Below are 130,618 nucleotides of genomic sequence, written 5' to 3' on the forward strand. Positions count from 1 at the left end.
TTTTCCGTGTTTCACAAACAAATCGCAAAGTGGAAAATGTAAATATTCCGTAAACCAAAACGTCACTTTTCTCAAGTCCAAGGGAAGTGGGAGGTCATGAGTGTCAAGTCGAAGTCAAGTCTCAAGACTTAAGTCACATGACTTGAGTCCTCCATCTCTGGCGTATCCTGTTGCTTTTGCCCTGTTTTTAGAACGTTTTTGCACTGGTGCCTGTGGTGTGCACAGACTTGTACTGTATGTACTTATGGTGCAACACATTATATCTGAGTTTTACAAGATATGTGCTGTAGGCTACTCTTTCATGGTTCAAAATGGAGTCTCTAATGGTTGCCAAGTAACCATTCCCAAACAAAAGGTGAGTGGATTTGTTGTGTTCACTCAGCAGTTCCCCAGTTTCCCAGCTGCTATTCCTAGCATTCATACATGAGAGAAGTACACAGCTACACATTGGCAAGAAGGCAATTAAAGCTATTTTACAAAAAAAAATTCATTTTAAGTGTTTAGCATCTCAATTAATAGCAATGGATCGTTTATCAAACAAAATTTGGCCTGAGCACTTTGACCACGAGCACAGCAGCAGGCAGCAATGGAGGAAATGACTCAAATAAAAATCAGATGTAATCTCATGTGGTGTCAGAACAACTAGTTGCATACAATCTGAATAGAATCATAAAAATCACTGCAGTTGATAGTGCCCCGCCCCCACCCCACCCTCTCTTATTGTTTGCCATACGGTGAAGTTGCAGTGCTGCTACATCATCTAGCTGACAGTGCTTCTAATGAGAGTGAGAGCAGCGGTCGTGTCAGGAGAACAATCCAGAGGAATTAGGGGTGGTGGTGGTGGTGTGGTGTGTGTGTGTGTGTGTGTGTGTGTGTGTGGGGGCAGCTCGGCTGATGTTCTCTGTTTGTGTCTCTGGGTCCCAGAAGAATCCCATTGACTCTGCCGTTCATTAAATGCTGCCTTTGTCAGACAAAAATAAAATAGATATTAAGGCAGTGAAATGGGGAGTGCGGCGATGAATGTTTAATTGGGTGCTCTGTGTGTTGTGTGTGTGCGCGCTTCTCTCTTCCCACTATTATCTCAAGGGAGGAGCGTGTGTGTGTGTGTGTGTGTGAGCAGGTCATTGTGTGTGGATATCTAAAGCAGCCCCCCCTCCATCTCAGAGCGTCATCGTTCCCCAGCTCCTGACACCTCTCACTGGGGAAAGTGAGCTGCGGCGTCAGCCTCATTAAGGCTTCCACTGTCTGGCTAATGAATCGATTGTGTGGTATCAGTGCTCCTGGCTGGTGCTCCCACAGTGCCGCTCTGCACCTCTTCTGGGGGCCTCCCATCCACTGAGCTCTTAATCAGGAAACAGCCCTAATTACCCTACCTCCCTCCTCCTCCTTCGTGTCCTCCTCTTCCTCCCTTTCATTTCCCTCCCTTCCTTCCACATTCTTGCCGTCTCCTCATCTCTCCCTTCTTCTCTCATCCCCGACTTTATCTTTATGCTCCACTGTCCTTTCACTTTGTCCTTCTCATCTTGTCGTCTCTTTTCTGCCTCTCTCTCTCTCTCTCTCTCTCTCTCTGTATGTTATCATACCTCATCCTTGGGCTAAAAGTGGAAGGCAGAGGAGGAGTGGGGGCATTTGGGAGCTTCCACAATAGCTTATATCACAGCACAAAAGGGGGTGATGTATTAGGGGTTAGGGTCGGAAGGACTCAAGAGGACTGAGACAGAGGGGCTCCTGCTGGTGATGTAATGAGGATTGGGACCGGCTGGCGGTGCGACTGGGTGCGCCTCCTCCTCCTCCACCTCCCCACCGCGACCCCAAAGTCTCCGTCCTGTCTCTTGTCATCTCGTCGCGGCCCTTAGTACACCACCTCGTACACCGTGGCCTTCTTGTCCCCAGAGCCCGTCACTATGTACTTGTCGTCCGGGGAGACGTCACAGCTTAACACAGACGAGGACTCCTTGGACTAGGAGTGGGCGGGAGGAGACATGAGAGAGAGGGAGAGAGAGAGAGAGAGATGTAATGATGGATGGATGGTGATCGACGGAGAGGAACAAACACAGAGCCATGTTAGAAAAGACATGACTCATCACGTAATACTCAATCGTTCAAGACATATTTGCATTTCAAAACAGTCTGCAATTATTTCCAAACAGACAATGGCACAGCTCCAGGATGCTGACTCATTCATCTGCTTCAGAGTGAGGCACACTGCTCTCCCCTCCTCTCTCTCTCTCTCTCTCTCTCTCTCTTCCTCTGGAGAGATGAAGCCTCATTAACTGCACGTTTCAGCTTCACTAACAGCACATCACTGATGGCTGCATTGAGCAGGTGAAGTGTACAAGTCTGTCTTCTTCAATGTGTGTCTGCACACTAGACCTGGGCTTTAGATGATCTAAAGTGCCATGCCAACCTCCTCCTCCCTCTCCTCCTCTTCCTCCTCCCCTCCCTCCCTCCTCCTCCTCCTCCTCCTCCCTCCTCCTCCTCCTCCTCCTCCCACTGCTCCATCATTGTTTATTTTCCTTCATTCCCAGACTCTCTTCTACCTCCTCCTCTTCCTCCTCCTCCTCCTCTTCTGCACCCCCACCCTTTGTGCTACAGGTACAACATGGCTGTCAATCATCAAGCCACTGGTGAGAGGCCATTTCACACAAGAGCCCTTATTCTATATAAAGGAAGCAGGAGGGGGGGGGAGTTGGAGGTGTTCAGGTGAGAGGGATGTGATAACAAGCCAAAGGATGAATTTGGAAGAATAAAGCTTTGGAGACGGACAGAGAGGAAGGAAGATAAAACATTTAAACTCTCCAGTATTATGATGTTTATACCGGTTTCTGTTTTCTTTTTCATACGGTCTGATATCTGAAACAAAAATGTGTGTACCTCATGAACAAGAATGTAAGATTAACTACAATGGTACTCACTCAAAACACACAGTACCTCTCTGTAGAGCTTGACAACACAATTATTTTTAAAGACAACTATTTGTACAATGTTCTGATGAGTCAAATGACTTTAAATGTTTAAATGTTTTTAAATCAGCAAAATACCTCATGTACTGTATGTCCCTAAATGTTTTTCCTTTCGTCTTTATATATCTGTGGTATTTGTACCGCTTCTTGTGACTTTTTATTGCCATTCAAACATATAGTATAGTACATGCAGTGATATCATTCGATTTTAGCAATAACGCGACCTTCACATCCATGACAAATAAAAAAGAAATAAAGAACAAGAGAGAAGGAGAAGGAAAAACATAAACGCAAGGGCTGAGGTGAGAAATGAGTTATGACAGATAAACAACAAGTAAGCGCAACGAGGGGCAGAAGACAACAATTAACACAATACAAAGCATGAGAGGAGCAGACGGGAAAGAGAAAATTGAAAGAGCGGGGATGCACCGAGGAAGAGGAAGAGGGGAGAGAGAGCAGTTCTGTATAACACTGTGACGGGGGAAGCTGTTTGGAAGGAGAAGCGTTTGGCATTTGGATAACAAAGCAGATAGCCAGCATTTTCGTTTTGGTCCACGGGGACAGACGCAAGCCGCCAACCCTTCTGCCCACTGTAGCTGAGAGGAATGTGACAGCCACACCACCTCACACACACACACACGCACGCACACACACACACACGCACGCACACACTTTCTGAATCCAGAATCCTCAACACACACGGACAAACGCTAGTTTCATGCTGCTTCGCTGCATATTCATGTGGCAACATTTCCTGCAACAGAACTATTGAACAAGATGGACTTATCACATTATTATCACATTCTCTCTTTCTCTCTCTCTTTGTGTGTGTGTGTGTGTGTGTCTGGGAGTCTGCATGCGCTGATAATCTGCCGTCACCTTGGATTAACATATCAGGGATTCTTCATTCTTTTTCTACCATTTGTCTCAAGGGTGTGTGTGTGTGTGTGTGTGTGAGAGAGAGTAACACATGCCTGTGTGGAAGGGCAGTAAAGTGAAACTGCTTCAGCAGTGTCAGCCACACCAATAAACAGATAACAAAACATGCACATTTGTACATATATACATACAGTACTGTGCAAAGGTTTTAGGCCACCATTAGATGTGTTGTTTTAGCAATGCTATAACCACAATAGAAAATATGTATGCAGTTTCTTGTTGTTAAAAACATCCTCTACAAGTGTCAAGAATGTAGTGTGATCTACCCTTACACTTGAACAATAACACAGCTCTCATAATACTGGATGGAGTGGAACCTTAATTAATGTTACTGGTAAATCCTGTGGGTGTCCTACTATTTCTTTTAAAGAAATATCTGCTGTAAAAAAACGTCTAATATGCCAGGTTTATTCAAGACATGCTTGAGCATGACATGCACATGTTGCATGAGTTCAACTCACTGACAGCTCGCTAATATAGAAGACCAGCTTTAAGTCGCATCACTTTTACAATGATCACAGAATTTGACAGAAAAAACAACAGAGCTGGTGGTGCCTAAAACTTTATATATATATATGTATATATATTTATTCATATATTTATGTATATATATACATATATTTACATGTATATATGTAGATATATATATATACATATGTATATGTATGAATAACCATAGCATACACATCCTCAGAGTGTTGCACTTGTCTCTCACCTGGAAAATACTCGCTCCATATGGCGTCCTCCATGCATTCAACAGATTGTCTTTTCCTGTGCTCACGAACCACTTGCCTGAAATAACACGCACACAAACACACACACGAACGCACACAAACAGCTACAGGTTAAACATTAAAAAAAAAATGGAGAAACCGACACAATATACTTGGAATGGGACGATAGAAAAGTTTCCTGTCACAATTATCTTCACCGTAACAATTGAGGGCCCAGCCCTCTGTCCACGACGTACCTTATTTTGATTAGTTTCTGTAAGCTTTTGGAAATCCTGTACACATTTTTTCCCATATTTGTGCATATTTTCTAAAGGCTTACAGATACAGAGGATGATATAATGTTCCAGTTATAAAAAAAAATAGAACTGACATTACTGAAAACTATGAAAACTGTAAAAAAATATGTTCCAAAATATTGTAATGTGACCAAAACATGTTAGCAAGGGTACAAAAACAATAATATTTAAATAATATCACTATAAATCCTGACGTTTGAATGCAGCAGGTATGTAAGAAACTTTTAGGAGGCAGTATGAGTGTGTGTGTGTGTGTGTGTGTGTGTGTGTGTGTGTGTGTCTGTACCACAGTAGGCGAACTTGAGGGAGAGCACGCAGCTCTCGTGGAGGTGCAGCTGGTACTTGTCAGGTTTGGAGACGTGCAGAACTTCGACATTACTGCTCTCCATTCCAACAGCCAGCCACTCGCCTGTCGGACAGTAGCCCAGAGAGAAGATCTGCAGACAGAAGGAGAAAAAAAAAAGGGCATCAGGGGAAGGTGAAAGAAAGGAAGAAAGAACGTGAAAAACACAGAGGAGGAGGAGGAGGAGGTGGTGGAGGGATAGAAAGAACATACGGGGTAAAGGTGCAGAAATGAAAACAACAGTGGAATGAAAGAGGATGTGAGGAAAGATGAAGAGGGGGAAAGAAGATAAGGTTGATGAAAGACAGAGATCAATGGAAGGAAGTAGGGAGGACAGATGAAGGAATTAAGAAGGAATGAGGGAATAAAGGATAACAAGGACAAGGGATAAAGATGACAAGTGAAGGAGAGAAGAGGTAAGATGTTGGAAAGTTAAGCGAACAAAAAAATGAATAAGGAAACGGCAGAATGATGTAATGGAGTGAATAAGTAAACAGAGACGTTGGGAAAGAATGAGAGAGAGAGAGAGAGAGAGAGGGAAAGTGGTGGATGGAGAGAGACGGCAAGTGAGAGAGAAAGCCATTACACAGTGGATCGAAACTCATCTGACATCTGTGGTCAACACTATAGCTCTGTTATGACAGTGAAGAGTGAGTGTGTGTGTGTGTGTGTGTGTGTGTGTGTGGCTCTGACGAGGCTGATGTATGTTAAGATCTATGAAGGGAAATGATGCTGGTGTGTACTGTTGGTCTGTGTATACATGCAGCAGATTTGTGTGGTTGTGTTGCGCACCATCAACTCTGTATATACTGTATGTACATGCAAAAATAATCTTTAGGTATTATGTGTATGTCTAATAAGTGGCCAGTGTGGTCTTCAGCCGTTCGAGCTCATCTGCTTTAAGGTTTGACGTGTGGTGCGTTCACTGACAGTCTTTTTGCAGACTTTGGTTGTAGCATGTGATTATTTTGAGATTATTTGAGATCATTTCAAACCAGTCGAGTCCTTCTCCTCTGACCTCTGGCATCACCAGAGAAGTGCTGCTCACTGGATACTTTCTCTTTGCTCAGAACATTCTCTGTAAACACTCGAGATAATTATGGCTGACAATCCCAGTCCTATATCAACAGTTTCTGAAATACTCACGTTCAAAGTCACTTAAATCCCCGTCTTTATTCTGATGCTCATTCTAAATTTCCGCCAGTCATTTACATGAGGTGTTGCTGCATCGTTGGCTGATTAGATATTTGCATTAACGAACAATGAACAGGTGTTGTTTTGTGTGTGTGTGTGTGTGTGTACCTGTGAGGTGAAGTCATGCTGCTGGAGCTGGCGTCCCTCTCTCAGGTCCCAGCAGCGCACTGTGTTGTCCAGTCCTCCCGTCCACAGCTTGGTGCCGTCGTTGGAGATGTCGATGCAGCTCGCTCCGTCTGTGTGGCCCTGGAACTGCCTGCAGGTAAGAAAAACAAAAAAGGATTCAGAGATAAATCAACACGCTCACTATTTCCTGGTCGTTTCTGTGCCTTTTTTCTCTCGTACATGTAGAGCCAAATATTTTATTTTATCTCTCCCTCCCCGTGGCCCCCATGGCCCTCACACCACCCACATCCGACCCCACACCCTCATGACTTACCACTATCTTGCTTCTCTTTCTTTTCTTTTGCCAAAACCTTCCCATCCACATCCCCAGTGGCACAAAACGCCCCCAAGCTGCTCCCCCTCTGCTTTCTTCTTCCATATTTTATTGACTTTCTTCCTCTTTTCTTCTGCTGAAGAATTTACACATCCTCTAGCCATGCTCCCTCTCCCCTTTCACACAAAAATCTATTTATGAAAGTGAGTAAGATGCCAGTGTTTTATGTTCCGTTTCTCCTTCCACCATCCTCTCTCACCTGACCAGCGTCTGGTTGTGAAGGTCCCAGACGACGATGTTGCCGTCGCTGCAGCAGGAGAAGCAGACCTTGTTGTCAGGGGAGATGGCCAGGGCATAGCAGGCAGGGGCAGACGACGTCAGCTCCGCCTTGATGCGGGGTGTGGGTGTGGCCAAATCCCAGATCGACAGCGTGCTGGCCTCCCCGCCGACAATCAGGGTTCGCCCGTCAGGGAGGATTTTACAGGAGCGGATATAGTTGTCCCTGTTCTGATTGGACAAGATAAGAAAGCCAATTAGATTAGTGAGTGCATGAAACACAGACACACGGTGTACGAGGCCTCATGGGACAGATGATAATATAATTGGAGAGATTATGAAAATGAACGTGAACATGTAGGTGTTGTCAATTATCGTAAGTGAGGGAGAAAGATGAAGCGGTCACTAAAACTCCTCCCTGCGGGCAGAAATATGCCGGCGTGTGCAGACCATAGACTTTACATAAAAAATGGACGTCGTCTTCTGGTTGCAAAACAAACTCCCATTGTGAACCGTTGAGATTCGCTGGTGGTTTGATTGGAGACGAGATGTGATCGGTTGCCGTGATGATATTCACATGTGCCGTGTTTCATCTTCCTATCCTTTAACTTCTTCTTCTTCTTCTTCTAAACGGAAACATCATTTACAAAAATGACATCATGTTCCGTTGAGGAAGACCTGGAATTAGCAACTGAGACCATTAACCCCCTCAGGAAAATGATTTACTGATGTTATAAATCAAATGAGAAGTAGGTTCATTTTCCCATAGACTTCCATTCAAACAGAGGTGCTCCCTGGTGGCTAAGTGCTACTTCTGTCCTACTTTCCAGGCTTCACTGTTCAAATTAGAAGACTAGGTCCATTTTTATATACAGTCTCAGGTGCAGACACAGCAGCTTGGCCCTCTCTCTCTCTCCCTCTCTCTCTCTCTCTCTCTCGACATTGGCAACAAAGATCTCTCTGATTATGATGATGATTCTTCCTCGTGTCTCACCAGACAGTCCAGCTGGGCCATGGGGCTCTTGCTGCCCGGCTGGCTGATGTCCCAAACCTTGACGCAGCCTTTTCCTCCAGTGTAGACGTGGCGCGTCGAGGTGCTGATCGTGACTGCGCACACGACCTCTCCGTGGTTCAGGGTGTGAATCTGTCGCGCATGGCGAGGGATTCCCGGGCCCAGCAAGGCGTCGGGGGGAAAGGGTACCGGCTGCATCTGACCGTCGGCGCTCACGTGGAATGAGTAGGCGCTGAAAGGAAGAGAGGAGGAAGAGGAGGGGAACAGATAAATCAATACTGCTGAAGCCAAAAATAATAGTATTGAGTAGTAGAGAAATGGGGCCAAAGAAAGGTAATCAATAAACATGCAAGTGTCAGTAGAGGATCTACAGGTGAATATGAATACTGCAGAAAGCACACACATCAAATGTAAGATGAGAGTATAATGGCCTTGACACTCCAGTAATATTTGCCTGAATTCTGGCAATTACTTGTCCAACTGTAGCCGTGGGCGGGAATACATAATGGCAGATTGTATTACAAGGCAGAGGCAGCGTGGCATTGCTAATGGCTGATCAATACAGTGGCAGTTGGAAAGCAAGGCTGGGTTATGATTTCAAATTATCACCAGAGAAGTGTGTTTGCTTCTCACAACAAAAACACCATTAGTCTGTCTTCACTGAGCAAAGGCCAGAGAATTTCAGTATTCAGGGATTTTAGGTGTTGGACAGAGTTACTGTCTTTGGATTTCTATGCAGTCCAAATGTTTTTGGATTATCACGGGGCTTGTTTTGACAGAAGTATGTGTAAGCAGCGTTTCTTCAGTCTGGAATTGTTATTCTGCTCACATTTCTGTTTTAATCATTGTCCAAAAAGAAACACGCACACATCTTAATGCCAGGTGTGAACATCTGGCTGTGCTTGGATCACTGAGCGCGGACGGTAATACCAGGTCTTCAGTACAAATACTAATACTTAAATTCACTATATTTTTATATTTTTTTTATTTTTTACAACTGATTCTGTGTGTATGTTTGAATGTTATAGAAGTCAAACTCACGGCTTTCCACCAGAGGAGCCAGGCAGGGAGGAGGTCAGACCCGGCGCTCTCAGGTGAGACCGAGAGTCATACGCCACCTGGTGTGAACAAAAAAAAATACACAGACATACTTAGGTATGTTTTATGTGCTGGACATGGAAGCTGACAGCGAACCTTGTTAAAGTGATAGTTTGGGACTTTTGAAGTGTAGAAAAATAACCTGTCTCTGTGCTCTGTGAGGTAAATGGACTTGTGTGTGTGTGTGTGTGTGTGTGGGGGAGTAAATGGTTTTTAAGAGTGGAACAAATTTCTTTCAAACTTTCCTGCCAGAAAGTGCTGTCCACCAGCAAGATAAAGCAGTAAACACATTCTTCTGACAGCCGAGACTGAGACACACAGAGAACCTCTTATAACCCCCACAAGAATCCTTTAAGGAAAAAAGCTTAATTTAGGTTGGCATTGTGTAGTCCGCATTAGCCGCTTATTTAGCAAAATCTGTCAGTCTGTTGTTCTTTATCACAGTGATCTGAGAATATAAATACAATACGGGTGAGACCTGATAATGCACAACACATTCATCTTGTTTTGAGGCCATGCTATGACAGTCAGAAGGTTAGACCTGATCCTGAAGCATAAATCAAACCTTGACAGAGAAGAATAATTTGGCCTTTACTCACCATGGGGCTTCGGGAGTAGGCGCTGGCCGCTGCACTGATTTGTGGGGAGAGAGTTAGAGCCCCGCCGAATCCTCCAGGGCTGGCCAGCTCCCCATTCAGCCCTGCGTGGGACACCACGCCAAAATGAGCCGGGTATGAACCAGGGGGCACAGACATGGGACTGCGGAGAGCTACAGAGGAAGGAGGGGGATTGAAGGACGGGAAGAGGGCACGCAGTACACAAACACAGTCACAGGAGGGGAACTGTCTCCTGTTCATAAACTCTATGTTTTTTAATTAAAAAATGAAGCATCAAACCAGAGAGTTGTCAGATGCAACGCTGGTTTTTCACTGTGAGCCACAGAAGAGTCGATGTCACTTTTACTTTAAAAGTGACATCTTAAACCAGATTTTTATGGTAAACCAATTAGGAAAAGAAAACCTGAGGGTCAAAAGGACAAACACTACGGTATGTTACAGAATCCCACAAAATCACGACAGTCAATTTAAAGTGATCTGGTATAGAAACTATATAGGGGAGTATTTTTGTAGAATTTAAAGTCTTAATTTGATCGTTACTATGGAGACAGACTAAGAATTAAGGAGAGTAGAGGAACGAGCAGCAGTCCGTCGAGCTGGGGGTCAAACCAGACTCACTGCTCATAACAATCATATGTGTACATCCAAAGCAGAGGCAGTCCATCCCACATGCACACTGTATGTCACATACATTTCACGTCGCTTGTCTCACCAAGGGGATCTGCACTCGTTGCTGCTTTGCTGACCAGACGTAGGCAGGACGTGCTGGGGCCAGGGCCTCCGGGGGCTCCTGGTGCTCCAGGGGTCAGGGCCTCACGGTGGGCAGGGGATGGGGTGCCAGACTTAGACAGTGGAGACTGGGACTTGTCCACCTGTAGAGCAGTTAAACAAAGTCCGTAATGCAGCGTAATTACAGCCAATAATCTGTACAAGTGAGAGCATCACATATAGCTGCAATGAGATCTGTTTTACCTGAGCAGGGTCCTTGGTCTTGCCTGGGGTGGGGCTGCGGGGGTTTGGGGTGGAGGGGGCCTCTCCTGTGCTCGAGGAGCCCGGGAGCTCTTTCCTTAAAGCAGGAGCCCGGTCTAAGCCGTTCCCGTGGGGGGAGTGAGGAGGGCTGCCTGCAGGAGAGTTTGGCTCCTGAATGACAACGACATAATAGTTTTATCCTCTAAAGGTCAAACAAGACTTCAACTATTTTTGCAGCTCTGTTTCAGTCATGGCCTTCAAGGTGCAGCATTCGGGTCGATCAGATTCCAGAGAGTCCTTTTTACAGCATTTTATCTCCAGGATGTCTCCTTAAAAAGTGAACCTCATCCATAAAGCTGCTTTCTGTCTTTGTACAGCAACAACCGTTCAAATGCACACAACCAAACATTAAGTAGAAATGGCCAGTGAAGCTTTGTGCGCGTTCGTGTGTCTTTTTCTTTCTGTATTTCGTCTTTAATGTATTTTTGTTTTCTTTTTAAATACATAGTTTGCTGTGTGCAAGCATGTGTGAAGGCTTTAATGAGCTATAGGCGGAGTTTGTCGGGTAAAAACACTTTCCTACAGAGTTTGAAAGTATTTAAAAGGTAAATTGTGCAGATTTGCACTTCATGGACACCAAAAGTCACCAATCTGCACCGTAATTCATGAAAGGATTTGTGTCTCAGAGAATTGACATGAAACAGACGATTGTCACTGTTGCTGCAACAGTGGGGTGTGGATTGGAAGATAATGTTGCTGTTCCTGCTGCTGCTTTCATCACTGGAGCTCCAGCCTCCACTGTCGAGCCCCAGGTGCCACCAGCTGACAAACACACACACACACACACACACACACACACAGTGCTGAAGTCAGCACTTCACGGGTCACAGTGCTAACACACACACACACACACACACACACACACCAGAGAACATCCCTCCTCTTCTTCTGTGATGATTTGTCATTACCTTGCTTTTGTGAATAATATCAATTGTATTTTAGGTAAGTATTTAAAGAACTAAAATATTCCAGGGGCATGAACTGCTTTGTAGATATTAAATGGAACAGACTGCAGTTATCTAAAGGGAGGAGAAGAGAAGGAAAAATACACCTTAACAATCACAAAAACAGAAACCCAATTCTAACCCTAACGCCGCGTCTTAACCCCCAAAAAGCCCTTTGAGGATGTGAACACGCACACAGGAACAACAGTTTCTAGCACAACCCGATAACTGTAGAACTTTATCTCTATTAACATGCATCATTTTAACAAAACGGAAGCTAAAGCTCATTACTGGAATGTCTTGGGGGAAAAAAGCATATTATAGAAAAATCACTCTAGATCTGACGGTCAAGAGCGAGACTGGGAAAAACACACGTCTTATCATTTTTTTAAGACTGAATATGGCTAAATGTGTAATATTATGCTGCAGATGTCAGCTGTCGGTGTGTTAACGCGTCCCTCTGTGTCCACTGTGATCCTTGTGAACACTGGCATATGCCAGTTCAGTCGACAGTTTCGCGAGAAGCCAACACAGGCAGCAGCGGCTGATAATGAGCTTACAGAGCAGCTCTCGCCGTTTACCGGGAAACTGCTGCAGCAAGCTGAACCAGCTACACATACCTGCTGACTCATTTCACGTCTCGCACACAAACTACACACAAACAAGCCAAGGTTACCACCGGTGAAGGATATTAAAACAAGCAAGCTTGACAAAAAGTATTTCACAGTGCTGCGTTTGACTGTAGAGTCTAGAGAGTCCTTATTAGGTGGACTCATCTTCATCTGATTTGAAAATTCATGATCCCTTAAAGCCATTTACGAGCTAAATGGCTTGAAATGATCTAAAACAAAGAATAAATAAATAAATGACTAACTATCAAATCATGATATTATGTAATGAGTCAACGACAGAAAGGCTCATCGAGCACATTGCTACCTCAGGCTCCCAATTTGTATTTATTTTTTCTGCTTTCCTGAATCATACTAGTGCTGCTTTCACGTGCTGTTGGAAAAGATAATGCTTCCCATTTGTGGAATTGGTACCACGAGGTGTTCAAGTGCTTGTGTTGTTGGAGTGAAATGAAAAATGGCTGAAACATGGTTCACCCTTATCTGCTTCGTGGGTAAAACAATACAATAGTTATCAATTAATTACTATAATTATAGAAAAATAACAATAATTATTTACCACGAAAATGTATTTGACCACTACACCAACTACACCTCGTATTTACCATAATTCTGATAGCACGTGAAGGCAGCATGAACACCTGCTCTTACTTTTATGTCCAACATCAAAATAAAGTGGTAAAGTAAAAAAAAAAAGGCCAAAGTTCTTTCACAAAATGACATATATATCTGGATTAAAAATTCTATTAAATTCCAATTTATAACCTCAGACACTTTTGCACAATGTGAATTTGAACTGTGAACAAACACGGACATACAGAGGACAGGCGGTGGTTACGAGCCACGTACATTCATAGCTATTCCCACAAGCATTCGTCACTCCCTACGCACTTAAGGACAGATAAAGACTGCGTGTAACTTCATAAGGAAATCAAAGATATTTTTCTGCATCAACATGTTGAGCTCTTGCACAAGGACAGATGTGAAAAGATGCGTGGGGGAGAGGGTGGGGCGTGAAGTACAAGTACAAGGCGTGAGGTAGAAATTCCATGGTGGAGGTGATGAGTAAACACTGTTAGAGAAGGTGGAATACTTTGAAGAGGTCAGAAGGAACTATTTAATGATGGAGAATTTTCTCGCACCGAGATTTATGACTTCAGCGAGAGTGAGTGTGCTCACCAGTGTGTGATGTCTCTGGGAAACTGGCCCATTAATAAATGTCACTGTTGGGTAACAACTAGACAGAAAATAACGACCTCTGTTTCTGCACTTTGTCGACTGTGGGGAACCAACATTACAACAACAAAAATGACTGAAATGTCACTTTTCTTTTTTAATTGTATGTCCATTAAACAGACGTTGTAAGACAATGAAGTATACTGGGTTAGTTTTGGGAAATATTTCATTCAAAATCATACATTTTAATAATGACAAATTGTAATTTCTTAAGTCATCATACACGTTAGTCTTACTATTCTATTCATGTAAAGTAACACATGTGAAATCAATGTTGCATTGCTTATTAATATGCAGCTAATATAACCAGTAACATTACAAACTGATTAATACTATACTCTCCTTATAACTCTCTACCCATTACAGAGATGTGAACACATGAAGCTTACCTCATTGGAAACGTCCACCACCAGATTGTCTTCACTTTTGTCTCCATCGCTGTCCTGAGAAGAACAGAAGAACACTTTTGAATTTTTTTTCTTTTTTTATTAAGACAAGACCTTTCCATCACTCACGCACACACTAGAACAGTATTTTTTAATATGCACACAGAGATTTGAGCTTTGAGGGCAGCGAAACGTCTACATCGCTGGCTCCTCTTTGCTTCCTGTTGCTGCCTGAACGTCGTGCAACATTTAACACAGACACTGACTGTGCACCATATATTCTTAGCAAACGTCTCCTTCACTGCAAAAGTACTTCGATCTGTTTGGCTCTCATGCATGTGCACACACACACACACACACACACAGGTTTGTGCAGCTATTAGTCTTAACCCCCTCCCCGCACACTCACACGCTGTTGCTCTTTGTCCTTCCATAGCACATTTTTTGCTTTTTTGCTTTTCATCTAGCCATCTCGCTCATTCTCTCCGTCTCTCCCTTTTTTCGGGGGTGAGAACGATGGCACTTAGTCACCATGGCAACAGCGCTTTGATGTGATCATGGCCTGATATTCCTATTGACATCAGCGCGGAGTGACATCAGTACCTAATTATACAGAACCAAAACAGGGCTATGTCTACAGCCTATTCCCAGAAGAGAATTACAGAAAAGCAGTGAGAGAGGAGGGAAATGAGAGTTAAAATGAGAGTAAAACAAAGAGCAAGAGTGAGACTAAGGAGCAGAGGGAGACTGAGCGATTGCAATAAAGAGACAAAAAAAAATGATATAAGAGCTAAAGGCAAAGGAAGAGAGATGGGGGCTGTTATGTGGCTCGACAGAAAGAAAGACAGGGCAAACATTCAGGACGTGGAAGCTATCTCTGCTGGTTCTTGCTGTGAACTAATGTAAAGATTTGGACTGTTGCTGATGCCAAACTGATTTAGCTGGAAGTCGTATCACACGGCCACACTCTCAGTGTCAATCAAGACCTCTAGACCTGAATCACACAGCTTTCAAGTTCATTACAGCTATCTGACTTAGACCTCTTGATGAAGCAAGTGATGGGCCACCACGAAAAATGTGTGAAGAAATAATAATGATTAAACCAATCTTTATATGCAACATGCTGTAAATGTCTTTTTTTTCTTTCTTTCTCTTTATTGATCCCTTAGGGAAATGATTTGGGCAGCCACTGAGCAGTGCACGGGCACAATGGGAGTCGGGTACCCGTTGACCTGGTGGGGACTCACACTGGCAACCCTCTGGTTACAAGCCAAGTTCCCTTTCCACTTGGTCATGGCTGCCCCTCCACTGTGTATGTCGATCCACAGATCACGGGGGCGTAATCTCAGTGCAAATAGAGGCGCCTGGTCCAGAGGGGGTTTCATTATCTATCTGAATTATGTGTGTTTTGGACATAACATCAAATAAATCAATCAGAATTTGGTGAACGCGAGTGCATTTGATGCCATTTGTTGCGAGACAACCTTTTTGTTTGTAAAGTGCTCATCTTAGCTCTCATTCTGTCATCACGACTGCTAATATCACAACGTTGATCTGTTGTAAATCTGAGTTAACCCGTGAAACGTTGTTGCTCATGTGTGATCTACTCCCTTTACTAAAGCTTAGCAGGTGATACAGTATCAACACATACATAGGAGTGTGGTGGGAGGGACTCCTTATCATCACAGCGCCTCCTCTTGGCCTCAGCCCCTCCCTGTGATGAGGAGTAGCCTCCTGACGGGCCCTGCCGCTCCTCAGTGGGCTGACTGTCCGTCGATGACACCGACTTACTCTAAAGAAAGACGGAGACACAGACACAAAGTATGAACGCACGGCTCTCAGGCCGTCGCAGCACATTTGAGAAGCGCTGCTGCCACTATACAGGTCACAAACACTGCAGGCACACACTCAAGTTCACACATTCATTATGACAAACACACACACACACACACGCAGCAAGTACAGCAGACGTAAGCACAGGTAAAGACATCACCACAGACGCACACAGGACAGAATATAAAGCTAATTAGTGCTCTCCCCCTCGACACACCAGTCGTCTTGTAAAATATGACTCTCATTATAATGCAATAAAGCTGTGCAGGCATATTTACAACACAGCTTGGCCCAGAGCTCAGCTCAGAGCATTGTGTTGCTTTTACATTGGGGTAGGGGCCAGGGCTTTTGGCAAGGACCACTTGTCATTCTCTGTCCCCCACGTGGGGGAGGACAAGAACAGCGAGGGTTTAACAGGCCAATGAGTCACACAGGAAGGAGCCCACAAGGCCGACAGGAAGGAGTGCTGACAGAGGAGACGAGAAACACACAATGGACCTCAGTGCAGCTCAACAAACTTCCCTGTCTTCTTTCTTCTTGTTCTCTTCCTCCTTCGCCTTCTTCTCGCTTCTCCTGACTTCCTCTAGTTTTTGTCTTTTTTTTCCCCTCCTCCAGTTAAAATTCCAACATGTTTTACTCGTGTGGTGCTCTCCAACAAATGCCAATTGATATGCATCTCTCACCCTCTCTCCCTCCCTCCCTCCACAAACGCCATAATGCTGGGCTAAGTTGAGCATAAGCCTCATGAGACAACTTGTTTTCCTGCTGCTTAACAATCAGCATTGTGTTCTGGCAATTAAATTATGCTAAGGCTTTCATTGCAGAGGGAAAGTGAAGTCAGTAGCACTCTTAAATAATTTTCGTTTTGCAATAAAAGCCCAACCTCTTCCTCCCTGTTTTTATTCCCTCTTTCATCTCTCCTCCCTGTGGTAATTTCCAAGCCCCCACCCCCCCAGCCGCGCTCACTCTTTCTCACAGTTATCAACAATTGCGCTGATGAATGCCAGCTGTACATCGCAGCAAACTCAGTGACAAAGTGTGCACACAGCTTCAGTGTCCATATAGCAGAGCAATCTGCAGTCAGAGAGAGTGCGATGAGCTATAGATCCATTTTCCACCACTTTATCCTCCACTTTGTTTTTTGGATTGCGGGAGGAAGCCGGAGAGAACCCCCCCACACACACACACACACACATAGGGGAAAGGTGACTGGTTCAGGCCGTGTACCTCAAAGCCATAACTTTGTTATTTATTGAGAGGATAACCCCTTGAGATCTATCATCTCATTTTCGAGGAAAAAATAATGTCTACTGACTTTCAGTGAGCCCTTTGATAACTGCAATAATTCTCATGGTGATTATCAAGGACATGAATTATGTGACAAACCTGCGAGGTGAGATGAACACTATACACTATACTTTCTGTCTTTCTTTCTTTCTGTCTTTCTTTTTGATTGTAATCCCTCAACGCTAGTAACCTGAAACACACATCTCGCCTTTTCACCTGATTTAAGGAATCTAAGCCAGTATTATTGCACACTGACTAAATTGTTCCACTATGTTACTGCCACAGAGCAGTCGTATAGTGAGTTATTTTTTTTAAAGAAAACAGTTATCACTGCCTCTTGTTTCTTCTTTCCCTGATTACGGAACCCAACACTGCAAAGAGTGAGTTTTTCTTGGAGTACAGGTTTGGAAAAACAGTGTTCTGAAACACTGTGTTCCTACAGAGACCAGGTATTTTTCAGTGTTCAATCAATATTGAGCCAACCAATACATACTATAGCTACTGTATGTTATAGAAGGAGAAAGGATGTCCCGATCCGATATTGGTATCGGTCCGATATCAGCCAAAAAACGAGTATCGGATTATATCGGAATGCCTCTAAAATCTCCGATATACAGTAAGTTCTCCAGCACTTCTATCAGCAGCGCCCGTTATGATCACGTGGGCTCTACGTGTTGGATGCATGTAGATTATCACATCAACAGTGTGTGTGTGTGTGTGCTACTGCTGTTTCAGAGGTTAAACATTTTTCTTGAACCTCTGAAATCAGAGTCTACAAAGCCGCACGGCAGCCTCACTCAATAAGCATGAACTATATTGTGGTTTTGTCACACAGTAGATGCACAATTTAAATCAATGATTTGGTTTTTACTGAACTGACTTCCGATACTGCTCGATTGTTTTTGTCTCCAGAAACTAACTTTTGGCGTCTGCACTGGACTTAAACTGAGTTTTAATCACTGAATTTCTTGTAGCTCAATAAAACATTTGTCCTGATGATAACTGATAAACACTTGTTCATCCATTCTTGCTGATAATGGGTAAGTGCTGTTCAGATCAGATGTGGGAAACCTTGAAAAGCTCAAGGTTGATATTGCTGAGCGACACCTGACTTACAGTAGCTCCAGCAGAGTACACTCCCGTCTCTGCTACACTTTTTTTTAGAGGCCACGTCTCAATTTCCCTCGGTTTATCACTGTCATACACACACAAAGACACAAACATGACGTACACAACACTCAGACCAGTGTACACGTACACAACTACTCACCCTGCTGGGTGCTCCCTCTGTGATGGGGAAGGACATGGAACAGAATCGAGAAAAAAAGAGAGAGAGCAAGAGAGAGGAGAAAGGGCAAAAGACAACGTTTGACGTCAGTCCATGTAATAATAATAATATAATAATAATGATAACAACAGTCACTCAATCGGCCAAGGTTAGGCTGAACTCTCCCTGGTCTTTTCTAATAAAGAAACAGAGCCACTATTGTGCTTGATTTCAGTCTCCTCTGCTCGCTCCATCTATCCCTCTCCCTGTTCTCTGACCAGACAAAGCTCGCTGTCTTCCCCTGCTGCCTCTTTCAGCACTTACTATCTCTTCCCTCATTCTTCATCCTCTATGTAGGAACAGAAATACACACAGCTGCAGACATGCGTGAGCTCTCACACAGATGCTTGGCCGACGATATGAACACATCTCTCTCTCTACTCTCTTTATTCCTTTCTCTCTCTCTCTCTCTCACCCCTATCTTTTTTCCCTCTTTCGAGCTTTCAGTTTATTCATGAGAAAGTCTTTTTTGGCTTAATGCCTAAAACAGAGCGCAGAGATAAGATATTCAATCAGGGTGAATGAAAGTTCATTGGGAGAGCGACTTGCTCCTACGTTTTGCGCGAGTGCCATGAAAATGTGTTATGACAGCAAGCTAAGAAAGGAAGTTCAAGTTCAGTCCAAGTGGTTAGTTGCCGTACAAATTACCAAAAGAGCTGCCTGCCAAAAGTAATTCACAGCATCAGTCGGCATTTATTTCATCTTAAAAAAAAACAAAACATGAAATTGTCGGATTTTCCATTACCACGGCTTTTGACATTTCAGCAGGAAATAATTCTATTGAAAACAAAATACAGGTACAAGCACAACAAACATAATTTGTGTCATTTCTTTTTTTCCTTCAGAGCTTGTAGCACTACCTCACTTATATCTAGCTTACTAAACAACCTCTTAAAGAGTTTGGTGATGTAACTGAACGGAATGGCCTGAAACACACTGTTTACCCTATGAACTTTCCTTTAATCCCCCAAATCTGGTTTCCATCTAATGACAAACAGGCCAGACTTAATGTTATATGTTTTACATAGACTATATCATTCACTCACTCATCTTCTACAGCTTTATTTTCCACATGAGGGTCACTGGGGGTGCTGGTGCCACATATGCTAAACATATATTATATATAGTCAGAGCCGGATTAAATAAATGGACTATACTAGGCAGACTGTATTTTTTGATCGATGTTATTTATGAATTGAAATCTGAAACTTACCAAAGTTAGTAATAAAAGTGAATTCACATTTTACATAGCGTAGTCTTTGGTTACGAGTTGGTTCTTTGTATGCCAAAATAAGTCATGTGTCGTATATTAAACAGTCTATCAGACTATTTTTTGATTTCTATTACTGTATTTATACGTTACTACAAGGCTCTATTAAATGCTATTAAATGATCCTTATCTTATCCATTGCGAATGTCATTGTTAAGGCAGTAGTACCAGTAAATCACCAATAGGTGTCGGCATTGCTATGTAAACAGAGCAAATAAGATAAATGTTGTAAGCTATTGCATTTTGCAGAAAATCTTAATTAAATGTGTTGATTAAATGGAATAGTTTAATAAGTAGTTAAATATACAAAGACCAATCAAATGTGCAGTAAGAGAAACTGTGCTGTCGTGGTAAAGAGGTTTATTTTCATGGACAAGCATCACCTCTCTTCCATTTTCTGGTATTCAACACTCAGCAGCTCAGCTCCTGGTCTAAACTAAACTTATTAGTAGATCGTCTTGAAAAGCGACCAAGTTATTCTTAGGTTTTGATTGTCCCTCTGTCTGGGCCCCCTTGCCTTTGCGTTAATCCGGCTCTGTATATAGTGTTTTTGTTACTTTGAGTTTTTCACCATCTTGCTCATTCAGATTTTGGTTCTTGAAGACTGCAATGCCAGAACATTAAATCATTCCATTTTTGGAATAAAATGAACCCTTTAACACCTGAGTCTCAAAAGGGCCAGAAAATGTCCAGTCAAGTGCTTTTTGCAAATTTTTCAAGTATAACTTTCAATATCTGGCCGTTATGTACAATTTACTGCATGTTGAAATAGTGTATTAACAATTTAAAATGAAGGAAAACAAAATGTTTTATTTGGACAACACGAACACCAGATTTTGCGTGTTACATTTGAAATTTAAACAGTGTTTGACTCTTTGTCTCAACGTGCAAAAACAGGCCAAAAAATGGAAACTGTACAGGTCTCTCCTCTCTGGTGACAAAGACGGTGATTTGCCGGCTTCCCGCAACAGTGCGAGTAAAATAACCGTAATAACCACATGCTGACTTTAACTCTCAACCTCCCAGCTTTCAGAAACTGTTGGAATTTTTCCGAATATCACAAAGCGTCAAGTAATTGCGCTATTGCAAAGTGCCTTGCGCAGACGTGACGTCTTCGATACGCTCGGCGTTAAAGGGTTAAGGGTTACGGTCCCTTACCTCGAAGATGTTCAGGGTCAAGGTGGTTGCGCTCATCTTTGGATGCAAGGTGAGCTGAGACTCCCAAAGCCCCAGTCAGTGCCAGAAGCCCTGAGCCCCCTGCACCCAGGGCCAAGCCGGATGGGTGCGGCGTCAGGGGGATGCCAGGTGCATGGTGAGACAGGTGCTGGAGCTGCTGCTGCTGTGGCCACAGGGAAAGTAGGGAACGGGGGCAGGAGGGAAGGGGAAGGATGGTGTCATATAAGGAGGGTGGGTGGTTAGAGAAGAGAGGGTAAAAAAGAGAGCAAATGAGCAGAAAAAGGTAACAAAGAACAAAGGTGTAGGAAGAAGGAGAAAGCCGAGGGAGGCGGGGATCGGAAAAGTGGAGGTGAGAGGGACAGGGGGAACAGAGAGAGTCAACATAATGAAATCCTCATGGAGAGCTCAACAGCGAGAGGAAGATAGAGCGGATGTGAAAGAGATTAGCGGATTAAAGGGGTGAGCAAGACGAACACCGATGATGAGGAAAGTGAAACAAGGGGGAAATAAGTGAAGGTAAATGTACAGGGGAAAATAAAGAAGTGGGAAAAAGAAGCAGAGGGAGGTGAAGAAAGTGAGACAGTGAATGAGATTGATTTTGAAGTAAAACGCGGGAGGTAAAAGGAGAGAAACAGGCCACAGGAAAGGGTAGAAAAGAAGAAAATGTATGAGTCACAGAGTAAACGATGGAGGGGGCAGAAGGAAGGAAGGTAGGGGTGAAGGAAAGCAAGAAGATGGAAGGAAAGTGTGCATAAACAGCAACAGATAAGACATATCAGAAACAATGGTGGAGAAAAAATGAGGACAGGGACACGAAAAGAGGCAGGAAATGATCAAAGATTACAAAAAAGAAAGGGGTGAGGAAATCAGACAGAAAAATGAAAACAGAGATGAAGGGGAAAAAAAAGGCAGAAGGAAGAAGGCAAAGACGGATGAGGATAGAGAGAGTGGAGAGCAAAGCAGCAGCTACAGATAAAGAGAGGCTATTATCCTGAGGGGAGCATTATGGTTTGTTTTCATGTGTTGTTCTTTCACGCTAGTGTGTCACACACACACACACACACAAATACACACATCTCAGTAATGACAGTGTCTGTGTTTAGGTGTAGTTGACACACACACGCACAGTAGTGGCAGGAGTGTTTTTAATGCTGGAAGGAACAAAGTAGACGGTAATGTGATCAGGGCTGAGACGAGATCTGGAAAGCCCCTGTGTGTGTCAGTGTGTGTGTGTGTGAGTGTGTGTGTGTGTGTGTGTGTGTGTGTGCGCGTACATATGCAGACTAGAGTTGAAGACTGAATTTTTCATTCGGTACCTTCATTCAGCAGAAACACTGTCATGACGAACGGTGGTGTGACTCACCCCAATAATGGCATTGAGTTCTGCCATGGTGACCTGCTTTGCTCTCTCCACTGCTTGGACCACCTGTTGCTGGTGCTACACACACACACACACACACACACACACACGAAAACACCTTTAACTGAAGAATACTTGACAAATTGAAACACTCAAACTGGGCGTTTTGCAACCATAAATGTACTTTCAACAATCATAAAATTGAATATGTTCACTCTGTCTTTCTCTAAAACACACACACACACACACGCCCAGTGCCACACAAACTCAAATCTCAGTGCTGTTTACACAAAATCCCAGTGTAATCAGTCACACCAACACAAATATGCACACACACTGAGTCAATATTGATCAAAGTGACAGAGCTCTGACCTTCCCCGTCTCCATGGAGCACATTCATCAGTGCACACGCACAGTCACAGACATAAAGAATTGTGTCTGTAGATTTGTAGACACAGGTCATACTCGCACACACACACACACACACATACACACATGGATTCATATTATAGCAAAAAAAAAATGCTCATATAGTCTCATTTAATCCGGCCACAGCAACAACAATAATCCAGCTTCTCTTCTGGCCTTTTAGAATGTACTAAGCATATAAACATGTTTAGACTTCAAGAGGGATTCCAGTGCAATGAGGATAATGTGTGGATTGAAGGACACAAATTCATTTTAAGAAGTGGCTCAGTTTAATTTAAAGATTATGACATCTTCATATAGACAAAAAAATACAATTCATTACTGTCAAAAGTCTGGGAGCCTTCTTTGTGGAACGCTTTATTTCAGAGTGCGCTGTAATTACCGTCACTAAGAATGTTTCTGGCCATGATTTCCTGTTTGTCTGTGAGCAGCGGAAAAGAAAACACCTTAAACCTTGAAATGATGATATTTGTACAATGAGTAGTTGACGGTCAGCTGATGTTTTCCCTCCTCTCCAAGCAGAAAAGCTGCTGCAAGGTAATTACCACACTCAAATGATGGAATACAGTGTATGAGCACGCCATAGCCATAACATGGTGTGTGAGTTTTCATTTATTTTATCGTGCAGAGCAAATAATCATCTCAGTCTGATACCTTGGTACTGAACCATATATTCTATGCCAACGCTTTCCCAACACTATGAAAACAAAATATCAAGTTATTTACTACGACGGCGTATTAGGGCCAAATTTAGGACTTTTTTTTTTTTATCTTTCGAGAATAAAGTCTAATATTATTCAAGCAAAATCTCAGATGATCAGCTGCAACCGGCGTCAAGATGAGAAAGCATTAGATTTGGGCTTCACAACTACAGAAATACCACATTATCTTTAGCATCAGGACTTTGAAAAGATTGTGATAGAAACAGTTTGAGCCTGTTTGGAAGAAAGAATCACGCAGACCTGGAGAAAATCATCTCTTTTGTGGAGGAGGGTTACATCATGACTTATAACACTGGTTACATCTGTGTGCTGCTGCTATTTATTAATAATAATAATAATAATAATAATAATAATAACAATAATACTACATTAGATAAGGATAAAAAACAACAACAAACTTTATTCTCGCAATATTACGACATTCTCGAAAGATTACATTTTTTTTCTCTCTTCAGTTTACTCATTTATATTCTCAAACAATAATTAATTTAATCCAACTTTGAAACTTTTCATATGCGCCGATCATTTCCAATCATACTCCAAACATATTTACTTGCTTTATGATGTTTTCCGTCTATAATAACATAAAACTAAGCACTTCCCGCGTGCAGCTTGGTAAATGTTGCCGGGCAACACAAGATCCAAACGCAGAGAGGCTTGATCAGCATTTTGTGAATTTCATATTTGCTTATATTTAAAAGTTATGCAGTTATACAGTTTTTACTCGGCATGTTTATTTAACGCAGGGATTGTGAGATAGATTTCCACCGAACGTGTGAATAGGCCTCTCCTGACTTTGTGTGAGTGTTTTGTGTACATGTGTACGAGTGTCTGGCAGTGGCGACGCTTACCTCTTGAGAGAGGAAAGGGATGATCTGAGCACAGATGGCACTGAGACGCTTGACAATCTCCGCCTGTGATGGAAAGAGGGAGAAAACGAGAGGGTGAAACAGAAGGAGAGAGCGCTGGATACATGATCATGTCCCACGCTGTAAGATAACAGGGACAAAAATGAACACAGAGCATATGATGCACCTTTACAGCACATTAGACGTCCACTGGATTATGACGCGCTCCTAATGAGTGAGGAGTTTTGTCAGTGACCGCTCAATAAGACCGAGGAGAGAAATGTGGGCGTGAAAAGCAGCAGAGGCGGAGGAGATGGAGGCAGCATTAGAGTCCCATCGTCATCATCTGCTCTTTTAGCACCATCGCACTCTCATTTAGCACGGCCCGACACTCTTTTTCCCACTCCAGGCGTCCTCTGTCTCTTTCAAACACACACAAAACATACGAACACACAAACACACATTCACAAAGGAGCAAAAAACCCTCAGACCTCTCTCTCTGTCTCTCTCTCTGTCTCTCTCTCTCCACCTGTCACAGTCACCTATTCTGTGCCATTACATTTGTCCTTTTCGGCACTCGTAAAAAATCTGTAAAAATGCTTCATCTCTGACAGGAAATGATGAAAAACATCTTGCGTGCAGGTTTCTCGTCCCCGCGTTCACCCCTCCACACACACAAGTGCATGCACAACCACTCACAATCACACAAACATGCACATGTGGCAAACCATCCACACATTACAGCTGCATGCGCACACACACACACACACACACACATTACAAGAACACATAAGACACTCTCTTCCTATCACGCACACACACACGCGCACACACACACACTGAACCTCTGCGGTGTGTCTAATTCTATCTGTCTGAGTGCCCTCAGCCTCATTTTGTTCTCTTCTTCACTCAGCCGTTCTCCCTCTTTCTACAACACCTCTCACACTGAGCCATTATTACCCTATTCATCCTCTTCCTCTCATCCCTCTCCACCATCTCCCTCCCCTCCCCTGCTCGCTTTGTATCATTTTCTCCCATCTTTCTATTTTTTCCCGAATAATTCTCTTTCTCCCTGCCTTAATCTAGCCCCCCACTTTTCCCTCAGCAGACCTTTTTTTTATTATTCTTCCAACATCAGTCGCTTTCTGCCCCCTTTTTTTTCCCTAGGTAACATTGCTGTCACACATTTCTTCCCTTTTTCTCCCTCTACTACTCTGGCTTCCCCCCATTCTTTCTCTCTGTATCCCTCCATCCTCACAAACACATGTTCCTGGCACTTGAGGAAACTGAGGGGGACAGCAAAGGATGTGATGGAGAGCAATGCACTGGCCGACAGGGCTGCACACAAACACACACGGTAAGTTACGGCCTATCTCACGATGACTTCATGAACCAGCTATCACCAGACACACACACACACTGTTTTCAAGGGCAAACGCAGCCTTATAAGATCCTAAACGTGGCCTGTGACGTTCTCCTACATGTGTGTGCTGTCCATGAAGGGAAGGAAGAGCGCAACAGGCATGGCTCCATTCTCACATTAGCAGAATAAGTCTTTCTAACAAGTGCACCTGTAATATTGTTGTCACTGCCATAATAATTCTGAGTTTTGAAAACCTTGGTCATCTATCCCTCTGAGGAAACACTACAACAGTGAACTCCTTTGTATCTCAATGTGCTGGAATAAATTATTCATGCTGTTATATCATCCAGACTGGACTATTTTATTTTCCTTTTCAACTACCTCAGCAAGACAAAATCTCTCCTGCCAGAGTAGAATGTAATGGCGTGTTTTCACCGAGCGCGACTCGACTCGCCACGGCACGGTTATTTCACTTTTCCATTAGCGATAGTACCTGGTATGTTTTTTGCTCAGGCGAGGTTCCAAGCGAGCTGAGCCGATCCTGAGCATGAGTCATGAGCAAGACGTCCAACGCAAGAGTCAAACTGAACAATACCGAACTGTAGATCAGTTAAAAAGACCTAACAAATCCTGAAAACATGGGTTAATCTCCAACATTTAGCAAGGAAAGGTCTAAAATCTCATCATTTAACAGAGGAGTCTGGTGTATTTAGCGACTGTGCTCCGCTCATACAGGAAGTACTGAACAAATCCTTTTAATTAACTGATTCTAATGATTCAGTTGCATCGAAAACAACTGCTTTACAAGTCACTAGTCTGCGTGTGTGTCGCTAAAACAAAGTCAAGGCAGTTTCATGCAGCCGTGCTGTGATGACCCCGCCCACGTTGAGGAGGTCATGGAAACGCCAACCAAACCGAGTAGAGTCGAGCCGAGGCGAGGCGAGGCGGTGCAATATAGTGAAAAAACGCCACGCGATCAAGTACGCATGCATGGAACGCCAGACTGACACAAATCCTTATTTTCATACAAATGGACGCAGAACGACTCTCTGTGGACATGGAAGACGTGGACAGTATGGAGGGACCTTTAAATTACACCTGGAAATGTCTCAACCATGACAGTAATTCTAACAGAGATGTTTCAGTGGCCATGTTGGGTTTGTTTCAAAGAAATAAACATGTCACAATTTGATGGACATCCTAATTTGTATCTGTAGCCCCCTTTTCCGAATATTAAAATGAATACTTCATGCAGTGAGTGCAGAACTCTTTTTTTTATATTTTAAAAGTGCTGATTAAGTTGCAGGCCCACACACTCTTCCAAAGAAATCTGATTGCCAAGAAGCAGAGCGGTTAAATTGTATGGGACAATCTTGTCCCATTAGATGTTTCCTTCTTAGAAATAATCTGAGCTTCAATGCTGAATTTGGTGATCAATTATCTGTCAGAAGTCATCTTATCATCAGCATGTTGCCAAATCCACATAAAAGCTTTCAGGACCAGTTGATTGTGCACAGCAACTTCATTGTAAAAGAAGCGAAAGGGCTCGCTAAGCTCCAGTACAAAGGATAAATAGAAAAACTGTGTAACTTTCATTCATAACGCTGTATTATCTACTTTAAATCACTGTCTATCCGTCAGTTTCATTTCTACAGCTGCACCATTCTGGCTTCGACTGCACTACAGGTTGTCCTCGGGCCACAGGTCAATTGAGATGACCCGACTGAGATTTGGCTGCATAATAAATCAGTGTGACTGGACGGGTGCTGCAGCCACATGTCAACAACAATAGAGGAAATGAAGAGTATAAAGTATTCAGAGTAAAACGGAGATTAACACTACTAGACACAAAAAAAGGTAAAAAAAAAATAAAAAATCATTTTGATTTACAAATTGATGTCTAAACAATTTATAATCATTGTTTTATTGATAAATGTAACCATAATTTAAGCCACAGAAAGAAAATGTTGCTTCACATGACATCAATTCTTTGTTATTATCTGTAAGTAATAGCTCCATGCCACCAACTGTAGGTCGAGGCTTCATGGTCACTGGTGTGCTTTACAACACAGGGAAAGCGAGGGGAGCCGAGCTAAAGCGTTCCGAGCTGGGCCAGGTGTCAAAAAAAACAACACAGCACAGTCTCGTTCTGCAGCACAGCCGAATCACAGCCACAAAGGAGGACTGCCAAAGACTGGCCGGATGGAGAGATGGAGGGATGAATGGATGGAGAGATACAAAGGAAGAGAAGGGGCTGGTCAATAAACACTTGAGGGCAGTTTTGCTGCCAGTTGGCAAACAGACAGGATGAAGCAGAGAAAGAGAGAGGCTACATGTGAAACAGAGATAAAAGGTAGACGAGGAAGCAGGGAAACAAAAACAGAGGGGTGGTTTATACGGAGGAACAAAAATCCCTCAAATGATTCTAAAAAAAGATTTTCCAAAAAGATGTGACAGCGGGAGAGGAGGAAATTAAGAAAAAAGGGGGCAGTGTGTGGTAGAGAGAGAAGATGGAGAGAGAGAGAGAGAGAGAGAGAGAGAGAGACTGGCAGAACGTTCAGACCTGTCATCTTGTCAGATCATTGGCAGGATGATAATTTCAATCAAACAATCGTTTATATGATCAAAGCGCCGGTGCTGCATAATGATGCAACCTGAGCTCTGTGGAACACACACACACACACACACCACATGGTGTATCCACAATAGAAAACACAAACACACAACAATTACAGAAAAAAACAACAAGAAAAACAGACTAGCACTATAATAAACAATCACGTTGAGTTTCCAACAGAGAGCAGATCTCTAGGTCAAATTTTACCAACAGCAACTTGGTAAAAAGATATCATTACGTATAGTTTCCCTTTCGTTGTCTTTTTCAGTCCAATGAAAAATAAGAAATGTTACTTCGGCTCACGACTCATTTTCTCCTTGGATATCAAACGTGTCTGTCAATTTACTCCAAAGTCAGTACGTGACATGAACTGTTTTATTTCACACAACCATAAATGATGCAGCATCATAAACGGTGACATCTGATCTCCTGCAAATGCTATCGATGTTGTAGGTGCTTGTGTTTCCACCTACATGTTTAACCCACAGCACAAAGGCAACACAGACTCTTTCCTTCAATCAAAAGCCATTCTGGGAACTGTAGAAACTGACTATCAAGGTAGAAGCCGCTCAGTGTAACACTGTCTCTGCATGTGGAACTTTCCCTCAACTAACAAGCCAGCATCTGATTGCTCTGATAAAGAAAAAGTCTGTTTTAGAGGAGGGGGTCTTAATCACTGAGGATCTGCCCTTTAGCTGTTTTCCTTCTGGTGCTTGTGTTTAATAACTGCAGCCTGCTGGCAGGCGTACGAGAAGACAGAGGTGATATATTAAGACTTACTGTATAATGCCTTCTAATGAAGACCAGATATTCAGCCAAACTCAAAAGGTGAGACGAACTGACAGTAAACAACCTCACAGTGTCCTCGTACATTCTGCTCGTGACACAAACATGAACTTAAGAGTGGAACGACGGGGGAAAGCCACTTCCCCGTGAAAGATCAGCATTGTATTTGGTCTCCCAGCATGACAGCAAGCAACACTGACCGCGTTCATCTTGCCAATAAAGCTTGGTGAATTTGAATGTGATGAGTGTGGGTTGAGCTTGGCTCAGGAGGAGGGAGACGGTGCCCAGTGTGCTCGGGCGCTGCCAGCTGTGCCAGCCTCTGAGTCCCACAATGAGCGAGGGAGCCAGCTTTATGGGGAGAGCTCTGCAGTGTGTGTGTGTGTGTGTGAGAGAGTGAGACACTCCTCTCCCGACTCTAATAATTGTCTACAAATATCTCGGTCATCGCTCCTGTTTGGTTGCTTTCATCGCTCTTCTCCCTGTCTGTTAACACCTCTTTCCAGTGGTCAAAAAACTCCAGAAACGGATTAACCACGGGTTTAAAAACGACACGTTTGGACCAGTGGGTTTAATCTGCATTCACTCCCAGGTCAAATGACTCTGCATTGCACGAGGGTTTTTATTGGCTTCTGCTAGGGTGGCCATACGTCTGGATTTAGGCCGGACAATCCTTTTCTGTACCGCCTCCAGCCAAACACTCCTCCTTTTTGTAGTTGCACTGGAATAGCAGCATGACTTCCAATGCCCAGAGAAGTGGTGTCGATCAAAAATGTACACAAGGCTTGTAAACAAGTGTTGGCTACACATGGAGGAGGTGATGCTGCTGCCGTTCACGTGACAGAAATGCTAAGATGGGATTTCATTCTGAATGGTCAAAATGGTTCGTGGGTTTCACATTAATTGTTGGTATTCCAGGAAAAGGCGCCGTTGATGTTTCTCAGGTTCTCCCATAATGCCGTTTTTTGGAGAAGCTTGTACATGTACCAAACGCTTCTTGGTAAACTCATACAGAGATGTTGCAAATACACGTTCAACTATTTACTTTTTAATTAGCAGGAACTGAAAATATTCATTTGCACTGGCTGAAAACATTTTAAGAGAAGCATATAGTTCTTTTTTTTGCAAAACATTCTAAATACAGAAATGTCTTGCTTTCTGGCAGTTTGTTATTTTGCCAATTCAAGACCGTGCCCTTGGCGAGGTCTCGTTCTCGGATTTCAGTTTTTTATAGTTTTGTTGTGAATAAATACAAATACTGTAAAGAAATACTTTCTTCCTGCTCTATTATGGCCAATAACCATAACCACCCTAACATTGTCACTGTGCTTTCTTCCTCCGCCAGGTCATTATTCATGCACAGACCAACCACTGGCTATGAGAATGGTGTTGGCAGCCTTTTTTTTTAGCTGCTTCACCTGGATTCCTGGTATATTGTGAAATGATCTTAAGTGCTGCTGGTGAAGAAACACAATGAGCAATGGTGAAGCAACATCCTTAAACTCCAGCTGCATCAGCCCCATCGATTGGATGACACAGTCACAATGCTTGTACTCATTCCAGTTTTCAACATAATGTTCAGTAAGAGCCAAAATGAGTAGCTGATTAAAGCTGCAGCAGGATCACTGCAAAAATACTTGGTTGTTAAGTTTCTTCAGTTCTCAGTTTTGTTCAGGCAAATGTCTCTAAAATGTGAGGATTGTAATATCATAACTTGATATTAAAATTGCTGACCCATAATACAAATACAAAAGGTAGAGGTTGACCAAGTGTACCTCATCTAACCAGCCAGTCATATGGCAGCAACTTAATGCATTTAGGCACGTCGACATGGTCAAGACGACCAATGAAATTCAAACTGAGTTTCAGAATGTGGAAGAAAGGTGATTTACGCGACTTTGAACGTGGCATGGTTGCAGCTGCCAGAGGAAATCTGAGGATTTCAGAAACTGCTGATCTACTGGGATTTTCACTCACAACCCTCTCTAGGGTTTACAGAGAATGGTCTAAAAGAGAGAGAGAAAACTGCCAGCGAGCGGCGGTTCTCTGGACGACAATGCCTTGCTGCTGCCAGAAGTCAGAGGAGAATGGCATCAAAATGTAAGACTGGCTCAAATAAGCACTAACAAAGGTTTGCAGAAGATCACCTCTGCATGCACAACATGCAAACACTGAAGCAGACGGGCTGGAGCAGCGGACGACACACATTAGAACATAGATCAGTCTCTTTTTGGGCACAACGTTGTGAACCTGTAAGTGATGACATAGTCACACACACTGTACGTGCCCCACGGCCTTTGTACTGAAGTGTGCATGGCTGCAGAATTCATACACACACATACACACACACACACACACACACACACACACACACACACGCACAGACAGACACACACAATACTGGAGCTCATCTCTGTCCCTTGCTGTCTAATTGGACTTCTCTCCCCTCGCTGAACAGTTCAAGGTAAATATTTGTAGCTTGTGATGTCCTAATCACCCACTGATTGGGTTGGAGACACGGCGCTATTCAGTGAACCCCCACCCCACACACACACACACACACACACACACTCAACCACCACCTATGCAATCAGCCTGTTCCTTTCTCTATTCTGTTGGCTCATTTCACAGTCTCTGTCTCGCTCCCCCTCTGTTTTCCCTCAATACACTTGGCCTTCCTCTTTTGCTCTCTCTCTCTGCTCTCCTTATTCTCTCTCATGTCTCTCACTTTCTTGCTCTATCTCTTTACCCTGCTCACCACCCCCCCGACACACACACACACACACACACACGTTCTTTTCTTGCTCAGTCTTGTTTTTTCCACTCTCTCTCCCTCTCCTCTGGGCAGAGTGCCAGCTCCTCTACCCTGGCACTAAGCCAACTCCTCTCCTCCTCTTCACTTCCTCCTCCCCTCCCTTCTTTCCTCCATCCCCCTTGCCTCTGATTGATGGCCCCTCTATTCTGGTAGAAAAGGAAGGGAAACAGGGAGGGAGAGAGATGGGGATAGAGAGAGACGCTTGCACACAAAACACTATAAGGTACACACGCCTAAGAATTGTGCACACAAATACAACCGCACGCACACACACACACACACACGTAACAAGGGCACACACTGAAAACCAATCCAAACAGAGCAGAGAGCGCTCAAACAATGAGCTGTGTGCAGAGCAAGCAGAGCCTCCCAGCGTGAGACCAACAAGCACACATTACACACACCAGGCGCACACACACACACACACACACAGAGAAACACACATGTCCTTAGACACACACACACATAAAGTCATAGATTCAACCTTCAGTGCAGAACCCATACAAGATAGGCAGCAAAGCAGAGCGCGGAAACATTCCGAGTGAAAAATAAAGACAGACAGCTCACTTCTCTTCTACAACAGAAGGAGAGAGGGAGGGAGAGAGAGAGAGAGAGATTGATTACCAGAACAGTTACAAACCTGTTATGACTTTACACAAACAAATACACGCTTGTATGCGAGGACAAAGATGCATTGTCGGCAATATAAAATGAACACCTGTACTATTACAGTACACATGTACGCAGGCATGTAACTGAGGGACACAAGATCCATGCTTCACACGGCTTGTAGTTTTACAATTAAACAAATCTCCCTCTCTCTCTCTCTCTCTCTCTCTGTCTCTGGCTATATTATTCACTAAGCCATTAGTCATATTCACACTGTGCCAGCTCACCAGCTTGCATTGACAGACTGCATACGGCTTCAAACTCATGTCATCCGCGATGCAAACGCAATACAAACAAAGTAGCACATTCGGCTGCACTCTATGCACACGTGTAAAAAAAACAAACAAATGTGCACATCGGTGGTGGGCGGTGGGCTGCTCACACGGCGGGGGTCAGGACTGGGCGCCTGAGCTCCTGGATGCCTGGTGGGGACTTGAGCTGGCGCGCTGCAGAGTTGGACATGGCAAGCCCTTAGACCGCTGGCCTCTACATATGCTCAGGAATCTTGTGGATCTCGCTGGCTGGGGGCTCTAAGTAGACCTCTACCTGTTCCTCCTTGTGGCGGGGTGGTCTGGGGGGAAGGTCTCTGCTTGCTCTCACCAGTGGAGGGTGGGCCCGAGCGGGTCTTGGGTGCAGGAGGTCCAGGACCTCTGGGCTCCGCCTGTGCGAAGAATGGTTCAGCCTCTGTCATGTCTTGCACCCTTGGGGCTGACTCTGGGCAGGGGGGGCCTCGTCTCCTGCATCCCTAGGATTGGTGACCGCTGGACTCTCCTGCTCTGTGTGACCGCTGGATGCTGTGCGCATCGGGATCCTTATCGCCTCCTTCTGGGAGCTGACCAGACATCGACACAGTCTCCCACTCGGATTACCGACCACATTCAACACATACACATAGATGTGCCGCATTCATACATAAACAGACATATAGTACACACACATATTCTGCCAAATCCAAACTGATACACCTATTCTCCATGTGGTTGTTAACAATTAATATTATTATGTCTCTTTTCTCGCTCACTCACTCTTTTATCTTTCTTTCCCATGTCTGTCTACTGTTTTTTGTTTTGAAACAAGCTGCTGGGCAGGGTCTTATCCCCACATTGATTGCCGTTTAAAAGCAACCACTAATGTTAAATGGGTGTTATAGCTTCAACACAGAAAACAGCGTACTCTCTCTCATCGGATGACTTCTTGCAACCACCGTTGCCTATATCTGTGGTGTTTACCTAAAAGAAACATGAGAGTGACATTTTCAAGGTGATGCATCTGAATGGTACGCCGGGTTGGGGCATTTTCAAAGAAGCACACAAGCTTGACTGTAAGCAACTTTAGTATACCTCCCCGAGTACAAGTGGAGTCACCAGAATCTCAAAGTGGACTCAAGGGCACGACAAAAATTTAAAAGCCAATAAGAATATTGGATTGTTTGATATAATTAGGCTGTATGAGGGCGTCAAAGCAACATTTCAAGCATAATAAATGCAATTAATTCACTAAAATGTTGATTTTGATTTAATGGGGCTTCTAGACGAGAGACTTTTGTTTTTGCCTCATTAGGCCTGGGCTTTGGTCCTGATGATGATAACATCCCATGATAAAATCAGTGTGTATATACCTCGCTGTAACCATTTACCCCGCCACTGACCTCAACTGAATTCTAATCTGAGAGCTGATACCACGTCTAAACAGTCGGAAAGTGAACGTGTGTAAGAAAGTAAAGATGTTTTTTCTCCAAAACTCAAACTTATCATCAAAATGTAAAAACCACACACACACACACACACACACACGCATGGATAATCAAATACAGTGCGCGTGCAGCTATACAGAGCTGAGTGACAGGGCTATTATGTTAAAAGGCTAGCTCCATGGGAATTCAATCACTCACTTTCTCATCTCATCTTTCAATATTTGTCCTTCTTTCCTTCCTTCTATCACTCCTGTATCCTGCCCCATGCCTCATTATTCACAAATGAGCTCTGCTACACATGTATGCACAGGCATGAAGCGAGGGAGAGGAGAGAGAGAGAGAGACGAAGCTGCACATAAACAAGAACGTGCAGGTGCACAGAGGGTCTGCACATGCACATCATCAGAGAGAGTGCAAAAACACGCCAAGTCATTTGACCCACATACACGAGTGAGTCCTAATCCATTCCTTTAAACGAAAACAAGTTTTGAAAATAAATAAATACATCACACCACAACCATGGAAGAAAATGATGGACAGACTGTGGTGGAAATGACAGAGAGAGAGAAAAATGACACAGAGCGGCTGAAAAGAGAAAGAGATTGAGGAAGAAAAAAAAGGGAGAGAAAAGCCCAATCCTATTAAGAACCAAAGCAGTGAGTACGGAAAATGAAGGCACTCTCTGCCTCCCCGTATCTTTCTCTTTCTCGTTAGCTCTCTACCCTCTCCCAAATGAGATGGGGATTCAGGTCACAACATCTGCCAAATATACCAACATATGCACACTCACACACACTGCACACATGTGCAAGAACACATGCATAAAAAGGCCGAGACAGCTCGGGGCAATTAGGCAGAAAGATAAGCTCGCACACACACACACACACACACTGTGTTTTATGCAACGCAAACAGATAAATATGAGATCTCCCTCTCCTGCTCATACTGTGTCTTAATCTTCCTCAGTCTCCGTTTCTGTTTTTCTCCTTTTCACAGTTAATTTCTTCACTCTGTTCATTTTGGTCTCTCAGTTTTCACTTTATATTCACGTCAGTTTAAAGTTGGTTTATTTTCTTTCTTTCTTTTTGTACTGCAAATAAATGCCTACATTGTTTGCAATAAAAAAGTGCAAAAGAAAGACTTCTCTTTTCTGTCACACAAAAACACACACATGTACTCCCACACTGTCAGCTTCACGTGTGTGTGTGTGTGTGTGTGTGTGTGTGTGGTGAAATGAAAGGAGGGAGCAGGAAGGAAGGACAACCAGCTGCTTCATCTGTCCTCAGGAGTCCACAGGGGAAACAGTCTGGCTGCTGAGCATCCTGACTATCAAACACAGCTTCCTATAATTTCCTGCCTGCTCTATGAACCACAGTCAGCATTCTGACAGAGTATATTAAGGTTATATGTTGTATCTATGTTTTGTCTATAATATCAGAAGAACCTGACATTCTTACCTCGTATTTCTTTGCAAATGAGTTAAAAGATGAAATGCGTCACACATCCTTAATATCCAGACTATTGATTTCTGTCAGGTTTCATCTTTAACGTAACCCAAGGCTTTGCAAGGCAAACAAAGAATAAATGGTGTCAGTAACATCCCGACACAAAACGCGTTTTATTCAAGTCCAATGTTCGTGTTTTATGTTTGGCTTTACAAAATATGTAGCTGCACATTTTCAAGCTTTTATCTCCAGCTGTTATTATACAAATTGCTTTAAATTAGTGAGCAGCAAGGGGTCTACTTTCCATCTCAAGGACATGCTGACACATTGTCACCTCTCAGGTATGGGATGTTGTCTCTCAGCTCCTTTCAGCCTGTTTATGAAATATGGAGGATAGTTTTAAAATGATTAGAGACATGGAGAGTATGAACCGGAATGTCACTTCTGAGCTGTTCATATGTTTGAACAAATACCTCACATTCTCAGACTCTGGTCTGGAACTGTGCACTCATAACATAAGTTAGTGAATTTTAATTTCAAAGAAGGAATATTTACATAAAACATAATATGATCGAATATGATTAATCAAACGGAATGTGTAACAAAATAACACGCCTGTGTAAGAGATGCTGTCGTGACTTTAACTAGCATTTTTTTACATTACAGAACTCAATGTCAGCTATATATGAGCTAGTTGGACCCAGCTTCCAACTACACAGCCGTGTTTGGTTTAGTTCAGTATGATCCACAATTATTTCAAATGATCAGTTTAAACCGAATTCTTTTGGCAGTGATCCGGCACCTAAGTGGTGAAGCTAGACTGGTGTTTCTCAATCCTGGTCCTGGTGACTCACTGCCCTGCATGTTTCAGATGTTTCCCTGCTCCAACACAGCCGATTCAAATAGTCAGCTCATCAACAACGAGCCCTTTATTTGAATCAGCTGTGTTGGAGCAGGGACACCTCTGTAACATCCCGAGGACCGGGATTCAGAGACACTGAGCTGGACAAACTGCAGCCAGTTCATCACTTTCAGGAAGACAATCAGAATGGAATAAGAAAAGAGAACAATGCGTCATTTTCAGATGAAATGCTGGATGTCCTCTCTTGTTGCTTTTAGTTTTCTTTCTTCATTGACTTTGTTGGTGGGTTACACTAACACACACTAACACACACTATCACCATGTCATGCTATTTATGGAGCTTTCGCCATCCGGCCTTCACACCCCCACCTTCCATTGTGGAAATATAAGCCTGATCAGGGTTTATCATTCCAAACCTTATCATGACAACCTGAACTGCACTACTGTCACTTGGTGGAAGCACATTTATAAGCCCTGTTGCTGCATTTCCTAGTATTCTCAGGTCACAGTTTCTTAAAATCAAGAATTTCTCCTACAGTGTTTAACCTTACGTAAAAGCATGTCTAATACAAAAGCATTTCCAATCACTAGCCAATCATGCAGGATTACTACAGACACCCTGCGACCTGAAATAAATCTATAATAAATCAGTATGACACCTAAAAGCACTAATCGTTGTGCAAAAATCATATTGCATTAACAAAACAGGCGCCTCTAAATTTGATTCAAAGGCAGGATGTTCCTGTTTCCAGTGATAAGCTTGTGTAATTACTGCTGAGGAGGAGTGTAATTGTATGATGCTACATGCATTTTTACAAGCATCACTGCTTCCATTTTTTAGGTGAAATGAAGACACAGATGTGTGGTGTTTAACTGCGGCAGTGGACGTGTGAAGACATACACGCATCGGAGCATTTTTGTGACGCACCGTCAGGGCCCACTCTTTCCACTCTTTGAGAAACACTTACCTAGGCAGTTATTGAAATGCTGCCACAGTAGATTCCTTGCTGGCCCCCAGGGTTTATACTCGGGACAGTATCCCAGCACAGAAATAATGGACCCTGCTGCTGAACACACCCATTACCTTCGAAAACTGTGACCATGGAAAGAAGGTGTACACATCCAAAAATAAAAACGTCACCGCCAGATAGCAACTCCAAGGTCATTTTGGTTTGCTGGGCCAGCAAGTAAAATAGCATGCATCATACCTGTATATTCAAACCATGTAGTCAAACTCTGCATAACATTATTCAGTGTCACTGTAAAACCTGCAGTCCTTGTGGAAAGCATTGTTTTTCTTCTTCTTCTAAACAGCACTGGCCAGCTGAAATCCACTGCCATTATGAAGTTATGTACATACATCAGTACACATCCTACTCATAACATGTATAAAACAATCTAAAAACAAGACGTTATGTTGTGAATTTCTTTTGAAATGTCATTTTCTGTTTTACTGTCCCTGCTATAACAAGTAAGGAAGGAGATGTTTTTCAATTCAATCGAAAGGTATTTCCATAGCATTATTTAAAAACAACCGAGTTGACCAAAGTGCTGTTCATGGCATGAATACGTCAAACAGACATGATACTAAACAATGTAACTAAAAGCAGTATAAAAAAAGAACCCAAAAAAGCAATAAAACAATAAAAACGGAATATGAAACCAATAAAATACAGAAACAACGTCAATAATCAATATAAATTTACAGTATATATAACACTGAAACTGCCAGCTCTTATACACGGTCAGGGAACACCAAGGAGAAGAAGTGGGTTTTTAGTCAAGATTTAAAAACAGTCAGTGTGGGAGCAAGTTTAGTGTGTGTGTGTATGTGTGTGTCCATTCCATTGTGTTTATTTCTCACAATTGATTGCCATTTGTTGCATGTTCTGCCGTCATAAGGGAACCAAAGATTGCAGCAGTTGCATTGTTTTGCTTGTGAGTTCCCAGTGGAGTTGGTAATTATTGATTAGTAAGGTTGCAGCTGGGTGATGTCATGTGGTCTCACGTGCAACCGTTAATAAGACGGGTTCTGAGTGTCCTCAGGTCACTTTTTAGTCGATGCTTTCAATGTGACACCATAATGCTTAGCTGCTGTTTATCACTGGCGTGAGCAGCTGTGAGCTCTGTGCTCCGCTAAACAGGCCTTTGAAGTTGAACTGCAGATGGAAGGAAAATCTCATTCACTTCCTGCCTTTGACATTTTTTCTGCTCTCCGGTCACAAGTTCTTGCCACTGCATCTTGCTGTACAGGAGTCTAACAAAGCAACTATTCACCTCCCACCACCGTCCTGGTCTCCTTCTGCAAGTGTAAGCTGTCAATATACGGCTGCTTCAGTCTATTCACCACGCCACAGTGCAGACAGATCATCATCTTCCTCAAACAACCACAACATATGTCTGCACATAGTGTGTGTGTGTGTGTGAAGTTTATATAGACGTGCTATATAAATGAATACAGAACAACCACAGTGAGAAATGTAAAGTCCTGATAGCTTCTCTCGCTGCTCCTGGGGATACAGCTATATATGATATTATAGGATAATAGACAAGAACCCAGTCAGCGAGATAATGTGGAACGTGCATGCATGTGCATGCGTGTCAATGTATCTATGCTCAGATAAAATCATCTGCAATTGGGAAAGAGACATAGATGGAGAGAGGAATAAAGAGAAATAGGAAGGAAGTAGTAGTGCACAATGTTGGCTATTGTAACCTTGGTTATGTTATATATCATTTTGTATTCATAGTCATTTGCGACGATCTTTTTCAGTTGCACATAATTACAGATTAAGTTTATTATATCTTCTTATAGGCTATAGTTCTGTGTATTGCATGTTATATAGAACATATTGACTAGTAAACTGATATCTATATGTGTATATAATATGGGTGATTATTTTATGTTTCATTTACAGAGATTTTGGTGACGGAGTGTGCGTGTTGTGCGATGCACATGTGTAAATAAAGTGTATGAACTGTAACCCGCATATCACCCACAGCCCGAGAACGCTACCTATCAAGATTCAGGGTTACAGTATCATCGCAATATCAGAATAATAGAATTCTGACTCTGATTTTCTTCTGACTTTAATCTCAGAATTCATGCTGTTTTATTATCATTTTTTAATACTCTTCCGTATATATCAATACATATTAAAACAAACACTTTTATGAGTTTGTTTGTTTTTGTTTGTTTATGCAAGTGACATCGTTATCTCATGCTCAGTGACGTCACATGTCGCATGATTTCCTCGGCGTGCAGCCCTACAGGGAAGCCAGGGAGATCAAGAAGTTAAAGACAGAGAGTCACTATGAAACGTTCCGACAGAAGGAGAGAGGAGATGAAAAGGAACTGCTCGGAGGAAGGGTAGGAAGACGCAAGATGACTGTTACAGCTCAATTAATGCTGGGACATGAGACGGCCCGGCCACTAATAACTAGCAGTGATCTCGACAGGATGTTAGGAGGGAGCTTTTTTGTTGGGGGGATGAAGGAGGAGGAGAGGAAATAAGAGCAGATACTGTTAAATCTATTCATGATTCATTATTTCTGACTGCAACTCAAAGCTCCCCTCCCTCCTTCCCTCCCTCCCTCCCTCGATGCCCTCCTCCTCCACTACTCTCTCCCTTTTTCTTCCATTGCTTTCTTTCTTGGCTCCTATTTTCATCGCCATCCCTTTTCCCCCTCATCTGTTCTCTGAGGTCTTTATCCGTCTCTCTTCTAATGCTCCATCCTTCCTGTTTACCCTCTTTCATCCGTTCAATTAATCTCTCTCCCCTCTTTTCCTCTCGTCCCAGCTCTCACACTCTTCCAATCTCTCTCTCAACCATCACTTTGTTTTTTTACATGCAGTCTCACATACTACCTTTTTTTAGGCCATCCTCCATCGTAACATCCCTTTTTTCCTACAACCTTTTCTCCTTCTTCATTCTTTTGTTCTATCCTCTTTGATGGCAGTTTTTTTTTTCATTTGATATTCAATCACACGATCTCTTTCTTATTATTCTTTCTGACAATTTCTGCTTCTCCATTTCCTTTTCTCCATCTGTGATACTGTAAGTCCTCTTTCACTACCACCATATGTCTCGCTCACATATTCCCATACCACCTCTTCTTTCATCCCTATTTTGATTTTTTTTTTCCCAAGCTCCTTTTCTCCCCATTCCTCAAACACACCTTTCCTCTTTCTCATATCCCCCACCCCTCCCCTCGCTCTTCTCAGACTCATTCACTGGCTCCTGACACCAGACTTATCTTATTCTTTTTTTCCCCTCTCATTCGCTTGACTGTACCTCTTTGGTCTCCTGTCATATTCGCCACCTCCTTTCTTCTCTTCTTATTTTCCATACTTTCCCCTCCTTGGCTTCCCTCTCTCACCCCCCTCCTCCTCCCATCTCTCAGAGCTGTAGCCAGCACCCCAGTCCATTTCTTCTTTTTGGCGACAAGAGCTGACAGTCCAGTTCTACTAGTCTTTGCTGCCAGATATCTTCCTCTCTCTCTCTCTCTCTTCCTCTTTTTTCTTCATGTCTCTTTTTTTCTCTCTTATCTCTGTTCTCATTCTTTGCCTTCACTGCTGGGTAAAAGTTTATTTTCTAAGAATTAAAGAACACCATGCACAAATTCTACTGAAATGGCTTGAAAGTAAAACAGAGCAAACTGCACTGTATTAATCCCAAAAGCTATACCTTTAAATAGTCTTTCCATGTGTCTCTCTCATTCTGTCCGTCTCCCTCACTTTCTAAATGTGGTTCTGTTAGTAGTGTCTGTTGTGGCATTAGGAGAACACACCATAAAATCACATCTGTGATTTTATGGTGTGTTTGTTTTAATGCATTTTTTTGCAGTGCAACAATTCCAACATAAATTCCCTTTGGGGTTTCCTGCCTTCCAAAGCAGTGCACATCTTGTGCACAGCTGAATTTGGACTAAGAGTGGAGAGAGAGAGAGAGAGAGAGGGGGACAATCTTACATAATTTCAGTTTCAAACGTAACATTTGGAATCCAATTTTAGAGAGAAAAGTGAACATGAAGGCAGAGCTTTGAAAACATTCTCCAGACTGACCTGGATATTTTGTTCTCTTTACATTAAACGCTGGCTAACATCAAGATGCCAAAGCTTCTCAGGCAATTTCATTCATCACTACTGCTGCATATCTGTGTGTGTGTGTCTCAAGCAGAGCGTATACACACTCAGGGATAGATAACAAACCAACAACAATGCACCGGACAACACAAGAAAATGAAACTTTAGAAGATGCTCCAACCAGTAATTGGACGATTTAATTGGACAACTTCTTCCAGGAGCAAGTATGTATACACTGATCTCTGTATTTGGACAGAGCCCCACTGTTTGATGTTTCTGTACTATAATTACCTTGACAGCTAAATGACACAATGATTATGAGGTTAAAGTGCAGAGTAAAGAGGCTTTCATTTGTAGGCGTTTTTTAGAGATTGTTTCAAACAATGAGCTGCTTTCTTATTGTCTATGTCGTGCATGTTGGGAGCTCATTGTATATCGCGAAAAATTTAAATCCCCTCCTGTCTTCTGTGTTAGCATTACAAATATATAGAGAGAGAAATAAAGGAAGATACCATTCTACAGTCTGTTGATCTGATTGGGTGACTGTTTTCCTGTCTGCAGTTTGCCTTTGACTTGCAGAACATGTACACACGTGATGTGATTTCATTTGGTCTACTGAGCCACTCAGTATCTTCATGTAATTACTGTGTAAGTCCAACTTAAGCCAGACTTTTAAAAAGACATGTAAACTGAAATTGTGTTACATTGAATTTCTCAAAGTCAAACTAAAACACCCGGCAGCTAAAAGTAGACCATCGCACGTATGCATTCAATTGGACGCCGTATGTCCTAGGTAATCTGAACAGTGTTCCACATTTCCCACCGCTGCATTAGGCAGACACACTTCATTCAAGAGAGTGAATGCCAACGCAAGTCAGAGATGGGACTATGACATCATCATTTCCCTAAAGTAGCGTATTTGTTGTCTACACTGTTTTCAAAAAAACGCTGTTTCTGTGTGGACAAAATGCCAATATGATTTAAAAAAAACAAAAAAGGGGTGCGTATTCACCTACCCCCGTTTACATGTGGACGGCCCCTAATTCCCCGTTAATGGTTGTATACTGGGAGAAGGACAGCAGTATACACCACTGTGAACACACTCTCCAGCATTACAGTCTGACATTACAGGTGATTCACGATTATGACCAGAAATACTGCACAAATGAACATTAGCACATGAACCCACCAGGGGTGAGACACGGGAGGTATAAGAGGACACTCTGTGTGCGTAGAATAAGCTTTTTTATTATTTCAAATTTGATGTTATTATATAAGAGCTCTATATTAATGTTATCACGGAAAATGCTGCAAAGAGAAGTGAGTGAACACAGTGGACTGTTTCCTCTTCAGCAGTCATTTTCTTTATGAGCCTAAACAGCAGCGTACTCACTGTCAGTCCCTCCTGAATTCACAGCTAATTACAGCCAACAAGGGTATCACATGACACGAGACAAACAACCTCAGCAACAAATTATTATTCTGTCCATGCCGGCTCACCTGTAAGCAAAAACACAGTCCCTCCACAAAAGGCGTCACTGTGTCTGACAAATCATAACAAAGACACTACTTACATACGCTAGAATGTTGAAATATACAACCTGTCTCCACAAAGGGTGATTTTAATAACCACTTCTGTAATACCAGGCAAAATATTTACCAATTTGATGCTAAAATCTTAACCAGCCACTTCAATAGTATGACTATTATTTTCATTCTTAGATCAGATCACAGGCATATTTGATCAATATGAATACGCACAAATCCATGAACTCTTCTATTTCCATGCTACAGTACTTGTGTTTATGTTCCATTCATAGGTATACAGCGTTAAACTGCAGTGCTGGGCAATGAACCTTACTGAAAGTAATAAATGCAGCCGTCTATTGCTGAGTGTTAAAACCACTTGTAACACTTGCCGGGTTCTCATCATCACGACATAAATTTAAAGCTGAAAGTGATCCTGCTTTATCCTATCAATATAGTGTATATTATGAAAAATACAATACACGTGTACACACACGACATAAAAGAGGACAGCAACAGGAGATACAGTGCACACCCACCCACACATAATGACACACTGGCAAACGAGGTTTGTGTGGAGTAAATAACACATTTACCTCCTCTCCCCCACTCAATAAATGCAACATCTACACAGAACATGAGGCACAATCTCCACCTAAACAGTACAAACCTTCATTCTACAATGAGAAGAGAGACAACAGCTTCGCAGCTCAGTATCTTACCTGCTTGTGCATCTCAATGTTGAGCCCGTAGGACATTTCATAGTACTGTGGAGACAAAGACAAACGACAGAGACACATGGCACACATTAAAGTCAGTCCAACACAACATCTCTGCTGCTCGGTGCAGCTACATATGCAAACACAAAGACCTGACCACAATCATGTGGAGGTGATCGGGCTTATGTTATGAGTCAGGCGTGAATCTATAAGAACAACATTCATGGGTAAAAAAACAAAACAAGACAAAAACTAATCCTAACTCTTACCTTAACCCAAGTCCCTAAAACCAGGTCTTAACCACCAAAAATCCCTTTAAAGATGTGAGGACCAGTCAGAATGTCTGTAAATGCCCAAAATGGCCTCACTCCCTGTGATTTATACATTAAACAACTGGTAGGTTTTGGAAATAAGTAAATATGTAAGACATTGTAGTCACTAAATCCTGTAAACGTGACAAGAAAATGAGGAATTACAAAATGAATACATGATGGTAGAGAAAATGACAGGATCATGTAAAGCTATGGTCTACAGTGGAGGAAGTGGAGGAAGAGACAGGGTCAGCTTTTTGTGCCAAACTATAATAATTATACACAGATTACACAGATTATATACATATTTCACTATCTCTGTAATAATTTACTAATAGTATAATCAACATGCCAGGAGACCCTAAACTGGAAATGTGTGTTTCCTACATGTGTGTGTGTGTAACAGTGAGGATCCTTCGTGGTGACAAAGGCAGCCTCTGCCGCCAGATGAGCAACGCTCTGAATGATGAAAGTGAGACACAACTCTCTCGCTTCCTCGCTGTAGTCTCTTGCTCATTCTCACCCAATCACTCCCTTCTCCCTCTCCACCTCTTTCAGTGTGTCCCTCTCCCTCCTGTCTATCTTTCAGAGGCTGTCAGCTTGCCTTTTCTCTCCACCCTCCTTCTCTCTAGTTAATCCCGCTCTCCTTTCCCCCCACTGTCACGCGTTCTTTCACTCTCCATTGCAGTCCATCTCCTCCAGTCTATTTCCTGTCTCCTTTTACTCACTTGCTATCTTTGTCTTGATCCGCGTATGAACCCATTTATCTACCTCTAATTCAGTAGACTGTGTGAACGTTATTATTAGGTGCAGAGCTGTCAAATCATACCGACGCATGTCTAAAATATAGGTGCGATCATTTAGAATGAAGAAAAAGAAAATCAGTTTTTGTATCCTTATACTGCATATAAGAAATGAAATAGACAATAAAACTCGGAAGATTTCCCTGTGGTTCTACTTGTATTTATGTTTGAGAAAGTGTCACATTGTTGGTACGTTGAGCTTTAATTAAGAAAACTGAACATTTAACCAAACCAAACCAAACCAAGATTTGTTAAATGTTATTTTGAATACGTTCTATCCCTCCGTTTCTTCGTTGTCACTGAAGCACATTCTCCTTTGCACTCTCCTGTCAATGCTTGTTATTTCACCTTCCTTTGCATTTTCCCTCCTCTACCATCCATATTACTTGATCTCTTTTGCCCTCCCCTTGTTTTGTCCATCTACTGTATCATTTCCATCTCTGTCCTTTACTCTCTTTTGTCTTACTCCTTCTCCCGACAGTCATTTCAATCATCCCTGTCCTTCATGTTCTCTCTCTATTTCATGCTCTCTCATTTTATACTTGGCTGATTCACTGTGCTCTCTCTTGTCCTTGTCACGTGCTATATCTATACTTCCTGATGTCTTTCTCCCACTGTCAGCCTTATGTCCTCCGTGTGTTTTTTTTCTTTCTATTCTTTCCCTCTTCTTGTTCATTGACATGGACACGTGATGTTTACACGGACACAACAACATGCAGGAAGTTTGGAAAATGTCTTTCTCATGTGAGAATTCTCACATACTACACACACCTGGAAACACACGTAACAGGATTGAGCCATAGTCGTGTCCCCGTATCTGCCTCTGCTACACTCCTCTCAACATCAAAGACATGTGACATCTCTCTTTGTTCTCCATCTTTTTCTCCCTCTGTCTCCATCACCCATCAGCCCCTCTCTTCACCTCTCTTTCATTACACCTCTCCCCGGCACTCCCCTGCTTTCTTTTACTCAAATCCTGTGTCTCTTTAATTCTCCCTCCATCTCTAGCATCAGCCTCTCCACATCTCTGTCATTACTTTGTTTCTCTTATTCACACGCTCCTCTTTCATTGCCTCCCCTCCAACATCCTCTTTCCATTTAGTGTCTCGCTTTGGGCCACGACAGAAGCAGCTATAGTGCAAAAACGGGGGCCCTAGCATTTAAATACAACCTCCCATGAACAAAGCTCACTTCAGTAGCTCCCCACTATGGACCAAAATGAAGCAGCTGACTGCGTTTAAGCAGCATGACAGGAATTTAATAAAAGTATGACGGGAACAGTGCTCTGTAAAGCCGGAGGGGGGAAAAAAACAGGTCTGGATTGGCGACAGTAAAAGTAGCCTTGATGCTGCCACTCTGCATTTCTGAGAGTCAGTGGACTGAGGGGAGAAGTGTTCGGTTGGCTTCCACCAAGTTCCATTGATTGTTTAATTAAAAATGCCATTCACTTCAGTCCATTTAACACTCATAGAAGAACATTTTTCTTAAGCCACATTTCTCTCAGGATAAAGAAAAGCCAAAGCAAAAGAAAAGAGAACTCCTACAAGGAACAGTAAAGTACATTCTAACATTTGGTATGTCGTGCCAACAATGGTTTGTCAACAGTTCCTTCATGCAAGACTAACACATAGGTCACTTGTCTCTGACCTTGGATACAAGCCATAGGAAAGTACCAGAAGCAGCAAAGTAAATGCATTGCCATGGAATAAAAGAGCACAAGGAACTAAATTAAAACTTAAACTGTATTTATCAAATGTCCACGTTAAATGTGACCATGTGAAGCGGTACCCAAGATGACACAACCCAAACGGTATTTGACGTTAAAAGTAAGTAAGTAATAATTGATTACCGCTTTATCCTCCACATGAGAGTCACAGGGGGTGCTGTGCCACTCTCAGCTGACTTAGGGCGAAAGGCGGGGTACAATCTGGACAGTTTGCCAGTCAGGGCCACATAGAGACACCCATTCACACTCACACTGAGAGTGATTCACATTTAGAGTATCCAATTTGACCTAATGCCCATATTGCATGTTTTTGGGCTGTGGGAGGAGACCGGAGAATCCAGAGAAAACCGAAGCACACACAGGGGGTCTTCTTTCTGAGAGTGGTAACCAACTACTACTACTAATAATAATAATAAAAACAATAGGTGCAGCCCATGGCTTAGAGGAAAGGGAACTTGGCAACCAGAGGGTTGTGGTTTGAATCCTGACAGATCAAGGGCTAGGGTACCACATTGCTCCCCATTGCCTGGGCTAATTGGACACTCTAAATTGACACCAGCCCATGGGGGAGCCACATCCAGTGTATTCCTAGTGCTGGTCCCAAGTTAAATAAGGGCTGCAACTTGCATCCTGAGTGGCATCCAGCTAAAAAAGCTCTGCTAAAACAAAAAAATAATAACAATATTCAAATAATAATGTTTTTGGTGGTGCTGTCTTCCGCACTTGCTTGTAATATGAGCAACAGAGGCCGACAGAGGCTTGTTAGAATAACTCTTTTAGAATTTTGACCCTGCGCCACAGAGTCTGTTACACATAGACCGACAGAGGCTTGTTGCGTGACTGTCTCTGATTGCCTTGTTACCACGTTACTCCAGGTACTTGAAGTACACTTTGGGTGACACCAGTCCATTACAGAATGAATCACTTACATATTACACATTCTTGGTCAAATACAATAAAAGGCAAGTTAAGTTGCACGTTTTTCTGAAAGTGGCAGGTTAGTAGTTTATTTCATGTGTAAATGTTACTCATTGTACTTCCACTTGAGACCTGTAGCACTATGGCAGTGCAATTTCCTTTTTGAAAGGGAGATTTGAAATATCATACTGTGACGAGTTGTTGTTTTAAGATGACTGAGTATATTCAGACTGGACCGGTTAACGCCTCTCTTGAAACATGGCAGAAATATATCGACTAATTTCGTGAAAATGTAATAACAGTTGTCCTGTGGGTGTAGACCAGACAACAGTGAAGAGACAATTGTACTGTTTTGCCTCAGTGACAACGCTCTGTGGGAGTCAAGTCTGGACTGTACTGCAGTCACAGCTGTGCTCAGTAGTCTGTAACTGTGTTAGTGTAGTGTGGTAACAGTCACCACTAATGTTACATCACAGTTTTGTAAACACATCATTTACATTTCAATCTGGCGGCTGCCAGTGTTACTGTTTGGCTTGTAGCTTGACTGTACTTTACCGTACTTTAAGTGTTTGTGTCGCAGACCAAACACACAAACCAGACAGAGTGTGCAGTTCATGTTTTGAAGCAGCAGCTTGTTACGCAAAGGAGAACGACATCCTTTCTGGTACACAAATGTCACTGTAGTAGCCTGACAATCTGGAGAAGAAGGGGAGGTTATTAAAATCTAAGTATAGCTGTCGGACAAACTCTTACACACTGGCCCTTTATTTGCCGCATTTTCTCTCCATCAGGATACTGAAGTTTGTAAAGTGCTCATTCTCCTGCACCAAAATCCATAAAGAAACGCTTCTAAAACCTAAAAATCACTGATTCTCTCTGGACTGTGGTGCAGGAAAGTGTGCAGTACACAAATAGCACTTTTTCACAACACAGTTCTAGCCTGACCATAGTACATAGTATTTAGTACCTACTCTGGTGAGGTCCCAAGCGAGCTGAGCTGATACTAAAATGTGACGTCAACAGACTGCCTTCCAACACGGGAATCAAAGCATACAATGCCAAACTGTTCATCTCCAACATTTAGCAAGGACATTTCTAAAATCTCAACATTTAACAGAGGTAATCTGGTGTATTTAGCGACAGCACTGCTGAAAGCTGGCGATCGCGAGCCGAATCACAACCCCGTCTGCAGCGTTTTAGTTCAGTGACTGTGTCAGACGGAGTCTGGGCTCCGGTCATGCGTTTTTAATGAACTGCTTCTAATGATTCAGAACACTGAAGAGAACTGCTTTGCTCTTCACTAGTTTGTATGTTCGTGTCGTGTATAAAACAAGGTCAAACGGCAGTTTCGTGCAGCTGCGCGACGACGCCCCCGCCCATGTTGAGGAGGTACTATGGAGTAACGGAACACAACGTGCCTGATACCCGAAGCGTGCAGTCGAGCTGAGCCCTGGAAAAGTGCCAAATGTGACACTAATTTCAGTTTCCAGGCAGAAAAGGGTTATCTAACAGCAAGACAAGACAGCAAACTAATTCTTAAGACACTGAAGACTTGACATAGAAGTGCATCCATATTCAAGGCTGGTGTACAGCAAAGGCAGTGCTCTATACATGCTATAATATTTCACGCAACCGCACTTCAAAACAAATCAGAACCATCCCTTTAAAGCTCAGACACCCAAATATGAAAATATAAAGAATACACCGCACTACTGTATTGTATGCATCATTCACACACACACACACACACACACACCTCTAATTAACCCACACCCCTCACATGGCAGCAGTTTAGATTTATATAATCCCTCTGTAGTGACACTGTGTAGTCATTCAGCGCCATGTTTGAGAACTATGTGGGTTGTGTGCATGTGTGAGTGACAGATTGCAAATCGTGTGTGTGTGTGTGTGTGTGTGTGTGTGTGTAATGACAGAAAGACGTATTAAGCCTGACAGGAGGACTCTAAGCCAACCGGGTAACATCATTGACCAAGATCAACGAGCACTACTCTGTGTTCCTGTCAGTTTTTTTAAGAAGGATTTAAACGTCACACATGTTTTTATTCACGTCACCATACATGCGCATGCACCTCTTTTTCTTGTCTGTCTTTAAGTAAAAATATAAAACATTTCAGTACATTGTGATGAGAACAGCAAGGCCACAGAGTAATAATAAGTCATTTATTTCTATTCTTATTGTATCCATTAGTTTGGAGTGTCCTCGTGCCATAATCAGATATCTTCACACTGATAGATAATGTGAACACAAGGCTGTGATAATTCAATATCACTGCTTTTTATCAAAGGAATTGTAATGATACAAAATTGTGCTATAATTGTACCACTGTCTATTCCAAATGCATTAATCAGAGCCAGGAAATTAAGAGTATGAAGAGGCAGACGTTATACCATAATGACAAGTCTTTATGAGCACAAATATATTATTTACTTCAGTAAATCTGTGTTAATGGTTGATCATTTGAATGCTTCTCAATTTTCCACAAAACAGCATCTGTACATTTAAAACCAATAATTTATTTTTTTTTGTGAAGGAAAAATGTGTTTTTGGAAAACCTGAAGCGTTAAAACAGAAAAACTCTACTAAGCTAAGCATATGTGTAGTTAAGGGGAATCAAATCTCCAAAGCTTGAAACGATTTTAATTTCTTGACAGAAAATGTTCCATAATCCATACTCACTGCCATTATGATGTCTACCTGCTCTTTGGCATGTTATGACAGGTTACTTCAGATAAATGAGGTGTAATTCCTGTTTATCTGATCGCACGGTAATGTCCCACTCGTCCGAACATACCCCACGTCTGACATGCATCTCCCACTAATAACACGCACACTGCACTGTCATCATCAGGGCAAGAAGGACAGAATGCATTCCTGCATTTCCCTCATCATGCTGCTCTCCCCCTTTCTCTCTTTCCTGCTTCAATCTCATGTATCCCTCCTCCATTCCACACTTCCAATCTGTGAGGAGTGTTTGCTCTCTTTCATTCCCCCCCGACCCTTGCTCCACCACCATGGTGCCGAGAGAATGTCAGACGACATTATATGTATATATACATATGTATATGTATATGTGTATATGTATATATATATGTATATGTATATACATATATATATATGCATTCTGCAGAAAACGTTGGCAAACTTTAAAATGAGCTTTAGAAAGTGGGTCTAATCAAAGGTGATTTATCTAAATGGGACATTCCGGTGTGTGTGCGCAACTGTGCGTGGGTGCACGTGTGGCTTTATTGGATGTTTTTAGCACCAAAATATGTGTGTGAGCTGCTTACATCATGTGTACGCAGCTTATGTTTTGTCTTGTGTGTGCGTGCACACATGCTCGTGTACTCTATGTGTCACACACAGGTGCAGATGTAAAAACCAAAGCCGGAGCAATTGTTCATCAGTATCTCTTGGGTGAGCTTCTCTCTTTCATCTGCCTGTCCTCCTCCGCCCCCCCTCCACACACACACACACACACACACACACACACGCTTAAACACACACATGCCATTGATGTTAAAACATTTACTAGCACGCTGTGCTAACCCACATCAGAGGTTAGGTAAGCAGGCTCTCACTTCTCCATTGTGCCATGTCAGCGGGTGACGACTAAATCAGTCACGGCACACATTCAGCATTTACTGCAGCTTCTCTTGCAGCCTGTTTCATCAGAGGGAGAGAAGGAACAACTGGATAGCACCGACGTCGAGCTGAAGGGGGTTTTATGTCCACGAACACATGTGTGTACAGTACAAACACTGGGGGAGACCTCGTCTATCTTTATGCCTCCTCCTGCCTTGTTTGTTTCTCCGGCTCCAGACAGTTCAGACAGGTTTAAGACTCTTAAAGCAGACTCAATCCTTCCATTCATCTGGCCCTGATCAAATCCCCCCGGCCAACTCCCACCATCACAGAGCGACACTTAGCTTAGTGAGGAGGCCCTCTTCAGAGTCTGCTCTCTACTGTCTTACATCACTTTAATTCGTTCTTCTTCTTCTTCTTATTTCTTAGATTATTTTTCTTCAGTTCATCCGTCTATTTAATCCCTCCCACCATCTCCTTTGCTCTATCATAATATACCATTTATTCACCATTGTCCTTGTTCTGTTTTTTATTGAAGTTTGATTTTTTTTGCCCTTTTTTATCCTCCCTCAGTGTCTCCATCTCCCCGTCTCTTCACTTCCTTTATTAGTCCTACTCCCGCTCTTCGTGTCTGTCCTGTCCTTCCCCCCTTTTCTACCCCTCTTCTGTCTCTTTCCACTTTCTCAAGCAGTCTGTGACTGCAATGTTGCTAAAGAGAGCACAGCGTGTCAGCCTGAATCAGACAGATGAGCTACGAGTGGAATAAGAGGCTGAGAGCACCGCATTAATCTACACACACACACACACACACACACACAAAGAAACAAATGCACTCACATCTCTGCCTGAGGGGATGTACTGAATAGACTCAGATATATGTTCACACACACACAAATGACTCCATGGCAGACTTGAGACAAAACACTGAGGCCATAATATAGTTCTAATGAGACTGTAAATATATTTGACTGTATTATTACAAACAAAGATGTTTGAGAATAATTGCTTGTGTAATCAACCTCCTTTGGTTTTTATAGCGGTGACGTTTTAGCCTTTAAAAACCCAAATTCCTTTCATAATCATATCCAAATCATAATAAGTATAAAACACCCCCATTTGGGAGAATCAAAACAAAGACATAAAGATCTTTGTAAAAGGAAATAAAATACAATAAATCAACAAGCAAAGGAATCAATAACTAATAAAGCAACAGTCCAGAGCCACTTTATAGTCACTGAATGTCAGCGTATGTTAGTTTTTAACTAAAGTGACCCAACATTACGTTTATGGATCAGTTTAATGCACAAAAGCAGAAGAGTCAAAATCTGCAGGTGCTGAATGAAAGTGGTGCAGAAATCAAATATCCAATATGCACAATATGAGGAAGCAAGCTTGTCGAACGTGAATTTCCATAACTCAAAATCACATCATCTACGCCTTAATCCTCCACATGAGGTTTGTGGGGTCGCTGGGGCCAATCCCAGCTGACATAGGGTGAAAGGCGGGGTCACACATTGGACAGGTTGTCAGTCCATCACAGAGCCAAACAACCATTCACTCTCACACCTACGATCCGACCGAATCAGGCAACGGCACGAACCACTGCAGCTCATTTCTTCATTTCTCCGATTTATTTAATTTCACAGCAAAACAAGATGAGAATTTAGTCTCATTATCAGATCTTCTTGGAAAAGGCATTTTCAAAGAGCAGGGTGAGCAGAGGTGAATATGGCTCTTCAGACGGTATTCGCGTCTACGCCCCCCTGATTAGTCTGGGCTACAATGCAAGCTTATTTAAAAAAATACACAGAGGAATTCCAGGACAGAGGTGAGCAGTGAAATCTGAGCGGCATGAATTATAAATACAAAAGCTGGGGGAAAAAAAAGCAAGATGCTCACAGACACTCTGGACATTACACTCTGCCAGTGTCTCTCTACACAAACAAACACACGAGCCAGTCGAGTAGAACAGCCAACTTATAACATATACTCTACCCAGAAAGTTGAAGAAAGCGCGTCTGCCAGGCAAACCACCGCCATACACTACTGTGCTGTATATCCAAAACCTTGCCGTGCCACTTAACTGCAGCAGCACACACATTTGAGAGGGCTGTGGCATCGTTTCAGCAAGCGTGAAATTAGTAAAACATACTCAGTGCCAGATTTGCAATTTAACTGGTGAATGTGGGGAAAAATAAAGTTCCCAACTTTGAAAAAGTTTAATGCCATAAGGAGATTTCTCACAGCAGAGTGAAACTATCACCTTCTGTTTAAGACAAAATAAATATAAAATCACTGCAATTATTGGCTCACTTCCGCTTCTTGTTTTTCTCTGCTTAAACTGACAAAAAAAACAAACAAATGCAATTTCAATCACCTCTACTCAATCATTAACATAGCAAACTGATATGAAGAAAGATTTGCTTTGTGAATAAAAATACAAAACAGTCAAATTATCAAAATAACATTACATTCCTCACACCACCTGGCTCACGATCACACAACAGTGGCACGGTATTTTAAGAACACTGAGACGCGATGGTGCCAAATGCAACAAGTCGTCAAAGCTATATTACAAAATTGCTTGTTACTGCTCCTCAGAGTGTTATTAAAGGAGCTTTCTAATCTAATGCCAACACTGAGAATGAGATTCTGTGTCAGCACCTACCAAAACCTCAGACTAAAAATAATAATAAAACTAGTCTGACAGTTATATATTAGGTTATGACACACAGATGGCTTGGTTAGGGTTGAAGAAAGATTGTTGGGTAAAAAAAAAAAAACTACTTGTTGAGGAAAGAATGTTTGCCATTGTTAAAAACACCAATGGCTGTCAATAGCAAACCACCCCGATCCTGCACAGCGGCTGACGAGTTTTCCACATGCACTTTGTGAGCAGGTCCTTCATGTAGCTTAGCTGTAGCCTGTAGCAGGGCTTCATTAAAGGCACACATCTTACCGGTGTTTGATCTAATTGTTCATATTTTAATACAATTTATTTCTGGTTGGCTTCAGGTGGCTCTGTCCTCTCTGCCCTGAGCGCTGCAGCGCGCACACACGTCCATACTTAACGCTCAAAGTGGGGACACTGTGGGTAACCTCATTCATCAGTGTTACAAAAGTCAACTCCCTACCAGCTGTAGTACCTGCAGCCTCACAGCAGCAGCAGTCGCAGGCAGATGCCAGGAGTCTTTTTATGCCGTAACTTCAGTCAGGAATATTATTTTACTGTGCACCCACTGCACAGCGCTGGATAGGGACTTGATATACAATAGCAAAGAGATCTAATTGGGACCACGGACCAAAAAAGCTGATCGGAACATCCCTAGTTTTTAAGCATGAGACCACACTGTCAAAACAACAAAACAATCAGTTTGTTTACATGCACAGTTTAATAGAGCTAAGGCCGTAGTCTGACTAAGACAGGAAATCAGACAAACTGAAATCGGTGACATGGATAATGTCGTGGTTCTGTATGTTTCGTGACTGCTGTACATGTTACACAAATTAGATTGAGTATGGCTCTTGTGGTTGCTGTGTTGTCCGAGGAAAGACGCCGCCGCTGCTGATGTATGATCACCGACAACAGTACTACAGTTTATACGTCAGCACATCTCCAGTCCGACTAAGCGTATACATACAGGCGTAATCAGACTATGAATCGCATTATCCAGATATGTTAGTCTGACTAAGACTAGCTCGATTTTAGTCAGTCTAACGTGTTTGAAAAATCGGACTTTTATCATGCATGTAAACACACTGACTGACATGAAAATCACGTGGCCACCTTTAGACAAACAACGTGCATTTGTTATGCATTTCTTCAACGTTCACCTGAAAAGAACTCAACATGCGTCAGCCATAATCCTGCATAACCATCTCACTACTTTCCTCACCCTAGTATTGAGCTTACGACTGATAAATAGTAAAGGCAGGAGCAGTGCAGCGTAGTGAGCGGAGCCCCTGCCTGCGGAAACAGGCCTCAGTATGGATGACAGGACTAACGAGCTAAATATAGCCTTCTGGGTTATCTCCTCTGTGGGCGCAGCCAGTCCGTTGTTGCTTCACATTATTTACGTGTCTGTGCATGCACCCTCTCTCTCTCTTTCGCTCTATCTCTCTTTCTTTTCATTTCACCCACACACACACACAATCTCTTTCTCCTTCTCACACATCCAGTTGTTCCTTTTTTAAAGAAAAAAATAACACAATCTTTCCCCTCTTCTGTCGCCGGTATCACTTTCTCTCTCTCTCGCTCTCTCTCTCTCCCTGTGTATCTCTCTTCTGCCTCTATCACTCTCTCTCTCTCTGATTCCTCTTTTATTCGCTTTATCGCTGCCTCCCTTTGCATCCTTCCCTCAGCAGCACTGTTATTTTTTTTTGTCTGACACAGTCTGAGCTCTTTCTTCCTCTCAAGCTATCCTTCCGTTTGAGCCTCTCTCTCACTCTCCTCCCACTCATTTCTTAACTGTGCTTGTGAAGCAGCATAGCACTGTGCTACTACTACTAGCCATGCTCTAAGACACAGTGAGCCACAGCTCAACTAATGTAGTCTATATAGTGCATAAGCATCTGCCATAGGGAACTACTCATGGCAGATTCATTGTAAAGCGGATATTTGTGTGCTTTTGTACCACTTCTTTAATTTCAGGATTAACAAAAGTAAGAAAGAGGATCACGCATAGAGGAAAGCCTCTCTTTTGTGGAGGAAATGATTGGTCAATTTTAAAATTAAATCAAATAATGACACAAAAAAGTTAAATTAAATGACATTCATTTGCTCGTCTGAAGTCACATAAGAGCATCCCTGCTGGCACTGCACCAGTCCTTTTGTATCAGCAGAAGGTGGATGTTAGTCTGAGCTATTTGCTCCACACAGTAATTGTGTGAAACCACAGCTAAAATGAGCAGTGCCTGAGATTAAGGAAGTGGCTGTTTTTGAGAGGTCTGTGATTTTCTTTGCGTGTGTTTTCCACTGTGCAATATTTATTATGCGCGGGTGTCTTTTTTTCTTCCGTATCGAGAAGCACTTTGAGTTTCAGAATAATAGGGCTACGTTTATAAAAAGAGTTCAGATAAGCTGTTTGTTTGGGCAGGTTGGTGCCATTAGCAAAACCTCCACGTGGTTTTTTTGTTGTACAATTGTACAGATTCGTTGTTGTTGACTGAGAACCTTCACAGACTTGTTGTGCAGTTATTGTACAATTCCTCATCTCTATTATACATTTAATAATTGCTAATCCTATGTGTTGTTGGAATAGTTCATGAGTGTCCACATGTCCCACGTTTGTCCCACGTCAACGTCAAACTCAATCACTATATTATAGTGACTGTTTGTGCCACTTAAAACTTGTTAAACAGTTTATTTTGCTATTTGTTTAAAAAGGGGCTGCTGTGAGTAGGTTAATCAATAAATAGATTATTAATTGATTATCAAATTATTTGTCAACTATTTTGATTATTAAAGTTTAAAGTTAGTTTTTATTAATCCCCTTAGGGAAAGTATTCCTCTGCATTTGACCCATCCTTGAATTAGGAGCAGTGGGCTGCCACACTGAGTGGCGCCCGGGGAGCATTGGGGGTTGGGTACCTTGCTCAGGGGTACCCCAGCCCTTTTTGGCCAGGTGGGGATTTGAACCAGCGACCCTCTGGTTACAAGTCAAGTTCCCTTTCCACTTGGCCACAGGCAAACAGTATCTCTGATTTGTTTGCTTCCCAAATGTGAATATGTTCTGGTTTCTTTGCTCCACGTCATCAAGAAATCATTCAGACCGAGTAATTTTGGTTTGTGAACCAACAAGACGTTTGAGAACATCATCATTTCAAGGTTCGATCATCACACTGATCAACATTTTCTGACATTTTACGGCGCAGGCAACTAATCGATGAATCGAGAAAATAACAGCTTGACAAAAATAATCATTGGTTGCAGCAATAGCTGTGAACCTCACAGTCGGTGGTAATTCGGGTACAGAACACCTCTGCTTGTGGTTTTCCTTTATACATTTTGCAAATAGTATTTTGGTATTTTGGCAAATTTAACACCCGCTTCTCAAGTACATCATCAGTTTTTATTGTCCTGAGGTGTTGACAGCAGACAGGACCAATCAGGAACTAGACAAGCCATTATTCACAACTATAGTGAGAAGTGTTTATATGTGTGTGCACGCGTTATCTGTTTATCTCCTGCCTGCCAGTCTCTCTGTGTGCTTCTACATCCATTTGTCTGTCTGCCAGTTCACCTGTCTGTCTGCTCACTTTTCTCTCACACACTATTTGTCAGTTTCTCTGCCTCTCTGGTTCTCTATCCATCTGTGTGTCTATCTAGCTTACGGCCCTGATCCTGCCTGCTTTCCCAGGTTTATGAAATGCGAGCAGCTTAACAGATGGTACATATCGTATTCCGGTTGGCTCTGTGTGGGTTTTGTACCACAGACGAAGGCTTACGATACATGTGAGCCTTTAGTCGCACAGATGCAAAGACACAGAGGGAGCTCAGACTGTTAGCGCAAGAGAGAAAACACAGAGAGAGGAGAAAGAGAGAGACAAGAGTGATAGACAGAGCGCAGAAGAGGGACTGAGGTGGGAATAATACAGGGAGAGCTATGAAAAAACAAAAATATTACAAATCCGGGAGATGTAGGAGAGCGGAAGTTACACAGCACACAGCGGAAAAACAGATAACACAGTTATACCAGATTTTTGCACAACTTTGTACATTGTGCAACCTTTTAAACTGTAGTGTGTTTTGAGCACAAGTTTGGTTGTGGAAAGATATTAGAGACGGATACTATCATTTCTATCATGAAAGAGTTCACACAGCAGTTGTGATCGATATCTTTGGGACTCACCATGATATAGTGCCTTTGCATCTCAGTCTTCTCACTGGCCAGCTTCTCACACTCCAGCTTCAGGCTGCTCAGGAACACACACACAAACAAACAAACAAACACACACACACACACGCACGTACGAATGAGTTCATTGCATCTTCTGAGGTAAATTATAATTCCCAGAGGTTTTAATTATAACAGAGGTGGAATATGGTTTAAAACGCAGCAAAAACAAAATATCAACTTCGTCGTAGAAATAGTCCGAAAGTACTGTAAACTTACACCTGTTTTAAAAAGGAAGCTGATGCGTGGATTTCAGCAAAGATGTTGATTTAGAGATTTCGTGTAAAGCTGTACGACAAATCATATGTAGGGCTGCAAATCACCATCCAATGTTTTGAACGCTCAGCGTAGTAATAAAGATTTAACAACAGCACTTACATGCTGTCACCTTATATTTATTGGTCCGTGCATTCAAGAATTCAACAGCCATGTCTTCTAAACTACATGACAATATGTTGTCTGTAATTACCACATCCACAGTTGATGGGTGTGCATACTGTACCTACAGGGAACATTTGATTTGAAATGATCTAATGCTTATGAACACAATGTAAATGCCATTATGATTCAAATTTTTAAGTATGTACCTGTGATACTGAGCTTGGAGGAACTGGAATTCCTCCTTGATACGGTCCAGAGTTTCCAGGACTGTGAACTTGAAAGACTGGCCAGGCTGCAAGGGGACCTGGAAAAAGACAAGAAAAGGAGAAAAGGATGATGAAAAATGAATATTGTGTGTGTGTGTGTGTGTGACAGAGAGCAAGGTAAGAAGAAAAAAAAAAAGCCAAGATGAAAGTGAGAGGGAAGGTCACTTCTCAGTCCACACATCATAAAGCCTTGTCCTCTCGCTCTATTCTTCAACTCCTCTAATGACTCTGTGTCCTTCCCGCCACTGCCCCCCCCCATCCTTTCTTCCTCTTCTCTGCCTCTTCCTCTCTTACACATTAGCATCCTCTCCACTCTGCCAGGTTGCTAATGTATTCCAGCCTACAAAGAGCTGAGAAGGGAGGAAACGTCAAATGAATAACTTATAGGGAAACACGGCACTGTCTCTCACCTGCTAAAAGCTAAAGAAGGCCCAACAAAACAAGCAGCTCCCTGGGGCCCCAGCCCTCCCTGTGTGTCTAAAGTGCTTTCAACACCCCCCTCCTCCTTCATAATTTTGTGAAGTTTGAGAAACAAGGGCATTGTGGGTGTTTGTTTTTTTTCCTTGCTGTGGTTGTTTACGTTTGGGTATGGTGGGGTTTTTTTCTCAAAAGGAGGGGGGTTTTTTTTGGTGGGGGGGGGAGATACAATTCTCCCTGCATTCTTTCCAGACCTATTAGTATGGACTAATTTTTTTGTTCCTGCACTGTGGATCTCCCACTGTCAGCCTGAGGGGATGCAGACTGCCAGGTGTCTGTGCCATTTCTTCTTCACAGAAATCACATCGTCACATCACTTTCTCATCACCTGTCAGTGAGCAGTCTAACCAGGAGCGTGCGCCGACGTTCGTACGACCACATCTAGGCTAGATCCCACGTCTGAATCGGTAAGGCAGAATAGAATATGGTCGCCTGGCTAATGCCAGACTCTCATTTAAAATTTAAAAAAACATATACATCAGGTACCTTTCAAGGAACTCAATGGCACCTGACAAATACAGCTAAAGAAAACAATGTAATAGCAAACAAACAATACTAATAGCGAAATGTAAAATAATTACAGAGTGGTTAGACAGTGAATATGCAAGCCCATAGCTAAATGTATAATTGTTTGAGAGTTCCATCGTAGAGAAGCTAATAGACTCAGTCTCAGTACTTCAAAACTCCAACCATAGGGGAGATAGACACTCTTGTGGGTATACTGTATACTCCAGACTTCAGAATCTGTTTCTATTATTATTGACTGCATGGGTTTTTCTATGAATATCATTGCTGGCTATATGATGAAATTCATATTATACCTTAATTCAATATACTGGAAGTGGCTCTAACAGTTAGTGTGTATAAAGGCTATTTAGCCTGCACCATTATGGACTCCCTATGAGTTTATATATTTGTACATGTATATATTTGAACTAATATTCACTTTCAATAACTTCATTAATGATAACTTTTGAATGTGAATGGTCAAAGATGTGCAGATTATTTTCTTCCTTTAACTCTTGTGAAGAATTTTTTATATATGCTTCTCATGTTTCTGGTTTTCTCAGGTTTGGATAAAATTTTTTTTAAAGATTTTAGGTTTGGGTGGGGTTTGGTCACATTAACTGAGGCAGTCCATGTATCATTTTATTTCACATCTATGTGCATAATGACGGTCATTCACAGTAACCATGCTAACAGTTGGGTGTTGGTGGTGAGGGAAACACAAACTTAAGAACAGCTTACACTCACTGCATCAGGCTTTGGTCGAGTTTGGACACAAAAAAATGTCCTTTCCGTTATTTTTAGCCAAGATCTTGTATTTATGATGGAAAATCTGGAGCACAGTGTTAAGTCTTCGCCAGCACATCACAAATATTCTCAGTCAGGTTAAGGTCTGGACTCTGGTGGCCAGTCATGTGTGAAAATGATGACTCATGCTCCCCGAATGACTCTTTCAGAATTTGAGCTCAGTGGTCTTTAGCTAGATCACTATACCCTCAACCTGACCAAGTGAAGCAATCTTGGACCATAACACTGTGCTCACAAGTGTGTACAGTAGGAGAAAGAAGTACATGACTTTAACCACAGGCAATTAGTTGAACAAAGGCAACTGGAAATGGACTTGCTTGAGCAAGGAAGCCTCCATAGTTCAGTCCTCGGAAAAAACTGCACAAATCCTGATGACAGAGAATGAATTGTCTTATTTTGTCTCTCTATGTTTAAAAAGTTGACGTTTACCCGTTTATTGATTTCACAGAGGATTTGGTGCTGAAACACAGCAAAGATGCTAAACCTTGGTGTGCTCAATGAAATTCCTTGTATTAGTAAGAATTTGACTGAGTTGGAAAGGGAAAGACTTAAATATGGACAAACCTGCACACGACTCTTTACACTCAATCCAAATGCTATCAAGACAGACTGCTGCACACAGGTCGAAGTATGACTGAAAACAAGACCGTTTCAAAAGTGAATTATACTGCTCAAAAACCTGGTTATTGAGCAGTTTAATGGGATACAGATTTCTAAACCCCACCCACCCTTGCACTGTTGGTGTGTGACACAAACGCTCCCCCAGTCAGGTCTGATAGTATTGCTTGACAGAGTCACTTTTCAGATACAAATCACATTACATAATTTCTGCCACTGCAGACTGTTAATTATGTGTAATGAGTGTCTTTTAGTCATTCAACCAGCAAATGTTACAAACCCATCCATCCACTCCCTTTGTTCATCTGTTCACATTTCTGTCCTCCATCTATTTTTCTATCAAAACAAAGAGGCACCGTGCAGCTGGGTGGCTATCAGCACGCAGCTACAGCTAAAAGACTGGTGGTTTCAGTGGCGGGGTTTCATTAGTCTAGACAAGCACAATTCAATTAGATTTCAATTAGTCCGACAGTGGAGGTCAGAGACGCGGTGGGTTCCCCAGTAATTAATCCGCAGCTGAGTTGAGCTGAGCTAAACTGAGCTGAGGTAGGCATAGCAGGGACATCGAGATGGCTGCATGCCGGGCACAACACACACACACACACCCTCTGAGCGTGTGTGTGTCAGGGGGAGTGGTTGACCAGGAGGGTGGGGGTGTTGTCTGCCAACAGATCCCCACTGACCTTGATTCACACCATGCACACTCAGTGGGGGAGGAAAGGCAAAGGGATAAAGCAGGGGTGATGAAGATAGCAATCTGGCACACACACACACACACACACACACGACCAGCAGTGCACTGAAAAGCACACAAACAAACACACTCTGATTCACACACACACAGGACACACAAAGAAGGAGAGCGTAGTGATGGAGAGACGGATTGACAAAAAAGGCAGAGGAGAGATAGATACTAATCTGACAGACAGAGGGATGGATGGTCTAAGGCACGGAGGAAGTGATAGACTAGTCTGACATTCTTTCAGAGGAATGAAAGAATGAGCAAAAAGACAGATGATGAAAGACCGACGTTGCTGCTGACTGAGAGAGATAGCCAAACATTCATCCGCCTGACACCAAGGGGATGAGAGGAAGATGAAGAGAGAGGAGGGCAGAAAGAGAGAGAGAGAGACTCGTGCTATTTCTCCTGTAGTCAACACAGACTATAGCCACACTACCCTGAGCACAATACTGCTCGCAACCGTCTGCTACCATGAACACACACAGACCATAAACTCATACATACACATTTAAATGCACAAAATCAAAATCAGTGCTGTCAAGTTACAATAACATTTGTTTGCTATGCAGTAATATGAATAACTGTCATGTACTGTGGAGCAATATGACTATGAATATGAAAACGAGGAAAACAAAAAGTAAAAAAGGTAAAAAAAAAAGTGGTGCCAAATTAGTTATTCATGCTCAGTAAAAGGAGAGTTTTGTTTTTGCTCAAGGACACTTCAGCAGGTACAGACGACAGAGGGGATGAATGTGGATCTCTCTACAATGTTGACAAAGAGCGGGCCATCAGCACGTCGTGCTGTATGTACACAAAAACAAACATTTGCTGTGCGCGTGGGTTATTTTTTTCTTTCTCCCTATATTGTGACAGATGGCAGCCCAGACTGTTAGGGGTCCAATAGCACGTCACCAAGGGCCAAAAACAGCCGACCGCCCCCTGTGTTTTCATGTGTGTGTGTGGTCAGTATAAGAGATCCTGAAACCCAAAACTGATCCAGTTAATCTAGGCGGTAGGCACAGAGGAGGGGAGAGGGAGTGAGGGAGGGGCCACGTGTAAGTGCGCGCACACACACACACACCATTTGGGACAGCAGTCAATCACAATTTGGAGAAGCTGGCATGGGCAAGCAGAGAATTAGGAAGGATTATCTATTGGGGAGGGGGAGGCGTGGCGTGGCGTGGCGTGGTGGTTGAAGCCTGCTTTACTGTATCACATAGCAGAATGAAGGCGGGACACTGGCCATCACCATCACCTGTCTGTCAGTGTCTGTGTTAGTGCATGAAGCCTGTCAGTCTGTCTGTCATCAGCTGGATGACACTTGATTAAATACAAGTAAAAGTGATCATGTTAACATGCAAGGATGCAAAAAGGACAGAGTGTGTAGTGTATAGCGTCGGGATGATGGTAATAATTAACTTTCAGACTGTTAATGGACTTCCATGAAGAATTTAAAAGACGTAAAATGGGTTATTGACTTATTAACCACACTCAGTACATTTCCATGCAGTTTAATCAAGCTAAGGCCGTAGTCCGACTAAGACAGGCAACCAGACAACTTGCCTAGTCCGAGTATACATGCGGAGAATTTATTGGCCAAGTATGTCTGGCTCCGCCTCCACAGGTGGCACTGTATCTCTCTATAAGCTAGTGCGTATTGAATGAGTTTCCTGTTGACCTTTGACGTCACAGATGAACAAACGGTGAGATGGGTCGTGCTGTGGTTCTGTATGTTTCGTACCTGCTGTAAATGCTAACCGTGATACAAATTAGATCCATGTCTGAAGTCGCACTAACATGTTTACAAGACATTAAGAAAAACAAATTATTGTCTTAGTCTGACTAAAATCAGACTTTTAACATGCATGTAAACGTGCTGACTACAATCTATGCCGTCAGAGAAGGTTTCTCTGTGACTTAAAAAAGCTGTTGCTAATGTTGTTTAATGAACTTTGTGTGTCAATTAAAGATTAATTGACTACTGATTATTAACTTGTTGAACAATTGGTGGATGGAAATGCACTAAATTTGCAACCCTTGCACAGAGATTATTTGAAATCATGTCTCAGCATCACATTTAAAGATTGTCCGTCTAGTTCCGTCTAGTTCTGTCTGTGTGTCTGTCTGTCTGTCTGTCTGTCTGTCTGTGCTTCACATTAAACGCCTTCTGTTCAAGCAGCTGCTTGTTTTTCTACAATGGCAGCGGCTGCACGAGAGAGGCAGCAACTGTGAAGCAGAAGCAGGTCTGGGAGTGATTGGGAAAGAAACAATTCCAACTGTCTGTTTGTCTGCTCCGTCTTTCCGTTTAGCCCCTGGCACACTTTCTTCTAACACATGAGTTTTCACACGGTATAAGCGGGCATGCCTATACACGGGTGCATTCATTCAAACTGAAAAAAGAACCCACAAACAAAACACTGCGTCTTCTCTGTCACACGACAATACTGTTTTCTCTCCCTACACTTCTCTTCCATTCCCCCCTTTGTTCTTCCTTTTTTGGGAGTATTTCTGAGACAAGCTGAAACACATTAAATAGTAACTGGTTGGTGAAATATTAAAAAAAAAAAAGAAAAAAAAAGAAGAATACGTTTAGTCATGTATAGATGAGAAATATGAAGTGTGGCAGAAGAGTGTCACTGCCCCTTGTGTAGGCTTAGCTCTTTGTTTACAGTTTACATGCAGTAGTAGTTTGACTCTCAATCGTCTCCCGTTAGTCTGACTTTGAGAACCTTGATCTAGTACGATTTCAGTCAGACATGTTTTCTTAAAAGTCCAGTTTAAGTTGGACTAACATAATAACTTGCTAATTCCATGTAAATGCAGTGAGTAAAGTCAGTCAGTCAGTCACTCAGTCAGAGAGGTATCCAACTAATGCTGCAGCTCACCAGTCAGCCACTAAGCTGGTGGTGGATTACAAATCAGGGAAAGATTGGCAGCCAAAGAGTCTCTGGAATCCATCCAAGCCACGCTCTGATCATTTCTTTTAATGACAAAGAAAAGAACACAGAACACGGGAGTATGGGACAGCAAATTTGCCTGTTTGTAATCAGAGTGCAGACTTAATCTTAGTGGCTGCTGAAATGTGAGCAGAAGCTGTTGGCTGCCTGTGTGACTTTTGCTTGTTCGGTGGTTCTTCTCACTGCAGCTGTATTGTTGTTACTTGACTTTTTGCCATTTTATGGAGTTGACTTTGAAATGTGGAATGAAATTAAATGTAAACAAGATGAAGACAAAGGAAAGAAAGGGGAGAATGTCATCAGCAGGAGGTGACACCAATCTGCTGGACATGTTTACCGTACATGACTTTCATTACAGCCACAAATGTTGGGGGACAAACTCTCTGACACCAAAAACAAGTCCACTATGTGCACAAACAAATAGCACGCAGTTAAAAAGTGAAAAAAAAAAGAAAAGAATTAGTGATTATTACTATAATCAACAATCACATACACACAGTTTAAGCAGCTATGCATGTTGTGCCCTAACTCCCAAATGCAGATTCAATACAAAAACACATTAAAATCCAACTTTAAGACAAAAATAATCTTACTGTGGTATCAGCACTCATGAATCAGGCACTTGTGATTTTTGTGGCCATATACAGTATTTGGCATTAGTTTGTTTACTTGGCTGTAAAAATAAAGTGTTACCCAACTCGTCACCAGAGGAGAACGAAGCCTTCAGCATGCACGCACGCACGTATGACACAATTTTGGTTGCAGCAATTTTCCAACAGTTAACCACACACAGAAACCAATTTCTTTCTCTTCGTTCTAACCGAGTCCTCCAAAACACAATAACACACACCTCCTGACTGCAACGCGGCAGCTGTTTTATACTCAAAACATACATCAAAAAAAGCCTTTCAATTAGAGCAGATTTGAGGTCAGCATCTATTTCAGCAACGGAACTGCACAGGGCAAAGTCTCCTTCTCATTTTCTTTTGTGCTCATTTTTCTTTTCATTGCAGACTTATTTGATAAACCGTCTGATATTCATTCAACAGACAGCGGCAACAATTCCTAGAGCTGAGAGAGTACTTGTAGTGTACACACACAAACCCACAGCGCTTGAAGTGTACGCTGTCTCTGCAACTTAAAAAGTCAGCCTGCAGAAAGATCAAAGATGGAAAGGTGAAAGAGGATGTGTGCTTGTTTTTGAGAGCGAAAGCAGCACTCACACTGATCTATATTTGAAGCGACGTGTGCATGTGCATGCTTGTAGCTGGACGGAGGTCAATGTCCAGTTATTGACATCTTTCTTAACCATGAAAACACACAGTAAATCCTTGCCCTCTTTCTCTCCCTCTCTCTCCCGGTCTCCTTAGGGTGTGGCAGACAATCAAAGGCTTGTACATTCACAGCAACAGTCGAGGTCGGACGTGGACATTATTTATTGTTATTGTTGTTGGCACACAGTACACACACACACACACACACACACACACAAACACCACCACTCTACTTTCCCCTTCCTCCAAATCCACGCACAACACCTTGACAGCTGCACACCCACACACACACTAGCACTTTTAGGGGAACACAAGGACAAATACAGTCACGTACAGGATACACACACACACCAATACATAACACTTTCACACAAAGACATTCAACACTTAAGAGCTAATGCATTCTAAAAACAAAAGTGCAAAAACACCTCAAATAGCAGAATATGTACACAAACAGTTATGCACATCTGACTCGCAATAAACAACGCACACTGTTCATACAAAATGTATACACTTACAAAGTTCTGAACCAGTGGAACCAATTACATCTGGCCTGGCTTCATGTTTTATCCCTTTCAAAATCAGCGAGCGACAAGTACAAAGTCTTCCTTGATTAAAAAATAACGCTGGCCCAGCTTTAGATGTATACTTTATCTATTTATACTGCGGGCTGTTCTGATTACATCCATGGGGACACAGAGGAATTAAAAGGAGAAGCATTGGTAGCACTGTGATGTTTGAGCGGCGCGTCAAACCAGCCGCGTGTTGCCCGTTCACTGAGAAGTCACCTCGGTGGCGTGATGGGTAGTCATGTATTCACACCTGACAGTGCCACCGAACCAGTTGCGAGAGAAGCCCATATTTCAGACGACAACTTTCCGGCACAAACCGCGCGCTGCTACGTTGTTGTTCCAAAACCTTCAACGTAACCGGCAGTTACTCAGATCATGTATGACAACTAACTCTTAGAGAAACTCCCGATTATTAGTCAATCACCTTTTTTGATCAAAGTTCTCAGCAGCACGTGGAGACTTCAGTCCCGAGTCATCTCACGTTTGAAGGTTAGCAGCTGTGCAGCTTTTTTTTTTTTGCTTTGGAAAACGGTCATCAATAATGTAACGTATATCACAGTTGCAGTGCGATGGCTAAACCATGCATATTTAAACAGGCAGTGACGAGCGCCGTCGATGACTGTGTCCCTGGAATACAGGTGATTACAGTCCTTGAAACGATACACTGAAAAGGAGCGAGCGCGAATGTACGCTCCTGCTGTGATTAAAGGAGGACATAGATGAAAGTGCATATTTCATAAGTGACTCTGATTGGAAGTGACAAACACATACATGTACACTCGCTTGCGCACACAGGCACTTACATAAACTCACACACATCCCTGTTCTTTGCACCCTCACACCTCGCTGCGGATCACATTTCATAGCAGCGCCACAAATAAAGTTCCACAAGCAGAGGAGGGCTGCAGGAGAGGAAGAGAGAAAAAAAGACAGAGAAGTAAAAGAAAACAGAGGGGAGACTCATAAGGAGGGAGAGAGGGGGAGAGAGAGAGGCTATTGATTGGCTGGATTTGGCTCAGTCGGGACTGAACTTTATCACAAACACAGAGCATCGCAGCAGGAAGCGCTCTGATACGCCTCTAAAGGGGAGAACAGAGGAATGTTCACACTATTCTTCCGTTGCATCTCCCATTCATTTTCATTTTTCTTTCCACCTCCAGTTGAGCCTTTTTAAAAGCATTCTCTCACTTTCACCCTCGCTCTCTCTCTCTCTCTCTTGGCTCTTACATCTTTCACCCCTTGTTTCTCATTTCTTTCTTGTTTCTCTCAGCCTCTCTCTTCCAGCGGCTGGCTTATTAGCATTCTCTCTGTACATATAATTGATTCCTCATGCATTCCTCTTGTGAAAATGTCATTCATAATTCTGTGTGATAGCGAGCTGGCTGGCTTGCTGGCTAGTTGGCGGGGCGGGTGACTGGCTGACTGTGAGGCAAAGTGGCCACTGACCCATTTGTAGCAGTTACAGAAACTGACAACCTAATGTGACTGTAGCAGCCAGACTGAGGTTTGTGTCAAACACACATACGAAGCCTAGGTTGCCATTCATCCTGTTCTTTCACCTGTACTTCATCTGAGCAGATCAATTACAGTCTCACTTCAGATGAAGAGTGAAAGTAAAGGGGGAAGTTTAAATAGGAAAGTACGTGTGCACTTCTGACCTTTCTGAAGTAATGGAAATTTACTTGTACTTGTTACCTCTTTATGACCTTTTCGAGCATTAACACTGACCTTCTCAGGACCAGTTGTCCTCATGGAGACCAAACCCTGGTCATAATGAGGCGGAAACTCGTTTCTGAGGAACTGGTTAAGTTTAGGGCTAATATTTGAATCGTGGTTAGGTTAAGGAGAGGGTTAGGCAGTAACTTGTTTATGGTTAAGATGAAGGATAAGACTTTGTTCAGGGCGTCCAAATGAATGGAAGATCAATGCATTGTCCTAAGAAGGACAGCTACGCAAACCTGTGTGTGTGTGTGTGTGTGTGTGTGTGTGTGCCTAGTAACAGAAATCAAAGCAATAGCGAACAGCAGTCCAACCACCTCTTCCTCACACCTGCATGTAATACAGCTGCATCTGTTCTCACACACACACACACACACACACATGCGGAGAGGCAACCGAACACTAATGAACAAAAACATACACACATACAGAAATGTGCACATGTAAACTGAGAAGTGCCAATCCAGTTATATACCACCTACACACCCGACACAGCTAATCCTCAACATTTCAAAGACACCTGGTTGCAGCTGACAGAGCAGGAGGTGGTGAGTGTGTGCTTGAGTGAGTACGTGTGTTCTTGTATTTGTTACCTTGAGAGGACCTCTACTTATTTATGCCTGACATTAACACTTTGTCAGATCCAGCATAGGGACCTAAACCTGCTTAAGCAGATTCTAGGGGTAGGTTCTGCTTAACCAGATTAAGCAGAACCTAATTTTCGGAGGAACTGGTTAAGTTAAGGGCTAAGATTTTAGCAAACCCGTGTGTGTGTGTGTGTGTGTGTCTACAAAGGGAATCTCATAGCTGCTAACACCAGCCCTCCCATCACATGTCAGTCTTCTCGTTACAGCACCATTTATTTATCTAAACAAGTCAGTCAGTTGAGAGGGACACGCTTGAAAATGATAGATGGTGTGACAGAAAGACATGGAAAGATATGGACAAGAGAGACACACACGCATAGACAGTAAGTAACGAGAGGACAGATGAAGATTTAACAAGACAAATCTGGGACATAAAAAGTGTCCCAGACAGATATGGAGAGAAGTGGAGAGAAAAAGTCGACATAAGGAGGCACTTACGGGATGCCTGCCCTGAGGGTACATGATCCCAGGAGAGGAGAGGCTGCCAGTCCGTTTGATGGCCAGGTTCGTCCCCTGGCCCTCCACTGCTCTGCCCTCCACTGGTTACACAGTCACACACACACACACACACACACTCTCACACTATCAGTCTTCACACAGTCTTTCTCTGTATTTTCTTCCCGGCTCTTCTTCTCTCCGTCTTCAGTGGTGAACTCCTGTCAACACACAACTAAAGAGTGCTCAGTCCGCTGGTTCATTTATCCAACAATGTCATGATTACACAGAGCAGCGGACTTCACCTCCTACTTCTCCTCCTCCTCCTCCTCCTCCTGCTGCTGCTGCTGCTGCTTCTTCTTCTTCTCTTTTTCTTCTTTTCCCAGTAAAGCCAAAAGTCTCAGTTTCTCCTCCTCCTCGTCCTGGTCTTCCTCTGAGTGTCTCTCTCTCTTTTCCTCACCCTGTGATCAGTCAAGGTCCACACACAGTGACATGACACAGAGAATTTCATCCAGACAGTCACTCCTCTTCCTCTCCTTCCCCTCCCACTCTTCTCCTGGTGCCCCCTTCACCCGGCCGTCCAATGGCAAAGCGTCCAAACATAAACACACACTCAGCTCTGTCCAAAGAATCGCGTCCTCTGCTTCTCTCCTTCTTCTTCACCCTCTGTAATGCACTGAAGCCTCTACGTTGACTACTGCCGCAGAAAGAGAAGGAGAAGAAGGAGAAGAAGAGCAAGGAGGGAGGGGACTAGGCACAGAGAGAGAGGAAGGGAGAGAGAGAGCTTTGTTTTTAATTTAAATGTGGAAAAAAAAAATGCAAGAGGAAAGCAGGAAAGAACAGCAGGTCAGTAGAGGATCCAGCGGGCTTTTCAGCAGCAAGCCCTAGACTGTAATATATTGTGCCTGTTGGCTTCAACACAAACATGACAGGCTGCTAAAGCTCCTCTTAAGGTGGAACTGAGTAGATAGAGACACACAGTCAAACACTCACAGAGAGACAGAGAGGGAGAGAGAGAGAGAGAGATGGATCCCTTTTCAATTGTGGTCAGACAGAGAAACCAATCATTCATGCACAAAGACTTCACACGCTCAAACTGATATTAATCGTGATTTCCACTCACATTACTGTCCAGTGCTAATACGCAGCTACGTGGACTCATCCATTATGCAGTACAAACACACACACACACACACACATATATGGTTATGTGTTACATAGACTGTAGTCTTACCTGTAACCACTGACCCAGTTATCAGATTTTTCTCAATTAGAAACCGTTCTCTTCCCCTGTTGGACAAGCTGTCCCGAATTAACTAAAATCTGTCCCCAGGGGACGCACGTGACACACTTACGCATGCACACGGTTGCACATCCACTCATAAAGTTGTTTAGAGTTGATAAGTTTATTATGCGGTTTACACTTTGCATTAAAACGTGTCCTGGATGGTTGGGGAGCTATCCAATCATGATTAATTACATTTAAATCCAGCTGTAAACACACTCGGGTTGCAGAGATTGGTGACACTGATATGAATGATAAACCTCCTTGGGAAGTGGGCAGAGAAGCATTTCGCCCAGATGGTTGTCCAGTGTAAATGCAGTATAATTTCACATTACATGCCCGACATTCTCACAGCACAAAGCCAGTATCACCAGGAGAGTAACACTCAGTGCACTCACACATATGCAGTGGGGGCTTCTGCTGAAAGGCTGCTCATTCACTCTGGATGGGGATCGGTCACGTGCTGCCAAAAAGCACCGGGCGTCAGACATGCTCTACATCAAGTGTTAATGTGACACATACATGTGACTGCGCTGTAAAACAAGACACTCACTATCACCCCAGTTTTAGCAGGTAAAACCAGGTCAAGGCCAACGGAGCACAGGACACGAGACTAAAAAAGGAGACACTACACTTATACACTTATATATATATATACTTACACTTATATACACTATATATATAGTGTATATAACTGTAAGTATATATATATATATATATATATATATATATATATATATATATATATATATATATATATATATATAAGTCACATGTCTTAAAAGCACATAAAATCCACCATTATGAAAGGCATAATAGTGGCTTTCTCTGAGAATCAAACCTTACAACATGGAACAGTCTCTCTCAACAGTAGACATTTCCCAATTCAACTTACACATTATATCCATGTATTTCCTTGCGGCTCACTATTGTTATTAAAGTTTGAGGCAAATACTCATTTAACTTTGCATTCTGTCTGTGCTGTTTCCACCATCTGTACATTTGCAAGAGAAAAAGAATCCTTTTGCTTTCCCTAGAGAGAAATTGTTGCTTATTTGGAACAGCCATAAGAGCTGGGTGGTTCCCAACAACAGCAAAACACAGCCAACAAGGAAAAAGGGCCACCTACATCAACGTAATCAATACGAAAGACAAAAAACATGCACCTTAAAGTCACATACTGTGAAGTGATAGCTGGCAAAATTGCAGTACAGAAACACAAGCCACAGCGTCCACTAAACGAGAAAGATGTCATCAAAATCAATATGTCGAGTATTAGGATGATTAACACAGTAACACCCCTGTTACAGAAAGATAAAAATGCCTGCCTTCCTACTTCTGACTGCTGGCTTCAGTGAGTGTTATCTACAGGACTGCCCAGAAAGGACCAGGATCAACTATTTAAAGCTGTTCCACGTACAAAGCACCAGTCTGACTTGGGTGTCTTTTGGCACTAGTCTAACCACGGCATCTCTGTCTTTTAACTTTATCAAACAGCCATTAATCCAACACTGAAGGATCGGCCACAGTCAGTCTTGGCATCTGTGGCTGATTTCCAGGAAGAGAGAAGCTGCATTTGATAACAAGCGAGTTAGCTGGAGCACAGCCCCAAAGCTTCAATTAAGGTCACCTACAGAGACCTTATTATCCAACGCAGTCTATTACCAAACACTGTAAATTTCTCTTGGGAAACCTAATGCTATCTTGTGTTAATTTCTATTAAAAGTGCAGAGTTTGTTTGATCCGCATTGTAGTTATTTTTAGCATTGTTCCATCAATATCACAGCTAATTTGAATAATAAACTACTGTAAACTTTAGTCTGAATATTAATGACTAAGACTGTGGACGGGTGACTTTGGTTCATTTGGGCTTCACTTTTCAATCCATTTTTATACACAGTCCATGTTTGCTCCACTACATCCTCAATTATAGCCCTTTTCATTATACAGTTCTAGCACTACTCGACTCCACTCGACTCAGTTTGGTATCAGGCGGGTCGTTTTCCATTACTTCACAGTACCTCCTCACCGCGGGTGGGGTCGTCATAGCACGGCTGCGCCAAACTGCCATGACAGCGTTTTATACACGTCCAGCAGGCTCCGTCCATTTTAGTATTTAGTATCCTCAAAAAAGCAGATAATATTAGCAAATATAATGCTGTGTGAAAAAAAGTTACACACTACTGACTATAAACGCAACCTTACTCTGTTTCAACTAAATAGTGACTAAAGCAAATATTTAAATTTGCCTCCTGGCACTTTTTACAACAAAAGGTCAAGATGTCACAGTGTTATAGAGAGAAACCAATCAGAGCCTGTATTATTTTTAGTATTTTAACTCATCGCCCACTGTGAATCCTCCACAACTTGAGCCCCTCAACCTTTCCACACTTGGAAATCGAGCATGGAGTCAGAAGGCAAAAGCTGCCAAAAACTGCGCGAATAAATAGATAAATACAAATAAACAGTAACGCCATCTGGCTAAACTTTCCACTGGTAAACATTTAGCCATCCAAATCTATCATATTCAAATCATCTGTGCTTTTAGGCTCAAGGAAAACCGGTTGAGAAGAAGACCCTTAACACCTGGTATAAACAAGAAGACAGCCTTTTACCTGTCACTTCACGCCTCAGATAACAACGTATCACTGTCAGCAGGGTTCGAATTCTAATCCTATAATTGTGGGAGTTGTGTTATAACCAACGTCAACGAAGACTGAGATAAATACATAACATTATATAGCCAGACGGCTATAGATTAAAATAATATGTGTGTTAAGTAGTGCAGGCCAGAGAGAAAAGAAAAGGCAAAAAGATTTTCCTGTGTGCTTTAGATATGGCCCTAAAAACTCACCGCACACCACCGGCTATGTCTCTAATATTGGTCGGGACAATCTTGGCTTTCTCCAAATATTGGTGGGGACATGTCCACACACAAACCTACCCTTGGTTTTTAGTGGCGACCGCCACAGTTGTACAATTTGACTACCTTCATGGGAGCCCTGATTCCTTTTTTATTGGAGCTCAGCTCCCATTGGCTCCCATGTTATTCAAACACAGACTGTCACTAATCAGACTCACCCCACCACTCTATATGATGTTGTTTTCAGCCAGTCCAACTCTATAAATGCACGTGTTGTCCATGTGAAATCTTACATCAACCACACACTGCACATCAGGTACACTAAGCCACTCTTTGCCCGCTTCTCTTACTAAAACAAACTTTGCAAAATGATGTGACATGTTTGTTATTCTGTATGAAGAGCAGGAAGGAAAAATTCATTCACAAGGGGTCACTGGAGATGCATGGGGAAGATATCTTTCACTACCAGGATTTACACAGCATGAATCCTTTCCATTTTTGACACTCCAAAAGCATTGTGTGCAGACTTGTGTCTGCATCTTCTCTTCCCCTCGTCCGCCTTCATTCAAAAACGCTCTTATGGCTCCCTCTTTCACACAGACACATTGTAATTCAATGGCGTAAGCTCTGCACAACACCATACCACACTCCGTCACACCATACCCTGTGAAGCCCATTCATTGTACTAATCACCATTATCTAATTGTTTAGAATGGATCACACAGGTAATTATGCCCACAACTCCTCACACAGGGATTCAGAGAGACAGATGGGCAGACGAGCATACGAACACAGACGGGCACAGACACAGTCAACACAGTTCAGAAATTACAGGAGTGACTAATGACCTTGTGACCTAAAGCAGAAAGGGGCGAGTTGAGGATGAGAAAGGGGTTTAGATTTTCTGAGGAAAGCAACTACTGTTCATCCTGTTTCTGATGAAAAATAGCAGTCACAGACGCTTCCTTTCTCTATAAATTCTGAATGAATTGTAAAGGTGGCTTTGACTGAGCTTTGCCTTAGTAAAAAAAAAGAAAGATGAAAGGAGAGGAAAGGGTGCAGGTTAAGGCAGAGTCAGCACTTTCAGAGCAATGGTCAGAGTCAGCACAGATACACAAAATACAACAACATCAGTATCTCAACACACAAACCTTTAAACAGCACTATGATAACGGCCATGTTAAACAGACCAACATTAACAATTCAATGACTTCAGACTGTGCAATAATATACTTATTGATGGTTCTCAATTTTCTACTCCTAATAGATATTTAAAGAAAATGTCCTCTTGTGTATTTATCCTTTATTATTTTGACTATAAATTGTTTGTGTAGAAATTATTCTATGAACTATTTCAGATTGAAAAGTGACATTAATTTTCATGAATGAATCTGTAAACCTTTTAGACAATGCCTCAGGGGCCTCAGGGGCCAATTCATATTCCATGTGGTAAAATGTGAGCGTCGAACATCAAAGACGTCAGCGACAAAGAAGAAGATGATGATGGGTGCCTGCATTATATCTTCATCAGCCATAAACAACAAATACAGGAGCTCTCCTCACTGTTGTGTGTTTGTTTTTCCATTTTCGTGTATTGTCATGTGCAGTGGTGTGTAAATGTCTTACGTACACCTGTGGAAGCAGGCGTAAATGTCTTTTTTTCCTGAAAAAAAGTCTATTTTAACATTAATGATTGGAACAAATATCTATATATGGTCATTATGGCACTGGTGAAGAAACAGATCTGGGGTTTCTGAACAGTGCGCGTGCTGGATTGTATTTATTTATGTGTTTTTCAAATGTTTACTCAACATTAACTCACTCCAAACACATCTCAGTGTTGTGCTGGAACAGTAGAATGTAGCATCACGGACGCCAGCTGCTGTGGAACACCAAAGAAAAGGGAAAGTAGATACTCTGTGTGATTTGACCATCTTTACTTACACCAGTCATTGGAGATGACGTCACTTACGTCCAGACCTCGTCACATGTCGGTTGGATTACTGCGAGTGCCTCGTGCTCCTGCGTCGACAGCGAAATTCAAGTTCCAGGACTCACGTCTCAATTTGGACTGAACACGGCGTCGAACTCAAATCCTCGGTTCCACCTTAAAAAGCTCTTCCTCGTCGTAGGACTCTCTCCGCGTTCTGATTGGACGACGGGTTGCCTCGTTCTAGCCAACCCTCGCCGAGAAACCCCACGTTGGGTCATGACGTCACGACAAAACAGGGCCAATCGTGAGCCGACTCGGCTGCTGGATGGGGCGTGGCCAGAAGCAGCAGCAACGGCGGCAGCGGTGCAGGAGGAGGAGGAGGAGGAGGTGGGGGGCGGAGTGAAGCAGAGGAGTCAGTGGGGATTGTGGGCATTGAAGTTCCAATTATTCTGCGCGCACGCGTGCGCACGTGCACGCGCGCACGCTGCCAGTCACGCTACATAAATGCTCAGTAAATTCCACCTTTAATTTAAATCCTGCCATTGTTATTACTGCTCTCTCTCCCACACGCTCTCCCTCTCCCCTCACACACACACTCACACACACACTGACTTTAACCTTTACCACAACAATAATAGCCCCAAAATGAGGTTCTGTCTCATTAGGACCAGGTTTTGGTCTCCATGAGGGCTACTGGGCCTCACAAGGTCAGTGCTTACGAAAGGTCCTGATCTGATGTGTTTCCTATATGATCCATGTCTGAGTCTTTTCCTTTACATGCATCTCATCTGAGTGATAATATCATGATATTCGGTGCTTCTCCTTCACTGACCATGTTTCCTACCATCTCTCTGCTGCTGCTGCTGCTGCTGCTGCGTCAAAAGAAATCCAAACCTGCTGACGACCATTTTTCACAGTCTTTCTTGTGCTGAAGCTGTATGGACGAGAATCGTGCGTTCTTCTCTGGGAGGATACTCTCATATTTATGAACGAGATCCTGACTGCGTCCACGTATCAAAGGAAACATCCAGTGAGATCATCTCAGTATGTGTGACGTTCAGGCCACAAATACGTCTTTGTGTCTGCTTCCTCTGAGCCTCATCCTCAGCGTTGTATATTCAGTGAGGAATTTTATTTTTGGTGTTTTTGAAACTGACCTCACACGTATGCGTGTTATCTGCTAATTGAGGCTGCTGCTAACGGAGGAACCGGCATCTTCGCTTCCTGTCGTTTGGAAACAAACAAGTCGATCTTTAACTGGAAAACTGTGTCATTAAAAACTGACATTTACTGTCGGTGTTTTACATTATTAGAATCAATCAATGCCTAATGCCTGCTCACTCTGCTCATCTGAAAAGATCAACCAAAACATCATGAAGGTATCAACCAGGATAAACACCAGAATCTATTCACTTTATCTGATGTCGTCTGAGACAAGAGCAGAGATTCTGTGACGATGTTTAGTCCTCGTGGATTGTTTGTGTTCATGCAAATGAATCCTGTTTTAAATGGGCCTTGTTTTTTAAATTTGTCACATAGTGACATGGCCACACGGTGGTGTAGTGGTTAGCACTCTCGCCTTGCAGTGAGAAGACCCGGGTTCGAGCCCCGGTTGGAACAAGGGCCTTTCTGCATGGAGTTTGCATGTTCTCCCTGTGTGTGCGTGGGTTCTCTCCGGGTAATCAGGCTTCCTCCCACAGTCCAAAAACATGCAATGTGGGGAATAGGTAAATTGGACACTCCAAATTGACCATAGGAGTGAGTGTGATGGTTGTTTGTCTCTAGTTGTGTGTGGCCCTGCGATGGACTGGCGAACTGTCCAGGGTGTACCCCGCCTATCGCCCGATGTAGCTGAGATTGGCACAGCACCCCCCGCGACCCTCTGGTGGAGGATAAAGCGGTTAGATGATGACTGACTGCCTGAACATGGTGAGAAAACTGTTAATGTTCTGCAGCCAAATGGATAAATAAATAGATGTCTAGTCACACACACACGGCAAATAAAACTGCCCTGTGTACGTACCTGCAGTGTCTTACAGGTCCCCAAGTGCCAGCAGACATAAGATCTCATGACCTTGTATAGTGCAAACATTTGGTGTGTATGAATGTGTGTGTGTGTGAGTGAGTGAGTGTGTGTGTGCATGTGTGTCTCCAGGAATAGACTATGCTGCAATCAGCCTACTTGGCACAAGCCAATCGTGTCATTAACTGGGAGTGAGACAGACTGCGGCGAATAAAATACCTCTTCCTCTTCAATCATCGCCATCATTATCACACCCCTTTAATCTTATCTTTTCAATAATTCCTCTGTACTTTCTTACTCATCGTAGTGTTTCAAAAGAAGTGTATCTGCAGTGACCAGCACTGAGCCCACAGACACACTACAAGACTTTCTCTCAATCCTCAAGGCAATGGTTTGTCCCTCTTTGCCCTGACACCTGACACATAAATCCATGCACTTCTTCTTTACGTTGTGAGAGCAGCTCATTTATCCAGCAGCAGCAGCAGCAGCAGCAGCAGCAGCAGCAGCAGCAGCACAGATACACTGTGCGTTTAGTTTTTTTGTCTCTGCATATCAAATGTTTCCCTTGATTTCTCTCACTCTTCATCTGCCTCTAAGGGTTCCTTAGTTGAAGTCAATACTCCTGGACAGGAAAATGAATTGCTGCTTTATCAATATCACAAATCAAACGGGGATATCAATATCTCTCACTGCAGTGTCCCTGCTCATCCCCCCTCTCTCTCTCTCTCTCCCCCTCTCTCTCTCTGCTTCTCTCTTTAAAAACATTTTTGACAGTTGAATACGCTGAAGTGTAAAATGTACTGGCAGGAGTTTCTGCGACCAGATGCAGCATATTCAAAAACACACACACACACACACACAGAGAGGAGGAAGAGAGAGAGAGAGAGAGAGAGCAGATGCATGTTTGCGTGTGAGGAATGCTGGATTGGTGTGCGTGTGTGCGTGTGTGTGTGTGTGTGTGTGTGTGTGCTGGCCAAGGTACAGATGGCGGATGTCAGTGCTGAAAAATTCATGATGCCATGTTTGGAGTTTCCTGGGGGATATCTTGTTGTTCAACTGGCCTTACTGAGCAGACAAACACTACACACATGTACACACACACGCACGCGCGCTCGCATGCATAAGGGATCTCTCTCTTTTTCTGTGTGTGTGTGTGTGTGTGTGTGTGTGTGTGTGCAAAAACTGCCATCAAAGTTTGAGTTACACAGAGGAACTCTGACAAAGAAACATCTTTCTGTTATTCTGATTTATTATTATTATTATTGTTATTATTATTGTTATTTTTACTGTGTCTCTGTGAGCTGCTGTGTTTTCTTCAGCCTCTCTGGGATTCGTGTCTGTCTCTCCGGTCGTAAGATGCATCGACTCCACGACAATAAAATTCAAAACAACTGCAAATACAGTGATTTATTGATCAAATGTTTTGCTTCTGCTTGTGTTTTTAGCAGTGCTGACATTTGTGTGTGTGGGGGTTAAGTATTGATACTGTATCAAATAACTCATTATCATTAGCATCATGATCTCAAAATGTTTCTACAGTAGGTAAACGTTCTCCTGTACAATGTTGACTCCCGACTTGTGAGTTCTACACTATTTACATATATGTATATATATACATATATATGTATATGTGTGTGTGTATAAGTATAAAAGAACTAATCTCTAATTTTCAGCCATTTATCCTCGTGAGCATCCAGGGAGAAGCTGGAGCCAATCCCAGCTGAGATATGAGGTTTGGCTCGTTGTGATTCTCCTTTGTTCAGTTAACATCTTATTAGTTCATTTGTTCACTTTTTTTATTTTTAAACTGCCTGTTCATTTAGATGTTTCTTTAATTAATCCAGCTGCAGAATTCTGGTGTTTTGGGTTTTTTTAATCAACATTTTTAACCCTGCATTTTTCCACTACGTTAGAACATATACATATGCTATAAGAATTGTGCAATATAGAGTGTCTTACATCCTGTTTTTCAGCACAACCTTTAGGCAATCTGATGACGTGATTTTTTTTAACAACTATAATAAAGACACCTGAGCAAAATGTACTAAAATCTTTTAAAATCAGCTTGAATTTGTGTATGGAAATAAGAAGCTTCTTGAACAAATCATCGTGGCATTTCATTGTTTTCAACCACAACGCTGTTTTCCCTCATGTGTTGTTTAAATGCAAGAAAGTGCGAGAGAGTCGGTGAGAAAAAGGCAGCGAAGGTGGGAGAATAAGTATAAATGCCTGCCGTTAAGTGATCCTAACTTCCCTTTACACAAATTAGCACATGGCTGCTCCCTCGACATGGTGGTTGTTGAGTGAGGTGTGCTGCACATCAGTGTGCCAAGATCATTAGAGCCAACAGAGCTCTCCGAGCACAAGTGGAGCGCGCTTGGACTCTGCACTAGGTAATGGAAATTGGCAGCAACCAGCATGACAAACCCAAAGCCTCACACGGAGTTCTCATTAGATCCCCAACTTTCACTTTACTTTGAGTCATTCCCTGTCTGTACAGCTGTTTACAGCAGCATGGCTCAGCGGTGCCTTATACAAGTCAATGTGATGTTATTTGCTTTGAATCTATTTGCCCTGCATGTCTTTGTGGTTGATCTCTTGATTGATCTAATTCAGCCAGGTGGTCGTGTCAACAGTGTTCCACACATAGATTATACTTCCATGTCCCTATTGAAGCTGACCAGGAAGTTACTATATATTGAGTAGCCTCTAGGGTGAAAAGAGGACTGTTTTCATGGAAGTCTATGTAATGGGGAAATGAGTCCACATACCACTTGATTTATGACATCAATAAACATTTTCCTGAGGAGTTAATGTCTCATTAGCTACTTTTCAGATCTTCTTCAATGACTCATGATGTCAATTAGAGGAAAAGTAGGTCCGGTTGCACACTGTGGTCTTCAGTGAGGACTAAGATCTTGGACCACTCTCTTTCATAACATCATGAAAGGCATGTGGTAAACACCCCGAGGCCTTCTGAAGCACAACTTGGAGTTGTCTTAATTTTGCATTTCTGTTTGTAGAGTACATTTATCTTTTTAATGGCTGTGACCATATGTTAAATTGTAGTGTGCATGTATGTGTATGCACTGAAACAGAAATGACACAGTCGTACTGTCGCTATGAATACATTATTCATCCTTCAGTGCACCCGAGGCTTTGAATCCAGCTAATGCATCATATCCCCCCCCAAAAAAAATCCAGTTTACTTCAATCTGGAGAATTTTCCATCAATATGGCCCTGATTAGCAGCTACTTTCAGCTTTGTGGATATTGCACAACGCAGTCTGGGTCCACAATAGTCACATTTACAGTTGAAATAAATATGAAATTGTCCCTTAAAATGATAACAAACCTGCAGCTGAATCACCGGCATCTTAACTGTTGAGTTAGAGTCGGGAAGCAGGAATTCTGCAGAACAGCATCTTTCAGCTTTAAGCCACTTTTGATGCTTGTGAACATGTTATCGTCTCCCTCTCACATTTGCTTAGCGTGCAGAAACTCTTTGCTGCGGTTCTGCTGTTGTCCGGCTTCGAACGAAGTCGAGGTAGAAACGGAGATCAGATAATCAGATATCTTGTGGCGCCTGCCAGCAACACGTTTCCTGCCATGCGTGTCTGTACACGGACATGCACACATGCAGTAATGTGCACACGGGCCTTTGCACCCATGTGTGAATGAGCATAGCATAGCAAACATACACATTACACTGTTGACGCACAAACACTGTACGAGTAGCAGCACAAACATGTGCACGTGTGTGTGTGAGCAAATGTTCACATAATCACACAGATGCACACAAAGAAAGCGAGACAGAGACAGAGCGAGACAGAGACAGAGCGAGACAGAGACAGAGACAGACAGAAACAGAGATGTTCCACCTGGGGTTTTTATCCTAACCCACAAAATGAACCCTGTCCTGAGTTGAAACCTAACACACACACACTGGTTTCCATGACTTTAGAGGACATTACATTGACTTATTCTAACCTTAACCATAACTACTACTGACCTGACCCTGACCCTAACCTTAACTTAACTTACCCCTGACCTCAGCCTCGTTTTCACAGTTTCTGTACATTTGATGGTAGGAGTTGGACGCGATGATGGAGTGGGTGTGTGGTGTCCCGTGATATTGCGATATGTGCGACGCGTGTGACGGCCTTGCTGTTTAAAAACATGTCTTCCCCTTAAAATGTATTTGTTTATGATATGGGGACTTTTTGTCCCTATAAGGAAGACAAGTCCCCCATAATGTGACTGCGTAAACGGTCCCCACAACATAAGGAAAACCAGGCACACACATATAGTAAATAACCCACAGACATTACTGTTGATATTAAACTGAAAACCTCAGACACATTTCAACTGGCCATTCCTTAGGTCTGTATGAAAATATATATATATATAGTGTTTTCTTTCAATTATTTGACACACTTTGACTCCCCCGCCCCGCTCCTCCTCACACTACTCCTGTCTCCTAACGTTTCCTCCTTTTATGTTCCACTGCCACAGATGCCACAGACGACGGGACTGGAGTGTGGGTGGATGAACAGAATGTGTGTGCGTCGTGAATATGACAATGAGTCTAATTTCATTTATTGAATGTATGTAATTTTATGGGACAAGCGGTGCAAGCAGTTGTATAATATTGTGCTCATCCGTCAAATTGCAAAGAGCTCTCAAAAGATAAACCTTAAATTTTCATGGGGGAAAAAAAAGGAGAAAGAATAAAATAATTTCCACACAAATGAATGAAAAACTAGTATCTCCTTGTACTAAAGGCCATGTGACTATGGATGTGGCTAGTATGTAAAGTGCTATATGAACTATAAGGTACATAAAAAAATTCATGAAACTATGATGATTTGTGATGATATTTTAACTGTGCTACAGGGAGAAAGTCTGACCAGGAGAATCTATCCTATATCAGGAGAAAGACACACATTCCTTGTGCATTTGTAATAACAGTTTAAAGTTCTTATTGTAGAAAATGCATTTACTGCATTTATCTATGTAAATTCTTCCACGCTGCATTTTGTGACATATCATCCTCAGTGACAGCAGCCTTCCCCTAGAGAGTAAATGTCAAAGTGACATTGAGTGAGCATCATTTCAGTCTGGACTCTCGCTCTCTCGCTCTCTCTGTGTGTGTGTGTGTGTGACTGACCTTGCATGGGCGTCCCGTGGGACTGATGCTGACGGGCGCAAATCAGTAAACTCACCATCAACACACTCACAGAGCTCAGTCCACCCATTCATCCAATTCATAAACACATTCAAAGAAAAAAAAACCACTCTCTACAGTTCTCTCGACTGAATGACGTTAGGAACACATGTTCAACTCCTTCTTAATGCAAATAGATTCATGCAGATTGAGGCATGTAGACGTGTTATAAACTTCTGATCTGTGGGCATTTTCAAACATGACAGCAGAAGACTAGGTCTCATGTGTACCTAACAATGTGGCCAGTGAGTGACATTTTGCACTATTTCTCAAATTGCTCAGTTCTTGAATTAATGTGCAGATTCTCTTTGCGTAGCGACCTCTCTACCAAGAAGCCCTTGGTCCTAATGATCCCTCAGTGATAGCTCTGGCAATATTGTTCATTTAGACCACAGGCGGCAGCCGCATTGTTGCATCACTGATCTCTCAGCGCCGACTGAGATTGCATCTGCTAAATGTTGCCGTTTGAACTGCAGAGCAGAGGGGATATCGTGTGACACACACAAACTGACTGGCCGCTAACTGCATCGCTAACACTCTCCGTTATCAGCTAATATGTCTTGGGTTTTTCCGCCGCTCTTGTGAAAATCCATGTTCAGCCCCCTGTGTTTGGGCACCGTGCAGCACTAGTGTCAGGCACTATTATTGACACACCAAATGAACCAAATAGAGTGAATGTTTATGGAAATACAACAGATGGTGGGACAATTATGGATGTACATGTGTTTGTTGATGCTGACCCCTCAAATAGTCGGGGATCACAGACTATGTCGTCTCATCTCAGGTGAGTAGCATCACATTTACCCACCTATGGATCGGTTCTTGGTGTTGTTGGATAATCAAAGAGCTGAACATGCATTATTCTTATTATTAGCTGTACGTTCTTGCACTGAGGCCCAGGAGCAGGGACATTCATTTGGTGTCGGCGGCTGAACCATGAAACACACAAACGGGGCAATCCTTTATCTAAAAGGGTATTTCAGAGAATAATCCAAGGCCTCACATTCTCCTGGAGATTTGTGTCTGTGTTGTTTAAAGTCAGCAGACGGTGCTGTGCAAATATAGCTGAGTAACTAGGCCTACTGCAAATACAACAGAGCTGAATTTAATCAAATCAACACAACATGCTCTATGTTCCAACATTCACCCTCGAGCAGCTCCCTCCTTCTCTTCCTCTTCCGTCTGACTCGGCTTCCCTCTCTTGTCTCCTCGCAGTCAGCGTGAACACACTCATTTAGCCACACAAACATCACCTTATCACGACCACCCCTCCTCCTAATTCATCCTTTATTTCTTCCTCCGTTTCCCTCGTTACCTCTTTTCCTCTTGCTCATTAACCACTCTCCTATGTGGAAGGACAGTATACCTGTCTACATGAGGCTGAGCAGACACAGACTGTAACGTCTGCCTCTTACAAACACTGTATATCACTGTCCCATGGGCTGCACTAACACATAAAGTACCATGAGTCATCATGTTAATCATTTTCAGCTTTATCACTGACTGGCGTTCTGCAGGTTGCAATTATCAGATGATAAATGGTGTTTGGTGCTTTTGTCAGAGTATTTAGACAACAGGGAACACTAAGCTGGGAAAAGAGGAGCAATGGGACACTGATGGCTGCTCTGTGTCTCCAGAGACACACAGATATAGTTTATGATCGACCTGTGGTGGAGGGAGCGCGTGTGTGTGTGTGTGTGTCAGCGTGCGAGTGTGTGCATTCACACAGCAGTCAGTCAGTCAACCACTGAGCCGGCCAGCCAGGCAGACAGCCGGGTCCAGACGGGGTGAAGCAGCGGGCTGGTAAGCAGAATGAACCGCAGTGGTGATGCAAACAGACCACAGTCAGACCACATGACAACCACACAGCACTCTGGCATCTACAGAGCTGCATATGGCTGTCTGCAGCACGAGAGGGAGGGAGGGAGGGAGGGAGGGAGAGGAGTAAAAAGAAGGGAGGACAAGATTGCAGAATGGAGGAGGAGGCCTGATTGAGTGGCAGGGGGTGACGACTGATGAGGAAAGACGAAGGACGCAAAGGAGGAGGAAAAGTCAGCAAGAGACTTGGCAAGAGGGATGAAGTGTGGTTGAGAGGGTAACTGACTGTCAACGGAGTGAGGCAAGACAAGCAGAATCGCTCGTGGATGGAGGTAGATATTTACACAGACCAAGAGCTCAATTTGAGCAATTCCTATAAAAAAAAAAAAAGAAAAGGGTAGTGTTCCAGCTCTGTCCCATCTTTATAGAGCTGGCTGTATTTATGACTGACAAGTGAGTAATTCAGCTGACGGAGGACTCACTGTGAAGACACGATTCATTCTAATAGTCACCCATATGCAAGAAATAAAGAAATACAAAATATATATATATACATACATGTATATATGAGATATAACCCAAATGTATGCCACACACATTTGGGTTATTATACATATATACGTAGATATATCTACATATACACATACACATATGTATGTATATACATATATATGATCTGTCCTGAGCTTCTGTCCTGAGCTCCTCTCCACACGACAGTTGACCTGAAGATGACCTTTCAGCAGTCATTGCTGATGCTGAAATACTGAGCTGTGATTGGTCGAAGTCTAATGAGCCAAACTCCCCCTTAGGCTGTAAACAGAGCTTAAGAGACGTCTGGCCGTCTCACAAATCACATGATTTACATCATGTTGAAAGGTTATTATGGAATTATCGATTAGTAATGGATCCTATCTACCACATATTTAAGTTGGGGAAACTTTACTGTCCAATTATTTAACGTTCTGTTCAAATCAGTTTTAAGGTCCAGGGTCTGTTAAACCCTCTGGTAATTTAACCCAGTTAAACCCTTTTTTTAAATGAGAATTATCAATTTCAAAGGTCAAAACATTAAAAAAAAAAAAGTTATGCAGACATTTTTTGAGTGAACTGAAAAGTCAGCATTGACCAAAGTTATTACAATTCATCCTGAGGCTGACATGAATGGTTCACCACATGTCATAGAAGCCCAGTTGCTCTGCAGACAGAAATAAGCACCATGTTCTAAGGGAACGTGGAAAAGCCAGGATTGTCAGGATCATTGGGATTCATCCTCTCAGTAACATGAATGTTTGCACAGATTCTCATGGCAAATCCATGCACAAGTAGGTCAGACATTCCAGTCTGTAAAAAAACGGTGGTGTTAACGTGGACAGAAAAACAGTGTGGACAGTGCTGGGATGCAGGCTGGCGAGCTAACACTAGGTAGCATATCTCTGATGACAGGTGAAAACACCTGTATCAACAAAGAATCAGCATTCCGGCAAGTGAGCAGAGCTAGCACTTCACAGCCCGACAACCATGCATTTATGAAGTCACACGCCAGCTTGTGAATGAATCCCTACAGTCTGCAGATCCAAGCAAATGTAAATACCTTCCCTTCCACAGTCTGCAACCTGATCTTTGTGGTGACGGTGAATTCACAACATAAAGACAAATACACACAAGTAGGGAGGAGCTGAGAGGATCTAATATTAGCATTACTAAAGCCAAATATCATGTCATTGGCACTTGACTGTTCGCGCATATACTGTAGAGGGAAGCTGGAGACAGAGATGTTTAGAAATAGAAGCAGAGAGACGGACAAACGACAGGAAACGACAGTGTTGGAGAAGGATGATTTACGACAGTACTGGAGATTACATGTCGTCTCCTTCTACTTCCGGGACAAAGGCCAGGGAGGAAATGTTGGTGCATGCGCAGAACGCCAAGTCCCACTCCAGTCCAACTAAGCGTATAAATGCAGGAGTAATCGGACTATGAATGACATTATCCAGGTATGTTAGTCCGACAAAGACTAGCTAAATTTTAGTCGCACCAAAAAAGAAAACCGAATTATCGTCTCGTACCACTAAAATCTCACTTTTAACATGAATGTAAACACACTGTAGTCTGCTGCTTGAAATCTTTGAGGGGGGAGGGGACGTAAATGGGGGAGGACCCTGATTGGATAGCCGTCAGATCTTGATGTGGACACCTGAGATGCATATTTATACCAGGTGTAAAGGAGCCTTAGAGACACGGCTGAAGAGAAATACAAAAAAGTCAAAGTATGATAAGGAGAGTTTTGTTTTTTTTCGTTATATCCGGAAAAAAAGAAAACAAGCAGAGTTGAATTCATGGGAGGAAGCCAGTCCACTGATGTAGTAAGATTGCCTGAGGTGTTTTCATACTTGAGCTAGCACTGATGGATGAAGGTAGTAAGCAGATGAATTAGTGATGAGGATCAGGATGAAAGTGCTTTCCAGAAACAACAGTGCCAACTAAGACCAAGCCGGGGCTCGTGGGATGCAGGTAGACAGTGTGTGAGACAGGAGAGATAGGTTCAGTCAGGAACCCGCGAACTGCTGCCGCATCTCACACATGTCAACAACACTTAAGTATGATCTGTAGACATGTCAATGAGAATAGCAGGTCATCTTTGTGCAATCTATATTTAAAGTGCACAGGTTTTCCTTCCTCCTTTCAAACAGATTATGTTTCCTTCCAAAGTTTTTACAGCTTGATAAAGGAAAACGCTGTTGTTACTGGTGTTGGTGGAGAGAACAAGTCATACGAACACTAATGCATGTATTGTGGCAGACGAGCATTTACAGAGGAATAAAGATACAGTTGTGAAGAGAAACAGAACAAGACAGGGAGTACACCAGCAATGACAAGGAAAACATAAAGCCATTGAAGTGAGGCAAAAAAAGAAATCAATAAATGATGCACAAATCAAACAAGGGATTCAGACGTGATTTAAAATGGGACACAGTTTTAGAAAGATAAAGATAAAGTCTGAAGAGACTAGATGATCTCTGGATTCTAATCCTCAGCTCTGGACAGGAAGTCAACTGACCAATCAGCTGCAGACACAATAGTTCTATCATGTTAGTTTAGTTAACCACAACAACCGGTGCTTTTCAGTTAGTGTGGTGACCAGGATGGAACCAGTGATAATTTTGGGATGGCATAGAAATCACTATTACACATATATAAAATGTGACTCTCTGGAGTTGATCTGCAAGCAAAGCTTAGACTATTTTTTATGGTCATACTTAGATTGTAGATTCTTACTGATGAAATGATTCTAGTTTATGAGTTCCTTTGTATTTTATTTTATTTTACCGCTTTATCCTCCACATGAGAGTTGCAGGGCCACTGGTTGCTGCTGACATAGGATGAAAGGCGGGGTCCACAGGTAGCCAGTCCATCACAGGACCACAGCGACAAACAATCATTCACATAGAGAGTCCAATTTGCCCAAATCTGCATGTTTTTGAACTGTGGGATGAAACCAGAGACCTGGAAATCCAGTATATGGCTCAGAAAGGATCACACAAAAAGACAATGAATAAAAGTCATCAAGAAAGAATTCCAGCATGATAAGACATGACTGATGCAGGTGTACACTATATGTGGTGAAAAGCATTTATGAGCACATTCAATTAAAGAACATTAAGAATGTGTTGGAATATAAATTGTTTCATAAAAAATAAAAAGGTGAAAAATGACGTTCAAGACCAGGGGGAAAAAAATCAAGACAAACAGAGACAAAGTCACAGACAAATGAAAAGGAAGATGAAAAGTGATTGGTTTCTCTGGAGGAGGAGGAGGAGGAGGAGGAGGAGGAGCAGGGAGGCAGGCTACAAATAGAGCTGGTGAGAAAGACAGAGCCAGAGAGTGAGGGCTTATGCTAAATGAATTTGGCTTTCAGCGATGGGGAGTCTATTCCACTGCTGTGACACAGTGTGTGTGTGTGTGTGTGTGTGCGTGCGTGTAAAAGCGTACATTTTCATCCTCTCATATATACGATGACTGTCAGTGTGTGTTCCAAGAGCCTCCATTTGATGTGTGCTTCCCTGCATGGGTCTGTATCTTCAGCTGAGGGTGTGTGTGTGTGTGTGTGCGTGTACTCAAACACACACAAATGACCGCTGAGCGTTTATGCATATCTGCAGAACAGGCGTCTAAATAGTGATCCTAATGGTATGTCAGTGAACAATGAGGTGTGTGTGTGTGTGTGTGTGTGTGCTTTAGGCGTACTGTCACTAGGATTGGAAGTGACAGGCAGGAAGTATCAGAGGCAGCTGGGTAACAGCCCACTAACTACACAGGGGAGGGCTCCACACTGCACAACATTACCAGTGGGGATAGTGAGACTTGTGTGTGTGTGTGTGTGTGTGGGGTTTAAATCAAATCAAATTGAAAAAAAAAGCAGGCATTGTGGTTGCAAAGGGAAATTTGTTTAGCCGTTTCTAAACCAAGAAAAATAACTCGCGCTTTTTCCTCCTTTCTTCCAATGCTATAGGTCTCAAAACGCCGCAACCGAACTTAAGCCGTGTTTAGTCCTGAACTGTGAGCAACCGCTGTCTTGTGAATCTTGTTCCTTTAATTCTATGAAGTGTTGACATACATTTGTGTTACAAACATTAAATAAGTAAGTAAGTAAATAAATAAATAAATATTTGCAAAATGCATTTGTTTGGGAGATGCAGAGCTATGCTAGGCTAACCATGTCCTGGATTCAACACAAATATAAGAATGTTACGTGTTTTACGTTTACTAAAATACAATAAAATAAATAAAATTCAATGAGCTGAACCAGAGAGGGCTGAACATTTAGATGAGTTATTTGTGTGTGTGTGTGTGAGTGTGCTAAATAGGCTGCGTGGACCACTTGTCAAGTAAACTTAGGTCCACGCGACTTGCATCAAGACGTGGTTTCAGGGTTAAGCATTTAGCTGAGGTTAAGGTGATGTGTGTCCACACAAAGAACATGTGTGTGTGTGTGTGTGATGGGTAACTGTACAGAGCAAGGGCGGGTGAGAGAGAGAGAGAGAGAGAGAGAATGTTGAGTATTCCCTTTATTCACTTTTTTGAGTGTGGTCTGACAGACAAGCAGGGAGTGACAGATCATTCTGAATGCAGAGGAGAAAACAACAACAAACAGGAGAGGGGTTGAAGAGAAAGAAAGAAAGAAAGAAAGAAAGAAAGAAAGAAAGAAAGAAAGAAAGAAAGAAAGAGAGTGACAGTGATGAATAAGAGAGGTGGATGGATGCAGGGACGGATGGGGTTCATGCGTCGGGTTCGAGGATGAAGAGGTGGCAGACTGAGATTGACAGCCTCCATTCCTGTGGACGGGTGAATACACTGGCGCAGTGGGGGGGTGAGGAGGTGAGGGGGTGTGTGGGGGAGATGGGAGGCGCGGCGGTAATGAGAGATAGAGTACATCTCCGTAATCAAGCTATAAAAGAGAGAGGGAGCAAGGGAGTGAGGGCGAAAAGACGAGTGGGCTCTGAATGAGTCAATCATGATTAATCAAGATGCTTCTCACTCTCTGTCGCTCTCTCAGACTCATCTCACACACACACACACACAGTCTTCTTTTCCACTGCAGTCCTATAATACTCTGCCTTTCTATCAGAAATGTGTGACATAAATGACAGTCACAGGTTTCCAAACCTTTTTAACTTGATTTAAAAAAGAAGAAGAAAAGACTCAGTCACCTTATTATAATCTAATAATAATAATAATGATAATAATGATACCTGTCGCTCACCACGGGTATCACGTCCTTCTCATATCAGGGTTTGGCTTAAAAATGCATCAACATTGACTAAAATGACAATATTGTCCTATTTTGCCAAACTGTTGTAAATCTCTGGTGCTGATCGTGCAGCCATTTTGTCTGTGTTGATGCCAATTAGACGTCGCAATTAACGTGCCATGTACCGTGTTACTGTTAATCAGAAAATGTTTTGCACACTTCACCTCATTCAGGTTCCAGTGTCTGCAGTGTGTGACTTTCCCTGATAAACCAGCCTGGCTCTTAAAACATAATAATAATAATAACGTGTGTGTTTGCCACCTGTTACTCAGCCTTTTCCAACTGGAACTGAAGTGTGTAAACCGCTCACTCTCCTGTACCAAAGTCCAGAGAGGAAATCTGTGATTTCCGGCATTCGTGGGTGTCTCGTGATTTTAGGCTGATTTGAACAGATTATCTAGATTATCTAGAGAAAGAGGACAAATTTGTGGATTTATGTTTAATGTGTCCTGCAACAAGACACATCCCAACCGAACAGAGACAGTCGGCCTCCATGTCTGTTTACATTCTGTGAGATCCCAAAAGAAATCTCCTCCCTGAGAGTGTGTGGTCCTGCGTCTTCACCGGGTCGTCTAGTCTGTGCTTTCTCAGGATTAAAACATCGGTTACAGAGTCGGGAGTGTCCTCTTGTGGGACAGTCTTAATTAAAGTTTGTGTCGCTGAGGTCAATTCAAACTAAGGATTTCAACCAGTGAGTGAAGTGACTGACGCAGGCAACACCTCCCGTGTGCTGTGATGTAACATCGTTCACTCTCTCTATGGACTTTGGTACAGGGAGTGAGGTGTTTACCAATAGACTCCAACTGAAAAGGGCTGATAAACTTGGAATCGTATTCTTCAGAAATTGGTGTTGATTTTATTTGGTGAGCCTTTTTAAGGACCAATTTTGAATTTGAGTCCTTGTTGTTTATGGGGTATTACGCTATTATTTTACTGGTCCGGCCCACTAGAGATCAATTTGTGCTGTATGTGGCCCCTGGTTCTAAAAAAAGAGCTCGACAGCCCTGCCTTAAAGCAAACACTGCCCAGTGTTGTGTCGTCAAGCTCCTGTATTTAAAAAAGCAGAACGCAAATAACGTCTATAAACAGCCGGACATTTGCAAACATACGGGATTAAACAAAGCATTCGACAGAGACTAACTTCACTTCATACATTTCACGTTGTCGTAGTGAGAGTTTAAACATGCAAGTTTGTTTGTTTGAAAGCAAATATCTGGAAAATCATGACGCCACTAATTAAACAAAGCAAGACAGGTTGTGTGGCACCAGGGCAGGGTTCTGAGCTGCATGTGCCGAGTGTGTGAATCCTCAGACAGACAGAGAGAGAGACAGAGAGAGACAGAGAGAGAGAGAGAGACAGGGAGAGAGAGGAAAAATAGGACACTTTCATATTTATTTAAGTGTCAGATCCAGAGCTGTCTGTGGGGAGCAGGAGGAAGGGAGGAGGGCTGCAACCACAGGAACTCTGAGGTTTCACCAGTCTTTCTCTAAACACACACACACCGTACGCACACACACATCCGTCTGCACAGAGGAAAGACAAACAGAGGGAGGAAGAAGACAGACAGGAGAGGAAATGAGGAAGAAGGACCTGCTGACATTCACCAACAAACCAACAAAGCATCCACTGCACATGCATCTGCCCTACCAGTGTGTGTGTGTGTGTGCCTATAAATTGGAATAGCTATGAATGCAACACACCAAGTTATGTCTCGTCATAGACGGAGCATCTAAATGAAGATTATACGCAGGTGCCAAGCAAAGCGTGATCTGCGTGATCAACTCCGAGCGGAGCAGAATAGATAAACCTCCATCAGCGCAGCCGAAAGAACAGGATACTCTGGCTCCTGCAGTGAAACACAAACACTGGAGCACATGAGGGAATATCTCAGGGCAATTATGGGCTGGTTTCACCTCAGAGTGCAGGTGCAGCTAAACGTAAATCAACACTTCCTCCTGGTGGATCTGCAGCGAACTGCAGGAGGCCTCAGGCAGCGCGGTCATCCCCAGCATCGGTCAAGTCCAGGATCTGAAACAGATCTGTACTTTGATGTTTGGTCTTAAAATAAACGTCAGCCTGGCCAAGTCAATATTGGAAGCTGGAATGTGAAGAATGTGAGGATCCAGAACAGTCTTTGTTTCCAGGGCTTCACACCAAAGCAAATTCTGGCCATTTAGCGTATTTAGAGTATTTCCTATTTTTCCGACGAACGGTTTAAGTTAATAGTTTTGTTTTTTAACATAAAGAAACAAGATCTGCAAAATAATGTTGATAGTCTCTCTGGTTTCCTGTAATTCTTAATAGGAAGCTAAATACATTTGTATCTTGGCTGATACGACTTAAAAATGGCTTTGTTTTTTTTTTGTTTTAGTTTAAACTTAAACAGTCAACCTATTAAAGTTCACGCTAACACACAGTGTGACATCAGTCTGGAGGAGGCATGGATAAACCTTCTCAACAGTGGACGACTCTCTCTATCCCTGAGTGGGTCAAAGGTGACGATTCAGTCCCAGTTAATTCTCTCTGTTGTCACAGAGGCATCACAGCAGCCGCACAACAATTCGCATTCACTCTCTTTCTCTCTCTCTCAGACGTAAACGTCTCGACTGTGACGCCACTCGCGGTGAGTTTTAAAGAGGCGGAGCGAGGCTTATGATTTGATTGACTTTATTTGTAAGGCACAAGAAGTCCTTCTTTACTGCAGAACATTTCATATTATTCATAGTAAATGTTTGTTGTACTTTTATAGTTTCTTTTTTTTTGTTTGTTTATTTGTTTAAATGGAGCTATGGTTTCAGACACAAAACACTTTTTTTTTTCTCTTTTTTTTGTTGCCAAAGTACACACTTTCAGGTTTTACATTATACACAAAAATAAGTATTTAAAAAAGACCTTTACAAAGCTCAAAACGCTTACAATGCTTCACTCTATGGGGTGACACGGGAGTAAAGGGCAGAGAGGAGGGGGAGGAGGAGAAAGGAAACAGGGGGGGGGAAAGGGAGGGGGGGAAAAAGGTCAACATACTGCAGTTTCCCCCAGTGTCACATAAGGTTTGTAACACAACAACACAAGAATCATCCAGGACAGACAAGAGAAGATGCAGCCATATACACATAAAGCTTTCTATGTATAACTGTATACAGAGGTGAGCGCCTCCAACTACTTCAACAAATACATAGAATTTCATTTGTAGGTTCATAACATCAGTTCTGTGATTCTGGTTCTAGTTCATATTGATTAATATTTCAAAACAATAATCAAAATAATAACAATAATAATAATAAATCAATACAAGTGCATCGATCACAGGAAATTTGGACCAAACATTCGTTTTTTTTATCCAATAAATGTCTCTACCAGGGAAAAAAGAAGAAAGAATTAAAGACAGAAAATCTCTCTGGGCTCCCTCGCAGACATGCACTTTACGTGTGTGTTTGTGTGACACTTGGTCTACATGCTCTGCATATCACTATGACGAGTACAGTATGTAGCGAGTGGCTGAATGAGAGGTCGAGGAGCGTAATTCACAAGCGGGACGAGATAGCATGTTTGTAGAAAGAACAGAACCGGACCTGTACAAACAGTTTAAACACGCGGCGGTGTTTGTCATCGAAAAACCTTCACACGCGTAAAGGACTTCAGTATGGAATTACTTTACATTTGTCGTTTTGTTTGCTGAATTTACACGGATGGAAACTGATGAAACTAAACGCACGCATAAATCAGCAAGGGACGTAGTATGGGGACTTCAACAATAAAATGTGCTTTGTCGTTATTCCAGAGATCAGTTTATGAAGAGGAAAATGCATGTGTGTGTGTGTATTTTTGCGTCTGTGCGCACACGTGTGTGTTTTCACTCACTAATTCCACCTTTCCTCACATGTCCTGCTGTGGCGCCTCCAATGGAATACTAATAATAGTACGCAGTAAACTGCATTCACAGAGGAGACAGTGTGGCGTTTAATCAAATTCAGACATTTAACTGACTGAAGGGTCCAGTGTGTAACATTCAGGAGGGTTTAATGATGTATATATACACCGTATACTAAACATAATTGTGTTTGTATTAGTAAAAAAAATGGCTTTAAAATAGAAGTTCACTGGAATAGACCTTCATATGTGTACCTCAGGCAGGGGTTTGCCACAAAGCGAGAAAGAGCAAAGTCCAACGTAGTTGAACTGATGCACATGTGAAAGGGACGGGTTTCTCATCATTCCACGTCACTAATTCTTACCCACTGGACCTTTGCGTCCCGTTTGACGTCACATTTAAATAAAGCCGGCTTTTTGCACCAGTGTTAAGACTATGGTCTTTGATTCCGTGAGTGTTTTACGTCATATCACAACTTAACTCGAGTTTGTTTTTTGCCTTCAATCACACAGACATGCTTTCGTAAGATGCAGTGTTTTTAACCTTCACAGATCGCAAAACTATTCTGGCATAGAGACAACACTGGGAGCGAGGAAACCAGAGATAGATGCAGGGCCATAATACACAAATAAGAGCTGACCTATGTTGTGAAATTCAACATGGGCCCTTAATATTTGTCCTTGAGCGTGAGATTGTTCTGAGAAACATGCCAGGATGCGTTTGTAGGGACATAAAATAGAGAAGTACCTTTGTTTTTTATTAGGACAGCTGAGGTGTGTAAAGGAGAGATAAGAAGGCAGTGATGCAACATTATGGATGCAAACTGCTGTTAAAAAAAGAAAAGAAAAATGTGTGGATTTGTTTTGAAATTTTGGACCGACATTAAAGACATGACAGGAAGTGAGGGATGAAAGAGAGAGCGAGGGCGTAACATGCAGCAAAGAGTCACTGTGGAAATCAAACTGGCCACTTGGGGGAATTTTAAAATTCACAGGGTTCCGATACTCGAATACAAATAACTCGGGGAACACATGGAGCCATAGACTGCAAGAGCTGAGGACATTATTCTCCGTGCAGTTTCACTGATTGGATCTAATAACAGTTTTAATCACACACAGTAACGGAGTCAATGAACAGTGATGGATAGGTGTGCAGGGCCTGTGAGGCTGAAAGAGCTTCTATTCAACGCTTCATCTCTCTTGATTTCTGCTTTTGTTAAATCATTGAGATTTCCCACTCACTGTCACATTAACACGTTAAATCACCTGTGTAATACTGTGTGTGTGAACAGTGAATCAAAAATACACACAGATTAAATTTGAATTTAAAGAGGGACCGGGTTTCCTCCTCATGAAGGAGACTGGGACCGACCGCATGCAGAGTTTTTAAACTCCGCACTGGTGGCACAGCTTGTTCTCTGTCCTGTACTTGTTTTGCTCAAGCCTGAACTCGCCAAGGACACTTCTTCAAAGACACACGCTGCCCTCTGCTGTCAAACACGCAACATGCACACTCGCTCCCCTCAGTCTCTGCTCTGATATTAGTGAACATTAAAGAAGGAAAAGGGTGGTGGGAGGATAACAGAGTCAAGTGGCATCTCTGTTCTTTCTGTTGCCATCTCAGCTCTTTAAAACCCCTTATATGTGTATATATATATATATATATATATATATATATATATATATATATATATATATATATATATATATATATATATATATATAAATTTGCCTGCTGAGTGGATTTATCTGCCGTACCTCGCAGGGTCAGGCAAGGATCGGAAATGGGGGGGATTACTTACTAAGCTGGGTTTGTTATCTAGACTGACAGTTCTCAGCATGTTGTAACTCTAACAAGGTGCTTTTCCTTTTTTCTTATAAATTTAGGATTATACGGAAAATCTCTAGCCTGGTGCCCGGAGGTGTTATTACAATTCTGCTCAGAAGCAGCATTTGGTTAGTGATGTGACTGCAGCTGCAGAAGGAAACACGAGACGGAAATTTCTCTCCTTCACTTCAGCATTCGGGCAAATGTTTAAACAAGCCCCCGATCCAGTGTTTAAATTTAGCTTTGAACCAGTTAGGAAAGTGAGTTTCGAGAACCGCGTAGTGTCTGTGACAGGTTTTATGGTTTGCCAAAGAATCCCTTTGTTTAACATTAAGCCTGTTCGGACACTTACAGGACTGTGTGTCCAGTCTCACCAAACAACTCTGCCTGGAACAGAGGCAAAGGAACAGGAAGAGAGAACATGAGCAAGAACAGGGACAGGACGACAGGAAACAACAGAAATAGAAAGCAGCGCTGGTAAAAAAAAAAAAAAGTAGAAGTCCTGTTTAATCACATACACAAAAGAGTGCGTGTGAAGAAAAGATACAGACTTAATGAGAGAGAGACATGAAAGATACATACAGATATGCTAAAATGGTGTTGGGATGAAAGCCCATGATAACTACGGTCAGGTAGATGGAGACCAGTAGTGTGACTGTAGGCCAAGGGGGCTCAAATCTTGGGATTCGGGTCCCTGGGTGAAAACAGAGCTGAATGGGAAACCAGCTAATCAGACTTGTCCCCGTCCTCTTCGCGGTGGCTGTCCACACCATCACGTGACGCCTTCTCCTCCTTGGCCAGCTGGGCTTGGGAAGCCAGCAGGGAGGAGAGGGAGAAGAGACCGGAGGAGGTGGTGACAGCGGGGAGAGTTGGCTGGCTCAGGCCCAGAGGCAGTGGGGTCATGGGTAGGGCCAGGCCCTGGAGCTGAGACAGCTGGTGAGCCTGAAGCTGCTGCTGCACAGAAGACAAACACACACATGCACACACACACAAACACACACACACACACTGATACTGTAAGAAATACAAAATCTGCAATTCACAGACCTGGTATAAATCACAACTGGTGTTTAATACGACATGTGAGGCACTATGAGCACTAATAGCTACAGCACAATAGAATACATCATAGATTAAGTACAGGCCCAGTCGATGGACAATCTGCAGCACACGTAACTTATTTATCTTAAACACAGTGAAAAGGGGTGAAGGGAAATATCAGAGGGAGTAACCTGGTGTTAAAATTAATAAAATGTCCATAATCCAGCAGAGGACAGACGACAGACGGCAAAATCATGCGTCTTCGTTCCAAAAAAAAACAAATATTAAGTGGCAGGCCAGTGCAGGCCAATCACTCCACACACACGCAGAATGACACATCAGCGACTTGATATTTATCACAATTCTGACGGACTTATCGTAGACATAAGCATTTATCCACCTAAGCTCACCCTGCCTATGAAATGAACAGCACTGCTTTGGATCCACAAGTGCTCTACATACTGTAGGTACATATAGTGATATTAGCAGCTATTAGAGGAAGATACCGATGGTAATCAGGGACAGGCTGAAAGTGGACATGTCCCAATAGTCAGGAAAACACGTCCAATCAACACAAGTCTGTATAGAAGTGTACTTTCTACGCCTAAAGCAGCAGAGGTGAGGCTCTTCTTCTGTGACTCATGCAGCTCAATGATAGACTGGACTTATAGATAATATAAGTGACTCCAGTGAATGTGCCCAGGGAGAAAAGATGCTGTGTTGTCGTAAGAAAACATTCTGTATTTTGAAAGTATGCATCCTCACAGCAACTATTAGCTGAATACAGGAAATCAACACAAGAAACAGCTACTTTTATCACTGATTACTAATTAGAGTTTGATTTAAAATAAAAGCAATACAATAATATATGTATATGTATATATATATACATAATATGCATATGTATAAGTATATATATGTATACACATATATGTATATATATATACATAATATGCATATGTATATGTATATATATATATACATAATATATACACATATATACATATATACATATACATACATATATATACATATACATAATATTATTACATAATATTTAAACTATATGAATTTCAAATTACTGGAAGAGTTCAACAATCATCTCCATTCTGAATGAACATGTCAATGTTTGTGTTTTATTAGTTGGCCAACGGTGAGAGAAGCTAAAGATCATACATCGATACGCTGATTAATAACTGATCAAAAACATTCAACATTTGTAAATGTAAAGACGGCCATTAAAGAACAGAAGTTATCTAACTGACCAATAACTGCACTATTCTATCCATCACAGCAGGCAGGAACATCTTACCCTTATGATGGAGTTCATCTCCGGAGGGGTGACCTGCTTGGCCCTCTCTATGGCTGCCAGTACCTGCTGCTGGTGCTGGAGATGACGGAGGGTGGGGAGGGTGGGGAGGGCGGGGGAAAAGTGAGGGAGACAATAAAAATGAGGCAGAAACAAGGGGAGGAGGGTTTGTGGGGAGAGGGGTTGAAAGGTTAGATCAATATCAACAGTAGCAACAGAGGCCCAACAAGCCCTAGTGATGCACACACATACCAACCAACCCAACCAACCACTCACTCACACCATTCAGCTATTCATCCAGACACACACACACACACACAAAAAAAGCCTTATGTGACACTGGAGAATGGATGGTCGGCTGGTGGGCTGTAATAGGTGGAGGTCAACCCCCTGTTGGGCAGATAAGAGCATGCCTTATCCGAATCACACAACCATTTATTACACTGACAGACACAAACACACACACACACGTATAAAGGAAAAGAAGACAAGGGGGGGGATGATGAGGGAGGGGAGTGAGACGGGAGGTCAAAATGGAAGAGGGCAGTGCACTGAATATGGTAGAACATCAAGATGGGAGAGAGAGAGAGGAATAAAGAGAAAGTGGGGGATACAGGAAGCCAGTGATGATGAATGATGGGTGGAGGAGAGAGAAGGAGAACGGGAGAAACTGAGCGAGGGGTCACAGAGGTGGAAAGATAATGAGTCAGGAATGAGGGTGATCTCATTCAGCACTGTAAGGAATAGGGCCGCAGGTCAGGGGTTAGTGATGTCTGCGTGTGTGTGTGTGTGTGTGTGTGCATGCTTACCTCCTGAGATAGGTAGGGGAGGATTTGTGCGCAGATCCCGTTCAATCTCTTCACTATCTCTGCCTGTGGACGAAGATTTCATCAGTTTTAGGGCAATTCTGATTCAATTTGTCATGATCAACAAATCCCAAATAAAACAGAAGTTCAGCCACTGAATTAGAGTCTCTAGAATTTAAATTTTCAAACCCTATTAATTGCTTTTTTTTGGGTGATGTTACCTTTTAAAAATGAGTCGCAAATGTTTCCCAACGGTGTAACCCACATTATCACATTTTCATTTAAAAAACACATACGTTCTGCTTTCCTCTGCGGCTGCGTTTCAGTCTATAGAGTCTAGATCTTTGTCAAGCCTGTGTGGTTGCACATAAAAACAGACTTACAGCTCGATCACTCCACCTTTACATTTGTTGCACATGTTCGGACCCGAACGCTAACACCATTGACACACAGACTGTGCTGCATTGGCCTGTGTGCTGTGGCAGCGAGTGCAGAATCGAGCGGTGGCAGTAAAAGAGGTGCCAGATATGACGCTGAACTGCAGTGGAGTTGCTGTGGAAAACCTTTATTGTTTCACAGCTATGATTGTTGGCAGACATTACGGGCCATTTTCTATTTGTGTGACAACAGTGACAAGTGATGGAATGTGTTCATTCTTCTGTTATCATTATTAACGATGGTTTTGGACCGCGCAATATTTTCCGATGGCAAATTGAAATGGAGTGGAAACCACACCCACTCATGCGCCAACAACACAGGGCCAACTGGGTTGATGAGCAGCCTTCACGGTCTTTTTTCACATAATACAGTTTGACATATCACAGTAGAAAAACCAGGGGTGTAGATAATACAATCTATAATGGCTGAATTCACAGTTGAGGCACTGTGCATTGTGGGAAAAATCCATGAATCTGAGAATTTGCTTCTCAAGAAACAACAACCTGCTCTGTGGGGGTGATGGAGTTCTGGTCGTGATTACCAAGTATCTGGGTCTTATGCTGAACTCTGAATGTCTAGCCCGACACTGCCTACCCTAAAAAAAAGGGGTAAACACACTAGCTGGGTCTCCTCAAGAGTAAAAACCTTTTATGCCATAGTACAAGCCCCTTTTTTAGTGTGTAAAATCAAAAATGTATCTAAGACAGATTGACAGAAACTGGACCATGCTTGGAATATCACATGTAATGAAAGTCACGCAGTTGTACCGGAGAAGAAGCAGAAAAAAAAAGGATAATATCCCGCAGACTGCACCCCAACAAAGCAACTCCAAAATCAGGAGGGAACAGGCAGCCATTCAGCTGCTGGGAGAGATCTTCTAGCATCTTTTCTACAATTATCACAAATATAATACATCATCATAATTTGGTCAGAATAAAAAAACATTTTCAAATTGTTCCACGCCTGAGTACAGAGGAGCAGTCACGGCACTTCTGATCACTGCGTCAGGATCATACTTTGGTAGCATCATGTAGTTCCCATCATAACTCCACACAACGGGCTTTGTAAACACAGACGATTCCTGTTAGCAGAATGAACGTATCGTTGGATCACAGCATTCGTTGACTGGGAAAATACATTACCAGGCTCGTCTTTTAAACCCCCATTATATTAAAATTGACGTTCAGCGATTCATGCCACACTTTCACTGGTATGAGGAGCGTCTGCTGTGACCTTTCTGAACCCGGGCACACACTTTGTATCACACACACACACACTATCACACAATCACGCTTACACATATATCAGCCATATCAGAATCCCTTTATCACCTCATTAATTAAGTTGCTCGTACTTGATATGCTTTCTCGAAACTCTTGGAAGCACGCACACATGCACACTCCCCGTCTTTCTCACATACGTCTATTATCACATTTGGTTGGTAATCATCCAATCCGTGTGAGATATGCAAAGCAGCAGTAATTGTGTTAGAGCCTAATTTGTGGCACGATGAGGAGAGAGGGGCCCTTGTAACAGTCATTAGGCATGCAGAGCACAACTTCCCATCAAGCGCCTCACTCTTATCCGCTCATCATTACACACACACACACGGACTCTCTGACACCTCTGCGTGACAATTATCTGGACATAATGCGGAGTTCATGTCTGAAACACACTTCATTCCAAAGATTGTTTGATTCTGCACTACTTCTTGGATACTGGGTCAAGGGCAACTGTAGCATGGACACATGCTGTGTGTGAAAAAGCCACTCGATAACATGTCGTCAGGTAGGACCTATGGTTACAGGGAGCAACACCGAGTGAAAGGCAGAACTAACAAAAGAGAACCCATCAATAATACAGCTCAATTCAACATATTCCCAGTTCAATCTACAGCTCAACTTTGCTTCTCCTCGACACACACACACGCATGCACGCACGCACACACAGAGAGGAGAACAGAGGGAGAGGGAGGGAACAGAATAGAGGGGCACTTTTTGAATTGAGTAGGACAGAGTGATCAAGAGGGAGCAATTGAACGTGTGAGCATGTGAGAGAGAGAGAGAGAGAAAGGGAAACAGAGACAGAGGTGGAAAAATGAGGAGGAGGAGGAGGAGGAGGAGGAGTGGAGGAGGGTAGATCTGCACAATAGGCCTAGACATGAATGCTCCTCGACACTCATTTACACACATCCCCTTCAATTTCAACTCTCTAATGGAACTAGCAACTCTTTGCACCCACTCATATTGTGCCTGTGGAAAGCATGTACATGCAAACACACACACACACACACACACACACACACACACGCACACACACACACACTCTCTCTCACAAAAGGTTAAGAGCATGTGCTAGTAACATGCAAATGTAGCATATGGGCTAACTGAGATGAATACACACACACGCTCACACCACGTACCCTGTGTGTGTGTGTGTGTGTGTGTGTGTTTGCCCTGCATGTATCCCAGTGCCTGTGCCTCACTTCCTACCTCAGAGTTTGTGTCAGTGCATAAATGTGAAGATCTTTAAATCATGGGAGCTGCTACCTCTTTCTGTGTGTGTGTGTGTGTGTGTGTGTTTCAATTTGTCATAGCCCACTCGGTTCTTCCAATATGGCTGTCAGCATGGGCCGTCAATCATAAGACAGTACGTGTGTGTGCGTGTGTATGTGGCAGAACCAGACGAGGTCAGCGATAAGGGCTGGCCCTTCGGAGACCCATCGTTCTTTCCCTCCTACAGACTGATCATAAATTACTTCCCCTGCTTCAGCCACAAAAACTGATGTATGGGCACCTGCTCGAGCAAAGGCTTCCTTTTCTTTTCTGTTTAAAGTGGCTCCACGGGATCCAACTGCAGTGTCTGCACAGGAGTTGGGCAACCTTTGGCAACCACATTAAAGATGTCTGTTAAGTACTTAAGCGGTCAACAGCGGTCAACGGCTGATTTATAATTTGTCAAGTTATTTCATCAACTATCAATTTCTGAGAACAAAAATGTGCAAATATACATGAATAAGTGACTAGCTGTTTATTTAACAAAGAACAGAGGCAAAAAAAAGCCAGATTACCTCTAAAACATAACATTAAAATCCACACATTGTCATTTTAGTGCAATTTTACCAAATTTACCAGCATTTGAAATAATAAAAATGCTGCATAAACATTTCCATATTCAGCAGAAATGGAATATTGATTTTAGAGTGGACAAAAACTAATCTGAAAACCCCTCTGCTGTTTTTATTTTTACACAGAGCTGCAGGTGACATTCAAACATTTGAGATTATTTCCACAATTCACACCTGCCAATCAGTGAGCTGCAAATGTGCGGAGGCGAAATTGGGTTGGGAATGCACAGCTGTGACTGCATCACACAGTGCGAGACGTTATTTAGTCATTTATGTTCAAGGTTGTGGACGTAAATGTCTTGTTTTCTTTGTTTTCATAGATCATGTTAGCGACAGGCAGCAAGAGCACCTTCCAGGCTTTGATGGCCATAAATCTTTCTCAGCTGAATTATCAGCATGAACAACTAAACAATTAATTATCTTAAAGGCTTTAACGTGTGGCCCGTCTGTCTGAACCCATATTTTTTTGTCCAACCCCACCTGAACCCGGCAGACATACGTTATGTGTAGGAAGAAGCAAACACCAGCCCCAATGTCAGGTTATCATGGTATTGCGAGTCATTTACTGTTACACCTTAGGCACGGTATGACAGAACATTTTAGTGGTTTAGATACCTTGACTTTTTAATACCACAGTGCACTTTAAACTCATTATATACCTATACATGTTATGATTTCTCATATGAAGAATGCAGTGGGAGATTGTCTGCTCACAAGTGCAGGAAAATTCCTACAACCTTCAAGTGAGGGGAGGCACCTGAGGTAGGAAACCCTCCCACTCACTCGCGATACATTTTCAAGAGATCTTCCTGTTCCCTTTTTTGCCTTAGCAAAATAAAGTTTTTCATACACAAGAAAATAATTCAGGAGACTCGTGTGAAATAACGGACTCACCTGTTTGTGCATCTCGATATTAAGCCCGTAAGACATCTCATAGTACTGAAAAAGAAAGAAAAAGAAAGGTTACATCAACAAATGAACCAAATCTTTATGTATCCTCTCCATAAATGATGATAAAAATAATTCAGGATATTTATATGCTTGTTGCAAAAGCAGAATTTAAAAACCTGGAGATCATTTTGAAGATTTTCAACCGTGGAGTGAAAAATAAGGTGATTAAGTGAAAACTTGGCATCAGTATTAATTAACACACGGTGCATTCGCAACCCAAATGACACACCTTCAACACGGTTACTCATTTAATCATTCAAATCAACAAACAAACGGAAGGCACACAGCTACAAGCAGTAAAAGGAACTGAGTGTGTGTGTGTGTGTGCGTGTGTGTGTGTGTGTGTGTGTGTTCAGTGTTAATGAGAGGGCCACCCTCTAGGTGTCAACCCTGTTAATCACCCACTCTGTCTGCAGGGGGACTGGCTCTGTCTCTGGAAAACAAACAGCACACAGCTCTCTCACACATAAATGCACACGCACACACGCACACGCACACACACACACACACACACACACACACACACTGTAACTGTTTGTGTCCATGTGGAAGCTCCCTAAAGCAATTACTGCACTGGGGAAATGGAGGTGCTGCCGCTGGCTGGAAGAGTGGGGCAACCTGATATGCTATTAGAAGGCCAGCGGCAGGAGGGGATTTTTGTAGGGATACAAGGCTGAGCTTGCCACTGATGGAGTGGAAGTGCGATTACAAGTGCGTGTGTGTGCATGCACACATGGTGTGTCTGTGTGCATGTGTGAGTACAAGGGAGCAAGTGAACGAGGAGGCAATATTGCATTAATTCTGTTCACTTTTATAGCCTCACTTTAACCAAATATTGGTAGAATCCTTTTGTTCTTTTTTTTCTAAAGAAATTATGCATTTTAAATGGTGCAGTTAGATAACAGCAGGAATGTGACAAGACACACTTTAATTAATCCCCATAGGGGAAATTCATGTTGCCGCAGTAACACAAAGGGTAGTAAAAAAGTAAAGTATTGTTTGTGCCTCTGTATCAAAGAATCACAGTCCCAGTTAGAACAAATGGGAACAAACATTCTGCTTCTTCAAATGCAGTGGACATAGTGCAATCATAAAAAAAAACTTTAAATCAAATGACATCCATCCATTTGTGGTGCTTCTGCTGCCTTGATTTGTTGTCATGGTAACCATGTGGGAAGTCAGCATCTTTTTTTTTTTTAGCTATGGTAGAAAACTACAACTTGGAATTATTTTCATTACTGATCAACTATTTTCTTGACTAATACAGTTTCCTACAGCACTGATGTGATGCATTCTCATTTATCTTGAGATCCGTTTTGAGATGAGATCATTACTGATGAAATACTTTATTTATTCAGACACTAGACTGATGGAGTGAATTTAGATTTTTAAGTCACAGCTACAGCTCTCAACAATAAGAGTGTGTGATGTAAGTCTGTCGATCTCATATGAGCCTTTAGAGATGTAATCATAACTACTCAGTGGGTTATACGAACACTCCAGGAGTGACTCCTCTATCTGGACTGCTTTGTATTTCTCTTACATGTCTTCCAAAGGAAATACAACAAAAAGAGGTTTGAAGAAAAGCAGTGTAATAGTCTTCATTTTGGTAGTCCATATTTGTCGTAGTCATTTCTATGGCGGTAAAACATTGAGCTTGTGCTCATGGTGACATGAAGCTGCAATATTTCAGGGATTAAAACCAACAGAGAACAGAAACGACAGATTGATAGGGTAAAGTATTTCTTTTACATGGCAGCCATTAAGGCACAAGGTGAACAGAAAGCAAATATTATTAAAGAAAATAAACTGCCTTGGGGACAAAAACAACACAGCAGCTGCAAGGTGATGTGCCCTGTACAGGGATCTAGAAAGTGAATACAAATACCAAACGCAAAGTGATGTCACTAATGAGAAGTCCAAAAAGTCCAAAACCTTCTATGGCAAACAACAAAACATTACTCATTCGAGAGGTCAGTGAGGACAGCCAAAGGTCAAATGAATCACCAAACTATTTCAAAAAGTCTGTTGCTCTTTCAGACTGCAAAGATTGAGCTATTGATGTTTACAATTTCGACGTTCAAGGCGATGCTTGAATTTTTTGTACAAAAAGTGACAGTCATGCTGTCTTTGTGAGTGGGAACGGCTCCGATCAAACTGACAATGCTTGAGTGAGTATGAGCGTGTATGTCACACACAGACCCCCCCACACACACACACACGAGTATGTGTGTGTATGCGTCTGTGTCTGCTGGCTGGCTAATGGTGGAGAGAGCAATGCGGCGGCACAGATTAGATAAGATTAAAGCCAGTCAGAGGATCAATTAGAGGCAAAACATCAGACGGCTACACAGCCATGGCCAGCAACAATGAGATTAGTCCTGAGGTGGAGCGGAGAGTGGTGAGCACATCTGTGTTTTCAAATATGTATGTGTGTGTGTGTGTGTACAGAGAGACAGAGGGCAAGAGAAACAGAGGGGGGAGGAAATAATGGTGGAGGAGAGAGGAACACGCACATAAAATAACCAGAATTGAAAAGGAAAGAATAATATGCATGTGTGCTTGTATATGTCACATCGTTAGGACCTTTTCTGCCATTAACACCGACCTCGTCAGGACCAGTAGACGCCATGGAGACCAAAACCTGGTCCTACTGAGGCCGAACTGAATTTCTGAGGAACTGGTGAAGTTAAGGTTTAGAATTTGATCTGTGGTTCGTTTAAGGTTAGGTATTAACTGGTTATGGTTAAGGGTTAAGGTTGGGGATAACGCTTTTAGGCTGTCCTAATTAATGGAAGTCAATGAGAGTCGTAAAAAGGATTGCTGTGAATCCTGAGTGTGAGTGTACTTGTATTTATATTTTTGTGAGGTCCAGAAAATGTAAAAACAACCTTGAGGAGACATTTTCTCTGGGCCCCACTACTTTAAAAGGGCCTTTTTAGGGTTAAGACCTTGTTTTAGGGTTGGAATTGGGTTAAGGGGCTAGGGAAGGCATTATGTCAATGATGTGTCCTCCCTAAGATATAAAAACAAGTTTGTGTATGTATGTGTGTTCGGATGCGTTAACATCTACTCAACAATTCGTCTGTGTGCAGTTTGTATAGATAAAAAGGTTTGACTACTTTTTGAATTGAACAGAAAATAAGAAAACTGCAGGGTGTTGGTGGAGGAGGATGGGGAACAGTTAAAAAGTATTTATTTGCAAACAAACATCCATGGAAGTCACAGACACACAGCTCACTTACCATGATATAATGGCGCTGCATCTCCGACTTCTCACTGGCCAACTTGTCACATTCAAGCTTCAAACTGCAGAGAAAGGTGGAGGAGCACAGAGTTAGAGCTTGTTAGTCATCTTGACAGTCATCCTCCTAAAGTGCTGACACCTGATGACTTCTCCCCTCCTTCATCATCATTACCTCCACTTTCACCAACAGCACTGTCATCACTTTCATCATCACTTCAACCCTCATCACTGCCTCCACATTTAGCATCATCAGCACCACCTCCGCCGTCATCCTCTCAGCCCCGATTACCGTCTTTATCATCACCACCGCCACCTCAATAATTATCATCATCATTACCATCGTTATCATCATCACTTGTACTAGTCAGCAACAACTTTGTCATCAAACTTGGCCTGGTGTCAGTTGACAGGGGTCAAACCTGTTCCAACCTACAGAGATGGGCCTAGCCTAAATCCTGCTTTCTAATTCAGGGAAGAAGCAGTGAAGTAAGAAGTCTATATATAGCAGCGGAACGTTTCCTGTGACCCAGTCCCTCCAACAGCCATTAGCTGTAATCACGTCAGAACTGATGATATGTGAGGCGACAGGACAAAGGAGGACGCGTCAAAACGTCAGCCTGATCGCTGAGTGAATAAGACAGAGATTGAAGAAAGAAAAAAAAATATCCCCCATGATGCCTTTGATTGAAACAGCCAGATACAACATGCAGGTCTCAGAAGGCAACATCTGATAAGTCTCATGTCACCTAAAGATATGCACAGGCACACACTGGATACGATTATATTTAGGGTAAGTCTGACAAACCTGTTTGATGATGTGTGTATATTTATGCAGGGATGTTCTCAGCTGTCTGCAGGAATGACAGCCCCATTACGGCGAGCGCTGCATGAATCTTCATCGCTGATAAGTCTTAACTGCCCGACTGAACACAATGTTACAAACAACCATAATGTGAGCTGTCTCTAACGTACAGCATTTTCCGAGCGTCTATAATTACTGCAGCAGCAGCAGCAGCAGGGTTGGCTGGAGTTACCTTCAGTATTGGTCATCTCTATCTGAACTACACGGTTGTTATTAGTGCATATGGAAACGATGAAGCTTTTTTTCCTTTTGTTTTAAACACCAGTGGATAAATGCTTTACTTGGTGCATTTCTGTACTTTATTTTAACTAAAATAACTGATTCCAACAATTTCCAAAAGTGTTCAATCCAGCAGAATTGTGGGCTTCCATTGGATTTAGCAATACAAGCATTTTTTCTGATTTCTGCACCAGAGATTAGCAGGAGAGTTAACTCTGTCGCATCCCTGACCTTTTGTCTTAGGTGACTATAATGTATAATGTATGTATTCAGCAGCTGACCCATTACAAAAGGTCAAGCAGGTTTTTTGGGAAGCAGTAAAACAGCTAAAATGCACCATTAAGACAGCAGGTAAAACATCACACTGTGTGTTTGATTACAGCAGCATATAAACTTAAATTAAAATGATTACCTAATTAATCTAACAGCATGTGACGCGCTTTAAATTTTGTGTCCGTCATTAATGATTAGTTGCCTTCACAGACGCCTTAGGCAAATTAAAAGCAAGCATCTAAAGGCTAACACTTTTTTCAGTAGACACTGGTCTGCATTTATATCAAAGCTAAAAGATATGCTAACAAAAATAAATAAAACATTTTGCAGTTCTTTTTATAGACATAATTGTGATATGATCCACAATGGGTAGGACTGACCATTTTTGCATCTAAACTGTCAAGATTTTCGGGCAAGTGAATTGAATTCAGCGCTGCAGAATTTCCCCGTAATCCTGCCGTCTCACATGTTTTCCTTGTTAAATAATGTATTGTCTTTCAATTTGGGATATTGCAGAAGGTCGTATTGTGATTTTGATTTCTAGATATGGACCAGCTTTCCATGACTTAAGGAAAGAATTGAGAAAAGACATGTCCCGTCAACTCAGCTTACAGGTTAGGTGATCATGGTGGTGACCACATGCAACAGATACCCAACCTGATCAACTGTTCAAGAGATGGAACCTGTTTTTTTTTGTTTGTTTGTTGTCCGTGACGAGCGGTTTTATTCTGCCACCTTCTTCCTGTGTTTGAATAAGCAGCCTCCACTTATCCAAAACTGCCACTGCCCTTCCCTCCTACATTAAACCCTCTCTGCTATCCCTGTGTTCATGCGTAGGCTGTGTGGTGGGTTGTCATGACAACAGGCCTCCCTGCTGCCAGCCTACCTGGGATTGGCTTTGTGCCTCCTCTGATTGGTGCTCAGAAGCCCCTGGGCCTGCACCGCTGCTCTCAAACGACACTTTGATGGAGTTTTATTGCCGAGTCTTCCGTCTCTAAATCGTTCCTGCTGTCATCTTTATTTTGATTTATGTATTCCCTGATCTATTTATGCATGTGAACGAGGGGAGGGGGAGGGGGAGGAGGTAAAAAGGGGGGTGGGAGGAGGAAGACTATGACAGCTACAATGCTTGCTACTATACCCGAGGGAACGCCTGCGGTACATTTGCCTTTTAAAGGCTTCAGCATCAGACAAGCACAGTGCAGCGACAGAGCACTACAAAGCCCCATCTGTAGTTCCCAAGCCCCCCCAACCCTATCCCAGCCCCACTCCTGAGTCAATAGGCACTGTATGCATGTTCTGTATGCTCAGACAAAAAGGGTCTTCTTTCAACTGAGCCCTGCCTCTCTGAAGAGGGTTAAACGGTGCTGCTCATCGTTGTGGGAATTACAAAAACCAAAGGCAAGGAAAAAGACACACAGGGTGTTATTGCAGCTTCAAAATCCTCCACAAACAAGAGTGATCAGACCAGAGCAGGGATTTTGCACACAATATGCCAGGCTTTCATCTGCCTTCGCCTGTCTCAGCAGAGGCAGAGCCTCTGTGAGGTTCTCAGAGAACAGGTACAGAGGAACAAACCCAACTCCTCAGGAAGGAAAATGGTCTTCAAAGTCCATCATCTTACAAAGACAGGCTCTCTCACTGAGACGCAGACCCTGTCTCACCCCGCCACCCCCCACCCACCACTCTTTACTGTCAAAAAGATGACTTACAATCAGATAAGATACTTCGGAGGTGCCTCATCCTGCACTGTGGCGGAATTTGGGCTGTAAAAATGATCTATAGCCACAGGTCAACGAGATTAAATTAGGTATGAGTCAATAAAATACAATAAATTTATAAAAATGTTTCAGTGTGTTTGAGTTAAAGTGAAGGGGAATAAAGGCAGCTTTTATTTTTATCACAGTCGACTGCTGAGATGTCTCTCAAGTACAAACCGTTATTTCTCAATTTATAATTATCTAGTCTCATTTTCACAAAGAAATACAATGTAGTGTACTACAATGTAGTACACAAATGTTAGTTTATGGAGCTAAAAGGCAACAGTTCCTTTTCCCACTGGAAATTCACTGAACTATCTTCCCCATTTAAACCAAAGCAAACACTGATGATTCATTATTGATTTATGAACAGAGACATAATTCTTCCTAAGCTACATTTATAATTGTATGCTTGCCTGTACACTGAGAATTGAGCAAGATTTCACAAATTAACGAATAATGTTGAGAAATTAAGTATTTTATATTTTAATTTCTGGCTAAAATATGGCAGGTTCCTGTTGCCATACTACAGCTCATTTCAGATATTCAACTTCAACAATTAGGAGCAAAGGTTGAGCCTATTATGGCCTGGAGATATACTATGTATACTATGAGACAGCCATGTATGTAATGTGTGTGTATGTAGAAATAGACATGGGTGTTTCTGTTTGCACCTGTGGTATTGTGCTTGGAGGAACTGAAACTCATCCTTGATCCTGTCACACGAGTCAGAGGTTGTAAATTTCAGCTGCTGCGATGAAGCCTGCCAAAGAGAAAAACAGCAGAGAAGAACAAGTAAGAACCCCGTGATGGCAAGTCATGACAATAATAAGGATGCAGATGTTTTCACACATATGACATTTCTTTTCCGCTCAGGTGTGGTGGAGTAAATTGGTCATTCCTGCAGTTAGTACCACAGTAATTGTCAAACAGCTAGACCCTTAGTGCATGTGTGGTGCAGCAGTGAAAGGGGTCCCTCGTCGAACAGTGTTTTTAGGTGGTGCTACTTAACACATGTGTGACATTACAGCAGAATCGTTCGTGCGGAACTGGGTATATTCCATCAAAAAGTATAAAGAAGAAAACTAAAAAGATGAAACACAACAATAACAAAACGTGCTCAACATGGTAGACATCATGTTAATGATGAGGCAGCGCTATCTTGTAGTATCCTGTGATCAGCTTAGACGTGAAAGAAAATAAACATGAAACACAACCTACTCTGCAGTTTTTAACAATGCAATCGGCAAATTGTAAAGGCTGCGGCGTAATCTTTCTGTTTTAGATCGTTTTTGCATCAGTGTACTACTGTATAGTAGTTACTTTTACATTTCCAGTTCCATTAAGGTTTCGATCTATAAACACAGTAGTTATTGAACTAAAGCCTGACTTAAATTATACATCAAATTGTAACATTAATATCTATGAGAAAAATTCCACATAAAATTCCACATATTTTGCCTATTTTGCAAATTCGATTGTATCAAAGGTATTGTTGCAAACTAGTACCGATTACCTATGATGCAGAACAGTGAGGCCTACCCGCCTTGAGAAAGCTGTGTATAATGAGTTACTGAACTGCCACAATGTCCCTGTAGCCGCAGGTAGGGTTAATGTTAGGCATGTTGGATAAAACTGTACTAAATGCCACCCATTTCCTCTCAGAACCTTTCTCTCGTCATTGTATGACCTGAAAATTATCCTTCTGCTTAGACTAAATGTTGCTTTTATAGTTCTTATCGTAATTCTGTCCACACTACTTTCTCAAGGCCTGGCTGTGTGCACAGCAAGAATCAAACCCAAATAGGGACAAAATCTCATTATTTCTCAGCAGGCTGCATAATGGGTCAGGTGGGGAGAAAAAGAAAAATCGACATTTTCCCACTATGATTGAGCAGGCATAAAAAAAAAAACCCCATCAGAAATCTGATTGCAGCACTTACGGGAAACCAGCCTGCTGCTGTTAGGAATGACCTGTCACTTTGTACTCTGCTCCCCATGGCATGTCACACAGCTTCATTTTTAACTACAAAACCGGCTGCTTTGCATTCACAGAACTATGTTCAGAGAATATGCAAAGCAACAGGATTGCTTCAGGTTGTAGTAATACACCTTTTTGAATTTTGTTTTGCGAGTGCTTGGCTCTTACATGCTTAGGACTGGGGGAAGAATTCCGACTAAAGCTCCCCACGGTATAGATAAAAACACATATGTATGCTTGAAGAGAGTCCGTAAAGGTTGGACAACTGAAAGGTCATTCAAACTCACACACGGTGACAAGCACGGCGACCTGAGCCATTACACGTTCAGTTGTCATGAGAAGAACTGACACGGTCAGGCTGCCACCACATACACACACCAACCTAGCTGCTGCCCGGAGACAGAACCTCGACTGTAAAACAGAATAACCTTTTCTGTTATCTCTCCATCCACTGTGGCATAGACCAAACTCGGCAAACAACAGCTCGGCTATATGGCTTTGTGCCACACAGAGACTGTGTCAACACAAAACACTTAGCTACAGGCAGCCATGCAACCCACACAGCAAAAACAGCTCCTTTCCCAACGCCAGAAGAGGACTTTGCCTTTCATTTTTCTCCCCTGGTGAGTCATGTTCACTGTCACAAAAACACTGGAAACCAAAGTGTAGGAAAGCAATGTGGGCAGAGGCAGAACAACACAACATAAGAAAGCACAATAAAAATCATGGAATAATATGAGGGTGGATACACCTCAGTCTCTTCCTTTGGTCCTTTTAGAATTAAAAGGCAACCTAAAGATTTTTAGGTTGGTGCACGTCAGTGTCTGATAGAACGCTGACATTTTTTTTAATTTGCACCAATTTCAACTGGGTGTGAAGTTTCCATCAGTGCAAGATAAGAGATGGAGCTGATAAAAACCTGTCTAATGCCGAGTGATTTGACTCTGACGTTCTGTCTGCAACTGCAAACAAAATCCAGATGTTAGTGGGCGTTATTGAGTTCTTAGACAAGTGGAAAAATTGCTTATGTGCTTGTGGTTTTGTCTACAAACAGGTTGCCCCCTGGGCATGAGGGTAGCTCTGGTGCCCTAGTTCTAATTTCCTCCCTGTGGAGTACAGAATGTAAAAGTTTAATATACCAAAGTTTCTCTTGATCAACAGCCCCAGGTTGTGCATCGTGCCCCTCGGGAAACCAAAAAGGAGGCAGAGGAGACAGAAGAGGACAAAGACGAGGGAAATGAGGGCATGAGAACGAAACAGAGAGAACTTAGAAGCCAGAACATCATAAACCAAATCAGGGGTTGTATGAGAGAATGCAAATGACTGTAAATCAGTTGGACCACTGCTGGCCATGGAACCTGAAATATTAAGCTTGCATACACACAAAAGAAGGCGTATGCCACTTTCTGACCACAGTTCAGGATTTATAAAAAAACAAACTTGATGGGAAACGTGCAGTCCTTCACGGAAACTCCGACCCAATGCGTATGTGCAGAGAAGAGAGGGGGAACTGTGATTCCCATGGCAGAAGGATGAATAACCAGAAACTCTTTGAAATGACCAGTCAAAAATAAATCATGTGTTGATCAATGGTAATATCGCAGCAGTGGCTACAAATAACTTTCAGGTCTTCTTCACGAGCACATGACGTCAACTTAGTAAACGGCTGGCCAAATCCCATATCTCAGTGCAGCTTCTTATGGGTGACTTTACAAACAGACGTTAGTTCAAACCTGTACTTTGAGCTGTCGGCATGTAACGAACACTCAGAGCAGATGTTCATAACAGATCTCGTCAGACTGACTGAGATGATGTTTGAATGGAGTGGACTGTTGTCGTCAGGACAGTTCACATGTTGTGGGCATGCCGAGAACTTTCCTTGCTCTGACCAGGCTGAGACTGTATCTGAAGCATCTGAAGAATCGGTTTTTAGCTTGACCCAGGTTTTGTGAAAATAATAGCTGATTACTAATGAATCAAATCAGCAAATTCGATTGTATCAAAGGTATTGTTGCAAACTAGTACCGACTTGAAAACAAATATGATTACAGTCTCAACTCTAATTTATACTTTGTGGTCTTTGAAGTCATCATCATAACAGCTGGTAACATGTGCTGTTGAGAAATTGTAGAAACTTAAACATTATGCAGAGTTGTACAACTGGCTATGCGGCTAAAACTAAGACAGAATATTTATTGTCTGATCAAAATTACTAATTCAAACAGCTGCAACTTAATGTATTGCATACATGTTTGTTTTATTAATTCATTTTATTGTATAGCAATATAGAATAGTTCATGTTTTTCTTGTGTTGAGTGGTAATATGCAAAACTAACATAACATTTAAATCTAACATTATTGCAATATCCGTCAGGAAATATCAGTCTAAAGGTATTTTCCCCAGATCATTCATCTCTAGCTAAAACCTCTCAATAATTCACTTTATAGAGCTGTGTTAGATTTTAATGTGAAAAGTAAAAACTAACAAAGAAGTCGTTTTTGAAAAGACATTTCAATAGTTTTGTTATTAAAAAACACATCAAATAGAAAGCCTACGCACAATACCACTCTTCGAACAGTGTGATTGTTAAATTGTTTTGCAAATGACTGAAAAAAAAAAAATGTTATTGCGATTCATCCAACAGCAATCCTTAATCAAATTCTCTAGCTTGAATCCAGGATGCAACATTAAGCACTGCAGGAGATTTAAGGGCAATTTTCACAGTGTTTACCTGAATGTTTTCCCATTACACACTCAGACTATGTCGGCCTCTCCCAGCTCCATGCAACACGCGCAGCTAACAATGTTTATTATCTCTCACTCTCCGTCAGTGACCAAAACAAGGTGCTCTACAGGGGCCGGAGAGCCCACAACAGATGGATGCCCATAATGTTAATGAAATACTGCCGTAATATTGTGACACATGCCATCTGCTGTGACAAAAAAGGTGCCTACATGCTGCGAGTGTGAAGATGTGTTTGTGGAGGAGAGAAGCTTGGCCAATGCGTGTGTGCGCGTGTGTATAGGAATAGCCTAGACAGTGTGGACGTGATGGAGAAAGAGACACAAAGGTGTGTGTGTGTGTGTGTGTACAGGGTGTGATAAGCTTCTATGTATGACTCTTGGCTGCCAGAGGAACTAATATTCACTGCCATGAATCATACACAATCATACAACAGCCCACAGACACTTTCTCACATGCTACATTTGCATAGTGCATACTCACTCACACACGCACACATACACACACTCCCTGTACACACAAAGAACCTAAATGTAGGACAATCTCTAATTTGATTCTGCCCTGCTCCTTTGAGACGCAATTAAAGCATTAAAAAGCTTTGTGTGCTGGTGAGGCAATTGAGACAGTCTTTGCCGAATAAATGGGATTCATCGTTTCAGGAAATTGCTGCCCCACCCCCATCCCCCACCCACCAACCCACAGTCCACTCATTACACACATGCACGTGTGCACACACGCAGACACACACACACACTCTTCCCCATCCTGGCCTCATCATCCGGTCCAATCCATGTGAAATCTAGTGTGAAGTATAATGTCTTTTTTAAATAAGAATCAGGCTTAGGCTGTTTCTGCTCCATAGATCAGTCAAAGGGAAGACAGGGGAGGTCGGCTTTAGACACACACACACACACACACACACACACTGCAGTGATTAGACACCCCAATTCAAGGAATAAAGTACACATATTCAATGAAGTATTAAGATATAAATAAGACACACACAGACATGCACATTAACAGCAGGATACATTGGAAAACATCCTCCTCTGTATAATCCTGCCTGAGGGTAGTTGCAGTGTGGGGATTGTATTTCCTGGAGCGCTGCCTGACTGTTTACATCTCAGTCAGTGTGTGTGTGTGTGTGCTGGGGGCAGGGATTGAGTCTTGGCATTGTAACCACTCACTAATGACTGGATGTTATCTCACTGCCACTTTTAAATGAATGTAGAAGATCTACACTGATGAACAGTTGGCCTATTTTTCAATGCCAGCCTGTTTGTTTGCTCCATGGCAACAGTCTCAAGGATGCCATTTGAGCATCCGCCTCCTCTGTCCATCACAGACTCCCGTGCCCAGTTTGAGGGGGGAGGATAGATGAAGACTCACGATTATTGATTACTCAAGAATACAGGTTTTCCTCAATGACTGAAAATGTGTGTGTGTGTGTGTGTGGGGGGGTTGTGAAGTAAATATGACAGCATTAAAACAGCAGAAACTATTTTTTGTTCATGCAAGTTATTAAGTATTTTTCATATCCATATTCGGCCAATGGGAGCGATGATGTGGCTATAACTTTTTTGATTTACTAATTCAGACAGGATAGGAACACATCAGAATGTGTGACACTAATGATGGGACATGAAACATATTAAAATGTGCACAGTATAATGGTCTGCAATTATATAGCGCTTTACTAGTCCTGATGACCATTTTCTAACGCTCATCTTTCATACCAACTCACACGCTGCCGGCACAGCCGTCAGGAGCAACCCCACGTTGGTCCTGGATAAGTGTCTTGCCCAACGACACATCAACATGGAGACTAGCGGAATCAAACCCATAACCTTCAAGTTGAAAGGCGACTCGTTCTACCACAGGTGTGCAGTAGAAACAATATCCATGGTAGGAGATTATATGGTGAGTGACCACACCAGTGTAGTATAGTAATAGTCATTTTATAGTATGGTAGTTTCATATTTTCAACAGAGTTATAGCTATTGAATAAAATCCACCTTGAAGTTTCCATTAATTGTGTTTATTAAACATTTGCATGCCACCCTCTAATATGCCATATAACCACAACAATTTGATTATCTAACCACAAAAGCAATGTCACCATTTAGTGTGTGTGTGTACATTTTTGCTTCAAGTTAAGACAAACATTTACCTACAACTTATTCTTGTTTACAACCCTTGAGACGAGAGAAGCGTCTTTCTGGCCATGAGAAGTGGAAATGCCTCTGAAAGAACTCTGTGAAGTGCACAAATGCACATATATACACACAAGAATGTATACCAATATGAGTTTTAAGCCATACCGCCCAGTCCAACTTAAGACTATTTACAAATAGTAGCTTCAACAAATCCTCAGACAGGCTGACTGACTCACAGACATCCCAAAGCAAGCCATTTTCTCTTCTTCAGTGTTGGCTGAGCAACAGCTCATCATCACTAGATCTGGACTCCAACTGTTTCTTCCTGTGAGAAAATTAATTCTGGTGCTTATTATGTATCCCCTTAATTGCATCACACTTAATGTGAATAGTAAGGGTGTGTGGAACGTATCCTCATATTTATTTATTTGCAATTTTGTGCCAGTTATTTGCATTTCCGTGATGCACTGTGGGCTCTACTGTGTTACACTTGGAATAATTCATTCTCAACTCTGAAATGTAAAGTGTAAACAGGGAAGTTGCTGCTTTTTTTTTTTTTTTCCAGCCCATTCCATCCCAAATATAAGTTCCCACTTGTAGAGCAGAATTCACACTATTAGAGAGGTTAATTATTTGAGAGAACAAAACATGTGCCGTACGTGTTTAACATGTAGACAAACGACTTAAAAAGAAAAATCCACAGAGCCAGACGTTGCAAGCCTAAGCTTTTCGCTAATACACCAGCATCAAACAAGATCACATCCTCCATCTAAGAATAGCTCCAACCAAACAGTTCCAACTAAATATCCATGATTAGTGTTTGGACTAAAGCCTGTGTGCCCAGTGATCTGAGAGAGGGATGGGGCTAACTGGCCCACATCCAAGCTCACCCTGGCCAACTCTGTCTGGGCCAAGTACACCCTGCAATGTTAGCTGATTTGTGTGTGTGTGTGTGTGTGTGAGACGGAGGCTAAGGAATAGGATTGTCTCTTCAGCCGCTCAGGACAGGGGCTTTAGAGCGCAGGGAGAGCATAATCCTGTTTGGGCCAGGAATTTGATTTTGATTATTATCTCTCACAAACCAAGCCAAGGTTTACCCCCATTTCTGCACTGTTATTCCCACAACACACACACACACACTGCAGACCAACAGATTTGACCTCGTTAAGACGCTTTAAAGAGGATTACGCTACTTTTATCACTTCGAGTGAAGTGCCCTTGCAAACATAGGCTTGGCGTGGCTCGCCCTCTCTCCCCACTCTGCAGAACTATCTCGACCCCCCGCACAAAGCCAGTTGAGCGCTCACTGCAAACACACCAGCATGACATCTCAGCCACCGAAATCACAGATGCACAAAAATGTAGCAGAGTCTGCCCACAAACACAGGCGTGTACACAAATGCAAGGTGGGAGCAGGCATCCCATGACACAACACACACACACACACACACACACACACACACTACCAAAGGGAAAAAGTGCAGAGATTGCAAAGCCAAGGGAAATGGGCAATTTGTCAAGAGTGGAAAGTGGTGAGGCTGACACGGCTGTGGGTTTGGAGACCATGGCTGAGATTAAAGCCAGCCTCACAGAAGGGGGGCTTTAAGATTACACCCAGTACGGTTGTGCAGATGATTGATGCCTGCTTGTAAAAACCAAGGTTATTACTTACAACACTCGGTGAACAAGGGAGGACCAAGGCAAGAAAAGGAAGATTACTCCCAAAGTTCGCAACAAATAAGTGGATAATGAAAGAAAAAAGCTGGAGTGCTGGAATGTAGCTGACACCAGGGAACTTGTGTTTAATTTGCTTGACTGAGGTGACGACACTAAAGTTCTTGTGTGTGTGCGTGTGTGTGTATACTGTATATTGCAATTTTTCAAAGTTAGTGCTCTTTTCCCCTGATTGCAGTCATTTAATTTTGATAATCAGCAAATAAGTCCCAATGTAATATTTACATTAAGCTATGATATAATTAAAACGTCTCCATGTTCCAGGCAACATTTAGACCCTGATTAGACGTGGTGTTTACATCTGTGATTCCATCGTATGCAGATCATACAGACTACAGGTCTGAAAGCCAAAATGCACATGGCCAAGTTTCTGAGCATAAATGAACTCAAACCATCATCAGGACTAATTAGAGCCTCCTTCACTGACGTTTTCTGATCAGCACAGTCAAGCACACTCAAATCAGAACCAATACAGTGATTTATTTGCAGCCACTGCCACAAGGTCAACACTGATCACGACTAGATTTCTTTTTCTTCTGCTTAAAATGATATTTTATGATACAGCATTGTGAGTAGTCTACCCCACTGGTGTAGACACAAGCATACACACACACACACACACAGTGGACACTTCTGTTCGTTCAGACTTGTTCAAACTGAATTTTGTTCTTGCAAAGAAACATGACGTCAGTATGTGTTTAGATACAGGACAGGGACCGATCTCACCTGAGGAGACATGCTCAGGACACATTTTATTGCCAGGTGTGAACAGCCACAATTAGCACTGTCCACATCTGATCAGGTCACTGAGGACAGAACAGGGGCTTAAGACTTTCAGCCCTTTCAATTTAATTTATTTTTTTTGTTTGTTTTGTTTTTTACTCCACTGTGACAGTAAAATGAATGTCTTTGTTTTTGACAAAATAAGACTTTTTGGATGTCCAGATTTTCAATTTTGGGAAACATTGATCAATGCTGTTTGCTATTTTTTCTGCATTTTATAGACCGATCGTGAAAACAGAGAACAGATTAAGCAATAATGAAAATAATTGGTCGCTGCAGCCCTACACTGGTTGCACTTAAAAGAGCGGGGCGCCAACTTCACAGCAGGGTGATGGCAATACCTGCCAACATGTATTTGAATGCAACATGATAGAAAGCAGGCCCGTCTCCCAGTGGACGTGCTCCCCCCACCTCCTGAACAAACAGGCTAAGTGAGGGAGGTTTTCATGGTCTTGCTTGTGAATCCTCACTGTCTGAATGGGATGCTGGTGGTGATGAGGTGACGTATTGTTCCAGTAGAGGCCCCACTGCTCTCAGGCACACAAACAGAGCAGCTAATTCTCTTGTCTGGACTGGTGCAGTGCCTTACGCTCTGGCAGATCTAGGGGCCCTCGTCAGGCGGTCCCAATCAGGCAGCCCCCCCGTTGAGCTGCTTTGTTCCAGCCCATCGCACCGTTCTGCCTGAGGGAAGCACTAATACCCCCACCTCCCACACACTCCTGAATACTGATGCAGCTACTCCACTCTCCACCCACCCCTCTCTCTCACACACACACACACACACCCTTGTGTGCCTGCGTTAAGGTGCACGTAAACACACACAAGCACAAACTCATTAACATTGTACTTTCTTTTCCTTCCACCGACAACATCCTTCAGTAAGCATGTCTGAAAACACACACGCACACACACAAATGCGCAAATACATTTTTAAGATAATAATGCATAGACAACAAGGCCCTCCCACACAAACAAAGCTGTCATATGCTCATGAATTTATAACATGACAACCTATACTCCACGCAACCACCACTGTGCCTGTTAATGTTGTGCATAAACACACACACACACAGCTAACCATAACCAGTTAATGCCTAACCCAAACCTTAGAATAACCCAAATTTACATCTTTGCCCTACACGTAACCAGTTCTTCAGAAATGAGGTTCCAGGACTCCTTGATGACTACTGGTCCTGACAAGATTAGTTTATGCCAGAAAGAGTAAACAAATACAAATACAAGCACAAGCACAAGCACAAGCACAAGCACACACACACACACACACACGCGCAGACATCTGTAACTTTGGCAGACGTAAACACTACCAAAAACATGATACAACTCCGCTGAAATCTGTTTTTATTTTTGTTGTTTTGTTGTTTCTGGTGAGTTTACTGCAGTGCTTTATGTAAGGCCAAGCAGGCCAGAGAGGAAAAATGTGTACAATGAACATATAAAGTATTGCTTATTTTACTCACGCCTGTAGCGTATAACTTTGATTCTGGCTTATAATTTCCTATCTGTAAATAAAAAATTAATTCTGTATATTTCTAATCACTTTATAAAGATTTTTCTTCAGTTGTGTTGTTCTGCAGCTACATCCACTGAGGCTGTATAATGTGATGCAACAAAAACATCCAACTTCATGACACAAAGCTCCTTTGCGGAAAATAAATCGGAATCATTTGAAAACACATGGCTGTCCCGTAAAGCTTGTCAATATGACAAATTACACTTGTTATGTTTACGATGTAAACAACCTCTCAATTGCCACTTGGCAGCAATGCAGTAAAACAGCTGGATCACATAGTCTCTGTGTGTAGAATTGAACAAACACACTTCACAAATCATACACTATTTTTCTCCCAACCACACGCAGGGGTTTGAAATGGGAACAACTTAATATTTTTGCAAACATGTTATCACCCTCACTGAAGATGGGGGCGGGCTCTATTCAGACCTAGAATAACCTTATCACAAGTAACGCCCTGCAGTGACATCATCTATAAGAATCTGAACTCAATGACATCACCTGCAACCAGGCATCGATTGGACGATAACAGCTGTCAATCATAATGGTGTCGAATAAACATGTACCATACTTTATCGTCTATTTTCTTCCAAACACCAAATTTTTCAATATTGACATTACATTACATTACATTACATGTCATTTAGCAGACGCTTTTATCCAAAGCGACTTACAATGGAATCGAGTACAATCAGCCAAGGGTGGAATCGAACTTGCGACCATGATGTCTTTCGCGCAGAGGGTACCGGTCTTAACCACTGAGCCACTCCACCCCCCATTACATGCTTTTGAAATAGACTGAAATCTATTCAAATGTTTTTATAAACATATCACCCCCTGGAGGCTAACAATTGATAGTTTTTACTTAGGTGTTGGCTTCGACGACCACTAATACTTTTCTTTCATTGTGCATATTCAGCAGGATAAGGGGTAGTCAGTCCTTCAAAGAGGCCCATGATGCATTTGGACTGTGTTGCAACTGTGAGCAAACACCAAATTCATTACAGACAACCTTTCCTCCAAATAAAGTAATAGAGTAATAAACTCAAGTTTTGAGTGCTTAAAGCTTCTAGAAAATAAAACATTATCTGACACTTTGTGATATAGCAATGCACACATTCTATAAAATAATAAAGTTGACATAATAAAGACTGAAAATATTCATATACAGGTTCCAAAACCACAGCAAATTTGGCAATCGGCAACAACTATCCCTGGATTCTTTCTTGTTACATTCAGGTCTTAGATTATCCAGTTGCACATCACAATATATTGCAATGTACACATTTAAAAAAAAACACTGTGACAAATTGTTTCCACATTGCCTTGTAGTAGCATTTCATCTTATTCCTCACATTTAGCGATATTTTGGTTTCTATTATAATATTTTTGCTTAGTTGTGAAAGACAGGTTCACAGAGTGTGCAAATAGTATAACATTTGGATCTCTAACCTGGTGCGTCACAAATACATTCACATAGAAAGTTTACCCCAACGTAGTTACATTAATGCACTTTTAATTTGACCTCTCAGTGCAATTCTACAAACTCAAATATAAAAACCTGTTTAAATGTTTTGGTTTTTTTTTAAATCCGGCCAAGAAGTGCATCAGACAGTTTGAAGTCATTGCCAAGTTGTGCAGCAGAGGGTGCTGTGAGTACAACTTGGCCTGCATCCATGCCCTCTTTGTTCATTAGAAGACAACAGTGATGTTATGTTGCTTTGTGGTGACAATGGAGGACACAAACAAACTAAATGAGCAGACAATCACAACAACAAAGCATCTAAAAAGCGGTGAGAGGAAGTATTTCTGGTTCAACACCACAGATGGCAATGTAACAGACAAATCTGCGGACTCAGCTGTTAGTTTAGCTGTTAGCTCCACTGGAGCTCACACAGATCTTGCAAGACTTGAGTGTAATAGTAGAGGATGTGCAGAGGACACAGGGAATTGCATATACGGCAGTTTATACAGACACTCAATGCAGTCTTCAACATCAGGAGAGGACACCGCCACAACACTGAACTTACATAGTCACAAGTTTTACTGTTGAGGCTAATTGGTGTGCTACTGTGACAATGCAGCATAAAAGCTGACATAAAAAAACTAAAAATCATGAAGCACAAGACTGCAGCAGACAAAATCAGTAAAACATTCTGGTCAGTTACACAAAACACATACTGTACACCTGCCATCACAAGTTCGATTGGCTTTCACCATAAAAGATTTGTTATTAAAAAGGACACCTTCACATTTTAATTGTGTTGATATACTGGACATTTAGGTTAACCCTTGCACCATGTTACTGATGACCTGTGACAACTGTCTTGTCTGATAGACAGACACAGGCTGAAAGTGGATAAACAAGTGGGTCCCCCACCCCCAAATTCAAAAGTCGGGTTGGAGTGAGGTACAAAAGTCTGATATCTAAGGGAAGTTAAAGTCGTTTTAATGTGTAATCATGTATCTCCTTGAGTCCCAATCAGTGAGTGACTGTATGTGTGTTTTCAACAAGAGAGGGCTGCACCAGTACCCCCATTCAGCCAACCCAAAAGCATTTTGACAATCATCCACTGTGGCCTTCCACAAAAATCAACATCACCTGTGACCCATGGCCTCGACTCTGCCACTCAAAAGCAGGGCCTCCTGTAGGGTGGGAGTGTTTTGGTGGGTGTAAAGGCGGTGGGGGGGGGCAATCTGTTTGTCATGCTAATCAGCTGGCCTAACCTTAACGACCCAGACATCTGCTGGCCTGCGTGTGTCATGCCCCACATTCAATTTGTTCCCTAGATACAAAAAAGCAGATAAGACCCTTGAGGCGAGTAAGAATGTCTGTGTGTATGTGTCCTTGTTAATACATGGGTGAAAGGAAATAATGCTTTTATTTCTATGCATGAACTCGAGCAATAATTACCAGTCAAGAAGAGCTCAAGTATGTATGCATGTTCAAAGCCATAACTTCTTTTATGGGTCTATGTGCACTAATATTCAGCACATACTCAGCCAGGCATTTTGCTCACACACAAACGTGTGCGTGTGTGTGTGTGTGTGCAGAGGTGGGGCGGGGGTTTGTTTAATGGATGAAACAGGGGACCATGTATTAAGCTCCCCCCAGCTGGAGGCTTTAGAGGAAAGACTGGGGGCTGTTCTGTTAATTCAAGTGGGCTTAATAATGCCTGTGCACCCACTGCCCCTGACCCTCCCACCACTATAGCAGATCTGGAAGGAAACACATGATAAAGGGAGACAAGCAGGAGGAGGAGGAGAGGGAGGAGGAGGAGGAGGAGGAGGGAGTGTGTCCATGTGCGCACGTGTGTGTGTGCAACCTGTGGCCATCTCAAGCACAGGCTCAGAGGACTTGAGAGATTTCGCCTCCATATTCCTTGTGCTACTCTCTGGCTTTGGCACCGGGCATTTCTGTTGCTCCACTTTCACGCCACAGCCAGCTTTGTTGAGGCTGTATTAGGATTAATCAACACCCAAACAATATGGCAAAAGCCATCAACTGGGTCAGGCACTGTGCCACTTTCAAATGAGGCATTTTTTTCCCCTCGCAAACCAACAAACCTGCTGCAGTGGATTAAAAGCTGCCCACTGGAGGGAAAAAGACACAAGATTCCCAGTTTAATTTTTACCTTGGTCTTATTTGTATCTTAATGAGACTATTGGAGAGGAAACCACTTATTATAATGATGGTTTCGGTGATGAACCACTTATAATGATCAAAAAGCATGGGGCTACATCACATTCTTAAAAAGACTTGGGGCAGAAGTTAGTTTGTTAGTTTTAATTCAACACATTTTCCATTGAACTTTACATAATTGATAATTGCATTATAAATAAGTAAATGTAAAGTAGATGCTGACAGGTGCTATAATTATTCTTTGCCATTCGTGTTCTCCATATTCCGAAAACGCAACATGCATATAACCGAATCAAAATGGTATGACCTACACCATATGTGGAAAAAAACAGCAGAACCATCATAGTGTAAACAAAGGGACAAATAAACAATGGTCTTTCTTTTGTGTCTTTCATTTCTTTTGCTGCTGTAAATAAGATGCATCATACATGAGAACATGCTTCATTGTGCATATCTTTAGGGGTGGGTCAAAATATCGATTAGGTGATATATCGTCGTCCATCGATACACCGGGGTAAATATCGTTATTCAGAATCGTTGTATAGCGATATTATTGGTACCCTGTGATTCCCACCCTACATATCGTTGTAAAAAACAGTCTAGAACCTTAACAGTGATGTTACCGCAGTGTGAACAAAGCAAACAAAGTATACGTATAACAAAAGCAGATTGAGTAATGACTGAGTCCGTTGGAGAGAGCTATCATCTGTCATTGTGACACGTTGCCGTTACTCTCTCATCCTCCAGCTCCTTATCTTTAACACTCATATCTATATGGGTGTCATACATTCTCCTCATCCTCAGACCCTGGTGACAGCAGTGGCAGCAGCAGAGGAGGAGCTGGATTTGAAAATGAAAGGTGTATGTAGAATGTTTTTCTGTTTAAAACCGTGAGTGGGGAGCGAATACGCTGGTATATTAAAGGAGTGTGATAGAAATGGACACGGTGGGTTATGACTCAACCAGCTGCAGTACTTGTGAAATGACATGCGTGGCATCAATTCAATGAATGAAGTTCATGCTGGGTGGGAATATGCACCCTTTTCTGCTTGTTGATAACAGGTGTTTACTAGTTGCCCGATTATGTCCCAGAGGACAAAAACTTTAGCCGGTGGCTGGTCATCAGCATGTCGAGCACCATTTCCCTGTCATTCTGCCATCAAAATATCTGTGGGTGGGTGTTAATGGGGCAAACTGAAATTCAATTTAGTACAATTACAGTACAAATATACGTTTCCAATGTGTTTTCAAAGCTCAGTTTTGGATCCAACATCATGTTAAAGTACTGTGTAGCCACCATTATAAGTGCATCGATCCCAAAGTGGCAGCACAATACTCAAGAATTTGGATAAACAATTGGTCAGCCCACGCTTCGAGGTGATCTGTAATGCATGAGACAAATGTGTCATTGAGGGACATCTTACACAGCTGACTGTCATATGCAGAATGTCTCAAACACCTGCTACCAAATACTTGAATACTGGAGCAGTTGACAGAAACAAGTCACTCTCCCTAAAGACATAACAGAAACTGTGTGTGGGGGGATCATTTTAAAAGAGCAGCAGTAAACAACACTCACCAGACATTATTGTAACACTCACTCAGGCATTGAATCAGTTGTGGATGTTGGAGTTTGTAAGGCTCGAGAGTCCAGGCATCTCTACTGTGATGTTCTACTTCTATAAATTTTCATTTGCATTTCAGTTTGCATGTTGCATTATTTGTTTTTCAGCTTCCTGAGGTAATTAATTCTAATAGCCTAAAATTGTAGCCCGCTTTTAGATTTGCAGTCATAATTCTTCTAATGAATAAAAAAAACCTAAATATTCTCCAAAGGTAATCGATTTTAAAACACTTAAGTTAAACATGTGGTCGGCACTGTTGATACAGTTCACTCTGCTGACAAGTCAGGTTGTGACCAGAGGTTTCAAAACGCTCACATCCTTCTGTCACACATTGGCTGCCTCACATTAACACAAGGGCACAGAACAATCATGCTGCCACACAGACTGGCCGCCAAAGGGCAAACCATTCATGACACAAAAGACCTTCAGGTTCTAGTTTCAGCAAACAATCTTCCCCTTTCTGCAGCAAAAGAAGTAGTAGTGGCAACAAGAACTTGCCGGGGGAAAAGAGCAGAGGGCACAGTCCCTGGCAACAAAACAGCCCTGTTGTTGTTGTGTTTACCTGTGCTGCACTTGCACTGCTTTGCCATATTTGCTCTTATCAAACAAGGTGACATTTCAACCAATACTTATAGGACCATGCAAGATGGCGTTGCACTTAATTTATCTTTATAAGTCAAAACATAGACTTATTTTCTCGAGTCCTTGGCTGCCAGTCAATGAACGTAAATGTTTCACCGATGGGATGAGAGCCCCTGTCACTGATGAACGCAGGCCTTGGACTGAGTTTCCGTTACCATGGAAACTTAAGATTTAGGGAAACAGGAGACTGCCCTTTTTCTTCGGTATTAAAATTCATCAACAGGCTGTAAAACCACTACTTGTGCGGATTTGCTTTTTGAGAGATGTTCTGACAGAAGTATGGCTGATAAATACCCGATTGGTGCGGATGGACAGGGCATTTGAAAACAGCTACTTGGGTAATATTCAGATCAGTTGCATGCACTGTAAATGACCACATGTTGATACTAAAAGACTTACATCAGAGAATTCTGATGAGCATTAGGACCAGAGCTAGTCAGTGAGACACACACATACTGGTAGAGGTGAGAAAAGTAACTTTAAATGGTTTCCAAACAGCCAAACGGAGTAATCTGGAAAGATGCTTTAGTTGACAAATAGAAAAAGGGAAACTTGATGTACACCAATTCTTCCTCGAAATTAGTCATTTTGTTAAAAGGTGCCAATTTTTGGAATGTGAATCTAAGGTGCTTTATTTTAAATAAAGTATTTCTGTTATGTAGGCCTTAGTTCATAAACTTAACAAGAAAGTAAATTGTGTTATTTATCAAGTACATTATCAGACATAAAAACAAAAGATTAATTAGATGATAAAGCCTGCCTCATGCAAATTCACATTGCTCTGTGGCTATGTTTTTGTGTTGATGCCAGCGAGACTTTACATCCTAACATGTAATGTACCATCCATTAACACTTGTAATTATAAATAGTGATTTATAAAACATTTAGAACATGTTGTCTCTATGAATTTTAAAATAATAGAATAATAACTAGAATGCCATCATCTGGGAAAAGTTGGGACAGACACAAGCACTTTCCATTAATAAAATCACGTCCACAACGAAATACTGCCGTTATAACAGTCCCAAGTTAAAATGCTGTAACATACTGTCAAAGGGACAAACAAATACAAGTGGCATGCATCATTTCACTGCTTAACCTACCTGCCTTGATAAATCAGGTGGAGCAAAACACGCAGCTCATTTATTGACAAACACGTCAGTAAAAAGAAAAACCCACTTACTGAGTGTCTTGATTGTGGAAACATCATGTCAGGTCCTGGTTTGTTGCTCTCCTTCACAGACACGATTTACTAGTGTGTTTGCTCTGTGTTTATATTTTCCCCTGGCGTTGGTCCTTTGTCCACAGCGAGCCCAGCCTTTAACAGGATCTGTCCACGGTTAGCCGGATGACTAGCTTACGGCAGCTAGCAATCCCCTTCCCCCCAAAAAAATAGCAAATAAACAAATACAAAAAACAAAAATATATATTCGCCGGATGAAAGTGATGCACTTTCAAGCCGTTAACGAAGTAAAAGAGTCGGTGTCTCGCGTGTGTCCAGCTGTACCTGTCCTGACCCCCGTGTTTACAGAGCGTGTGGACAGGAAACCACCATCAGTGCTGCTGCTGCTGCTGCTGCTAGCTAATTCTTCAAAAGCTCTCCGTCAAAAATGATTCATCGCTGTTGCGAGCTTTCCGCCTCAACGAACCAGCGGCAGCGACGCGAGCTAAACGCGGGTGAATTAATAACGTCACACATAAACACATTCGCACACAAGCGGTGTTGTAGTGTGGGGGTGAAGCGAGCTGACGCAGCGCTGTGTGTTTCTTACTTCTTCTTGTGCTTCCTTCCCCCTCAGAAAAAACAAACTGTCAGTTTCCTTCTCTTCAGCCAGCTGCGAGAACACTGACGAGAAAAAAAAACGCTCTAAATAACAAAATGTCTGCGGATTTGCCTCAATAAAAACCCGGGTAACAGCGACTAATATTCAGTGTAGCCGCTGAGGCGCTAATAAGAAGGATGAGTAGAGGAAAACACTTCAAATGTATCGATATATCCCTGATTGTGAAGGTTTATCCGTGTGAGCACAAGGAATCCTGAAGAAACTGAGTGTGTAGATGAAGCCACAAAGTCAGTTCATTCCTGAAGAGAAGACTCTGCTGCTGCTGCTGCTGCTGCTGATGATGATGCCGCCGCCGCCGCTGAACGCCCCACACAGAAACACAGCAGCTAGATCATGTGCGCTGATCTACACACCGCGGATCTGCCGCTTCTGACGGCTGATGTGTGAGCAGCGAGCGCCTCCTGTGGACAGAGCAGTGTATTGCCTCACAGTCAGTGATAGCCCCATGTATGGAAAGCAGGTCATGAGCAAGGTTATTATAATAATAATATTTTAGTTTTTTTTCATGAGATTTAGTTTGGACTTTAGTTTTAATTCGTTTTTAGAGTGGGTTTGCTTAGTTTTTATGAGTTTAAAATGTTTGTTAATGCTTCGTTTTAGTTTGTTTTTTATTAGTTTTAGTGTTAGTTTGAGTTTTCTTCTAATATGGAATATTTGCAAGGCGCAAGATTCAAAAAGATGGGCTGCAAACGCACTGTTACTACCCAAAACACATGCAGAGGGAGAAATGACAAACGTGCCGCAAAAGAAAAATGATGCAAACCAAAAACACACACAAATCGCAAAAACATCAGCAGGAGAGAAAACACCAGCATATTCAATAACAGAAGTGGGGGGGCGCTCGCTGTCGTGAAGCTCTACGACAGGGGTGTCAAACATGTGGCCCGGGGGCCAGAACCGGCCTGCCAGAGGGTCCAATCGGCCCACAGGATGAATTTGTTAAAATTTCACACTAATCTAAATGTAAAAATGCTCCAGACTAAATGTTTGTGCCTTTATAGATCCAGTGTGCTGTGTAAATAGTAAATTTAGGCATGATATTGTTGAAATTGCACTTATATTTCTCAAGAAATATCATGTTTTGTAAAATTATCCTTCAGTAAATGTAAAACAAAGGAGAAAAAACAAAGGGGTTCTTGTTGTTCATAGGTTATTATGCTATTATTTTACTATTTTACTATTTTTAGTGGTCTGGCCCCCTTGAGATCAAATTGTGCTGTATGTGGCCCCTGAACAAAAATGTTCAGCCGTTTCGCAAAATGAGGGAAAAGTGATCGGAATGGATTATTATTATTATTATATTTCACCTCCATGAAGAACAAACAGCCAAATGGACAATAAGATGAACTTAGAAAAGGTTTCTCAAAACTTATTTGTTTCCATACCTGAACAAAGCCTATGTATTTTATCTATAGGCAATCCTGCCGTTTTGTTATGATCTATTTGTGACCTCAGGTTATAAATACATGTATGATTAAATATAGATAGTTGTGTGAGAATGTGGGAAATGATATACTTGTGGTGCCCGCAGTAGGTGCCCATTTAAATTTTCGCCCCTGCCCTTCCAAATGTCTGTGCCCGGCCCTGGTCTTGACCAACTGTGAATGTTGTCCAAGAGG

General features: G+C 42.4%; 2 protein-coding genes across 5 annotated transcripts; both read right to left on the reverse strand.

The window, feature by feature from the left end:
- Positions 1 to 876: 876 nt before the first annotated feature.
- On the reverse strand, positions 877 to 70,001 carry tle2b (TLE family member 2, transcriptional corepressor b). 3 transcript variants are annotated; one of them, XM_044043298.1, is made up of 20 exons: positions 69,630 to 70,001; positions 58,812 to 58,909; positions 58,180 to 58,243; positions 43,970 to 44,014; positions 24,391 to 24,453; positions 22,392 to 22,466; positions 21,011 to 21,188; positions 18,526 to 18,542; positions 15,787 to 15,927; positions 14,139 to 14,192; positions 10,884 to 11,051; positions 10,624 to 10,783; positions 9,894 to 10,063; positions 9,238 to 9,314; positions 8,179 to 8,428; positions 7,168 to 7,415; positions 6,578 to 6,725; positions 5,219 to 5,369; positions 4,618 to 4,694; positions 877 to 1,960 (listed from the first exon to the last, which is right to left on the reverse strand). In XM_044043298.1, the coding sequence occupies exons 1-20, from the start codon at positions 69,651 to 69,653 to the stop codon at positions 1,853 to 1,855; spliced, it is 2,316 nt and encodes a 771-aa protein (XP_043899233.1). In that variant the 5' UTR covers positions 69,654 to 70,001; the 3' UTR covers positions 877 to 1,852. The 3 variants fall into 3 exon arrangements, with proteins under 3 accessions (XP_043899233.1, XP_043899232.1, XP_043899234.1); XM_044043297.1 differs by having other exon boundaries at positions 21,011 to 21,191; XM_044043299.1 differs by having other exon boundaries at positions 9,894 to 9,994; positions 21,011 to 21,191; positions 69,630 to 70,000.
- Positions 70,002 to 93,547: 23,546 nt separating this feature from the next.
- Positions 93,548 to 129,292, reverse strand: tle5 (TLE family member 5, transcriptional modulator). 2 transcript variants are annotated; one of them, XM_044044349.1, is made up of 7 exons: positions 128,339 to 129,292; positions 110,991 to 111,079; positions 107,201 to 107,264; positions 103,899 to 103,943; positions 99,443 to 99,505; positions 98,637 to 98,711; positions 93,548 to 97,234 (listed from the first exon to the last, which is right to left on the reverse strand). In XM_044044349.1, the coding sequence occupies exons 1-7, from the start codon at positions 128,363 to 128,365 to the stop codon at positions 97,010 to 97,012; spliced, it is 588 nt and encodes a 195-aa protein (XP_043900284.1). In that variant the 5' UTR covers positions 128,366 to 129,292; the 3' UTR covers positions 93,548 to 97,009. The 2 variants fall into 2 exon arrangements, with proteins under 2 accessions (XP_043900284.1, XP_043900283.1); XM_044044348.1 differs by having other exon boundaries at positions 93,548 to 97,237.
- Between the last annotated feature and the right edge of the window lie 1,326 nt (positions 129,293 to 130,618).

This window comes from Solea senegalensis, linkage group LG14 (assembly GCF_019176455.1).
Source record: "Solea senegalensis isolate Sse05_10M linkage group LG14, IFAPA_SoseM_1, whole genome shotgun sequence".
NCBI classification, from domain to species: domain Eukaryota; kingdom Metazoa; phylum Chordata; class Actinopteri; order Pleuronectiformes; family Soleidae; genus Solea; species Solea senegalensis.

Coding starts and splice junctions, on each gene's coding strand:
- tle2b (XM_044043297.1), bottom strand. CDS start 69,653: ATGTACCCTCAGGGCAGGCATCCC. Junction 58,244..58,811: donor CTCCAAGCTCAGTATCACAG/GTACATACTTAA, acceptor GTTCCTGAGCAG/CCTGAAGCTGGAGTGTGAGA. Junction 44,015..58,179: donor TGCAAAGGCACTATATCATG/GTGAGTCCCAAA, acceptor TTGTCTCCACAG/TACTATGAAATGTCCTACGG.
- tle5 (XM_044044348.1), bottom strand. CDS start 128,365: ATGATGTTTCCACAATCAAGACACTCA. Junction 111,080..128,338: donor TTCCACAATCAAGACACTCA/GTAAGTGGGTTT, acceptor TCTCTTTGGCAG/GCTTCATCGCAGCAGCTGAA. Junction 99,506..103,898: donor ATATCGAGATGCACAAACAG/GTGAGTCCGTTA, acceptor CTTCGTCCACAG/GCAGAGATAGTGAAGAGATT.